General features: G+C 39.7%; 1 protein-coding gene across 1 annotated transcript; it reads right to left on the reverse strand.

Moving 5' to 3' along the window:
- Positions 1-25422: 25422 nt before the first annotated feature.
- On the reverse strand, positions 25423-52063 carry syndig1l (synapse differentiation inducing 1-like; the record flags this gene model as incomplete). The annotated part of the gene is made up of 3 exons (XM_080513621.1): positions 51545-52063; positions 34756-34893; positions 25423-25581 (listed from the first exon to the last, which is right to left on the reverse strand). The coding sequence occupies exons 1-3, from the start codon at positions 52058-52060 to the stop codon at positions 25423-25425; spliced, it is 813 nt and encodes a 270-aa protein (XP_080369747.1). The 5' UTR covers positions 52061-52063.
- Positions 52064-144179: the final 92116 nt, after the last annotated feature.

Here is a 144179-nt window from a genome sequence, read left to right on the forward strand (position 1 = left end):
ACTATCAGTCTTAGTTTGGCTTTAATTGCTTGATCCACTCTTGTATTCTGCCTGCAGGCTGGCTGCAATAATGCAGCATTAAGTGGTGTTAACCTCCGAGTTTTGCTTTTAATGTGTCTGCACTCAAGAGCAGATTGTTTTGAATATTGTCTGATTTAGTTATGAAGAAAATACTCATCAGCGTTTTGTTTATCCATAACTTTTGCATTTGAAAGACCGACTGTGTTCAATATTCTCCTTTGTGCTATATTAAATCCCAACAATTATTCTGAATAAACACACACACTACAAATCAGAAAGTTTTATCTGCAGCTATACACGAGTGCAAGTGCACATTTTTAAGGCCCCGGTCATATTAATATTAATTCAACAATAATAACAACATCACTGCAGTTGAGTTCCGTCTCTAATGATAATTCACTGGGATCCTTTGGTTCGTTGTGGAGTTTAAATCACATCTCAATGTTAACATATATGCAACAGTCCGAGTACTACAAACATTAAACAGTGGGACTTCTACCACTACTTGATTTAATGTTGCTCATTCATCTGCTCCACTGACTGGGTGTGTTTAATACCTGCAGATTAAAATATATACTCCTAAAATGTGACATTCATTTTTACCTGAACCGGGTGTCGACAGCGGGGAATTACAGGGATTCTTTCTTCTTCCTCTCTGCCCTTGACAAGATAGAATTTGATGGGTTATAAGTATGCTATTTTACTGTATGACAGTAGGCCCATCCTTGAAAACATTTTTGTGACTGATTCGCAACCATATTTGTTGGCTCTAGATTGCACATGTGATACTTCTTTTCTTCATGTTTCACAGCTGGAAAATTGACTTTGTGGTTAATAATTGTTAGTGTTAAATAGGTATACTGCATACTTTGATTGTGTGTTAGCTTTCCAGCATCTTCAGCTGTGAAGAGTGTGAAATGAGCCAAGGCACTATTTATGTGCAGAGCAGGAGCGGTTTCCTGGTCCGAGGTCCACTGTTATTGCAGCCTGTTGTTTAACAGTCAATAGAGCAGGTAAGTGGCAGTGACTTGATGTTGTGTGTATGATCCCAGCAGGGCTACGCAACAGCTGACACCCTCTACACGCTCGGCTTTGCTCTGGGCTTCTCTCCTTATGAGTCGCTCTCTCTTTTTGGCAATTATCCAGATTGAGGAAAAAATAAATACTTGCAACCAAGTTGACAGGATTACTCTCTGCAGTAATTTGCGGTTTGGTCGTCAACATTACGTCGCAGAGAGTCCAAGAATGTCCACAGTTGAGCGAAGGGAGACTATACAGTCGTTCCTTACAGTTCTGTTGTAAAACCTAACACAACATTGACACTCGAAGCTTGCGTGTCTTTGTCAGCGAGCTCACATATATAAACCGTTTGGTAAATAGACCCTGCCTGGAGAGACGTCATTAAGTCATATAATTGAGAGATGATGACGGTTGCACTGAATTCTATTGTCTACAATCGGATGGTCACATTTTCATTTGGCACGGCCCAAAGGTAATTCAAGTTTAAACAAAATATTCTCCAGAATCTTCTTCTTCGGTTTGGATAGAAAATTCGTAGCAACCTCACAATATCGCTCTTTAACAAATGATATAAAGTCGCATATAGGCTTTCTAGCTCTTACCCAGCATGCTGTAAAATCAGAGCAAAAATAACTGTGGGATTAAATATTGCCTCTCCTATATCAAAAATATAAATACAGTAACAAAATAAGTTGTCTTTTCAAGTCTTACTGGACAAGTAAATTAATAATTAAAACAATTGAATAACTTCTGTTTTATACAGTCTAGCTTCAGCAAAAATATACTGTAGCCTACTGGCTCAGAATCATTAAAGAAAAACTGGCTGAACGGCTCAGGGCTCTTTCACACCTCAGACAGAACTGTAGTTTGGATAGCTTTAAGCTACTGCTTAAAATCAGTGTGAGGGTGGCATTGTGAGAGAATTGCCTTTCTCTCATTTTCAGAACTGTAATTTGATGACTGTTCATTGTCCACAGCAGTCCGAAAGCAGGACCTGCACTTCGAGAAATGTGCAGGAATAGAGTTAGACCAGTGTTTGGAGAGAGTTTAGTTTCAGATGTGAATTTAAATGAATATGGACTTTAAAAATGGCAAAAATAACACAAATTTGCCTCTTGATCAATAATGCAAAAAACAAAAAAACAAAAAACACTCACATGGACATGAAAAGGCAGATATTCTCTCACATAAAGGGCACTCAATGAAACCAAGCATTTTAACCACAGGGTGTTATTGACTGATCCTTCTAGACTTTTTGTAAGTCAGCCAAAGACGGTGAATAGATAAAAATTAATGAAGCGACATATGTCATTTTAGAAGATATTTATAGCCGAAAACCTCTCTTCAAATGTGATGAATTTCTCACTGGACTGCTGAGTAGCTGTTCTAATGGTATGTGTGGATAGTGTGATTGTGATGAATGCAGAGCTTGAGTTGTATTAAATTAGATTTCAATACAATGCTTTTTCAGTTTCATGTTCGATGGGAATAGTGTCATGATGTAAAAAAAAGAAGCAAGGTCAGAATAAATATTTCTGGTGTGTGTGCAGAACCTGAACTAGACCCTGTCTAAATGGCATTTATTGGCTAAAGATCAACTAGACATGAATTCCAACCATTCTGACAAAATGCTGAATTTGCCGTAAAAACACATTTTTTAGGAGCTGTCTGAATATTGGGCTAGTTTCTGCTGTAATAACCAATGCTTGATTATAAAATGTGTTAATATTGGAATGTTTTCTGAGTGCATTCCTTTTAAATCTATCGGAAAATTACATGCCAGGAAAATCTCTGTCTAATCCCAGCTAATGCTAACAGTACCTTTAGTGGAAGTCCTTCACGTTGCGGTCAGGAGAAGTAAGTTTTGTCATAATCTGGTATTTCTCCAGTGACGAGGGGTAAACTGTAAAAGCATTAATGAGTTTTAGGAAGATTGCAGCATGAAGAGCAGACGTATGCGTCACTACCTCTTTCATGGCCACACCCTGTAACTTATCCGAAAGACTTTAATAACTTTTTAACAGAAAGGCCTGTTGTATAAACGTTTGCAATACAACCACAGACAAGATTCAGCAGAGTGTCACACATTTGTGAATTCAATTTAATCATAAGCAACTAAATATATTAAAACTGATGAAAAAAATTAAAAAATTGAGATACACCGATATTGGTCCGATACAGGTCCGATACTGCACAGAGTGCTCGTACTCATAAAATATTTTGGGCAAACACACCAGCAATGCGACACGCTAAGCATGATTAAAATCTGATTGATACACTCCTTAAGAGACAACACCATAATGGACACTGCAAATGCATAGCTATAAAACAAGAAGACTGTAATCAATGTTTGGTTTTGTCAATGAAAAGTAAACGATCGTTATAAAAAACAAAACAACGTATGACAAATCCTGAATTCGATTTAAGGGGAGTCAATATTGTGATTTTCACTCATTGCAGTAGAAGTGACTCAGATTGATCTCAGAGGCTCAGATGTAATTACAGTTTGAAAAACATTCATGTGCCTCACACATGGCTATGTATTATTGTAAGAGGTGTACGTCACATTTTAGAAACGTGAACGTCTTCCAGCAATCTCAGTTTCTTTGTAGTTGTCACTAACTTAATTGTCATTTGAGAAAAAAAGTGAGGAAAGTGCTTCCTGGTGATACTGTGCAGTTCTTTTCTTCCATATTTGAGGAGAATTGTGATACGAACAGGCATGGAAGAAGTACCGTGACTTTTTATCATCAGGAACCAGCCTCGCCAGGAAAAAAAAAAAAATCGAGAGAGAAAGGAAACAACCCATGCGGCAAATAAAGTGACTCCAATAAGAAAATATGCATTTTATCATCATACAGGCAAACAGTACAATCATACCGTCAGAATTTGCTATTATCTCCCTGCTGTCATGTGTTAGCCTTCTGTTTTGTATGCAACAGTTCAGCCATGATGGCTTTTTATAGCCTCCACCGTCCCTCGTCATATACCTAAACCTTTAGAATAAAAAAGGAAATATGTAACCCGTGTATTCCAACATGTGCTGGATCTCCTAATCGATCATGTCACTTTCCCTCCAGCATTCACTCACGCCTTCAGGAAGCTTCCTCCTGCCAGCTGCCAGGTCCGCAGGCCTCTGACAGTTCATTTATCAGGGCCTCGGTGCTGCGGCTGCTTCAGGTGCATAAACTGTCTCATTATCATTTTCCAGCAGACGGATTCAGTGTGTGCAGTTTGAATCAGGCGACAGTGTTATTATCTTTGTGCTAAAATGTTATCTTCATACAAAACTGACCCCTGTGTTTGCTCATTTCCTGAGGAGTGGGTGGACAGAGAGAGAGAGAGAGAGAGAGAGAGCGAGAGAGAGAGAATCACATACATGTGCTCCTGGCCATACATTTTACAGTGAATTCTTAGTCGTAGTTCAGCAATATTTGATATCCTTCAAGCGTTTCCATATCCACAGGAGAAAAATAGTCTCTGTGTTCTTTCTTACGAAACTGTGGATGATCTTCTATGCAGCTTTGCAGGTGTTTTGAGTGAATTGCCGACACCATGAGTCTACAATGTTGGACTTTTTCCACAATATTAAAATTTTCCGAGATATTAGATTCAGGCTTTTCACTAGCTGTAAGCAATAATCATTAATATTTAAATTAGGGATGCACCGTGCTGTCCTGTGCGTACTGGAGACCGAGGGACTGAGCTTGTTGTGTGGATTAATGAGTGTATCAGCCATCCTTTGAGTGTGTGTGTTGCATCGCTGGTTTCTGAGCCCCGAAACTCTTCAGCATGTAGAAGCAGGAATTGGAATGTGCGGGAAAGCCACAGTATCAAACGCAAAGTGAGGCACTGATGTTGGAATCAAACCCACTTTTTTCTTACTGTGAGATGAGAATTCTAACCACTCCACTCTGTGGCCCCATTCAGATAGATACAGTACTACAATAAATTGCACGACTTTAATATTCTGACCATAGATGTGAATGATGTCTTTATCAGCACTGTGGTTGTTGAGTTTTTCTATTTTCTCTGTTAAAAGCAATGGTTCTGACACACACAATGCATCCAATAAACAAATTAAAAACACAGGTAATTGTCATCACTGTGAATTTTTTTTTTTAAACACACTATCAAGCTACAGTTGGAAGGTAATAAAGCGTTACCGGAATGTAGTGAATGTGTTGAGAAATAAATGAAAAAAAAAAAAGTGTACATGGCCACATACTTTAGGAACAGTTGAGGGGGAAGTGAAAAGTAGAATGATAAAAAGCTTTCCTTGAATTTCAGAGCGTCACAGTATGCAGCCTTTTTAACTGCACACAGAGGCTGACCTTAAGGAATAAAACGCACAAGAATGGGGGGCTGTGAGAGCCGAGAGCTTTGCAAAACTGGAGCGTTATGAGGAATTTCTCAGCCGGGTGCACTAACCTCCTGTTGTAAACTCAGCAAATGTAATCGCCTCCTGGCGGTAATACCGCACATACTATAATAACAGAGAAAGAATGATTTATTCGCCCCTCTGTGTGCACCGCAGCTAAATACAGTAGCTTCACGTGTCACGAATCGATTTACTTATTAACAAACGACACTATAAAAAAAAAAAAGAAATATTGAACTTTAAATCATTAAAAAAACAAAAACCCAAATACACAAAGTTGTGCTGTACTGGTATCTGCTACAAGGGGTCTACCTGCTAGTCTACATATCTCCCCAAACGCTGACTATTGTTAATTACAATCTTGAAAAAAAAATCAGCCTCTCTAAAGGTCAAAATATGCTCGATGTTAAATACACAGACAGATGCAGCTTTTTGGTTTGTCTTTTGTAATGTGTGAAGCAATTTAATATGGTTCGTGATAGCTTGCACAGAATTGCAAATGGGATAATACCACTGATGACCTGTGGGGGCAGTGCTGTGCACTATAGCTCATTTTGCGACCAGCAAAAGGAGTAAAGAATAGTAATGTTTGAAATGCAAGTGACATTCATTCATGAAGCATATTTTGACCTTAACAGTGATCGAAGTTATGTGAATTAGCTCAAACACATTGAAGCAGAACTGCCGACTCTCTCTTCTGAGCACATTAAAGAGTAAATAGTAATTTTGGTCAGTGTCATTCTTTCTGAGAAATTTGACTTTGTGTTCACAGCTGTTTGGATCCGTCAACCAAAAAAGGTTGTATTAGAGTGAGTGTTAGTTTTTTGAATTTATTTAACTATGGCATCACCTATGATTGACGTATAAAGGGTTAGATGTCAGGTTAAAAGGATATTTATGTGCACAGACGCTATGTTTGTATACTGCAGAGCAATGTACTTTCTTTGGAATGATGACTCCTCCGCCGGCTGTTTTAATGCCTGTGTGTGCCTTAAAGGCCCCCGTAGACCACTGAGCAGGAGCTCGCAAATGTGGATTTAGTGGCCCCACTGGGATTATGATGGCCATGTTTTTAATTATCATTTAATGACATTATAATTACATTTTCGTGTCAGTGTGTCTCAGTAATTGTCCTGGTGGCTTTCAGAGTATATGGCTGGGAGAGCGCTCAGTGAGACGGGTGAGCCGTGCTGAATAATCAAAATTCAGATGAGTGTCGACACTCGTGTACAACAGCGAGGAGGGAGGTACTGAGAGGTTTTCTTATGTTATCACTGAAAAGATTTCGAGCTGCTGTCAGTTAAAATTGTGGTCAATACAAATTCCTGTGAAGTCTGCAGAGGTGGCAAAAGTAATCAAGTTCTTTACTTATTTAGACATAAAGACACACATTTATCTTTTTTTATGCAAAAGTTAAAAAAGAAGTAGAGGTTTATAAATGGTAAAGAGAAATCTAACTCATCACCATGGATACAAAAGTTTAACTGTGATGAAGTTTGTGACTGAGTGCATCATTATGAAACGGCATCGTTGTTGCAGAGACACACACATATTTTGCTTGTTATTTAGTATATATTTTGAAGGCTACTTATGGTATGACTTTTATTGTATATTTTTTGAGTTTATTGATATTATTTGTGCAACTGTCAATTCTTGAGGTGTTTAAGGCATAGGTGACATGACAATGTTTCAAGTGAAAAGGCATCTTTTTTGTGTGTGCTCACGTGGCAACATTTGGAAAATGATGTCCATTTCCACATGGAAACCCTGAAAATGATGCCATGAGCATGCCAGGCCATGAGTTGGCGCTGTTGTTTGTTTTTGTGATAAAACCACACTCATGTGCGTGCAGAGATAAGTACTATATAAAATAATTAACACCTGACGTTTTTATGGACATATAGCAAAGTTGCATTGCTATTACGGGTGACTCAACAGTTTAAAAAAAAAAAAAAAGTTAGATTAATCAGCTCTTAAATACTGTCAACAAATCAGAACTTCTACAAAAGAAAAGTCCATTGAATTCCATTGGAGGCCCATTCATGGCCTTTACTTCATTTAGTTTGCATTAGTAAGCAATACATAAAAAAAAAAAAAAAAGTTCTTTCAAAAGCCCTTTATAAAGGTTTCTTTTTAATCTCTCTAGATTTCTATGTCCGTTTTGAAACTGCTCATTGATGTCACTCCTGATATATCATAAACTGTAAAACTGCACTGCACCCTTAACTCAAGCGAAGAGGCATCGAGATAATATATGGAGGAGAAAGTAAAGAGATCTGTTTTAAAATTTGGGGGCTGAAAACTCAACTTAAAAGTCTGAAGAAAACATTTGTGACACTGTCGTATGTCTAAGTTCATGTGAGAGATAATGAGCAGACATTGAAGGGGTTTGTTTGGCGGCTGTTAGTGCAGACAGACGGAGTTGCGCGGCGCAGGTTATCACACGGCGAGCGAAGCGTGGTGAGGAGGCTGTTGACCTTTACACTCTGCCACTAAATCCACAGCTGAGATTACGGGCTTCCGTTTTCGAGTCCAGCTGAGCCACAGTGGAAGATTGCACATCGATCTCGACGAGGGAAATAATAAAGGACTTGTTCCTCTTGTCTCGTACGGTTTGGAAACTTCAAAAACAGAAGCACACAAAACGCACTCACATACAAGCAGCAATAAATTTAGAAAGAATTATTGGAATTATCTTGCTGAACATCAGCGGGACTTTTACTTCCGAAGGGTTGAAAGGCTTCGTTTATGCGTTGCGCCGCCTGCACACGAGACGAGTGGCTGTGTGGATGAGCTTTCACAAGTGACAGCATCTTCAAACTGAGGGGGGGTGATGTATGAAAGACCCGAGTTGAACTCGACACAGAGTGTATTGCCACATCGCAGCTGTGCTCAGGAGGATCATAGACTTTGCAGGCAAATCTGGCCAATATGTGCCACCTGCACCCACGCGGATCCCGCCGCATCGCAGCTGCACTTTTCACACTAACGCACGCGTGCAACACAGATCAGGATTCTTCACAGTCTGAGTTTAAGTTGCTGTAAAATTGTTTTTTTTTTGGAAGGAGTCCAGCACTATGACGTACTTATTGACATTGCGAGAGTTTGTGGGAGCGCCTGAGAATCTCTGACTCCAAACTTTGATTTTATTAATTTTGATTTGTTTTATTCAACATTTATTTTGTTTTAAAAAATATCTGTTCGAACAGATCCAACCAGTTATTTCAGTCTGTTTGGGTTGCACACTGGTACAGTGGTGAACATTTATGCCACACAGTGAGAATTGACTAGTTTGACTCCAGACAAGGACATTTTTTTAAAATTTAATTTAAAAAGATTTGTTGCGAGTCTGTGCGCCAAAGATCATGTATCTTTCTGTGAACAACCTGTCCGTGGTGTCCTGCCCTTTAACGCTGACGCCAGTCTCCTTCAGGCCCAAAGCTTGATGAAGTGGGTGTAGAAGACGAATAGATGGATTTGCTTGACTTGTCCTTAGAGCCTATTGTTTCCTACATGAATTGCCTAATTTGAGGCGGCCTGATTACAGAGTAATTTCACTTGGTTCAGACGATCCTGTAATTTTCTTTTTGCTCTTTCTCTTTCAAACTGCTTTTGTGTTGTTCCATTTAGATCTTATTATCCCATCACGCATATGCAGTATGCCTTTTTCCCCAGTTCCAGTTCATTCACTCAAATACAAAGCTCCATTTTCAGAGAACTATTAACTCTTTTTTACAGCTTCAAGACATGTCATTGATGTAACGATTTATCTTCCAGGTTAATAAAGCCAATTTCTTGTAGAGCAGCAAATTTGAGCGAGTGTGAGTGGGCAGGAACAAGCTGTGTGTCTTTGTAGTCCAGTGTACGTATCTCTATTTCTAATTATGTTATGTATTGAAGAATAACATGCTCTAGGGGCTCTTCTTTTATGATCCATGAAAATCCCCAAAAATATATATCAAGAAGGTCAACATTTTGACCATCTGTAATGAACAGAAGGATGTGAAAATCTTCCTACTTCAACTTTCTTTTCATATGGAAACATATGGAAATCAGAAATTTAAAAACATTCAAAAATGTAATTATATTACTATTTTTACATGATAGATGGACGGATGGAGGGATGATTCCCCATTAGTTTAGCCTTTCCTCTGTGAGTGTTTGTTTTGAAATCGCTGGTTGGTAGTATTAACTGGGCTTGGACATTGATGTCAGTCTGAAGTTCTAATATAACTTGCTGGTGCATAGAAACCTGATACAGCAGCAAGGTGTGAGAGAACACAAACACTGTGTGCAAATACATATTCATATGGATCTGTGTGAAAGTGCATGTAGGCCCCTTGTGTTCACATATTGGCATGTGCATGCTTTCAAATATCAACAGCGACTTCAGCCGCCCCCTCTGGCTTCCTATATATATTGTGTGCAGAGAGTCTATTGGGATTTCAGTGTCAATAGAGCTAGACAAACCTCCTCGCTGCGTGTCTGTCTCTCTGTCTGCTAATCCGCACACCTCCTACCATTCCTTCTGAGTCAGATATCAAGCAAATGCAATGAAGACACGTCCCCAGCCGATGGACTTCCATTTGAAAGCACGAGGCATTAATGCGAGGTTCTTCAGCAAAGCTCCCACTCTCAGAGGCTGAGGGGAGAGAGAGAGAGAGAGAGGGAGGGAGGGGAAAAATGACAAGTTGGATCTCCCATGGGCTACTGCTCAAATGATAGATTCATAGTGAAAGGGCTTTATTCCAGGCAAAGTCATGAGGATACATTTCAAAACCAAAGAAATATGTCAAAGTGTTTTATATCCCAAATATGTTCCCTGCTGTTTCTTGAATAATAGAAAACCTCCACAAGGATTCAATTCTCCTTTGATAATGAAACATAGATGCAATTATTTGACAATCGCAACGTATTCCAACCACGAGACTAAATATATAAAGCATGTCTTTTTTTTTTTTTCTTCTTACCAGTACAATAGTATCCTGGAAATCCTCAGTCACATCTTCAAGCTGTGTCCCGCAGCGATTAACATCCTCATACAGAAAATGTCATCAAACAGTGGGAGATTGTTTGAAGACGTTAGAAATATATGTACAATGGAGCAAAGGCATTTCTGATCTACTTGAAAACACACAGGGTGACATGACAGGGTTGACACACGGCCCAGATGTGAGCGGCATTTTGCAACCAATTAGATTAATTGTCAGAAGGCCATGTCAGGGTGTAATAAGAGAGGGTTAGAGTTAAGTGAAGATAGGGAGGTATTTATAAATCGGTAGAAAACTATTTGAGAAAATTATCATATCCTTAGCACTTTTAGAATGTCCCCATCCGAACCAGAAATATTGCTAAATCATCTCGAGCTTGCGTGTCAAACAAGGCCTATGGGCCACCGTTTTTACCACATTTCACCGTATTTCACACCGAAAGGTTTCATTAAAATTGTTAAGATTGCCATAGTTTTAATTCTAGTCACTAACCCTGCACACGATGACGTGTGGACAAAAGAGGAGAGGGAGCAACCAGCCTTTTGTCAGCATACAGTCAGCGTTACCTGAAAAGGCATGTCAACGCTGAAAGGTATGCAGCCGCTTTGGAGCAACGTATGCTCCCATCAAGATGTCGCCTTCATGGAAGTACTCTCTTATTTCAGCAAGATTATGCCGGACCACCTACTCCATTTATCACAACAGCATGGCTTCACAGTGGAAATGGCTTCACGGATGCTGAATCTTTAAAACGATTTGTCACGTCATGTCACAAGAACTCTGGATAAGAAGATGCAGGACAATTGAGCCGACGGAAACCTGCATCAGTGACAAATGGGATAACACATTTCCTCAGGAGTGAGCTCCACTTTCTAAGTATGTCTGGCATTTTGTGACAGGAAGAGTGGAAAATACCTGTCCCAACTTTTTGGAGACAAAAAAGCAAACATAAATTTTTTTTAAATTAAAATGGTCTTATTTTCAAGACCTGATATGAACTCAAATCCTTCATTATGTTTTTATCTTACAGATTAGGTTTCTATGACAGTACATTAAAGATTGATTCAACAGTTACATTAGCAAGAGTGCTCTTCAGATGTCCCCATAATAAGGCGCCAGAGCTAAATTTACATCCGTCGCGATAACAAACTGTATCTGTATACTTAGCTGCCTGGCAGCGTCGGGATCACCACTCAAACAATAACACAGTGTTCTTCCGCTTTCCTTCATCCTTAACTTGCTGCTATCAGTTTAAGTATAAAGCTTTGCGACGCCTGTTGAGTGCGCCGTCCCCAGATACCACGCAATAAAAACCTGGTGTGTGGACACATTGTATAAGTAAAGTAAATATTCCTCGCTGCCGGATTTAAACGTTAACCTTTGCACGCTCTTCCTACTGAAAAAAAAAAAAAATCCTCACTGAGTGAAACTCAAGCTGAGCTGGTTTAACAAAACAGTTCAGGAAGAATCCACATACTGTTACACCCGCAAGCTCTTCAGAGAAACTGCAGCTCATTGCCTTTTTCCTCCATCCCATGCTGGAAAATGCATCAGTCATATCTGGTGTGTACTTTAACATGGTATGGAGTACAGATAGGCTCTCGAGAGGCTCGCACCAGCTGTTCATCTTTTATGATTGAAGAGCTGGTAGGCAAGAGACTATACAAACAACAGCTCGTATATTGGCTATGTAAAACCTTTACATAGCCAGAAGGAGGGGCATCATGCCAAGATTATTTCACCCTAGGGCTTCAGTTCAAGCATACAATATGAGACATCTGCGTGGCAGCATCTTGGCCTGTGCCTTTTTGAAACCTTACAGATTTTTCTGAGTGCCAGTTCCCCAGAGAAAGTTAATAAGATGTTGGCTCCATTTTACCACTGGTATGTGCTGGTCAGTGTGGTGCTCAGCACAGGATTAGATATAGGATTGCTGAGAGAGAAGTGGTCTTCAATCATATGCGCTTTGATGGGATACAAACACTTTACATGGGAAGATGAGTTTATGATTAATAAGAACAGGAGTGAAAATGTGTGAGACACATTGTACACCAATTGTTGTGGACCTGTACAAGACTAACACCACCCAGGGTGAATGCGAAATATATTTTTTGCTAAATTGAACCATTACTAAACTCTTTTCCAGAGATGTTCTGGAAAAATCAGGAGTGTCATAATAATGGAATATGTACACTTGGTCAAACTTGTGTTTTCAGCAATCAAGGAAATTATCACCAAGATAATTGGTTGGAAACTTTCCATGGGATTCATTAGATGGAGACACATTATAATGTTATTCAATTTAAAAATGGAATCAATGAGTTGTTTTTTTTTTAATCTGGGATGTGACACCATCTAAGAAGATAGAGAAGACATGGAGATATGCAAACATTTCCAGAAGATTGGAGTTTTATTTGTAAGTCATATTCTGTTTCTCAAAATCCTTATTACCACACATGTCTTCTGGGTGCACATGTGCAATAATCCAAACAATAATCAAAATGACTGGAGGTCCACTGTACACATAGCAATCAAATTTGAGTAGATTACCATAAAAAACACGTCTTTGATTCAGTTTTTCACCACAAGAAATAACCAGAAAATAATAATAATCACATCTGCTTGTTGAGATATGTGTAACCATAATGAAGCATTAGGGATGATCATATAAGCCGAGGATTTGCATTGTGTATTTTCATGTTGCCTTGCTCCTCTTTATTAGATATTTGTAGCAGTGGGAATCTGACAGAACCCATTCGGCATCACAATTCAAAAACATTCAGTCATTTTCTATTAAAGAACTTCCCTGGGCATTAATAGATTAAATTCACAGATTATATCAAAGCAATTATTTGAAAACAGCATGATTTCCCCTCAATGAAATTCATCTGTTTTGCATTGAAATGAATGTGTGCTGCTGCAGGGCAGCTGGTGCATTGTAAACATTAAAACAAAACCAGGGCGACGGAGTAAGACGAAAACATAGGATTAGGCTTGTAAGAAAACAAAGCCTCTTAAATTGGGGTATTTTCAAAGCGTTTATCTCTGCCACTTTACCGAGTCCATATCTGTATTCCAACTGTTCCATAAGAGCTGACTAAACGTGGTTAGAGGAGCTGATGTTTAGAAGAAAATGAAAAGAAAATGAAAGCATGAGAGAAAGGCAAATCCCAACCCCCCCTCCCAAGTACCTCGATTAATTAGTTCCAAGTTATCCATGAAAGCAATACACTGATAAGGCCAGGACAAACAGAAGCCAATTACTAGTATTTCCCTGTGAGCTCAGAGCTCCCCAACACCAGCAGCACTTATGGAAAACATTCAAGGCTCGGTCTTGCAGATTGGACAGGTGTCGGAGGGTGTCGGAGGGTGTTTGCGACTGCGCTTGGTAGCTGGCAGCACATGGCTTGTCTTTTCATTACCGAACCAAATGCACACCTTATCAAGCTGTTTCCATCGATGGTGGGGCTTGAGACTTTGCATTAAAAAAAAAAAAAAAAGCCATCTACCAGAACAGCTGGGATAGAAGGAAGCCTTGGGGCTGGATCGGTGCCTCAAGGGCCATAAAAGAGCCACTGCCACAGAAGATGCATATACACACATCGTCCTACATGCACAGCATTTTTACCCTCACTCAACATTTATGAATCCCCCTGTTATATAGTTGCATTAGTATATTATATACTGCTGTGATCCTTCTGCTGCAATGCTGTCAATATATTGATTCTGCTGCCACCATGTGCCACGCACACACACCTTTTGACCTGAAATGTTGTTGTTTTTTCTACAATAACCCTAACAGCTGGAGTCCTTTGCCTTGAGCATAATTAAGAATTGATCAGCAGTTGACTGGTCTGCTCATGCGCCTTGTTTAAAAACCGCAGGGTTAGGAGCTTTCAGCAGTTTTCCATCTGTGTCTTTTGCCCATTCCAGAACCTATAGAATCTTAACACTGATTTATTTCGAACCTGCATAGTTTTGTTGAAGTCCATTATGACCTACCTGCTTCCTCATCCAACCGAGCTTGAATTGTGGGCCTTGAAATCCAGCAAGATCTGACATTTTTAAATATCACATCCATTCTGACAGTCCTTGTCATTCACATTATTCATTCTTGAAAACATTACAGCCCTCACCCCGCAATCGGCCCCTTTTACTCATTTCAAAGCACCTTTTCCCTCCTGCGGTGCGGACCTATCTTCCCCTCCCTCTGTCACTCACACAATAGGCCCTTCTCCTGATTCTCAAGAGAGAAAGGAAGGTTGTCAACAGGCACGATTGTTTTGTCACTGAAGTCGAGCCTTGTAAACTTGGCTGTGCCCCGGGGATGTCAACAAAGCCTTCACGCCGACTGGCTCGCCATTGGATGTGGCTGTCATCGGGAGATAATTGACTGTCAATTAGCGACAGAGACAACAACGTGAAAGTCAGCAGGAAGGCAGTAAATCACTACCTGTCTGTCAGGCAGCCTCGGCTGTCCCAGCCTCGTCTTCATTCCCTCCACTCCCTGGTTTTATTTCTCTTTTAAATTTGGCAGGCTCTGAAGTATCCTTTTTTCCCCCTCACGTATTGCTCATGACGCTCTCTCAGATAGCATTTTCAGTATATACAGCTCAGTTCTGTTTCTCTGTGCAACCTTTCCGAGCAACAATCCCACCAACAGGGGCAACACCACTGAGTGAATGGCTTCCCTTTTTAAAGGTCCCCCCCTTGTTGCCACTCAAGTCTTGCTTTGCTTGAAGGCCAAGCCACCTCCGTGGCATTCCCCAGGTTATACACGCCACCTCGTGTAGGCAGCTCACCCCATTTCATCTCGTCGTTGTGAAAACTGAGGCAGGGTCAGAGCACAGACGTCCTATTGAGTTGTGGGCTTTTGTCCGTGCTTACAAGCACAAACACAAAGCTGTGAGGCAGTCAATAGGTTTAAGAGCTAATTGAATAGACCGGTTTATGTGCTTCAGCTGTAACAAGCTACTCACCATCCAACTGTACAGTGTGTCGCCCAGAGGTGTCGTCTGACTTGGTATTGGATTTACTTTGGCAAGCAATGCATCGAATTGTTTAATTTCGTGTGTAATTTGAGTCACAATTTGTTTCGGCATTAAGAGCTGGAGATAATCAAAGAGACTCGTGCTGAAGCAGTTATCCCAGCTCTTCATCAGATTGGAGAAATTGAGAGTATTAAGTGCAGTTTCCTGCAAACAAACTGTTTTTAATCAGTTTAATGCTGAGAAAACAACAAAAGTGTCTCTATATTTGTATAGAAAAGAAGCAGAATACTGACAGCTCGAAACTATTTTTGAGAAACTCCGTGCTCTGGTTCACCTGCTGAGGCTTAGATAATGGAGATGGACATCTTAAACCTGCCAACACAACGGGAGGACTCTTGTTTGGAGGAAGAAACAGGCTTGAATGCACAGAAACAGGAGAAGTTGAGAGTGGCGCCTACAGGGTCCGTTCCTACAGAGGCAGGTGCATTGTTAAAGATAATGACAGTGGCAAGTGTGTGCGTAGGTGGCAGGTGCATTATTCAGAGTTTGGTTGTTTTTTGTTTTTTTATTATAAGTTGCCTGTTGCTGTATGGAGGGCTTATCTACAATGAAGAGAAACTGTAATAAAACTCCAGCAAGCACAAGTATTTACTGAAGACAAGGAGGATCAGGTGCATTCTGTCTGAAAAGCTTCAATCAATCCGGAATCATTAAGGTGACAGAAGTGGATAGATTTATCCCTTGACAACCTTGAAGGTTGTATTTAGTGACATTTTGTACAAAACTATCAAAAGCTTGGAAGATCTGTTCATTATTAAAGCGGCTCATATACCTCTTCAATAACAATATATTGATTAAAGGCTCATAAGAAGAGGAAAAGCAACTAAGTTGACTCACGTTCACTCAGTCTGGAATCCTATTCTGGCCACCTTGACATTGGAAAGTCAGTTTTGCCTTGTAGACATTCAATTCCTCTCATTTAACATGCACAAATTGGCACTGTAGACTCATAAAAGCAATGAAAGCCCATATTTCCCCTGCAGTGTATCCCTGCTCCAGGCGAACGACTGGCTTTGATTGGCCGCCGCTCCGCCATAGCTCTACTGATGTGACGGATCCAGGCCAAAGACACGACACTGCCGATTTAATGTTTCATTTAATGAAATCACATTTCTATTGAACTTTAGCCACATGCAAGTCTGGCTGCATCATGCATTACAATGAAATCAGGAGCTTTAATATTGTTTTGACAAGAGGGTGGATCTATATTCTGTTTTGATTATCACCACTGTGGGGGGAAACATTTTTTTTGAAAGAAGCTCCTCAGGACTGGCATCTGTCACAAGGCCCCCACAGCACTCCTCCGAGCAAGCTGCTTTGAGTCGTCCATTTTATTTTATCCTCACCCTGCCCCGCTCTGTCCTGGGGAAGATAGCTTTTGAATTTCATTGACAGCCATACCTCTGCTCGGAGCATCACTGTTTATTAGGCAGACAACCCCGAACACACACACAAGCCAATATAAAAGGAAAAGGAGATTAGTTTTCACTTCGGCTCAAACACGAACAAATGTGCTTTTTGCCTGCAGGCAACAGATTTAAATGGCTGTGTGTGTGGGGGTTTTTTTTGTGTTTTTTTTTTTTTGATTGCGTGCGTCAGAATGTTAATGAGTTGTATTTGGGATACAAATGATCTAACAGTGTTTAAACTGCATTCGTCCCTGGTGGCATCTTTAGACCTGTTGTAGCTGTTTCCTTAACAAAGGAAGGCAAATGCACTATAAATAGGAGAATAAGTGCAGGCTTCAAATTTGTTGTTGTACACCCTGTCACTCAGGGGTTATGGAGTTTCTGAACGAGGTACCCATACATGCATGAAAAGGGCTCCATACATTATTGAGATTTAAATTTGTGGCTATTTCTGTGGATGCTTATTTAAATAAATCCCCTGAAGCTGTAAAGAAAAGAAATTATATATCTGAAGGGTGTGTGTATATATACACTGACTTTTGGCTGTTATAATATACAAATATACATGTATACTTCTTTATTTTTGGATGTTTTCTTTCAGGAGCTCTGAGTGGAAAATCTGCAGAGAGAACATATTTGTTTATTTGTGGGTTGAGCAACACCAGACAGAAAGCACCTCCCTGGACTTATACCTTTCTTGCTTCTTGTGACAACCAGTACATATTGTGTGGCCGCGGTATTACAGACGATAGGGAAAGTAGGGCAACAATACTGACATTTCAATGTTATTTACAGCCCAAGCATGGCAACATCTGTGGTATGACAATTTCCTCAAAATACTGATATAGTATAGAAGACTTTTCTGAAGCAGGTAATTTAATGAATACTAATATGGTTGTTGCTTTGAAAGGAGAAGGTTTTGACAAAATCTTTACTAAATTGTATTTTATAGTTCAATTTTTTTCAAAAGTTCAATGAATAATTAATACTAATATTTAAATAGTCTTCCAAATCTGACGTTAGAGCCATCCGTCATGTAGAACCGCCTTTTGAAGGATTAAAATATATGCATCATAATCTGCCTGATGCACCTCTTAACCTCGCGAATTAACACGCTATGAGTGTTTGTAAAGTCGATGCTAACGCTAATGGTTAGTGCAGTAAATTAATAACTATAAAGTTTCAACTGTTTGTCCAAACCCTCAAAGCCCAAGAGACCTTGAGTGAACACATCTTGTTTGGTGGATAAATATAATTGTGTAACGACATGCGACTGGTGAGGAATAGTCCTTTTATTCAGCGTTGAGCTCATGAACTGCTCACAGTTCTCCATTTCTAGTATTTTTCTTAAGTTACGCTTCTTGCTTGGTAATTGGAGCCTTGTTAAAAAAAATAGAGCACAGCTCAAATGTTAAAGTAATGAAAAGACCTCACAAATCATCTAGTCTGACAGTTTGCAGGCCCATAATATATCTTGTAGTATGAATTTGTTATTCACTCTGATAACTGCTTTGCCGGCTTTTCACTTTATCTTATCTTCCCAAAGAGATATGCTCCCCTCCAGCCGCCCAGCTGCTGCCTCTGACTAACTTTGAATAGCTGTGTGCACACAGATGCTTCTGTACAATCTCATGTTTCTCTTTCTTGCTTTTGACTTGATAAATAAATCCTTCCAGAAGTATCTGGCTCTCTCCGGAGGGCTCCAAAATCCATAAAATTAGTTCCATCACACCTTTTCTTTTCCCCATGCTTATAGACAATCCGATGAGTGCAGAGTGGAGATAAAGCCGGAGTTTGTGTGAAAACATGAAATCGTGTGTTTCCAATGTACTTGAAAGGGACCTTCCTGGAAATGTGCCGCCGATGGAGAGGTGTGCAGTGTCACGGATGGAGCCCAGCAGCGCAGCAGTAGGTTTAGGCTGTACGTTTTGGTTTTTGGTTTTTTTCAAAGAAGAGAGATTTTTCTGTGTGTATGAGAGGCTCTTAGCCAGGCTTGTGTTGTTCGCTGGCTTTTCACCACAACCTAGATACCCCACCTACTTAACAGAGCTGCTTCTGCTTCAAGGTAAACAATGATCCTGGTGTTTTACTGAGGAACACACTGTAAACGGGTACACTTAATGCCACGTTTTTCTTGAAGTACTCTGTATTTCTTCTTGACTTAAACGACCGCAGGTCCATCATTGTTCAAGGTTTGTTCTTATGCCTTGAATGAAACTTGCAGCTCTACAAAGCTGCAGAAATGCAGAGCTGCTACGGTGTTTACCTATCTGCCGCCAATTAAAATAGATCACTTTACGATGAGCAGCTGCCATCTCTACATATTTCCAATCATCTGTCATGAATAACCGACACTGCACAATCTTCTGATCAGTGTTATTGAGACTGACGCCAAACTCAGGATATTCACTCTAAATATAGAGGAAAGGTAAAGCTTTATTACAGTAAAGCTTCAGTATTCAAGTTGAAAATGGAAATTCTCAGGCTTGAGTTTTCGTGGCCAACATGCTTTTTGTGGTCTGCAGCTGTAGCCTTGGGCGATTGCTTTGGAATTGAGGCTGAAAGAGACTTTTTTTAGGCCAGCCCTGCCATGAAAGATGAACACATTTAAGAAAGGTAACATTACCAAAGCACCGTATTAGTAACTAATTGTATTCAATTGTTTGAAGCTCTTGAGACGTTTAAAGTTATTTCACCACCAAAAAAAAGTCCCCTCATCTAAAGTCTTTTTTCCTTCTAATACTCTCACATTGCAGATTCCCCGGTCGTGCTGGAAATCAATATTAGCTCATTATCCGGAATCATGTAAACCAAAACAACTTTTTGTATTGGATTGCAGTCTTAGCTAAAACCTGTTTAATAAGCAAAGTGGTTTAATGCATCAGTAAAAGCAAATCATCTAAAACCAAATATGTTCAATAGAAATGTGATAGTTTCCTGTTTTATGGCTGCAGAGATGTTTCACAAGGAATGACCTCTGTGGGAAAATATCCAATATTAGCTGCTGTTTCACTGCTAAAAAACCCCCCAAAACATATCTACCCCAAGAAGCCAGAAAAAAACAGTTGAGAGATATTATGCAGTTCCTTACAATGTACTACACCCCGAGTCTTTGTTTGGCAAGTTCGAAAAACAATGTTCCTGAAAAACAAATAATAATCAAATTCAACCCCTTCCCTACTTCCCTTTCTGTTCTGTGATTCCAAAGGGGCAGAGTGGAGCTTCTGCTGCAAGGCAAACAAGAAAAAAAAACATCATAAACTGAACGAATGCATGGTTGTTAAAAAAAGAATCTGACTCTGGAAACAATCTATCTGAGATATGTGGCACGCAAATTGTAATTAAAACAAAAATCCTACTGCAGTTTGAAAGCTGTTCCTCACATCTCCCCGCCCCAAAATAAAACATAACTGGAAGATGTACAAATCCCATTTACTTGCAGTTTTTGTCATGCGTGGACAAGTGTGAGAGCTTCGTTTCCAAGGTATTGCAGCATGTTGAACGAAACATACTGTACCAATACTAGAAAATCCACTTCCAGAAGAAAAAAAAAACTAAACTAGAATTGAGAGATTTAAGTTTTGAGTTAGAAACATGGGGACAGCAAATAAAACCAGACGCATTTCCTGTCCCTTGATAATCTCTGGCATGGTGCACAAAGAAAGCATGGAATGGTTTGGTGAAATGATGAAAAGTGACTCATCCGCAGATGAGAGGAAGAGAGCGAGTTGGACACTCCTCACTAAAATGCAGCCATGATTGAACGCTTGGGATGAGGTTCCTGTTTGTAATTTGATAACAGCAGATCTTATTCCTGGGGTATGTTTAAGTTCACCAAATGTTTTTTTGTTTTTTTAAAGGCGGCACTATGATTACAGAATCCCTCTTGCACAAATCAAACACGACATCCTCATGCACAAATCAGACAGAGCACCAGAGGACAGGAAAACATATTTCCCTGCGTGCTGTTTTCTCAGGCAGACTCGCTGCACACCGCAAAGCACAACAGTCCTCTTTTGATCTATAGAGCCCATTAAATCAATCTCCCTATATGTGCTGCTGAGCATTGCCTATTTAGCATATTGCAGTGGGAAAATAGTGGAGTATGCTCTGTTTTGTTTAATATGAGCATTTTTCATCGCTGATGACGAGGTGAAGGTATCGACATTGCCCGTCGTGCTGCGGCGTGCTCGCTGACAAAGACATCAGCTTGTGACTCAGTCCTTCCTCTCCTCCAGTAATGAGAGCTCCTCCTCAGCTGGCGCTGCAGTCGCAGCCACTACGACTGGCACGCCGGAGCCACGTATAATCTTCGCCAAGGGACTCAGCCACGTGTACGTTGCTCTCTTGGGGGGGGGTGGTTTTGTGAACAGATGGCCGCCGTTCTAAATCAGTGACTCATAACAAGGATGCTGTACTCTACTTGGACATTTCAAACTAAACTCAAACCAAAGCTGAAATATAAAATTCAAAATTTTGCTCAGGAAAAAAAAAATCAGTATGAACACAGGATAGTTGAAGATGTCCATTGAGGGTTCTTGGAGGAAACAAATAGCTCTCATTGCGTGAAAACGTTTTTTTTGGGGGGGGAAAACTGTGCGTGAATATGTGCAAAAATGCTTTAAGATTGTTATAACCATTAACAGGCATGTTTAAAGTAGTGTTTTTAACGTTCCAATAGCTTTTTTTTTTTTTTGCTTGATTTCTATTTAATCTCAGTTGCCACTTATAAAAACTATTCAAGAATGTGTTTAATAACTTCATAGTATAAAAAGATGTGAGACTATATTAAGCTTTTTAAAAAAAAGGCAAAAATACTACTTATTTGAAAGCGTTTACACATCAATTCTATAACAGTCAGCTGTTGCCCAATCCAAGATACAGATTTTTAAAGTAATCGATACAAGAGCTGAAATGTACTAGAACTTGTTTTTTTTTTGCTCCTTGTTGTGTTTGCTTGCACACGGTTGCTAGTTAGCAGGTAGCTGCAAAGTTAAAACAGTGGCAATAAAAGTACCTGAACGCTTACAAAGTTTGTACTAAATAGAAAGTGCAAATGAATGTCAGAGATAATATGAAAATAGCTTTCATTCAGTGGTGGTCACTTTGAATTAGGGGTGTTAAACACATTTTAGTTCACAGACTACATACAGCTCAATTTCACCTTGAGCGGGCTGGACCTGCAAAATAGGGCTATAATAACCCTTAAAATTAAAGTTTAATGTTTTTTTGTTGTTGTGGTGGTGCAGAGTATACGTGATGAAAATTTCCCCCCCAAAAAACAAACATTTACTCCCGAAAATTACCACAGTCTCAACATGAAGCCAATTTCAATGAAAACCTCTGATTCAAAATACAATGAAATGTCAAAACAACTGTTGCCTTGTGCATATTTTTTTTACAAACTCTTTGACATTTCTTTACAATTTCCTTGGTGGTTTGGTGGACCAAGGCCGATTTGAGCTGGATTTACATTCTGGATTCAGTCTGAACCCACCTTTAACACAATCCTGACCAAAATAGCATTTAATAACAGTGTGGGCTGATCCAATCAAGAGTCGTTTGATAATCAAGAGGTGGGTGGGACGAGACATTTTGCGATGCGCTGTTAAGAGATATTACCAATAATCTCAATCAGTGGAGAAACCTGAATTTGTTCATCTTCTGTGTTGTACAGAGTGGTTTGGTAACCCGGAGGCGCAGCCCACCTCCCTGCATGCAGAGCTTCATCTGTTTCAGGCAAAACCACCTCCACTGCATGACTCAGCCATTGTTCATTTTAGCTTTAAGAACAACTCTTACACCTCAATCAGTGAAACCTTTCTGTCAGACTTTTGTTTTCAAAGACAAAAGTATCTGTAACCTGATATAAAACCACGAAGGGAATATTTTGCTTTTAAGAAAGGTCACAATTCCTTTCTGGTTTATTTGTCATTACATTTGAACATGTTTTTATTTGCATTATATACATGTTGCCTCCATACACAGTAGAAAAAAAGAATCCCAAACATCAATGTAACCTCCCCCCCTCCCAAAAAAAAGAGAGAAAGAAAGAAAGAGAGAGGGAAAAACCTAATCTTCTGTAACTCGGCTTAAAAGCACGGCACAAGAGATCACAATCACCCTGGCATTGAGAAATGCATCCAGCAAACTGTGTCACGTGGATGTGTAGCTCATCACGATGAGAAGAGAAAAAAACAAAAACAAAAAACACAGCAGCATTAAAACTCACGTACTGTTGTAACACATTGCACAATACCAGGTTGCCAAAGAAGCTGGATAAAAACAGCATTTGAGTGACACGCTACAAAACACAAAGCATGTTCATCGGCAAACAAGACTGAAGAGTCTTTCACTACAGTTAAAGTGATGGTCAGGAAGTGTGCATACAGTGGATTAAGGAGCAAATGGCTTACTGCTGGGGACATAGGGTTGGGGGGGGGGCAAAGGTTAGAAGATCAAACATTTACAGTGTCATAGCCAGCTCACACTCAGGGAGGTGAAACTTTGTGCTCCAAAACAAACACCTCAATCACTGCAGCCTTTGTATCTAATCAGAAGACGACAGGATGCTGTACTTAAGCAAGGCAATGAAGACATTTTCTCTTAAAATAATATTAACCACTGTTTCATTTTCACTTTAAAATTTGAGGGATCTATAAATAGTTTGTTTGCCTGCAGGTTTTGATAGCTACCAGCGACACTGCAAGTGGCTTGTTAGTGAAATGAAGGTTGTGCTATTTTAGGGCTAAGCTCGAGAGAATATGCGTTCCTTCAGAAAAAAAAAGCCATTAAGGGGAGCTAATTGTGCACCATAACTGTCAGGTATGACTGATGCAGGGCCTGTGCAGTAAAGCGTATGGCGCTACTTCTTCAAGCGTCACTGCTTGTCTCATGATCTACATTGTAAGAACACAGGCTGAAATACCAACAATTATTAAGCCCTTCACATCAGAATGCATTCAGTTTGTCTGCAAAGAAACACGTAACATAAAGCACTCCATCACTGCGATATGGCCTGCTATTCTTTCTATAGCTGGAGTGAAGACTGGGGGATAAACTATTGTGCAAACTCCAAGGGGCCATTCACAGCCTGATCAATTTTAATTTTGGCTGTTTTATGATCTGACAAAAACTGGTTCTGAGTCTGATCAATCATGCGGAGCAGCAGTAGTATACTGCCGGCATTCATGCAAAGGATAATTGAAGAGGGCTGCATTCAAAGCTGTCAGCGCGTGACATTTTGTTTATGTGTGCAGCCCTCGAGGATACGTAAGGCTCGCCTTTTAATGACATAATCGTCCTGATTTATAACTTTCTCAGCTGCTACGAGTGACTGATGTGTCACTTCCCATCCTGTTAACAGACGTTGCATTGTTTTTGGGGGAAGCTGGTCTCATTTGGCCCTGGATTGTGGACCGCCTTACCATCCTGTATCTGTGCTTCTCTTCAAAGGCTATACATGGACATTCCTTGAAGCAAGATTGATGAAGATGTCTCCAGGCAGCAGGGAACACAAACATAAAAACAAAGCCTGTGTATAGGCAATCCATTTCTGCAAAAGCAGACTTTTTTTTTTTTTTTTTTGAGTTCTTGGGCACTCGCGGTGCTTATTTTCTAAGGACGGCCACCTTTCTCGAGGAGAACTACAGGCCTGAGGCTCCATTAAGAATCATTTAACTCATGCCAGTGCATATATTTTATCAAGAAACGAAACAACCTCAGCACCTGATCACATTTTTTGTATCAGTTTTTTCAACCTTTTTTTTTAGTTTTTAAGTAATTTTACTGATGATACTTGTAGATAGTCTTTCTCACATCTCTGCTAATTTAAACTTTAATCTGTTGTGATTTATGAAGCCGTTCATGTAGTTTTGTGTTTTTCTCCTTTCAGGCCGTCAGCTCAGAAACAAATGCAGTCCTGGTATTTTGACTTTATGAAGGCAGGTCGACATAAAACAGTCCGGGATGACAAACTGATGATGGTGGGTCAGAAAACTCCATAGAGAGGCATCAGTTTTAACAGCAGCTCCAGTAATGGCAGCAAAAGGGTTGTTTCTAATGAGTGAATGACTTATGTTGATTTTTTTTTTTTTTTTGAACCATCATCAACCTCAGAGCATCGCAATCAAGTTTCTTTTCTTTTCTTCAGAGTTGTCACAGCAGTATTGAAGGCTCAAAAACAACCAAAGGACACAGGCTGAAGTCAACTGATTGTAGTGGGCTCCAACGTAGAATACTTCCAGTCCTCAAACCCATCATCAACAAAACTGTTTTTTCTTAGTTTGTCTCCCTTAATCCTCCTCTTCTCGCCCTCCAGCTTGACCTCTCTCCAGTCACTGTGGCTAATCTTAGCTGACAGAGGGCCTGTAGGGAGAGAAGGCTGGGTAGAAAGAAAGGTGGAAGGACAAGAAAAAAAACAAAACAGAACTGTACATTACCCTCCAAAAAAACTTTCTTCATAGTCTGCAGGAGCGGTGACGTTCCCCAGAGGGGGGCTGTTCTCTTCCCGGGGCTCCCTGGAGGTGTGTGGAAGAAAGGTGCCACTGCTATATGTGTCCTGGTTTAGAGAGGTAGGCAATGAGCGCTACCACCACCCCCACATACACACCAGTGCCTATAGTGATGGAGAGGGCTGCAAGAAACAAAGCCCTCCGGGAGGCAATGTTGGCCAGTGGGAAGTCCCCTTTGTTCACCGCCTTGGTGGTCTGTAAAAGAGAAGATGTAGGGGAAGGAAGTCAGGCACAAAGTACAATTTCCATTTACTTTTTTTTTTTTTTAAGAAAAGAGTAAGTTATTAAAAAAGCCTATTGGAAAAACACAGAAAAAAGACAACAATATTGAGTGAAGAAAAACTAATCGAATTGAAGGATGGACCGAGCTGCTTGACAAACCTGAGGGGAGTTCATCATGCTCGGCGGGATTAACAGATGACAATTAGCGTGAAAATGTCAGGAACTGAAGGTTCAGGCAATTACAGCCATAAATAACAGAGTGATCAATGACACGAGGAAGGCAAGTATATCATAATATTTACCACTGGAGAAGATGAAAGATTTGATTGTATTTTGCCTGATAGATAGATAGATAGATAGATAGATAGATAGATAAAGTAGGTCATTCTGTTTCATACCTCTTTTCTTTCTAACCAACATGACCTATATATATATATATATATATATATATATAAAATGCAACATATCTGATGCCTAAAATAAAAACCCAAAATGAGACAGGTCTTCTGTTTGTGGCTCTCTTCAGTGATGACACTGTCTATAATTTTCCACCTGTTCCTCACTAAAAACATCTGAAAGTGGAAGATTATGCATTTTTGTGACCTTTAACTGAGACCACCCTATCATATCCAGAAATTTATGATTTTCACAACCTTTGAGGACTCAAGGTTCTCCTTTGGGTCATACTGTCTGCAACATGCTTTGAAATCCCAAGCAGTGAACCGTTAAATTGTTTGCAGTTAGTAAATCAGTGTTCACAGACTGTCTGTAGATTGAACCTGATACTAAACCACTGCATGTTAACACAACCAGCAGACACTGAGGTGCACCATCATTCCTTTGAAATCATGTTTCTGGACAATATTTACTCTTCTTTCAGGTCTAGTTTGATCTCACCACCAAGTCCTGACGTTTTCATCATCGAATTGCAAACTGTGTCTGTCTGCTGTTTGTTGCCAGGCGAGTAGTGTACGGTGGATGTTTCGTGCTTGTTTTTGTTTGTTTGTTTTCCCTGGAAACAGCTGCCTGCTGTGGAGGGAAACAACACACGTGGCATTGAGAGCAAACCGAATCAGTAAAGTTTGGAGTTGCTAAGCACTGCGGCAAGCTGGGGGAAAAAAAATGTGATGGGGCCGGGAATGACAGAGTTGGATGATGATGCTTCAAACACTGGAAACATGTAGCAGAGGTGTAGGAGTAGGAGTCAGCGAGTTGGCTGAGAAAATTGCTGCAAAAACAACATATCAGAAAATCTCAAGTCTGACCTGTGTTTACCATTTCAACACAGACCCAAGGTGGGCAGCCCTGTAATTACTTCAAGCAGCATGAATCTACGACGCCTTTTCACATTACATGTAGTGATTACAGCAACTTCCCTTTTTTTCTGACTTCTAAAAAGCACGCACGCTCATTTTCATAGTATTTTTTTCATTTGAAGTATCTGCATAGTACAATCTTTATATTGTCACTTAGACTGTAAGTAGAGGTAGATTAAGCGATCTAATTGAAGCTGAAAAAGTTCTCGCATTGTATTTTATTCTATTATACCTGAACAATCCATATCAATACTAAAAATACAACAATGAATGGCGGTTAAATGCTTGGCTATCCTGCCCACTGTTGATCTGTTTATCGGGCTGTTGTCCTGGTTATCATCTATTTATTTGACTCTTTGAATGGACTCCTCCGCCAGGAGAGAGATAGAGGAAAAGCGGACTATTTAGATTTTTCTGTTTCCATTCACATCACTGAATGGAGGTCAGCACTGAAGCAGAAATTACACAGTATAAAATGTTACGCTGGTATTGTTTTGACTATTAGTTTTTTTTTTCCATTTTCCATTTATATTGTCTTGCTCTCGACTAAATTCTCCTCTGTGTTATTACTATCCTGCCATATATGTATCCATTTGTTTATGTTATAGTTGATGAAATTCAGCACAATGCTAAATCATAACCATAATTCATTGTGGCCATAACACAATATAGCAGTAATATAAACTGTATTGGTAAGACTAATGTTCTTAAAGGATTCCAAGGTGGTTTTAAAATGCATTATGCGATGATGTCAAATGACCTTTATTATTCTTGAATAAACCATTTGAATAATGATGGAGCTGATAGAGGTGTGTGTGTGTGTGTGTGTGTGTGTGTGTGTGTTGGCCTCAGGGTCAGCCCCTCCCTCTCTATGAAAAAGCTTGTCTCTGTTCACTGGGGAGTTGAGCCACAGCTCCAGGTAGCTGAGGTTGCCTCTCCCGCATGCATCCGAAGTGAATTGGGACTCTGCCTGCCAGTTAGCCACAGTGTTTTGCGGCGATGTCGAGTTTGTGTCTTAACAGTGGCACTGAGCAGAAAGCTAAACACCAAACCAAGTCTCGAGACACGCTAACTACCTGTTTTTGACCTTCACCCTGCTGTGCTCGCAATCTCTGAGACACAAGTGGATCAAATAAAGTTTCTCAGCCGGATGCCTTCCTTGGCTCCTCGTAACAGAAATCCAGGAGGATTTTGGATTCGAGCCACAGCCTCTTGTCATTGAGAGAAGCCAGTTGGTTCAAGTGCCTGGCTCTGTGGCTCCTTGTTGTTGTGCCCTACATGGCTGAGGGTAAGGTCGGATAGAAAGTAGACTGGGGGGCTGACTATAATGAAATCTGGCACAAAGGAGACTATTTTACACGGTCGCTATTTACTACACAGCATGTGTGTGTTTGCCTATGGCCTGATATTAAAAAGACGGTGTGTGATAGTACCTTTAAAGTAATTTTGCCTCTATCTTGAGATGCTTTTACAGCCTTGTCTTTGGTTTTAAACCTCAAACTCAATTACTCAAGTATTTTTTTCACTTAAACATTCGAAATATATTCAATGGGTTTATTGCTTTTTTCACCTTTAATTTTATCGTGTAGAACTCCACTATATTGACAAAAGTGTTTGCTCAGCTAAAGTGTTCTGGTCACTTCCATGTCCACAGGTGTAAAAAAAATCAATAATGCCAACTTTCTGCGGAGTCAATAGCTTCAGACTGCCAAACTTGATCATAGCATTAGAACAGTGTGGAGAGAGTTTCATGGAGGGTTTCCATGAAACACGAAGTTTAAAGTTTGGTGAAGGGCCGGATTATGGTGTGGGTTGTTCTTCTGGAGTTGGATTCGGCCCCTGAGTTCCAGTAAATAGAACTCTTGGAAATGGAAAACTTCAGCATACAAAGAACATTGTGGTCAAGTTCCTGCTCCCAACTTTGTGAGAGAGTTTAGAGCTGACCCACTGCACAAAGCAAGGCCTTCTCGTCCCAAATGGTGAACAATTCCCATAAACACATTTGTAAACCTTGTTGAAAGTCTTCACATAAGATTTGAAGCAGTTGCAGCCACAGTTGGTGGAACACCATCATATTAAATCCGATGCTTTAAGTATGTTGGTCTATAGTTCATATGCAGGTGAAGGCATGTGAAACAAAACTTTTGGCAATATAGTGCACTGTAAGCTCTATCTAATGTTGGCTCACCACGAATTAGTTTAAACAGCTTCTTTCACTTAATCTCTCTCATAATGTTATTTCGTTCTAAGTTCAGTGGAGATGAATTAATCCATGCATGATGACCTCTTCACTCATTCGGTTTTCAGATACAGACTGTGCAGAGGCTTTCAGCTCTTGTAATAAAATGTTACTGAGCCATCATACATTAATGTAATAGCAGTAAGAATCCAGCTGATTTACTAGAAATGTATTCTACAGCCCCAAACATAGAGTGTATATTAAAGAAACATGGGAGGTCTTGGAAGTGATGGTGAAACTATGATCTTAACACAGTCGAGTCTGTCTGAGTTTCCATTAAGGGGCACAAGGATCTGAACCAGACAGCATCCACAGAAAATTTATGATTAGTTGTCCAGGATGCTTTAAAACAACCTCCGTGTCAGTTCCTTCAGCCGAGTTGAGAAATACTGAAGGCACAGAGCAGCGATTAATCTCCTGCTAATTCCCTTTGAAATTTGCATTATGTGAAGAAAACTACAAGAGACATCTTTAAAGCATCCTTGCAGCTTTGGGGCTCCCAACACCAAACTAAAATTCTCAGACTGAGTTGTACACTGTGATCGTGAGAGGACCTGGAACTTGAGGGCAAAACCAGCCATTGTCGGATAAAGATTTCTCTGCTGCTCTCAGTCTTTAATTTATATTGTGACGATGTGTAATCCTCCCCGATCTTACTTGTGGGCCTTCGCATGCATCTAGACCTTTAGTAATCGCTCTACTCCACCATCTGTCTGGACCTGATTGGGAGGATTACGCTGTGCAGTGTACGGAACAAAATCACCACAACAGGGTCAAACAGCCAAAGACTGCTCGTGCATTTCTTCAACTTTGCCTCCACTGCACACTAAGTCTGATAATTGAATTACTTTTTAAGCCTCTTTCTTTTCCAGTCTCCACTGACGGAAATATTGTATTATTCATAGTTTCTGCCCATTTGCACTACAGTTACAAAACGAGCCACAGAGCAGCTGCACCAGACAATGAATGCTAGTTAGCAGTACCTTTTCGTCTTTGGCTCAAGAGGCTGGATCTCTTTTGTTTACAGGCTCATTTTAGAAACACTGCACTCAGGCAGATGCATTTGTGTGACTCAGTAATATTAAAAAATCGACACTGTGACGGCTCATCCATTTAGATGCAAAGCTGAAGCGATGAATTAATTAGTATATAGAGACTTATTTTGGACAAAATCATTTAAACCAAATTAGATTCTAAAAATGTTGTGTGCTTTTACCGTGGACAACGGCATCATTGCTTGTATTACGAAACGGACTGAATACACAAATAATTGCCCTTTAATGAGCACAGACCCACTGCGACTGTCTGCATATACCTGGAATATTTGAGCACCAATAACACCAATGTTTTTGACCAGTGTGCATTCGAAAAGAAAGGGACACAAATCTATTTCAATTCACCAGATTTCCCTGTTGGTAGTTGCCACTAGAGAAAAATGAAAATTGGATATTTACGCTGCATTCCAGATGTGTCATTATTTCTATGAAGGTCTTTGAGAACAATGCAAAATAGTGCAGGAAAAGAAAAAAAAACCAACTAAATGACAACCAGAAAGAAATTCTTTATGTAAGAGAAGGTCAGGTAGCACATCCAGAGAAAGGATTCACATTCAAGGTGGAGCCTTTGGTTTCTTTGTCAATACAGTAATTATTGAGACAAAGCCATTGTTACTGATGCTTTATGGGAAATTAGGTTTAAATTTGCTTTCAAAACAGGACAAAGCAACTTCTCCTTCTGAAGATGGATTACCCCACCCAGGCCAGATCTTGAGGGGGACTGAATAAAAAGAGAGGCACGGAAATTACAAGCGGGCAGTTTCCTCCACTGGAGGTGGAGGATGAAGGGCAAAGCCTTGTTATTCAATTTCTCCGGTGAAAGCTTTTGTTAGATGCACTGTAAATGATTTGTCACTTGAAAATGTAATCAAGGGCCATGGGGGCGCCGCTTAAGGAACGGGAATCCGATGTGGACGGAGGCTGAACATTGTATAACATAGGATAGATGTCAGTGTGGAGACTTTTCCTTGAATACCCTTGAGATGAAAATGGTGGAAAGCATTTAAAGCTTTATCTTCACAACCTTGACAAAATGATTGAAATGTGTTGTCATAGAAAAACAAGATACCATCTCAGACTTCGCTTCACGGAGCCTCATGCTGAGAGGCACTCTCGGAAGCCAATTTAGCACTTTTAACAGGTTTCCCTTTCAAATAAACAACGCATTAAGCTCAGAATCTCGCTCTCTCTGTTTGCCCCTCAACCTCCATCATACTGACACACAAAATCACACAAACTGTTCCACAATAATTAGTTCATTAATTTTCATTCATTATGATAACTTGAATGCCATAAGATAACTTCAGGGAAGTCTTATTTGCATAATCGTGCTGCTTCCCAGCTCTGCACTTTCCCTGACAGATGTCTCAGAGCTGAGTTGGAAAATAAAAATGATCAGCATCTCCAAACAAAGCACTCACCCTATTAGAGGCAATAATTGAAACTCTACTCTGCTTCCCAATCAAATCCTCACAGCTAATTTTCCTCAGATATTCATGGTTTTCTAGTCATTATCAGTGTGTGTGTGTGTGTGTGGGGGGGGGGGGGGGGGGTAAACAACAAATCCTGGAACTGTGCATCACTGTTTGCTAAAGATATTACACAAAATTAAAGATGCTGTCTCAGGAAAACAAGCAATTCCAATCAGCACATGAATGCAGGTCTGTTTTGGTTGAGTGTTTGCTGTTTGCTATGACTCAACTCTCCTCTGTGGGAGTTCGGTGGCTCTGTTTGCGAGCAGGTCTGACCTTCCAGTGGAACCAAAACACTATTGATCAGCCACCCACACACTGTATTACAGTCACTAACCTGTTTGTTTGCAAATGTCCGCAGAGTAAACTGTGACGCTGATGTGCCATCATTACCCTCCATTTCTGCTGCCCTCGACGCGTGCTATGATGCATGTGGCCATGCTGTAGTTGCCATGACAACGAGGAAGCTGTGAAAGTAACTTTAATGCTTCCTGTTAAGCTTTGCCAAACAAAAACAAGCATTTTCCTTGTGCTTTTCACTATCAAGGATTAAAGTGTGTGATTCACAAGTAAATCCCTAAGACCATAATGTCACAAAAGTATGTGTAATTATGAACAGGCAAAGGGGCGATCATTCACTAAACGGGTCAAAAAGTCCAAATGTGAGGTACAGCACAGAAGATATCTTAACTCAACTCCTCCAACAGCTCAGCGAGCTGAGGAAATAGCACAATAACAGCAACCTCCCTGTTGAAGGCTGAACTGATTTGTAATTCAATTTCATTGTAAAAACAGATGCAGTAATAAACAACTCAAGGCTGGTCAATTGTATTGTGTGTTGTATGTTAATCTATCTGCACAAACTCTTCCCTGTATTCTGTCCGGTCTGATAGTCACTTCTGATTTTTTCCGCTTAATTCATTTTGCATGTCTATGAGAAACAATCCTCATTGTGCCCTGTTAATCAACCAAAAAAATGGGACCTTATACAAAACATAACATTACTTGTGATCATTATATATTATTCAGGATATCATGCTTATAATAAGGTAAAAAAAAAAAAATGCAGCTAAGCAAGCATCAATCATTATTGCAGTGAACACTATGAGTAAATCATCTGCAGCAGCCTAATCAAATACCAGAGCATGTGAGTTTTACACCTTTGCGAGGTGGGGTATTCTCAAATGGACAGGTCCACTGCATGATTAGATGTTGTAAAATGTTGTTTAATCATAATTCTACCGAAAAACAATACATCTAACAAACCTTGGATTTGACCTTCGGGGCAGAAAATATATCCAAAAGAGTATCAGTATCAGAAAGAATACTAGTAGGCAATTATAGCTTATCTACTGTAAGTCATTTACACATTTCGCATGCAAAATATCACCAAAAAGCAAAAGAATTTCCACCGTCTGACTCTGATTTAACCTTCTGTCCTGTGAAGAAGCCAGCACTCCTTGCTAAGCTCAGATGGTGCAGAGGCAGAGATATTTATTCCCTTCACGTGCCCTACTAAAATGATCCAACATGCTCAAACTAAATCCTATAGAATTACATCATTGAGCTGGGGAGGTGCTTCCTGAACAGCTGAATGAATTGAGGACCAGTGAAGTGGGTTATTGAGCTATAAAATCAAGCGATTGCAGACTCCCTCCATATCTTTCCCTGACAGCGCTTTGGTCGGCACCTTCTAAAGGCGGGAGATTGGCAGAAAAACCATCCATCCCTAAACACAGCCATCACTTCCCCATAATTACCCCGGAAGAATCAAATTAGCTCCTGACAAGATAATTCACTGACTGGCTTGGACTACTTGCGCCCGCTGATAAGACAGCTAAATGCTTGAGCTTTTGATAAGAATTTATAGTCCAAGGCAGAGCAATTTGCTGAAAAGCAAGTGTGTTTGTGTGTCTACAGTGCAAGTGTTTACATGTGTACTTAAACATACAATGGGTGTGTTTACTCCTGATGGTCCTTTTATGTGTTTTGCTTTTGTTGTACTGATGATGGAAGAGACAGAATTGATTAGCGGCGAGAGAAGTGTTGATCCTCGAGCTGCTTGTTTGACAAAACCATCTTCGGAGCTGTTTCTTACAGAACTGAGAAAAATGGAGGAAGCCAAGGTGGAATCCATTATACATCTATTATGTGCCGGCTAAAACACATTGGCGAAGGCTTCAGCTACCTGGTCACACTTCGATAGATTGCCCTCTGAAATCACACAGGCCTGGTCCTGCTGGAAATAACTATAGTTCAACTCAGATTAGAAATTGATTGCGTAGGGTTACTGCCCACCTCGGTGAGTGCATTCCGAGAGATTAAAGGTGACTTGAGGCCGTAAACATGCAGGCACATAAACACAATGTGAAATACCATTGAAGCAATGTGCCACTTTCACACGTGAAGGACCCGAACTCCAGAAACACACTCATTGACCTAATACTAAATCTTTGAATTTAGGAAGTGAAAAAAAATTGCTTAAATTAAAATGCTTCTAACTACAGGTCAAATAATGTATCTTAGCGTTTAAGGTCTTTTTCATTCGTTCACACACCTTTAATTGATTTCATCCTGTCCTGTTTTGGAAATGCCACTAGTTCAAAGGCTCTTTCTCATCTTAGTATGAGAAACCTCCTTTCTTTGGTATTTACAGACAGAACCTTGGAAGTGATTTATATAGTCGTTTGAAAAGAGCCTTTCTCTGCCTGTTTACACAGCATCAAGCAGCCATTACTGATCGGCCTTGAGTTATTGATGGGTGGCTGAGTAAAAATTGGCCTTGCAGGAGGAGAATAAGCTGTCAGTCCTTTTTTGTTCCCTTCCCCTCTTCACCAACCCTTAATTTTTCAGTAATGAGTCATACGTGAAGCTGGGAATGTGCATGTGTGTTTGTGTGCGCGTCCAAATTTGGGAGAATGTGGGTGTGTGCCTACGTGAGTCTGGCACGAGAAGGCAATGTCAGACCTTGACAAACAGATGCTACATCGCTCATGTGTGACGGAACCACAAATCTGAAGGCGTGTTGCCTGTCTGTGGTGGCGTGTGCGTGCAAGCAGCCTCACCCCCTGTGAGAAGTAAAAAGCTGCAATCCCCAAGGGCCAGAAACAACAGAGCATGGAGAAGATGGCCAGGCCCAGGTGGTCTCGTGGGGGGACAACTATGAAGTTGTCCTCGCTCTCGCTGTCGCTGGAACAGTCCGTCTGCAGAGAGAACAGTGAATGAGGTAAAAAAAAAACAACAACTCCCATTTCACACAAATTTTACAGGTCTGTTCGAACCATAATACATTTAAGTAGTTAAAGCTTTGCGAAACCCATCTGGTTAAGAGGTCTGATGCAACTCTCAAGTTTGCTTGGTCATTTTTTTGGTATCGATCTGCCTTAAAGCATCATAAACTGTCTATTGCCCGTGGGTCTGAAACAATAAGTGTAAATGTCTCATGAAAAAAGGGCTAATCAGTGGAAGAAACTGCTGCACTACCTGATAAACCTACTGCACCAATACTGTGTTTTAATCCCAAGAGCAGATCATCCTCTGATGTCACAATCTGGAGCTGAGGCTCTCTTTTTTTTTTATGTAATCAGATGCATTACATTAAGAAGTGGGATACTTTTGTGAAACCAGTCACATTGAAGGAGAACAGGAAATATACCAGCTATACTTGCCTCTATAGTGATTACAACACTGGGTAGTTTAACTAAATATCGATCAAACCGGCTGAATTTTCTCTTGACAGTCACTGTTTGTTCTCCCTCAGCTTTCATCTGCCTGTTCTTCCCACATGAGTTGCTGTAGGTGTTTAAAATTACTCTCATTGTACGTGTGTTACAATTATAGCTCCTAATCTATCTATTCCATTTGCTCATGTTTGAAGGGCAGAGCTTTCACATTGTGAGATAAAGTCTTAGCAGTCTTAGACAGGATTTCATCGATTTGATGTTGTTGTTTTTTTATCATCTGAGTGGGTAGTGATGAAAAAATGGATTGATGAAAAGTTTTCTTTGAATGTACATATATCTAATCTGGTTAGGCATCTCAAAGAAAGAAAGAAAAAAAAACCTTTGGAACTTTTTCTTTGTGAATGATTGTGGTGACATACCCTATAATTTTCGACTTGATTCAATCTATCATGATTTGATTGGTTAGACGCATCTCAATTCCAGCATTAATAGCTACAGTCTGCATGGTGTGCCACAAAGTAGTTGCTTTTGAATATTTCTCAGATTTTTATAGATCGCAAAACTCATATGTACATAAGGACTCTTAAATCTTAATTGGACTACCTGGTTAAAGAAATGTAAATCATCAAATCATTAAAATAACACATTCATTACTAAACTGAAAAGGACCGGATGTTTCGCTTTGCTGTCGGCCATTGTGCTTAAGTAAACAAGAAGTTCCTTGTATGTATTTCTATTTCCCCACCTGTAAAATGGTACATTTTCAAAACAAAGTTTTCCTTTTGTTGAGTCTGGCAGTCTGTGCACAGGTAGAAGTGATTTTCAAGTTGGCTGGGCGGGGAAACAATCTGCACTCATTGCAAAAGAAAAAGGCATTTGGTGTAATGGGAAACAAAACATGTCACCACATGCGGGATCGTTTGCTTCCGGATAATGTCACAGCTCATATTCAGGGACGTTTTTGCGACGGGTCATTAGTTTCCCATTAGTTTTCAGATATGCAAATCCCTACATTTTGGCATCTAAACAACAGATGGAATAAAAAAAAAAAAAGCCACGGTTGAAAGTACACTCCATTTCAGAGGTGAAATACTTATGAATCAAACACACCTCCTCCCTAAAGCTTTATGAAACTATTTCACGCTCCATGCAGTCTTTCTCACATGGAACTCCATTGCCTTCAGCAACAGGGAATAGACGCCCATACATATGCATATTGTCGAGGAGGCTGCAGATTCTCAGTCCTCCTGATCCACAAGCGCACGTCATCATTTTAAAGGTGCTTCATTCTGATCACTTGATCTTCAAACACACAAACACAGTTGATCTTATCCAACAACAAAGGGACCGAGAACAAAGGTTTTATCTTTTTCCCAGATCCAGTAATGAAAAGGAGTCACAGATTGAGGCCATGCTTTCTATATGAGCCATTAAGCTGCATCATTTGCACATTATCCTGTTTGAAGGATGATCCAGCATGAGGATGGAACATGGAAAAATGAATGAAAAAGGAAAAAAAGAAGATATCAAGGCTAACATTATATTGTCTCAAAGAAATTGGAATTCAGTATTATGCTGAAAATTTCAATCACTGTCACAGAGATGGGGCGGCTTGGGAAAATGGTGAGAGGTTGAGATGAACTCACAATGTACACATGCATCAAAAGACTTTATTCAAGACCCTAATCTGACAATAGCGTGACAAAAAAAACGCGGACATCTTTCTTAATTTTCTTAAGAAGTCGGTCGGTGAAAATCAGTTACCATGCAATCCATAATAGAGTTCTTGCTTTGACCTTAATACATCCTAAGTCCACTTTATTCAACCTGTACAAACGGGGGAGGTTGTATGTTTCTGTACTGTTGGAGGAAACTGTCCTTCCTGGAGAAAACTCATGAGCACACAGAGAGAACATACAAACTCAGACTTGCCCTACAAACTACACAGCTTTGATCTACTCTCGGTACCCGCACTGGCTTTCAAGACTCATCAGACCAGGCAAAGTTTACAAATCTTCTATTGTATAATTTTAATGAGCCTGTGCAAACTGTAGTTTACAGCTTAAAGGACTGTAACCTGGTGGTGGTCTTCTGCTACCGCTAACATGAAGATTTTAAGCAGCTGATTCAATAAACAGCCATTGCGAATCACTTTACCTCTTAACTGGCATTTTGTTTTATATTACTTTTCAATGAACAGCACAGTACAGTAGTACTTGATTTGCAATACAAGTTTCATGTGTGAAAGTGGATTTGCTTTGAGGAGTGGTGAAGCAGTTTTCAATTCATTTTAAAAAGACGTGCCCTTTTTAACCCGTCCTGCCTGACAGACGATTACAGCGCCAGTTGCTGAGATGTGTGGGGTCTCTACCCAATACTGATTGGGGAAATACTGGATTGATTTTTTATTTTTTTTTACTTTTCTTTTTATAAAACAATTGGCAAGCCAGAAAAACCTCTTTTGCGCACTCAGACCATACCCCTCTGCGCTGTCAAGCTGTGCGGGAAAAAGATGCAAAAACATAAGCCTTCCATGCCGATCAATATACATTCCTTCCTCCTCATAATGAAATGATGAAGTTAAAAAAAAGGTCATACCACATGAGCACAATGCAGCTTGCATTGTGCATAATGTCATTCGGCCTTTATGGCCTGAAGCAGGAGCTGCAATCTCTGCAGAGCCAGCCGCGCTCTGTGTTGCGCCTTCAAGCTCACTGACAATATCTGCACTGCCTTCTGGCTGTTTGGAGAATGAAAACACACATCATCCAGGGATCCCACTGGCTTGGGTTACAAAGGGAGGGAGAAGTTCAAGAACCAGGGGAAAGTCAGTCAGGTAAATGAAGAATGAGGTTGTCTGGAGTCAGCATAGGAGCAGCAGACAGGTCTGCAAGTACAAGAAGGTCATTAATCATAAACCTTTCTGGCGAAAGGCCACCCACCTCTCAGCAAAGCTGTCTCATCTGCAATTATCTGAGAGCATTGACATAGTAATCGTATTTTATTCTAAATCAATGAATAGTTAAGAAAAGTTAGAAGGTGGGTACAGATCGCAAACACCACTACAATTTACTGTGAAGGCGCAATTCACGAGTTTTGTTTATCAATTTTCCACCTGACTTTTAATGAGCATATGTGTACGTGGGTGAGCTGTCCATCACTTGCTGCTGCTGTAGTAGAAAGTCCTAATGACTACGCATGCAGGCGCTGCTATCTGAGCGCTAATACGTCCTGTGGAGTGTAAATCCTGTCAAAATGAGACAAGTAACAGAAAACTAATTGATGGTTTTCACCATCTGCCATGACAGAAAGACCAGGAGCATGGCTGCTGCAATCTGAACCACCCTTTACTACTATAATTATTTATTTCTCTTTTTCCCTGTTCTCCGAATGGTCTTTACTGTGTGTGTGTGTGTGTGTGTGTGTGTGTGTGGGGGGGGGGGGGGGGGGGTGACCATGAATTGTAATTCCCCTTTGAATCAAACTGCTGTTTATAATTTCTCTCATGGGTGATAATAAAACACAGCCCATATGTATTATTAAAACAGCATTATACGACATATGAGCCCATTAAAGGTTTTTCCTACAGATATTACTTTCCCGAGTCTATAATTTGCACCTATTATCATCATTAACACCTAGTTTGAATTCAAAGGCATGCCTTTGACCTTGTACGCCACAATAACCCAAAGAATAAAATGGTCTACGCTATACAGAACTTAATTTTATGTGGAAGACTTGGCTATGACCTCCTGTCATTTTTTTTTTTTGATTAAATATATGGGCCTAAAGCTTATTGTCCTTCAGGATATATCAAAATCAGGAAGTTGCAGCACTCTTCAGGCAATATCTGTGTCTTTGAAGCTTTTGAAGGCGGCGACATATTTGACCTGATTTCTTAATCGGAAACTATGTGCCTTCATAGGGGAAATGTGAATAAATTCATACATTATTCTGTTACTTGACCATAGAATAAACAATGCAAATTTGGTAAGTCATTGAAGAGTCAATAAAAACATGTATATACGTATATATAAGTGAAAGTGCACAGCAAACCAAATGAAAACCACACAAAACCAAATTAAAGCACTCCAAGAAATTAATGTTGTTTTTTCAGCCAGTTCACGGAGCAAAAGCACAGCAGAGGTTGACTTTACACAAATTAATTACTTCACTGTGGCGCTACACAAAAAGGTGAAGCACACAGAGAGACGTGGATGCTGAAAGAAAGTACTTCAAAACCAAAGAGGGATTCAATTACTTGGCTGAATGCATAAGTTCAGCTAATGAGCGAAAAGCATTAGAAATGCTATTTGAAACTAAATTAGAAAATTTTCAGCACATTTGAAATGCTGATTTTGAGTAAGAATTCATGCGAAGTGACAATGACCATGCATGATATAGTCTGCAAAGGTCTGGAGATTGCTGCATTGTCCAAAAGAAAACATGGCCGTTGTTAAAAAGAAAAAAAAAAAAGAAAAGGATCTGATAGGAGTCATTAGGATATGTGCTCTCTTAATAGCCTGTCTTATTTAATTACTTTTGGAGAGTGGATGTCGCTTGTTCAGTTTGCATGAAAGTTATCCGCCGGTCATCTGGCCTTCCTGTCTGTTGCGTAGCAGCTCTTCCCGACCCAACATTGATTCACACTCTTTGCATCCTAATAGAACAAAAAAAAAACCCCAAAAAAACCCTCACAACAAATTCTTGTCCACCGTCCACACTTAAGAGAGTCTTTGTTAAGTTATGCCGGGTCAGGAGCCTGTTGACCCGGCTGCGACTGAGGTGTTGTGTAGAGGGTTTCTAATTTGTCAAGCAGCGTGATAGAGTGCTAACAAAGACGACAGCTGGTCAAAAGAAAATACAAGTCTCTCCACACAGTTAATAAGACCCTCTGATTTATACAGTGCCTGAGCTCAGCAGTCCAGTGGGGTCCGCCGCGCTCACGTACCTCAGAGGGACACTCAGTCACAGAGTGTGTGATCACAATAAGAAGGGCCTCGTCGTGATGCGGCACGCAGCACTCTCCGTCATGTATTAATGTATTACAATCATTGGGGGGTATGTTCCATCTGCGGCGAATTAATGAACAAAATATTTGCCGTTTCTCTTTGCACTGCCCCGTGGCCTCTTGTTGACAGGTGAACAGTTTAAAGTTGTGTAATGAGGACGCTTAGTATTCATGGCTCGCCGTGTAAACAAGTGGGAACATGTGTGCTAAAAATGTGAAATCTATGATCATCAGGGGAAAAAATAACAAGACATTCTTGTACTATGAGACCTAAAAGCCTCTTGTAGGTTTTCTATTGTCGATCAAAGCATATGAGTCACAATGTGTTTTGCTTTTTTTTTGGGGTGAATGTACCAACCACCACCCTCCAACACCCAACAGGTCAAGTCGCCAAGGTTAATAACAAAGCTAACTGATGTAATCTTTGGAACCTTGCTGAATGGGTTTCTGGGATATTAACGATGGAGCTGCGGCAGCTCCACCAAAAATATAAACATTTGACCATTTCAGCCCGGAAAAAAAAAAAAAAAAGCCAGACTTTCTCAAAGAAAAGAGCATTCAAGACACGAGAATAGCCTTAAATTCTGTGAAACTCAACGTTGATAATTTTTCCAGTGCGAATGACGATCTCTGGGGATTGAGTGTAAAAATGGTATTTCGCTTCAGGAATCTTCAGGCGTTTGCGTGACGCAAAAAGGCCAACAAACTCGGGTATCTTTCGCGAAACATGAATACGTGTTTGCCTTAGTGTAATGAAGAGTTTCATTCAGAAAAGTATTGACAACGTATCAGAGATGTGCATCAACAACTAAAGCTGGTGCCAGAATTTTTTTAGTTTTCTCATGTGGATTCAGGTATAGACACTTTATGCATAAGAATAAAAACCAAAACCACAAGCAAAATTCTGACTTTATTAAATCTTTGAAACATTTTAAGATATGTTAATTTGTTATGTTAACATATTGTTATGTTAACATATGTACATACTACCTTCTGGAAAGCTGCAATAAATATACAAGTATAAAAGTGAAGCAACATGCATCAATGATTTGGTCATTGATTCAGCTTTATCGATTTGCCACACTGTAAAACATATTCAAATATAAAAAGAAAATGTTATGAAGACTAATAGATGAAGGCTGAGTAGATATATAGCATAACGTCGCCAAGATGTTGTAGCTCTCCACTTGTTCAACACATTAAAACCTGTTTGTTTTTGCAGTGAAACACACTAAAAGTTCCAAATCCCTCTTAATCCAACAGACTGGGTTTTATAATGTCCAGTCAAACACTCACATTTTTGACATATTTTTCAGTATTCACTCTTTAATACTCCTGAGCTGCCATTCAGCATGGGATTAAAGGAGCGCCAATGAGGTTTAAGAGAGAGATAATATTCTACTTAGTTTTCTTTTATGAACTTTTATCTAAAGATAAAATGAAACGGTCTTTGTTGTATTCTTTCGAATAAATGGCTCAAACCACCCGTCTACGAGATTTCATTATTAAGTAACTTGGCAAAGAGCAACTGTCAAAAATCCCATTCCCGTCTCAAAGGAGAGCATCACCAACTGTGCTCGGAGTTTAATATCAGCAGCCTCTATTTAAACCCAAATCTTAGCTGTGGTGGCTGTTTAGAATTACATTTGCGGAAATATATACTTAAAAAGTATCCAACTTTGTATTATTGATCATTCCAGTATAAAGGAAGGAGTCAAATATTTGTCGATAGAGTATTAGAGGAGCATTTAAGCAAACAACATAAACATTGAAGGGGTTATTGATAAAACTGTGAATTATTCCAACTTCTCTATAGCTTTAATCACCAGCCATTGTCAATGATCAGCCTTGTTTGCTTTGAATTAGCCCTGACGCTCTTTAAGATACCATTTTGCACGATATAGATCACGTTAAGTGAAGGAGAGTATATAAAACCATTATTGGAATTCAATGAATCACACTGGCTTTTTTACTACCACACTGTACTATACCAGCAAGAAAAAGCCAGCAGGCTGCCAGCTGAGTTTGGCTGGCATCCTTTCACTGGACGGGACTTTGTTTCTGGCACTGGACAGCACATCACACACATGCTGTTCAGATGGCCTGCTATTTAATAGCCACAGTAGGTTGTTTGGAGTCACAGTGATCACACACAGTTTAAATTGCCCCCCAGGAAAAGTAGGGCGACACAGTTTCTAATGGATTGCTGATCATTTTGCAGTCTGCTCGATAACAACAATTGTTTGCCCAAGAAATAGCTGATTATATCAAGGTTTTTCCTGAAAGAAATTAACATGATGGTTTTTATCTAGTATTAATCTAAATGTTGGACTGGCCGATTGAAACAGAGATAGTTAAAAAAAGAAAAGAAAAGAAAAGTAAAACACAAAGTAAAAATGCGACGTCAAATAAAGTTCTTTTATATGTAACATTGCTTTCTTTATTTTGAGCGTCACAGAAGAGCTTTTGCATGTTCTCCCTCTACCTGCATGGGATTCCTCTGGTTTCCTTCCAAGGTCTAAAAACATTCAGGTGATGCAAATATGTTAGAGTGAATGTGAGTGTGTGTGGTTGTCTCTCTGGTGGCCTGTCCGGGGTTTATCCTGCCTTCTCTCCTCACGTGGGGTCAGATTGATTGACACATGACATTTAAGTTGCTGATATGGAAGATCAAAGGACAAATTCTCTTTACTTTAAATGGCTAATGTGAATCCCTGAAACAACCTGAATGCATTTAGTCTTCAATCCAGATATGTCATCTTTCAACCAAGTTTCGAGATATCTACACTCTATTATTGCTATTATTCTACATTTTTGTTGTGGAATCCACTTGGTCAGGTATATACTGCTTTTAAAAAGAATATGTGTGCGTTTGTTTGGTTAGTTAGTTTCAATTTACGACTTTCTTTACATGATTCTGTGTTCCTCAAACACAAAGGCAACTATTTGACAAAATTGATTACAAAAATACTACGTTATCATTATACCATGCATGTTTTTAATAGATGATTGAATGAGTAAGTAAATAAAAACAAGCAAATATTTGTGAAGACAATTATTTGGGGGATTTTCAATTGTGTGCATAGAATGACATGGAAATCTTTTTTTTTTCTCGCTAAAATTAGAAAAAGGTCCTGACCATTCTGAAGGAACTACAAGTTAGTACTATTTAAATAGTCCATATTAGTATATTGTTGGACATGTCACACATTTCCACCACTTATGAAGCTGTGGGGTTCCTTTAACTCTGAAAGACCTACCAAACATTCCTCCGAAATGATCCAGGCGATTGGTTTGTCATTTACTGCAAAATGAGGAATGTGTGAAACTCTGAAAGATTCTGCTCGAATTCATGACACGGGTCCATATTGGGTGTTGGACCTTTCAGAAAAGGAACAATATGTGAGCAGTGAACTGAAGAATGACTACATTTTAGATATAATGAGGGCAGAGCCACCCATTTTCCTGCAGATTTAGTGAGAAACGACAACGATTCAAAGCCCATCCTAAATGCTGCAGGAGGAGGGCAGAGGTCATTTGTTAATGTCTGTTTTCAAAATGGACCACTGGATTGATTTCACGCCCCGTCGGTGATTTTACCAATCCAATATGTGTGGCGAACGCTCTGCACAAGCAGAACAGCAGAGGAGGGGATGTTTTATTGAAATGTAGCACCGGGGAAGCACTTCTGCACGTTCAAATTATTATCCGAGTATAAAATGTACTGATAAATGCTAATTTCATGCACTGAAGATGGTGCACCAGATGGCAGACAAATAGAAATGGTGTGGGTCTTCTCTCTGTGCCGAGTGTCATGTATTATGGAGGTGAAAAAAACAAGACGATTTTAAGTGGCTGAACGCATGACGGCGGAGTCAAACGCACCAAAGGTCAGTAGCTGAGAGTGGCGTTGTAAAGTTATATCCCTTGAAATTGTCATCAGTTCAAAACTGCCTGATGCTGTTTATTGCTAGGATTGTTATGTTGCTGTTGCCATCAAACGATTGTGACGACTCTGCTGCATTGTGAACGTGGAGCTCGTTACATGTCTGTACAAGGGGTTTCCTTTCCCCCCATGGATGGGTGGATGGATGGATGGATTAAAACTCTGATGCATTGAGAGTTAAAGCTCATGCAATTAAGTATGAAGACAAACTCCCACAGTATATATGCTTTGCCTACAGCCAAATACTAATTTTCTATTGCATGCTTCACTTACTGCTTTGGCTTACAGTAAAATAAATTACTGTTAACAGTTGTTTTGGATTGGAAATGTGCACATGTGTAAGTAGGTGGACAGAAACAACAATGTTTGCCTCCAGAATGTCATGATGACTCCCAGTTCATATTGTCCTGCGACTTAGAATTAAGTCACCTGTAATAACAACCTAATTTCATTTCCGGGCTTCATTGACAAAAACAAACAAAACACATCAGTTCAGTTTTAATGTCTTTACATTGATTATCTCAGACTTGTAGAATTTTAGAGTTCTGCTACAGCTCCACAAAGCTCCTAATGGTCCAGGTACAAAATATATTTCTGATCCTCTGTTTTGTTTCAAACCATTTTAGTCTTCAATGCACCAAACATTTCCTACAAGCTCCCAGAAAACGTCATTGCAGTTTTAAACCTGAGTTATTTTGAAACAACTCATTTTTTACATGCTGCTGCATTCCATTCAGTTCATTTTTTAATAGACTTTATAAAATAATATGCTTTGTGTATTGAAATATTTTCTTTGCTCCTCACTTCATCACAGTCCCACATTTGTTTATGTACAGCTCTTTGAATTACCTTCCTGTTGAAATGTGCCATGCAGATGAATTTGCCTTGCAATGTTGACTTTTGAAGGGTAAAACTCTCATGTGATGAAAATCAAAATGCAGATTAGTTACAAATCTAACACCTTGTTTAGGGAAGATCAATAATCATTACACCTGCTGTCATGGAGTTTCCATTAAACAGACTTTAATACAAATATGACTCTAAAATGAAAAGAAAACATCCTAAATTAATAAAGTGGATTAAGTGAACGACTCGAAGTAATGTCATGTGAGGACACATTTCCTCCGAAAAGGAACAGTCCTTTGGTATAAAACAAACAAACAGTAATTCTAATTTGGGTTTGAAAAGCCTCTTGACACAGGCGCCACAGTTTAAGTGAGTGAATAGGAGGATGTTTTGGTGCTTCCATTAAAAAGGTTCCTCCTCTACAGTTAATACTGAGCACTGGGACAAGGTTACCTTTTCAAATAATACCATTAAGAGCTATTTCTTAAAATGCAAATCCTTTGTCCTAATTTTCTTACCTGGGAAATTAAGAATGGAGCAGGAAAACTCCTTGAAAAAAAAATTAATTTGGCTTTGTTGATGCTCCTGAGAAGTAATTTTATTCATGCACTTTGATAATTGGAGAGTTTATGCTTTATTTAATAACTCCTCCTACACTCTGCTTTAGTGAAGAAGTACTTCCTTTCCCTGCAGTGCCTTCTTTTATTTTGTATTCAGTGATTTAGTAAGTAGGCAAAAGCCAGGAAGTTAAAGGAAAAGCAGCGTTACTCAGCAGTGCCTCAAGTTAATGTCCTTTCATGAAGTGTCGAAGCTTTGAGTTATTTTACACAGGTTCATAACTTTACACTGTTTATCATTGTGCACAACAAAGCCAGAGCCAGATGCATGAATGATGTATTAACTTAGGATCCAAGCATAAACAATTTGCGGCATCTAAACTATCCTTCATCTGCAAATACAGACGTATATGGTGTACACACATATCTAGCATCTGATCCAATGGAAGCAAACCAGACATCGAGGGCCAGTTTGGCTCTGAAACTGTCAAAACTAGATTTGCAACAGGCCTGTTGAATCGGATTCTAAGGAGTTGAATATGATTTGAACATTAAACAAAGTGTAAAAAGCATTTTTCCACCCAATTGGGCTATTTTTGTTTACGTCCAGTGGTAAAAAAATACATTGGGCTGGTGATTCAAATTTGGGTTGCTTTAGTCCACATTTGACAAGTTTTTAAGGTTGTGGAAACAGCTCTCTCTCTCATAAGAAAATAGCTGAAATAAATCTAGATTTGAATATAGCCTAAATAAATACATGTTTGACAGGAGTTGTATTCAATCAATTTCCAAGCGACTGTAAATTGTTGTTCAAGTTCTCAAGAGAGGCTTTTATTTTTGACAAACTCACACACCCAACAGGAACTTCAAGGCATGAAGACACTTCATACAACACCTTCTTCACTCCTGGTTGCCCACCCACAACAAATGAACTAAACTAAACTGGATTAACTAATTAACTACATTTACTAAGGAACAAAAACACAACACAACCACGCATACACTACAAACCGAATAGAAGCCCCAATAACCTCTAGAACATGACAAAAACAACTACCCATCATGCACTGCAGCGACCAGCTCTGTGATCGCTACAATATTTATGTCACATTTATTGTGCTTATTTGCACTGAGACTGATTTTGGTAACTGTAGCCCACGATTGCTCATTGAATTAAAAACTCAAAGTCAACTGCTGTGCGGCGAGGAGAAATAAACAGAGACGGGCGAGAGGGAGGAAGATGTGCTCTTTATGTGCGTAATTTAGTTTTGTTTTAAATTGTTTTGCCTGTAGTCGGCATACAGGCCATTTGTGATGTAAATAATGAAATATATGAGGGCCACACGGCTTAAAAGTGCACATTTTTACATGCAGTTGGCATTATTACTAATCAGGGCCTGGTGCTAGGATGCCAGAGGGAAATTCTGCAATTTGTGTAGCCTATGGTTGATTTACTGTGCTATTTTATTGAGTATGTTAAAATTCTATAAATAAGTCCCTGATCATTTGATGTCGTATTTTCAGTATTGATTATTGAGATACAACCGTAACGATGACCAGACAGATTTGGCGAGCTGCACTCCAGGCTCTCGAAATAGCCATCGCTCCTTCTAACAGTATAAACGCAGCTGTGGAACGTCACCGTTGTGACACAATCGATTCAACTGCACTTCTTCTCTGCTCTGCGCTGCTGGCTGACAGATCTAATGGAAGGTGAAGTGGGCACGAATCTTGATTGAATGTTTAAGGGTATTTCGATATCCATTGATAGCTGACTGTGGGAGAAGAGACGGTGGAACGGGTTTCCAATGATAGACGATTAGGGTTTACCGAACACAGACAAGAAGGTTCAGATTTTATGGAGTTCACTTAGAGAAAACATTTAGATTTCAGGGGGGTGCAAATCATTGGTCCATATCGAGACATTGCATTGGTCTGTCTGCTGCTTTGTAAGCCTCTGACTCATATCCAGTGATTGTTGCTGAATCCATTAAAAAAAAGAAAAAGAAATACAACGCAGCTAATTTCATCTCTTGCTCCTCTTTTTTTTTCATTTAGTGCTGATAAAAAACCTTTCAGGCACAATATATAATGTGCAATCTATTACGGCCGTAGCCACGTCCTAAGATGATAGTAATTATGGATTACAAATTGGACAAGAAGAGCATTCACTTCACCAATATGATTGGTTGGGGAAAAAAAAAAAAAAAATTTTTTAAATGAAGAGGCAGAGGATCCCGTCTCAATGCCCACGATAAATATCAGGATCCTGCAAAAGCCATAATACCTTACCGATTTCTTTGTTAATTCAATAAAGTTTACAATGTTGAGAGATTCATGCAAAAAGAGAAGGACAAAATAGAGTACAAACTTTAAGGTTTAATAAAGGTGTGAGCAACGCTAAAACCAGTTTAATCTATGAAATATGTCCCTATTGACAGGGTCATATGATTTAGAGGGAATGAAGGAAGATCTGTTCAGTCATAATCTAAGCATGATCTATGTTTTCCTCTTTCCCTGCTGTCAAAATCTGATGTTGATGTTATTTAGTCCAAAATCAGTTAATCTCTTTCTTCCAGTGCCAGTCCACTTGTACTTCCTGGGTTTTGAACTTTAATATAAAAACCATTGTTCTGCCTTTCAAACCTCTACAGAGCAAAGGTCAAAGAGTTTAAGGAATAATTTTTCACATTATGGCACTATATCTAAATCAGTGAATGACCACAGTGCCTTATAATTGCTGAGGAAGTGCATAAATTAAATTAATGAGCACATGTGTCAGACTTTTTAGAACTTAACCCATAAAAAAGGAGGTCATTGTTTATGGCCCCAAAGAAGAAAGGTTAAAAGTCAAAATGAGCGTTGACCTTTCATTCAAGACAACAAATCAATTAAGACAGAAATCTAGATGAAGTTAAGGATTTAGGCATTTTCAATTTGCAACCTCACATCCAAAAAATATATAATCATTTTATAGTTGGCCTTAGTGCAGTTTAAATTACTTTGGATTGCATTGATCATTTCTTTGTTATAGTATCACGTTACATTATTGGGCTGCAGGTTGGACTGTGCTGTTGAATCTATGCAATGATTTTATAGACAAAAACATAAAAAATTCGAATTGGAGGAATAGTTTTTTAATTTTTTTTAATAAAACTTTTTCCCCCAATTTTTCTTTTTACATAAGTTGATGTCAATATCATCATCATCATAGTAATCCAATATATATCATATAGTATCTTATATAATAATGTTTTTCTTCACATTTGTCCATAGTATAGTATGAAAAATAAACTAAAATGTTGACAAACAAGCTCTGAGTTGACCAAGAGGCAATATATGCTTTTTGAAATATTAATGAGAACATGCATTTACATGAGGTGCATTCTGCCATGGTGGGAAATATAATATCTTGCACACACATGTTTGTAACAGCAAACCCTTCAGGATGATTAACATACTCCCTCCTCTCAGGTATCATTGATCTCGTGTTGACAGTGTCAGTGACTGTTGGTCGGTGGGTTGCAACAGTCCACTGTGGCTGTCACACTGAATCCATAATCACTTCAAACGCGTGAGGCGTCCTTCTTATACAATGTTTTCTTTAGAAAAGGCTCTCAGACATTCTTGCACCACATCCATAAGCACTGAATAACAACGATGAACTGGACAGCTAGAATTACAGTACCAGAAAATTGCCTGGATATAAAGGTATAATCTTTCATCCCTTTGTCACAGTCCTAATCCAAACCCACTTCGAGGAATCCTCTTCCCACCTAAACCTTCCTCCTGCGTTGTCCAGGCTTCAGAAAGAGAAAAGGAGACTTGATTTTATTCCAGTCAACCAGCAGCACAAGGCTTTTCAGGAGAACATTTTCAATATAGAGATAAATTGTGCTGCCTCATTTATCTACAACAAAACACATCCAGTATTATTGGAATATATTCATCGCCAAGCCAACATTTCAAAAAAGAGTGAAATTTGACAATTGCATTTCTTTAAAGGTATGTTTTTTTTTTTATATCGTTGTGATGATCTATTCACAGTGTGAGCATCCTTGTTGTTTGGTGAGGAAGGGAATCTCATATCTGACTTATTTTTATCAGATGAAAAAGAATTTGACATTACGTTTGCTATGGTGTGTCTCATGAAGGAGGAGAAACGCTGTGGATATCTTCTCTGTTAAAGTGCACAGGCCTTACAACCTAAATGATCCAGCAGAGTGAGTTTGAATGAGACACTGGATACAAAATATTTTTTTTCCTATTTCCTAACAAGAAAATTGCACAAGATATTGTCGCCAGCATAAATCACTACACAAGACTTTGCCCTCAATTTGTTCAGTACACACTCTTCAATAACAAATTCTAAAAAATAACCAAACAAAAGACAACGAAACATGCAAAGCAAGGAAGAGGAATTATTTCCGACAAATAAAAATGGGTTGGGAAAAACTGCAGTTAAAATCCTGCTAATCGGACTCTGGCTACATGGTAAATACAGATGTGGATGTTAGGCGAACGTAGGGAGGTCACTGCACGGTGTCAGATTGAGGGCAGGGTGGTGGAGACACTACACACTTTGTGGTGTCAGTGGTTTCCTGCCTATGAGGCTTTATAATGAGTCCCACTGTGTATTTTCCGCTGTACATGTCAAAGCTGTGTATAGGGCCTCGTGCTTTTTTTTTTTTAAAGCACTTGTTCATTTTTGAAGTGTAAGTATGAAGGAAATGTGAGATATAGTTATATGATGACAGTGTGCCATTCTCCTTTGAACAGATAAGATGAACCTCCAGTGGTCCAAGTAGAGGGATTGAATAGATCTCACGTGATCAGAGTTTGTGTGCATAATTCAGGAAGTACAGGAAAAACTCTCACAAAGAAAAAAATGTCAGGTCGTCTCTCATCATCTCATTCCATGATCGGCAAACCAAAGAGCTTTAAATTTGGTCAGAAACTGTGTTTTCCCCTCAGTGACTCTTTTCTTGATTTGTACTGTCAAATGCACTCTTCCCCACTTCAAAGTGAGCCTCCTCGCTTTATGCACCCATGTCACGTTGCATTTCAGCGGCTTCATGTTTATCACAGAAATCCAGGTTAATTCTGGAGGACTCACTGGGATGTGTGGCAGAGAGTCCATTAGGTGTTGCAGGACACTGTTCGACTCTCAGCAGCCTATTCCGCCTGTCCAATCCCCTAAATCCTTTGGAGTGCTTTGTGCTATTGGCCGTGCCAGTTGGGAGTTAAAAAAAAAAAAAAAAAAGAAAGAACTGGTGGCTAATGCTGTGGTACGATGGCACCTAATATCCCTGTGTGAGGCAGACATGGATGATTTATTATTATCTAACCATGAATTTTACTGGAGTTGAGAATTGAGGCCAAGGTCAATGGATCAAATAGGATTTGTGCTTTGGAGAATGTTAGCCTGATCCAGTAGCTGGGCCCAATCCTCTGGTGCAATGATATTGGGGGGGGGGGCGCACAAGCTCACTCTCATTTAACACAAACACACCACAGGTAGGCAAGCATGTATTAAGTGGACTCTAACCCCTAGGAGCTTCTGACTGAAAAAAAAAATCCTTCAAGTACCTGCTATAAATTCAGTTGCTGAATGAAACACAACTCACTTGTTTATATCACCGTCTGCATGAATTTATCGTCCTTAATGAACTCAGTTTTAAATTATATGTGCACTAAACTTTAGTTGAGGCTTTTTTTTTTTTACATTAAATGGACTGTAACGATAAATGTCATTGAAATGAATTATTTACATGTGATTTCATTCATTCTGAATGACGTTAGAGCTCCTACCTCATACTCCACATACTCCTCCTCTTCCACCTCGTAGGAAACCGTTTGAATCTTGATGTGCTCGCCGTCTTCCAGCAGCTTCGCCTGGGGATCCTCAGTCCCGGGGGTCTCGGCCCCCGCCGTGTTCGACACCTCCTTCGCCTTCTTCTCTGTGAAGGTGGTCTCACAGCACTCACTTTTGTATTCCTTAGCCTTGATGCTGCCGCTGTCCTCCTTGTACAGGATGAAGTTGGGCCGGTAGAAAGCCTCCACTGCCAGATGCAGCGAGGTCGCATCCAAAAGCTGCTGAGATTTCACCTTCCCGTTGGTACTGTAGCCTCCTCCGCTCACCACGTTGCCGTTGTTGACTTTTCCACCTCCTCCGCCGCCCTCGCCTCCACCTCCACCTCCTCCAGTAAAGTAGTTTATAATGTTCTCCTGGTACTGGTTATTAGGCAGTTCTCCCCCATAACCATTGACCATGTGCTTACTGTTTTTGTCCAGCAAGGGGTTTTGAAGTTCACTGAGGTTCTCCATAGCAACGGGGGTCAAGAGGCGAGCAGAAAGTTGCTTCTCGGTGATAACAAGGAGATGGCAAAGTGACAGATAAAATAGGCTCCTCAGCGGCGAGCGCTTTTGCAAGTTAAGTTGTCAGTAGCATTAAGCACTTTGAGATCTACAGAGAAACAAACAGCAGCAGAGAAAGACAGAAAATAGTTATTAGAGTCAGTAGAAAACCCGGGAAAGGAGTTTTTATCTGACAACCAGCAGGCAAAAGTTGCAAACAGTTGAATCAAAAGTTGAGCACAAATTCCTGAGCAGCATCAACGCCTACACGGGCGACACAGCAACGCATTTCAATCTCCTTAAAAAATCAGAGCTGTCGGACTTATTCTTTCATCACCTCAGGGAGTCTGTGTTTTCTTTTGCAGTGAACTTAATTTGATTATCGCTTAGTGCTGATGGTATTGGGTGTCATCAGGGTTTCGTCAGCCTGGCAGTGAGATATGGATCGGATGAAACCTCCTACACGTGTAAACCTCGGGGGGGTGGACTGTACGACTGTAGGAGGTAGCCATGAATCTGAATAAAACCCATAAATGCACAGGGAGAACATGCAAACTTCAGTCAAATAGTCATGCCGCACAGAATCAGTCAGTATGTATGTGTGCATAAACACATTCAAAATACACATCAGTTTGGATTCAAGCTGCTGGGATTAAATGATTTCAAATGAATATATCCAGCACACGTGAATCATATCCTTAAATTGATACCGACCAGCATAAGAAATCTGTAATAAATTAATATTGTCTTTGAGAGTTTCGGTCTCAGAGGACGGTTAATACAGCTGAGGATAAATATTTGCTTCCTAATCTATAGGCCATATTGAGTTGTGATTAATTTTCATAGTTCAAAAGGACTCAAACAAAATCATAAACTTATTTTTCTTGCAGCTATTTTCACACTACAAAAATAACCTAGATTTCACCGTTACTTTTCATCACCCTCAACCCTTTGTTTTCTGATTAATCTGAGTTTAAAATAGAAATGCCAAAAGCAGATTATTTTTTAAGGTCTTGACCCCAATCGTATATTTCTGGCTTACTCTAGCCTTTTCCAAATGCTTGAAGGAAATGGATTTTCAACTGAAGACAACAAGATTACACAGAATGCAAAAATGGTGTGGGATGATGAAAACACATCATTGATGGTTCACAGCGACTCTGTTTTATGACATATTTATAAAGTTCTTGCATCATTTGGTTGAATGATGCTGCAGATTCATTTTTGATTGATTTTTGCATTATATCACGTATCAATCAAATAAATATGCAGCCATATAATTGTCAACCAGTTTACGAGAAGCACACATTATGATTTATCATTTAATGGTGGATGAGATACTAATTTAATCTGAGGCAAAATGTGTTGCTGGAAATTAAGCTTATTCAATTAAAAAAGCTTGAAATTACAATCAGTGTTACTATAGTTAATGTGGCAATATGTGAGTCATTAGTTGTCCGTTAAACCACATAAGAATCAGGTAATACATGATTTACCAGGGTTGCTCAGTTGTAATAGGAATATTTTGGCTGTCTCCTCACTAATTTGACAGATTAGTTAGAAGAGGGATGGGAAACAAATTTTCCTAAAGGGGCACATGAATAATCACGATCACTATTGAGGGCCGAGTCTTAAGTTGACTTGAGTTTGAAACCAATGATGTTTGATTGAGGGTTTCCCTGAGGGCTGGTCAGGCAGAGCTGAATGGCCACATGTGGCCCCCGGGCCTTATGACGTCCAGGTGTGACTTAGAGGATCTTATTTAGGTAAATAAAATGCTATCCATGCACTGAGCAAAGCACATTTGGTTAGGTTGTATTGATTGAATCGGTATATCCTGCATTACTCCACAGTCTCACTTTAATCCCCACTTCTTTCTTCGATCCTCAAGCTCCCTCCTCCTTTTCACTTTAATGTTGCAGTTCTCTTTATTTTGCCTCCTCAATTTTCCCCAATGTGGACTTTCTGTTTGCTATACTCTTCAAGTTTTCTGCCCCATGAATAAAATACAAGCCCTGTGCTCCGAGGCTGCCCTGAGCTATGCAAGCACTGGACAGCCAACACAAAGTTTCCATGGTCCCTCCCTGTCGAACCTCCTGTGTCTGAATTTGCTGACCTGGTTGTTCCACACCAGTGCTTCGTTTGGTGTGGAGACTGCACACGTGTAGTTTTTCAGGTTGTTGACCGGAAGAGTGAGTCTGTTGCTTTAAAGATGAGATTAGGCGTACCTTGGCAGCTGCTGCCATGTGTTACAAGGGGAGGATGACCCAGGTTTAGACCCTGAAGTGACTTTGTGTCAAAAAGCACAGCATCCATGACAACGACAAGGGTGGCTATTTGTTGTTGGGAATGATCTGTGACCTCACCGGTGGTGAAACATTAATAATCCACAGTGATTTTCTGGGTGTGAAGCTGATTCATTTTTTAGTAGCCGTCTATTAATTGGCTCCAACAGGGTGCCAAAGACTACTGTCATGAAACACACCCAGTGTCCCAGTGTTTTCAAAATATCAGAGGAAAATCAAATGACACCTAAATGAAAGAAAATGCAATTTTAACACCAGCAAATTCACATTGTTTTAATACCCAAGTGTTGCCGTGATTACCATAATTACCCAAACGACCTTCAAGTCTGGAGGACAAGGAGTCTTTAGTGGCTTCTACACAACAGCTTAGACTTAGTAGGAGATAAATATTGTTATCTGAGATTTTTTTCTTGCAAGAACAAAAGATGAGAATCTGGTTTTCCAAATAGTCCAGAGGATTTTAAAGTCTTCTGTTTAAATCATGCTACATGATATTAAAATGCATCCATTTTGTTGGTGATCAAGTAAGTATAATATGAGCGATATCAAAAATGCATGTATTCAAAAGAGGGTTTTGCATGCATCAGAGCATCTTTACAAGGACCTGCTGGAAACTGCATTGTTTTCTTGTTTGTTTGCTTGAGTTTGCCATTGGTGATTAAATGGCAACCTGCTCCTCCCTGTAAGCTCAAAAGCAAATATGATTCCAGGGAGTTGAATGTGTCGGAGGAGGAAGTTATCAAGCAGATGTGAGCAAATTAAACAATAAATCAAAAAGTAAAAGACAACATGCGTCTCAATTACAAAATTTCTTTTAATAAAGTCCACCAAAAAAAGTAATGGGAAGTCAGCTGAGGAAATGACTCTCACCATAACAACAGAAGCATCTCTGCTGAAGCCTTCGCTGGAGTGGAATATATGTTCGAAGCACTTTAATCATAAACAATTTAAATGTTTTTAAATTGCACATTGTAAATTAATCTGTTTTCCTATACCGGTCTCAGGATTTTCCAGAGTCTGCAAAACACACATGATAATCTGTATTGATGAAGGCACTCACACTAACTGTATTTTGTGTTATTTTGCACATCTATCAGATGCAACCCTCAGTGTGCTGTGATAAGAGAAGTTCATTTAAGATAAGATAAAATAAGATAAACTTTTATTGATCCCACCTGTGGGAAAATGCAGAAGTATATCAACTCCCATAAATTTGTGCACACAATGTCCTGTTTGCACTAGTTTTTAAATATTTAGTAGATCGGGCCCGAGTCTTTTAATAATATTGTCCAGCTATTAGAAAGGAAAACTGCTAACAGGCTCAGTCACTCTGACATGGTCTGAGAAAGCAGACACAATAGCTGTGGGAATGACTATTTCTGTAAGTACAACTCTGCCATTTCCACTGTAAAAAATAAAAATCATCTCAATCTGAACAAATACTACCAGCTGATAGCAGATTATCTTTTGTGTCATTACTTAGGAATGCTGGGAGAAATCTTTGTCATACTTCCAAATAAGTTATGGCTACATTGTGGTTGCAGAAAGATTTTTTCCCCCTTTGCAGATGGGAAATAAAGTGTGAATTCAATTCAAGCTGTACAATGTGACAACATAAAATCAGTAAAGCTGAGTTTCGAGTGTGTGTGTGTGTGTGTGCGCACCTGTGCACTTTTGTATGTAGGCAATGTAAGCATGTGTTTGGTGTGTCTGTGGAGCTGTGGGTAGAGAGAGAGAGAGAGAGAGAGAGAGAGAGAGAGAGAGAATCACTTACATGTGATCCTCAGGTTGGGTGCCTTTGGGCATGTTGGCAGCAAGCCAAGGCTGTGAGGTAAAAGGAGCTGGGAGGTGCAACTGAAAGCGAATGAGGCAGAGCAATCGTTGTTGCAAGGAAAACAATTCGGCATGACAGAGATGGCACTGGCGGACGGCCGTGTGCTGCGGTACGACGGTATAATAGAGCCCCGTGGTGTCTGACAAGGGGTTAATAGATCAGCGAGCAACCTGTGAACATTAAAGGTACGAGAGGATAAAAATGAGAGCGTGGCACTGCTACCATGCCAGCCACGCTGATACATCTGGGGGCTCCAACCCCTTTAGACTCCAGTCAGCACAGTCTATTTCCCTGTGTCAGCCTGTTGCCAATCAACCTCAGACCTCTGACCCTGAAGCTGAGAGCGAGTATTATCAGGCCGGCCTCGAGGCCGGCGTAGCGACATGCCGCAGAATGGCAATGTATCCTGTCTGTCGGCCATGTTTACCAACCTATTTCACCCGGGCTGTGTCTCTCGGAGCTTTTCCTGGATACCACATGTGGAGGGCTGCTCGCTCCGCTCAACAACAACAACTTCATCTTTCTGTAATTTAATTGGGGAAGCAGCGGCTGGCATATAATATGCATAACGAGGTAACGCCAGATAGTTATTGATGATCGCAAATCGGGATAATGCATGAGAGCTCACTGCTTGAGATGCAAATAGCTCCCAGACCACATTTGTCTCTGAACCTTAGTCCTGGCCTCGGCACATGAAAGTCCACTGACAGATTATCAAAACTATGAAGTGAGTAATGGGCTTAACACTGTGTTGACTGATCCTTTTATGAACTATTATCATCAAAGGAGAGTGTGTAAAATGTCATAATCCACTTAGAATTAATCTGACGTTTATTCCTGTGTCAGCAGCCACCACTGCTAGTCTGTCTTCTCTGGCTACAGATCTATCTGTGCTTCTGATGGAACATTAAACCCCGAGCAAGGAGTCTCGACTCCCTGGAACCTTAAACTCTTCCCGTGTACTGTGACGTTCTTATCACTTGCCGTTCCCGGCGTTTCCCACACCCCTGTCATATGATTCAGTGTTCCTTGATGTGTAAATCCACCACCTCTGTCACATGTGTTTAAATAATTCAACCGGAGAGTGTTGTCAGTGCCAGCCAGTCTCGTAGGGGCAATTTATTCAGACTGTGACATTCTTCGTAAGTTGTCAACAAAACAAAACAACTTTTCAGATGTTGATTACCCATTTTCATCTTTGAAGGCTGCAATTTAAATAGTGATCACGGCTGGCATCACTAGTGTCATCCTAAATGGTTCGAGGCACCCTGAGAAGATTAGGGGGAGGACATGGGGAGATGGAAAAAAAACCTGTGTCTTGTTGTGTGTGTGCACTGGTATTGCTCATGGCTGTGGCTCCATTAGTGTGTTTACAGTCGCACTGAGGGGACCCACCCAGTAGGTTTAAGGAGATAAAACAAACGTAATACATTTTTAGACAGTATCTCAGTATGGTTACTTATTTTAAAGCAAAAGTGATATTTGATGCTGATAAAAATAGATATAAGTGATGCAAATGTACGTTAAACGTATAGACTCATTCATATTGTGTCCAAGCTGAATTATTGATGAAACAACTCATAGCAACAGCATCTTCAAGAATAACTTATTGAATGCAAATTATAACAATCTGGATTCTAGCACTAGCTTTTCCTGAATACGCAGCGAAACACCCTCATCCTGCTTTCTTTGTTTGGGAGGTATAAATATCACTGAATGCGCTCTTTGGACAAGAGTTCTGACTAATCTCCACACAGACGGAAAGCACTGTTACAGCACAGAGTGGCAAAGAAGAGAATGAAGGGATGTTTTTTTTTTTTTTTCTCTCTCTCTTCTTTTCTCCATCTACAGCAATGGCAGGTGAAAACTGTGAGCGGAGTTATTTCAACAATCAACATCCCCCCACCTCCCCCATTACTGAGGACACATAGCAATGCGACACTACTTATATCTGTTTAGCTGTGAAATGTGAACATGTGCGTTAACGCCAACACCATATGGTGCGTAAAGACAGATGTTAATCTAGTATAGATAAGAACTGTGATTTTTTTTTTTTTTGCAGCTTTTAAACAAATATCTCGAAAGATTCGCTTTGAAATATGATTTTAAAAAATAAGATAATTCGGTTTTTTTTACCTTTGACTTCTTGTCAGTCCATATATTGTTTGGAGGGTGAAAACACTCGCTTGTTTTCGCCTGTACATGATGTCCGTGGTGCTGACGGTCTGATCCGCAGAAAGAGACATTTCTCAGGACTTTATCGCTGGAAGAAATAGCCTATCATTTGTGGAGCGAACAGGTCTCCGATCGGTAAAACCCTGCCGCCGCCACAGCCGCGTAATCTCCCTCCCCCCTTCATAAATATGAAACTCTCTCTCCTCAGAGAGAGAGAGAGAGAGAGAAAGAGAGAGAGAGAGAGAGAGAAACGTTTAGCGACTGGAATTTGGCCGCCTTAGTAAAGTTGAACCAGAGAGAGAGAGAGAGAGAGAGCAAGAGGAGGAGAGGAAGAGAGGAGTCCTGGTGCGGGCAGGTTCAGAGGCGCGCGGATGGGAGAGATGGTGAGTGCGCGTTGCGGCGCGCGCAAAGCGCGAGTCAGAAGAGCGTCCACCCTGACGGACCGCCTGCGTGTATTTACTTTCTGAGTGTTGAAAACATCATGCAAAGGAGGTTAATCTTATCTTAAGCGGGTGTTTTCCTCTCTCTCTCTCTCTCTCTCTCTCTCTCTCTCTCTCTCTCTCTCTCCACCCCTTCCCGTTTTTATATCTGTAAATCATCCCCACGCAGCTGCGGGCTATGAAAAGCTTTTAAAACCAAGGAATTACAGCTCATTTCGACACTCCCTGATTTAAATCAATTAGCCAGTTTCGACCCTTGCGAGGCAGCGCATAATGCCTTATGGTAAACCTGCGCACTATAAAAATGTTATTGGAGACAGTAAAGCCCAAAGCATACAACACTGCGTGTCGTTAAACTGAAAGGTGAGAGGACGTGATTGAGGAGGGCTGTCATGTTTTTGTGACAGTGGCGCAGGGTAGACAGCTGCTTCACCACCAACACACACACACACACACACGCACACACACACACACAACTCAGTCAGCCAGCAACACTGGTTTTTATATCTCTGTTTATATGGTTAGGTTAAATGGGCATATACTATTAGAATAGTGAAGGCACTCCAACGTTTTAATTACTTTTTTTCAATCCCAAAAATAGATATGGACAACTAAAACCAGTCAAAAAGAGAACATTTTAATGGGATAACCTGGGTCCATTTGTGTTCCCAGCATGCATCATTCTGTTTAATGTATCAGAAACAAAAATCATGATTGAAATAGATTAAATTGAGTTTGAAAAATCTAAACAATCGAACAAGATTATGGTTGCTCTCCAATATAAATGGAATGAATATCATATACAAAAATAATAATAATTACAATAAACAGAGTGACCACTAGAGAATAAAACGGTTCTGAGGTAGACAATGAGCATGAAGTACCTCCATATTCTGCATATAGTGAGTGATTTGTTTGATATGGGGGAATCTGTCTGAGGTGAATTGGCTGTTTTGTTGCTTTCAGGTAACTCTTGGTGAATCTGGTGGCCCTGTATTTGGGAGACTGGTCTTATTGCTTTCCAGAGGGGAGCAGGTGAAAAAGAGACTGTGCCCTGGGTGTGTAGTAGTGTGTAGCTCTGCTGCCCTCATCAAATATTTATTTTTCTAGGTGCAAGGCTTTATATAAAAATGTATCTGACTATCATTTGTCACAATACAGGAAGTCCAGCATTTAGCCAAAATATTACAACTTACTCACTATGGATACATGAGAGTTGTACATGAGGCTGGGAACATTCATTGAATCCTTCACTTCCGAGCAAATTGCATCCGGCCTCAGTTCAATATATGTTGATGCTGTCAAAGGATACTTTCACACTGTACATCAAACCTTTTTTCCCACGTGTGACCCATATCTGTTATTTTCATTACAGTCCGAACAGTACAAATCTGATCAACTTTCAGTTGTAGTTTTATTGTGGGCACATATTTGAATGGCCCCAGTTTTAATGGTCACGTTGCATTACATTCAACTTTCATGCCATTGAGGTCACATTGAAACAATAGACGACACAAACAGGTCTATTCACAGTTGATGGAGCTTGTCAGTGGAAACATTTAATTTGAAAGTATTTTGCGCTACAAATAAAATCCAAGCTTATTATCTCAAAATATTGTATTTGAATGCATTTTGAAACCGCCAACCTCGGCAATGCAAACATCAACATACCACAGTGGCTGAGGAGACTGGAGATCCTCAGAGCAAATGCTAAAGAAGCTCAGGATTTCAACAAAGGAAGTGTTCATGATGGAGTCACCTGCCCATTTTTCCATGAGCCTGAGCATAATTTGGATGACAAGCCCTGCTGTCAGCCAATAGAACGTCTCGATCTCTCCATTGGCCTGCAGCTGAACGGGAGTCTGAGACTCCAACCAGCAGCGTTAACAGTAAGACATGTGGATTAACTTGTGCTGTGTTGCTGTCATGTGCTGCAAATGCAAGTCAAAGTAAAATTGACATGACGGTTCCATCTGTTGCAGTTTGTTGTGATCTTGTTTGAAACAGCTGGATATCAGTCAGATAAACATGATTCTAGACAGCAGAGCAACGTGATGCAGTGGAAGCTCATGAGGTCTACTAAATTTTACCTCCTTGTTAATATACTGGACAGTACAAATGCAGAAGAAATAGGTTTGATTCCTCCACAGGGATTAAGTATTTCTATTAAGTTTTATTATTTATCAGAATATTATTTTTATTACTCAAATTTATTTTCATGTTTTGGGTGATTGCCAGTGAGGCCTGGTCACATTAATAATAAAATAGTGATGATTAGACATAATTGTTAATAATTATTTAATAATCAACAGCCGTAGTGTGAAGGTTCATTATGCAGGAGGCTCCTGCAGATGAATTAACCTTTAAGTTGGACATTAGAATACTAATGAAACACAGTCATCCATTCAGCATACATGCAATGATGTGTCTTTTTATGGATGTTTAACCACAGTTTATTCCAACAGTTACACATTTTATCTCCAAAATGGCTGACTGGAAACAAATAAAGCACACTAAGAAATGATTGACATGATAAGAAACTCAGTCATTTTGATATTATTTATCAATAGCTGATTTCTTTTAAATGAGTTTCTGGTTTCATCTGTCGAGTAAAAGAATAAGAAGAAAGAACCTCTTAAGCTCAGATCAAATGTGCACCCAAACACAGACACAGACACAGATCAAATAAAGAGCTGAGCGGAGACAAGAATGCGCACTCCCACACACAGTTTAATAATAATACTGAGTCCATGGCGGTAACGAGGGATCTTTTTAAATGTTGGAAATTGACACTGCAGCTGAAGGTCGTCTAAAAGATCTTTAACAAGTGGGCTCATATTCCTCTGGGTGTCATTACGAGGGCAGGTAAACAAACTCAACTTTCAGTATATGATTGAATTTGTTTTTGTCCACTTGGCCTGGTGTCTCGCTTAATGCTATTTTCTCCTGCAAAGTAGGGACAGTTTAATGGGCAGCTGGAAACAAACAAGGACTTTATTTATTGTCATGTAAACTTCCCTTGTCCGCACAGGAGAGGATATATTTCTTGCCAATCACATGTTTGACAACATATCCCTTAGTGGTCCCAAGCAAACCAATGTGGGCACAGGCGAGAACACGTAAAGTGGAACTTTCTTTTACGATATCATGATGATGATATGTAAGAAAACATCATGAGGCTTTCAGAGATGGTTTTTTTTTTTTTTTATGCTACATTTGAGCTTAGATGGCTGAGGCATTGTATATATATATTTGCAGTTCCACACCCAATGATTTTGTCTGGTTCAGACAGACCAGTACATTTACATTCCACATTAAGACCAAAGCCAGTTTCTGTCTTTGGGGGTAAAACAGTACGCTTAGAATGATGTCTGCAGTTGTAGCATATATGAATTCTCTGTACGCTCTGAACCTAGAATTATCTGGCATGAATAGACCAAAATTGATTTAGCATTTCTACAGATATCTTCCCACTCTTCATCATCGATTGTGACAGATAGTTCCCTCTCCCCTCTTGAACTGTGAAGAAACAAAATGGTGCAAATCTGATCAATCTAAGACGTCACGCTCGGCGCTGTTCAAGTGGTGAAAAAAATCATATCAAAGAATATATATATATATATATATATATATATATATATATATATATATATATGAAATTTCTTTTTTGTTTTTTGTTTTATATGCTTGGACTCTTTCAATTGCTGTGTTCCTGTTGTTTAATAGTCCTTCTGGGGGTTAATGGTGAACTTCAAGTCGCTCATTTGAGCGAATAAACATCAAAGGAAATCTGTATCATTATCTGGGATCTGAATCTCCTTTAACAGCACATAAGTGGAGCCCTGACCACAATCTTGTCATTTTGATCTTTAAAGGAGAAACTCCTGCAGTGACAGCCAGGGATTTCCAGCACTGACACTCCCTTCCTTTCATGTACAGTATGTAGCACATTTGACATTTGAACCTGAGCATTACAAGACAACAATTTGTCAGCAAGAGACAGGATCGGCAAGTAGTCTAGATATTCAACTCAATAGCTGAGAAATGGACAACAGGGGAGAGAAAAAAGAGGCACATGTACAATGAGCGGTAGCACTGACAGGCTATGAAAGAACCTGTGTGGTTAAAAATTTATCACACCACCACTCGAACATTTAAATGATGCTCTATTCTTTCTCTGGGCTTCTTCCAGTTACATCCATTCTTTCATATTGTCAACCGCCGTCTGCTTTTTGTTTTTTATTTCCCAACCCTAACTCAATATCACTGCAATCATATCTGACAAATAGATTCAGATCCACTGGCCAGCTGCAGTCAGGAGCCCGTCAGAAAACTATCAATCATAGATGTCATACACAGCTCTTCTTCCTGCTTTCACTCCTCTATTCAGAGCCCAGCTTGACAATGGAGAAAAAAAAAAAACTGTCACACCAGGAAATTCTGCTGTATCTTTCTTTGCAACATGTGGTGATGATGGTCATTCTGCCCACACCTGCAGGGATGTCTTGCATTGCTGATGAGCTGTAACATCCAATTTGTTTGTGTTGGGACCGACTCCAATTCCTTTGCCACAGAACATTAGGGCTGCAAATTAATATCCCTAGGCTCAGCGGGTCATGAGGCTGCACCCAGATAGGAGACAGGCATCCTGGTATAATGGCAGACGCATGTAGAGAATTCTTTAAGAGCCGAGGTACCCTGTCTTTATACAATGCATGTTCTCCCCTCCTTTGCCTTTTCTTGCTCCCTGCTTCTTATGGGTTCATTTGTCACCTTTGGAGACCTCCTCCCAAATGAGTGTCGAAGGTAGAGGGCTCATTCACACTGCCGTGCTCAGAGTTTTAACATCTACAGTTTCTGTCACTCTCTGCACACACTCACAGGGAGAAAACAGAAGGGAATACAAATGAGCCACAAGAAACCTGTATACAAGGATGCCGAATGTTTAAAAAAATGCTCGGTGCTCATTGGTTTGTTTGTACCACTGCGCTTTCTCGCGAGGGTTCAGTCTTAATGTTGTGTTTTTTTAATCTGTTCACGAAATCCTAAACATTAATCCGTATGGACATAAAATAAATGAACTCATCCCTGTTTAATTTATGTCATAACTTGTTTTCAATCAGGAAAATTGTACTGGGAGTATTTGTGAGTCCAACCATCTGGTTTTATTAACACTGTCAGTACGTCTTATATTAGAAGCGTGTATTTATTTAAATGACGATTATATGGCTGCATACTCTTTGCTGTAATATACAGACATTGTTAGATTTTCCTGTGCGTGGCACAGCTGCAACTTTATGAGAACCTTTACTTGCACATAGACTAAAATTAATTCACCTGTACTGCGAGAAAATCGTTTCAGATGCTTTTTTTTTGTTCTTTTTCGACTGGATTAACGGAATTGAGTATGGCATGGTAATTAGTGAGCTTACAAAGCAGATTTTCCCTGGGCTGGCATCAGATTCAACACTCAGATGTAGATACCAGAATAACTGAAGTTCGTTATCCTGCTGATATGTCTCTACCATTATGTACTCTGAATATAGAGTGCAATTCGTGGTATATTGTGATGAAAACACTGACCACAGGGTTTTCTTAATCCCTTTCCACAGTGTACGCCTAAGGTATAGGATTCTATATATTGAAATTGGAATGTAGAATGGATTGTGTTGTTTTTGGAGCTGTTAAAAAGACGACCCCCACTGCACCACTGGGGAAGAGGAGTGAAGCATTTTTTAAGTGTATTTATTTGTTGAGGTATTAAAGAGTCTGTATCTGTTTCTAGGGGGCAGCAGGGAGAACAGATGATGAGGGCGAGGAGGGTCCTTTGATATACAGCCAGCCTGTTTTTTGGAGCTGGCCAGTGTAAATGTCTGAGAGAGGGTAGTGGTCCATCTGCTGCAGGTCCTTTTTGTTCTCCACTGTACAGCTGGAGAACCACACAGAGCAGCCTCCGGTCATCAGGCTCTCTGTGGCTGATTGATAGGAATTAATCAGCAGGAGAAGACGGAGGCCAGCTTGTTTCAGTTTCGCAGCAATTAAAGTCTCTGCCGGGCCTTCTTCACATTTCATCCAAGTGATAAAGCCTACTTTATCAATTCCCTTGGGGAAATTGACCCATCCTGTTCTTCCTTAACCTTAACTGCACAAACTCAGAGCAGTGAGCTGCCTTAGTGTGATAACTTGCCAGCTGTGGGATTTCAACATAGTCAATCTCAAATCCACAGCTCTAACCTCTCAAAAAAGTATCGACAAAAGGGAATTCTGCTGGCGCTCCCCACCAACTCTGACTGCTCATCATGAATGCAGTGGGCACTTCGCCTCCATCTTGCTCTTTGTTGGCTGTTGAGCTCTCCTATGGTGGTTCCATCCACAAATCTGACTGTGGTGTTTCTGAACTGGAATGGATTAACAGTAAAATGTCTAAATATGACTGCATGAATATTGTAAGGCAGGAAATGAAGTTTAAAGATGTAAAAAGTTATGTCAGAGGGATGCAATGTTGGAGAATTGCACCTGGAGTACAGTATGTACCTAGAAATAGATCTGTGCTTGAAAAAAGGTAAACGTTGAACTTCTTCTTTGAGTCAAATAGCAAAAAGTATATTGTCTTCAAAAAGTTTGTTTTAGCTGCTTCATGGACACTAAACTTTGTGCAACAAAAAGTCAGTCTCCATGCTTCAGATATAATGTCCCTGTTGGATATTCTACAATCCTGGAAAAATCATAGTTCGCCCCACTGATTGAGCAATTTAGCATTAAGACAAACATTCACCTGATAGAAACCATTCACTGGGACCAGTAACGATCACATCAGCTGATAGACAGCAGTTTATTTTTTATTTTCTAAATTGCTGATCTTAAGTATTTATTTTTGCCATCCAAGAAAACAAAGAATTAAGGCCTCTCTAAATTACTCAGCTATTTTTGTTTTCACACTAAAAAAGAGCCTAGGGAGCATTCATGCAACTAAAAGCAACTGGCAGCAGTAACATCAGCCGTTCAACACTTGTAATAACTCTTTGAAGTGTTCAGTTAACAAGCTTGCAGTAAGTGTAGCCTGACAAGGCTCATTATTAGTGAGCATAAGTTCATATATTGTGTGAACTATTATAAAGTACAGAAGTTTCCCAGAATCTTTGATGACTTATCTTTCCTTCCACTTTAATAAATTCATGAGTCTTTGGCTAAAATGTTGACTCAAGGCAATACCTGCCAGGTGGGTGAGGTCTAAACTTTCTTTGTGTTTGTAATGGTGCTGTGGGTCACTTGCGGCATACTAAACACAACCAGCTCAAAGTACACCAAAAAAAAAAGTTGTTTGTGTGAGCCTTTATCTCTTTAAACCCCACTCTGAAGGTAAGAGCAGTCAAATATATATATCCCGCAATAGCAGAAACCTGATGCATTTTCCTACAATAGAAAGGCATCTTTGGACTGTGCACCAATGGCAAACAAGTTTACAGGTCAGAAAACTATGTGAAACTGTGCAGTTACAATTCAACACACGCCAAAGTGTGAAATGACTGTGGTGACCTGTCAAAACAACAATGTGAAAAGATGAATCACATTTTATATTGTCGATCTGTGCAGCTTTACGTGATGGAAACGTACTCCTTTCCATCAGGTCACAGTGCCGTTACGAACCCTCTTTTCCTGAGCTGTAATTGGTATTTCTGAAAAGGAACAATGTCTTATGTTTACTGCATGCTGTTGTTGTATTGTAATTGGTCGGTTTGTAGACGAGAGTTTAAGCAGCAGTCACAGTTACAGCTCCATCCGAGATGTCTGACAGTTGTGGTTTGTTTTTGGTCGAACATGTCCCTCTGCAATCTAGGATGACCATGTTGAAGCCATGACATGCTGATTTATTTATTTAGAATTTTTTTTTTAACCATATTTCTCTTATATTTGCAAATGCACATCACAAACAAGAACAAAATCATACAGCGCCGAGGAGCCTTAAGACAATGTCACGCTGTGAAGATGCAGAGGAGCAGCACGCATATCAGCACGCCACTGTCATCCCTCTGAACTCGGCACACAAAGAAGGTGTTGAGCATCTCTTTAAATTGCTGTTTCATCCTTTGACAAATCCAGGCCACTTGCCTCAGATATTCAAATGCAATTCTACACACTTTTTAAAGGTTACTCTTACTTTGTTTGCACATTCATGGGATTCAGCAATCATAATGAAAGCAGATCACAGCAGCTTGCCGAACAGCGCTTTGTGTTCTCTTCAGCAAATAAATAGCGAAGTATTAAAAGGTCTGAAAATAAGCAACCTCGAGGTGAACCGGTCCTATTTTGGGGGAAGCGCAATCAACCGCAAAAGACTTTGAAGAGCTTTCATGAATTGTAGTCTTGATGGAATAAGAAGAGAGGAGTAATGAATAAGTTTTTTAATTTAAGATTTTTTTTAAAAAGAGGCATTGTTGTCAGTACTTGAGTTAGCACTTTTACTAGGTGACGTAATAATAATCTGACGGTTACTGACGTCTGCCGTGGTGTTAAAACTAAAAATTTCCAAAAATGGACTATAAATAGTGCATTTCTACCACTTTCCCCTCTGCCTCTAACCGCTGATTGAATGTCAAATATCACAAGGTTTGAAATGAAATGAAAGGAAGAGAGGCTTCCAGGCTACGAGGACCTAAAGTGAATCGGCTGCCAGGTGAATAAATAACCAATCAAACTGAGAATAGGCTGCACAAAAAGTTTAGTTAACTGTGTTCGTTTTACAATATCCACATAATCTTCATAGTTGAGATATGGATTTTAGATTATTTAACATTATTCAAGGCATGTTATTTCATTGGTAACTTAACATGATTTGTTCCCTTTTCAGTCATCATGCCTTTCCCTGAACGCTCGGATGAGCAGGTCCCTTTAAATGTTATTGCTGCAAGAAATTGTGGGGCAGGATGCATCAGCGTTTCCTCAGCTAAATGAGGTTATAAAGGAAGCATTGCACCTCCTTTCCTTAGGTTATTGAGAATTTGAACGTTCCTTATCATGGCCGCCACTTAAACACTTCCAGGGGTGAAGAAAAAGCAGATAGGAAAGGACATAAGAGGGACTATTTGGGTGCACCCTCTGTCTCTGGTTTTAGGCTCCATGACTTCCCCATCTCATGTCTGATTGCTGCTCCTTGCCATGATGTCTATCACCTGCGCGTGAGTGTGTGATTGTCTTCACCTGTTGGTTGGGGTATACAATGCTTGCCTCCTGGGTGTGCTCTGGTTGTTGCTTTGTCTGTGTGGGTTGCTTTCCAGTATGTCAGTGTTAGTTCCTGGAATCTCTGGGGTTTTGGGCTTTGGCATTTTTATTTTCCTTTTTGTGTTGCTCTAAAATGAGCTTCTGGTCCACCCACTGTGGTGTCTGGGAACTTGTGTCCACCTTCCAGCAAACCCTAACAGATATTCTATTAAAGACCTCTGTCGATAACGAATCATAATCTTCTCAACCAGACTTTTATAAGTTGGAGTCACAGGAGCTGTATTTAATCCCAGCTAACAATAGGCAAAGAGCAGAGTACACCATTGAAAAATCATAGTTCATCACAAGATCAACACATAAACATTCACACTTTATATCTACCAGTTAACCCAACAACCTCACATTCTGGGAGGAAACTGGACAGAAGTACAGACAACTCATGTAAAATCATGCCATTTAATATACATTGTCATTTTTATAAAGATGGACAAATCTCTGACAATTATTACTCTGTTTTGCACTCATGAATATTTCCAAAATTGTTACCCTGAATGAATTTTGGTGCATAAAAGCACAAGTAGAAAAGAAAGGGTATTAATTCAGGCAGACAGACTCACCCAGACTGACACTAATTCTTCAGTGTGAAGTCACTTGTCAGAGTGTGTGCATGCTTTGTTTGGTTCAGCTGTGCGGTGTAACTTTGGGCTGTCAGTTGCTCTAATGAACAGTTTTCAAGATAAGAGAATTAAGAAATCACAGATTTGTTCAGTCACCAGCCGAAAAAGCTTTTCCGGTCTTTGGCTTGCGAGACAGGTTGATGGTGTTATGACTGATAAGGGTAAAGTAGTGTGTCACTCGAAACTAGAGCCATTGTCCTGTCTGGCAGTTGAGCATTCAGTCAAGGTTTGGTATGATGGACCACTCATTCATTATTGGGAAAAAAAAGAAAGAGGTCAGAACTGAGCTGTGGGTGAAGCTGTGGGGCCCCTGGCATAGCTTGAGGCTTGTTTGAATGCAGGCTTCACAATGTATGTGTTTAATATTGGTGCTCATGTATGCAGAGTCAGACACAGAAAGCCATTTAACTATTTATTGGTCTCAAAACAGACAGTGCAGTATATGCACTGGCTACAAAAAGACAGAAAATATACTTTAAAATACCGTGTCAGTTCTTTGGGACCGTGTGCCACTGATGACTTTCAGTTCATCCTCCCCTTTTTGATCAGGACTCGCTCTATGTTTGCTGCATCACTGATCGCCTTTGGGGTCCTATTAAGAGTATCTCTGTGCTTCTTTGATTCCGCCACCTGCCTGTGCTTGTTGTGCTTTGCCTGGCTGTGACTGTTTCAACCACTAACCAGTGAGCTGCTCCACTTTGTGTGAACCCCTAAAGACTGTCGCACAATCACACAACCCACCCACCAGCGAGTGCTGAACTACAAGTGAGCCATTGATGTTTGAAATGGAATCTCATCAGCGAATGCTCCAGAGTGCCTTATAATGACTGAGGCAGCTCGGCTTCCTTGGCAATTAATTAAACTGTTAATTTAATTACCTTTAATGGAAATATATTGTGTAAACAACCACATCATTTGAAAGACCTTTAAAAAAATTTTTTTTATAGTTAATAGTGTTGAATTTTTCATATGTGCTCTTTCATTTTGAACATAGGGGCTATATATAACTCAGCTTTCAGTTTCTTTTGAGGATTAAGAGTAAGCACTGAAAAGAATCTCAACCATATATATTTGTTTGTTGTTGTTTTTTTCAGTTGGCACAATCATAAAAAGCATGGGTGCCTGTCCAATTGCCGGGCTTAATTTCACTGTCCGTTAATGCTCAGCCAAGCCTGCTGTGGCTTGTGTCTGACTTTGCAAAGATCCGGGATACATGATTGGCAAGTGTTTAATGAGGGCCTGCGTACCTTTGATTACCAGGGTTCACTAATGAACAGCATGTCAGTTTTGCCCTATTAATGGATACAGTCCTAGCTACCCGGGGTAATCAGTAGAGCAGCATGTCCAAATGCCAGTCAAAGGGCACACTTGATATTTCCCGCATCTCCTGGTGGAAAATTTGAATAATCAATTCAAAATTTGGGTTTGTATTTTTTTTTTTTCTATGTGCCTGGAACACATCGCAACACATGCTATGATCACGTGCTTGTGCTCAGTGATGTCCTCCCAATATTAATGCTCCGCTTGTGGAATACTGCTCACTATGTTTTGCTGTCTTTTCCTCTCCAGAAAAGCACACATCTATTTATATATTGATTAAATCTAGCTGGCTCGCTGTTAGCTCAAGTTGCTTTAAAATGAGACCGATATGATCGGCAGGAAAATCCAAATAAGGTCGGACAGGGTAATAAAATTTAATCACCACAATCCAGCCAACTCAGGAATCCCAAATTTAAAACATGAAATTTGATTGTGATTAAATTCAGAGTTCTGCTCCTTGGGCTCTGCTCCCTTGAGTACTTTTCTCTAACTAATACTTGGTAATCACATTTGCAATTTTGGGCATAAATTTCCACTCGTATGCAGACGACACTACCCACTCACTGGGGCTGTACGTCTGTGTCTCTACAACTGCTGCTTCTGTGTCTTGGGCTGCTCGACAGAGCTGGTAAAAAAAAAAAAGAAAAGAAAAAAGAAAAATGCTCCTAAGCATTTGCTGTGCAGACAAGCTGTGGATTGATTAGGATATTACTTTTATATGAATGTGAGAGTTTGCTTATATTCTAAGCTATAATTATTCACTTAGTGGATAGTGGCTAACAGGTATACATTTTATTCCTTCTTTCATTTATTTTGTTTTCCTCTTTTTACTGTTCGAGCTCAATATGTTTTTGGTTGTCAGCATAGCAAGATTGGTAACGCTGTGGTGCTAAGTGTCCACCTGCAGAGAGAAACAAACATTTTTTAAACTATGAAAAAGACTCAATGCAGGTATGTCAAACATACGGCCTGCAGGGAAAAACAAGTCAGCCAGCAGGGTCAACAGGATGACATTTCCAAGTGTAAAAAAGAAAAGAAGAAAAAACTGCTGAAAGTTTTTATAGTACATTTTGTGGTTGTTCTTCTACAGTGAAATCAACAGAGTCATTCTGAGGAGGTAGATTGGTGAATACATGCACGCGGAAGGCTTTAGAGATTGTCTTGAGGAGATTTATGTGTTTGCCAACAATAGCCTGAAGAGAAAAACTGTGGTTGACAGGACTTCAGACATTTGTGCAGATTTGGAGACACACAATTGGAATTTTTTTTTCTTTTGTATTTTGGCTGCAACAAAATTAAAGAAGGAATATAATAATCAAATTGATTAAATTCCAAAAACTGTTTCATTTCATTTCATCTTTAGTTTTCCTTTTTTAAATGAGCAGCCACTGGTTTTATGTAAGTAATTTATTAAGAGGGTGACATTTTAGGTTATGGTGCATACGTATTTGAACTAATTGAAATGAAACATTTTGAATTGTCATTATTTAATGGTTTTTCACATTATGATTGTATTCATCGGGCCTACTAATCTGACCTCTGACATATGATGACTTTGACACTCCTGTATTAAAGTCGCTATCTTCGAAGAAGGTCCAAGTATTTTGCAAGGAACATGAGGAAAGCCTGAAAGCAAGTATGGAAAAGAACTAACAAGACAAGTGAGTCAACATCGAGAACATTTCAAGTGAATCACGATACATGCATATTTTAAGGCGTCCTCTACTGTTCACAGCCAGTGTACAATTCTAAGCCGGTGTTACTCATAAAGAGAGGTGGTTGTAAAACAGTCACTTTCTTTGTGGGCAGATATCTGAGGAAATCTTGGAACGGGTCAGAATACACAATGAAGGAATATTTACAGCTGAGCACTGAAGGACAAGTGATTCTAATCGGTGTGAGGAACTACACAAAAACATACACAATTACACACCTGAAACCAGCAGGAATTGCAAAATAAACAACAAATGCATAAAAAAATAACAAGGCAGAGAAACAGACTCATGCTTCACTGATTTCTTACTTCAACGCTAATCCAAATTTAATTAAAAGTAAATTTATGAGTTTTCTCCACAACTACATTTACAGTTTGCTTCACGAAATGGCTTGTTCTTTACCAGAGGGAGCAATTTTTTTTTAGATTTGCTCGCTTGTTAACTGCTCTAATTAAACCAAATTCTGTAAGTAATGCAGAATTATTACCCTGATGTGTATTCAAAATGTGTAAACCTATTCGTTTTTTAATAGAGAAAACATGTCCATCACTGCACAGGACAGTTATGACCACATATTTTCATGAGCGATTAAAATGAAATGTGGGACTAATCATGAATAAAAAGACTTGTGGACATACGTTTCATGTTATTGCCCACAATTCAATTTAAAGCTCATTTAGCTTGTCTCGCACAGCCTAATCTCTTTGTAAAAAAGATATGAATTACTCAAGTGGGTTATGTATGGAGCAATAAATTTCCTCTTACTTCGCAGAAAGTCGTGACACCATCCAACTACTGAGATTATGACTGAATGACTCAGTTGGATATTGGAAATAAAACTCACTTGAGGTTAGAATACCGTGCTCAACGAATCTGGCTGTCAAGGTCTTTTTCTCTGTGAATTCAATTAAAATGTCAGACTTTCTGTTGGTCCATGCAGAACACAGAGGTGAATTATGTATTTTCTGAGAAAGAAGAGTTGTGCAATTGGGTGAGAAGGTTGGAGAGTCAAGCAGTAGATCTGTCTGCAAATTACTTTGGCTATAAGACGGCTTGCGACAAGGTTCTGAAGAAAAGAGAATGGCGGTCAGAACTGTGACTGAATGGTGGACTGTGAACACACTGGGAATGTCTCTGGATTAACACTTTTGGGGGAAAAGAAAAAGCATGACAGGATCAAGAGGCATTTGAATAATATAAATACAAATAGTGAGAATGATATTTTGGCCATAGAACATGCAGTACATTTATTATAATGCATTGCTGCAGTTTCTTTCCCCTCATATCTGACATAATAGTTTGTAAAACTTGCTTTCATGTTTGGGGGGAAAAAAAAGTTCATTCTGTGAATTGAACAGTTCTACTGGACTAAGGATACTAAAAATGTGGGGATTGTAGAAAAGAACAGATGCATCGGACATGGTAAAAATACAATTGCTTGTATTGGGAACTTGATAGTTCACCCATTTCTGAATATCACTGTGACCCTTCTTCTGATTCATACTAATCACAAACAAAACAATGGAATGAGCCACTAGGAGGAAGCGGGGGTGGGGAAATTAGTAATATTTCTGAGTTATTCAAAATCTGCATATGGAGGTGTGTGTGTATCGTGTGCGCGTGTGTGGTTTTGACTTTGTCTTTGAGTAGACAGGGGACTTTCATCTGGTCACACAGGATGATCTGTCTTTTCATTTGCGTTTCTGTGTTCAGAGCCAACAAACCCCACAATCAAAACGCACAAGAAAAATGTGGCAGTCATGAATGTGCTGGACAGTGAAGGGAGAGGGAGAATCAGAAGTGGACAATTAAAACACAGGTAATTGGACGCAGCTGCATAAAAGGCTTTGTGCTCACTGCTTGTGATACTCTGCGAGTGTTTTAGAAACCAGAGTACAAAGCAGTGGTTATCGGAGTGAGACAGAATCCAGATTTAGAGGGAAGCTAGCAAAGTTTGATGATTTCTAAAATCCAAAAAGAGAAGACATATTCTATCTGCTGTTATTGATAAAAAAGATTCAAAAAGAGGATGCTGATGCACCATCTGCCCAAACCAGCACCACAAACTCTATATTGACGTGTGTGTGTATGTGTGTTTGTGTGTGTGTGTGTGTGTGTGCCGTTATTAAAATTCGGACATTTTGGTGGACGCATTATTTTCCAAACATGAGAAAATGGTATGGTAGACAGACGGGCTCCGAATTAGTTCTCCACAACATACTGCTTTGTTTTGTTCACATCGGTTGTTTGTAGGTCAATATCGAAATTATTAAAAAAAAAAGGTTTAACCGAGGTAACTAATCATTTCAAAAATATTTTCTACACATCTTTGCTTCAGCAGACAGATGGAGATGAAGCAAAGCTCCCCGTAAATATTATAAACATGCAATTTTTTTTCCCAAGATTAAGATTGATTAATTCAGTCAAACCATTAGCGGTGCCACGAGGGAGATTTATTCTTCCGCGTTGCGTCATTCTTATTTGATAACAATCGGAGGTCATCAGTATTCCAGCACCACACCGCTTGAGGTGTGTTGCTGCAAGTCGCTGAAATGATGCTGAGAGCTCCAGCTCTATTTCTGACAGTATGTACACAGGGTGACTCACACTCTGACTAATTTTCCGTGCGAGAGAACAGGGCCGTCCAAAGCTCTCCTGTGGCTCCTAAGAGCGGCGGTGTCCTTTATGAAACTGTTGAACAAATATGGGTTATGTGCAACAGATATTGATTGTGTTGAAGCTGAAACTTTTGTTCAGCATAGTGGGAGAAAGTTCATCCTACAATTCCGGTTGAGGACGAGGTCTCTTGTGAGGGTCCCAGGGCTCGACCCTAATGTTACACAAGAATACCTCGGAACAGGAAAGAGGCGAATATAACTAGAGCCGTCCAATGGTTGGGTCTTGCTTGACATAATAAGGACCGTGTCAGGCTTAAAGGGACAGAGACGACTTGATGAGAAAAGCCAAGGTGCTGTAAGGAAAACTGAAATGGATGTAAATGATTAAGACTGAAGATAAATGTAATTAACCATGCATAGTACTTTATTAACATGTATAATATATGCTCATTAGATTTCTTTTGCATTGTAACATCATGTAACATCTCTAAGACACAAGAGTATTTTTTCTTACTATATCAGCACATTTTTGTGACCATGGTCGATTGTTGTTTTGTGAGAAATCCCATCCCTTCATCTCATGTGCTGCTTTATTGCTTTTTCCAATTTGGGGTCAAAGGGTTCAAGAACCGACACCCGGGGAATATTAGAAAAGACAGGGTACACCCTGGGCAGGTCACCAGTCCATCACGGGGCACACACACACACTCACATTCACACTTAAGAGCAATTTAGTTTTTTTTTTCACATGTTTCAAAGCATGTTTCAAGAAAACATGCTTTTACTTGGTGGAAAAACAATTTTTAATCTATTTAAACTGTACTTTAGACAAGTTTGAACATAAATGGTATTACTGTTTCCGTCTTTTTATTAATTTTTTTTTTTACACATTTTAAACTTATAATCAGTGCATTTTTGCACACGGCTACATTTTCAATGTCTATCAAAAACAAAATTCAGGTCAGGCATTTTCTGTATTTCAAATCGTGCACAATATTGATCCCAGGAAGTAAAGCCCCAAATAGCATGTCAGATGTTCATTTATGTCAACACTGTCCCACTCTGCTCCTGCCCTCCAAAATCCTCATCCCTGAGCAGGCAGACACAATTTTTGCTCCATTATGTTGTGGGTAAGCAGAACAGGCTAAATGAACAAGCCCACAACAATCCAAGTCATTTAAATGTCTTTGCATGTAAGGCTATTTTTATGATGGCAGAACACTGTGCACCAAATTTGGCTGCTCAAATCAGCTCATTGTCTTTGTGGTTTGTATTTCACCAATGTGCAAAGGCTGCAAATGCTAATTAGGATGGGAAAATGCCACAACGTCACATCGAATAGCGCTACCCCTCACTCCGTCTCTTTCTGGCCCATCAAAATAATCAGAGCAGGATTTTCTGAGTGACAGACGCAGATTGACAGTGTCTATTAGAATCTAGTTAGAAAGAAATGTTTAGAGACGCAACATTTCTTGGCATCAGGGTTTCATATGTTTTGTTTTATCGTCTGTTTCTCACGCAGGGTCTCTTTGCTGTGGCTGCCTATTTTTTCCAAGATATGTTTTTTTACTTCTCAGAAGAAATTCTCTTAATGTAAGCTTTCCCTGCCTTTCACATAACAGTGCAGTCACATGTCTTCTTTATCTTCATCTTGGTCCTGACAATATTATTTCATCACTCCATACTGAAAGTTTTTATGAAGCAGGGCTAGTAAATGATTAATGGAACCATTGAGCTGGAAAACGATTAGTGTTATTAGTGTTACAGCATTAATAGATGATTGAATATTACTGGCTTAGAATGCTCACAGTTGAATGCTAAGTAATCAATGATGTGCTTAGTAAATTAATTTTAGCAATACATCAAAAGATAACGACAGGAAAGAAAAACTGTCACTGTACTTAATATCCCATAATAATTCCATCACGTGTATTACTTTCCTTCTAACTTTCCCTTCAAAGAAATTCAGCCTTTCAGATGATCGATTTATTTATTTTTGAAGCTTAAAATCCAAACACCTCATGGAGTTGGGATGCAGGAATACAGTTTAATTAATGTTAATTAATTAATTAATGCTGCAAATCGGCAGCCCAAAGCTTTCTTGAAAGAGCCTAAAAGTTTCCTTTTCATTTTTTCAATCTGACAAGGCCACGATTGAAACAAAAGAAGTCTTTCTACTGTACTTTCACCATTGCCTGGCATTTGAGCAAAGTCGCAGAGGGGCACATTGTGCGAACTGACAGACTTCTGCAGGAATGAATGAGCCTCTCATGTTCTCTGTCTGGAACAAGAGGCAGGAGTCTCTGTGCACGGAGATCATTTTAGGAGAGAAAATGTCAACGTCTGTTGTGTGCCGGATTTGAAATGCGCCAGAGATGATGGGAAGGTGAGGCAAGAGCAGAGTCTCATGGTGAAGCATGCACAAGACGAGGACAACCTTTCACGAGGCTGTGGCAGCGTTCGAATGCGTTTTTTTATCCAACATCCATTTTTCTGTTGTGGTCCTCTCAAAAGAATATGGATGCGGATACATTATTTTGAGAAAAATCATGAAATTCAAAGGAACTTGATGTCAATACATCAGCCTAAGAGAGTTTCTGTGTTGTGAAGTCAAAAAAAATCTCCTTGTAAAGATTGTCAAATGAAATGTATCCAATTTCAAGGATGAGAAAGACATTCGTCTTCTATATCAATAACTCTAAAAGGACTGGAGCCTATCTGGGCCAACATTGAGAGCACTACATGATACACCTTGGACTGACTTGTCCATCACACCTCATAATGATTTTTGTTTAGAGTGACTCAAGTACTCAAATCAAGCATTTTATTTTCATTACACAGAGCGAGGCAGTCTATTCTACTCATGCGTCTATCATGGTTCAAATATTGGCTTGGGGGCTTTTCTACGGTGAGTTAGCATCTACTATGTGTGTGGGAGATTTTCTGGATTTCGTCCCACAGTCTAAAAATATGTATTTGAGGTTAATTGGGGACGGTAAAGCTTGACTCTGTGTCTATCTGTGTTGCTCTGTGATGGACTGGTGACCAGCTGGGATGGAGCTGTAAAGGTGGTTGATCTCCAGGTTTGGGTGCCATTCTGTATGTACTTAGTATTGTCTTAGCATCCGTGGGTTTTCTCCCACATGTATTTGGTATATTGAAATACCAATATATCTAATAAGCTAATACTTTCAATGCAACATGTGGATAGAAATAATTTTTATATATTTATATTCTTGTTCCTGTGCACAGATTATGGGAAAAAAAAGTCTCAATTTCACAAAACATTTTGAAAGACATAAATATTCAGATCATATCATGCCCCTGTTGGTTATGCTTGTACGGCTCCCCACAGTGGACATCTTCTTGCTTTTGTATGCATGTCATGTTCTTGTATTACAGGCAGGTAAATTTTTTATATATATATATATATATATATATATATATATATATATATATATATATATATATATATATATATATATATATATATATATATACACATCACCAGGGGTTGGTGGGTCCCTGTCCATCTGTTTGTCCATCTAATGATCCATTGGACAGGACATCTAATACATCACATTCACCTCCCACTGTGTCTGTAATATACCCGGAGGCTTTTCCTGTCTGCAGGGGCAGATAGCAGGGAAGTCAACTAAGCTTACAAATAATTTCTAATGAATCCGTATTCACTTCTCCTCCCCACGTTTAACATGGATATGTTTACATGCTTCTGCAGTTGTTCCCAAGTCCCCGTCCACTGCGACGTACTGACCGTTAAAACCATCTTCAGCAACACGAACAAGTGATATTCCTTTAATGATTTGAAGCAAAGTGTTATAGAGCTCCCTGCACCCTGAGCGCTTTTGCAATCCTATACAACAGTGAAACACTGGCAGGCAGGCACACACACACACACACACACACACACACACACACACACACACACACACACACACACACACACACACACACACACACACACACACACACACACACACACACACACACACACACACACACACACACACACACACACACACATATCTAAAAGAAAAAAGACTTTATTAAAATGGATTGGTTTTATTTGCCTCTGAGGCAGTTTGCATTATCATCGGCACAACGATACCAAGTCTGCTTTGTAGATAAATCTATCAAACGACCCTTTTATGTATCCTCGCATATGTTCATTACAATTTGTGAAAGGAAAACAAATAAAAAGACAAAGTAAATCCAGAAGGCGGAAAAAGAATTGGGGGAGAAAAAAAACAACTTGGTGATGGTAGTAGTGATATGCGATTCTGCATAAGTGCATGAAGCACTTCAGAGTCATTCACAATCCCCCGGCTGTTCATGGATGAGATTCCCCCCCCCTCTAATCCTCACTTCAAACTCCTACAACCAGGGGAGTTGAGCAATTCATCATACACAATAAATGCATTGACACATACTTTGTGCACTTTCAATGGCCCAGAAACCCCCAAACTGCAACAAAAAAGCATTAAAGGAAGGAAACAAACAAACACGCACGCACGCACGCACGCACGCACGCACGCACACACACACGCACACGCACACACACACACACACACACACACACACACACACACACACACACACACGCATTCAAGCATTCAGAGGACATGTTCAACACACAATTCCCCAAGGGGAGATGGAGCCCCATGTAACATATCATATGTTTTCCTCCACAGATTTGCTTTCAAAGCAGCTATAAATAAATAAGTTGATATTTTCAGAATGGCACTGCTGTCCAGAATAAAAGCAGGATCCACAAGGGCATGTGATGTACTTTTTCCTCCCTAACTTTTGGCCTGTTATGAACAGACATATGGAGGGAAATTGTATTTTCTTTGCTGCAACTAATGAGCCTGCATTCTATTGGACGCTGTACACCATCAAAGGCAGGGATCATCAGTGGTGCATGCTTCATTTGCTTCCTCATTTCTCTTTCTTAAATTCTCTTTGCCTTGTTCTCCCCCTCACTTGCTCATCATCTGTTGCCCTCACCCTCCGGGTCCCTGGACTCCATTTCCTATTCCTGCTGTCCCTCTCATGGGCAACATACCTTGCTGCCACTGCATTAGGACCACTCTAATCTGTGTGGCAGGGTGGAATGGGGTGTTCAATGGCCTTTTCTCGTTTCCTGGCTGAGAGGACCATGTAATGTGCTAATGGACTCTGTGGCTGCTGCCTGACCCCCATGGTAGAGCATGGAGAGTCAGGCCTCGCGGCTGTGACGCCCCTCTTACTACTATCTCAGTCAAACAAGGGTAGCCTTGCTGCAAGCTTTTTATAGCTTCAGAAATACTCGCCATCCACTTCTGAGGTCATCAGAGCTTCCCAGGTGAGAGGTTTGAACTCTCTCTGCTGCATCTGTTTGCGCTGCATCAATAAAAGGTTAGGACAGACATTCCCCGTGGCACGTAATATTACGTATGAAATATTATCAGCACACTTGGGGCTATAAATACGGTTATTCTAGATTGACATTTTATATTTTCACGTATTAAAAGATACGAGGCCTCTATTGAAAGGATTACTTTGTGCCCCCTGGGCTGCTTTTCCCAGTCCAGTGCACTTAGGGGATCGAGAAGCCATTTTCATACAACCGCACTTTGGGTAGCCTGGAAGAAGTAAAGCCATTATGAGAGTCAAGAGATCGGGATCAAATAGCCTGACTTGTTGTCCCTTGACTATGTTGATAAAATCACATTCATTTATTTTTGTCATATATTAGATATCCAATACATATATTTTTTGTAATGGATGCAGCCACGAGAAATAAGTTTACACCAGCTGTACTGAAAACACTAGCTCAACATTCACAAATGATACCAGCTTTCGTGCTTAGAAATGCCTCCTGAGCGGCACTGTATCAGTGATTCTAAATGCCTTAAACAGTTTGAATTTAGCGGAATGCTTTTGCAGACAGGAAAACCTGTCACATTACATATGTGGTCAATGAACTGAACCCCCTTTACATTAAATGTTACATTAAATAGATTTTTTTTTCTTATTTTCCTTTTCTTCAGAGATTTGGAGAAAGCTCAGCAATGACTGTCTAGCAAGAGCTAATCGGTTATCAAGTGTGCATGCTTTGTGGACCTATTGATCAGTTTAACTTTTTTAATTGGTAGAAATGTGTTAATGATTGTTTGATTGCATTACAAATGTATGACATGCAACTTAGAGCTTATTTGCATGCAGAGCTTCCCACAACAAGCATGTCGTCAGATGACATCGGCAGCCATGGGAAATTCTCTTCCTTTACCCCTACTTCATTATATTCAGGGGGAATAAGTATTTCAAAGCCATGCTTGATTATGCCCTTTGTAGTTTGCTTCTTTTTAGTTTGTGAATAGGCTATATGTTTTATGCTGACAAAGAATTCCCATACCTTAATGATGCAACGTGTGATCAATACACAGTGGCTGCTTATTTTTGTTTTGGGAGTTTTTATTCTCAGAAGGAATTAAAACATCATTATAAAAAGAAGGTCTTTCTTCAGCACTACCAGATATCTTTTAAATAGCTTTATGTAAGTTTTGGTGAAGGCAGAATTGAGTCAATCCAAGCTGTGTATGTGTAAAGGCAGAATTCATTAAATTCAGACCAGACATTTACACGATAACATTTCGAGTGAAAATCATTTTTCTGTTTCAGAAAAGCTTTAGGTTTTCATGGCAACTTTTTGAAAATGATTTCTGTTTACACACAACTGGCAGAAACACTGAAAACAGCTTAATTTTAATCTTGTTCTCGCACAGGTGCAGAAGAACTGTTCATTATGGCCATGCTGTACATGCACAGTAGCAGTGTTTCAAAGTTCCACCTTTCAAAAAGCTGTAGTTTCAGTGGTTCTAAGCACAGTTGTTGTGTAAACGGACATCCGTGCACAACAGTGCAACAAAAGTTTTCCATTTTCACGTGAAAATGTTGCGTAAACAGGACTTCATACTTTCAGGCCATAAGGAGTCAACAACTATATTCAAGTATGTGTTTTGGACCGTTTGAGGAAACCAGAGGCAAAAACCCAAACTGCCATGAGGCAACCAAAACACTGTAATTTTAATAATTCATATAACTTTTACACAATTGTATTCATGAATGTAATAAATGTCAGGAATGATTTATTATTGAAAGAATCATTCAAAGTATTACATTTTAGTGCTAACAAAGAGCTCTGTAAATCTAACAAGATTACACAAACAGTTTAATAATTCAGTGGAAAAAACAACAACTACAAAGTGAAATGAGAAAAAGCACCATAGACTTTAATTGTTCAAGTAAAGTACAAGTACCATAGAGTTCAGCATCAGTTTGCTGTGTTGAAGTCAGCGGTGAAACAGCACAGGAGAACAATGCTGCTATTACATCTCTGTCAGAGCAAAGCACAGAGGAGCAGATGTGAAAATGGGCTCAAATGTGGAAGATGAAGGCGAGCAAAGTCAAAACAAGCGTATCACAAGCATGAATGTCTGAAGCGCGTATGATCCGGGGTTCCCTGTTGTTCATTCTCGCTGAGATCTCAATTATGAAACTCACAGTGAGCAGTTAGTGTTGCCAAGATTACCCTGTGTTTTGAGACGTCTGACCTCAGGCCAGAAGTCATTGTTGTCAGCAGGAGCTCAAAGGAGGAGCCTCATGAAAACTGTGTCACAAACACATCTCCCTTATGTGAATATTCTTTATGGGTTTTGTTGGATATGTGTTTTGAAAACAGAGGCTGAATAACACTTTGAGAATCATCTATTGGGAAATGATCTCTCGTTTCTCAAGCATTGATAGGTCAGAATTACACGCATGGCTGTGCAGCGTGTAGAGTTCCATTACAGGGAGTAAATATGGGAAATATTGCAATGCAAACATTCACTCAGTGCAGGAATCATAGGTTTAACTTTCCCCAACTGCAACGCCAATCTGCTCTCAGACATCCTGCTAGATATAAACCAGGCGAGCAATCCGATCTGACAGCGTCTCTTTCTTGGCCGAGAAATTACTCCGACCTCTTGCGCTGCACTGTGCATATCTGTGGGCTTCATTATTGGTTAAATAACATGCACGAGAAAAGAAACTTACACAGACTCATAGTAGATGATCGCTGTGCCCTGGACCCTGTCAACATTTATCATTGCGTGAATGCTTGCTGAAAGTCAGTGGAGGTGTCCTTTTAACTTAACAGCTCCCTCGAATATCCGTCATCACCTCTGAAAAGCTAGAAGAAACCATCCCCACACTTCAGTGCTGGATTTCCTCCTGACTTCGTGTAACCTTGGAATATCGTATCGCATCAGAGGGCTTAAAAGCACCTCCACCAGTACTGATGCATGTAAACACAATTTTTATAGTTCTTTGACTGCTCTGAAAAGTGCCCAGACTATTTTAGCTCGTTTTAAAGCCTCTCTGACCACATGCGGCGCGGGGGGGGGGGGGGGGGGGGGGGTTGGGGGGGTGTTGGCAGCCAGAGGCACTGTGACATTTTGTATCAAGATACAAACTGTAACACTCAGCAAATCACAAGTTATTCTTCCCCTTTGACTTGGACTTTTTTTTCTATTTGCATGGGCGACTGAAAATTGAGCCACTGGGGCTCCTTGCTTTTATCTGGTGAATGGTGTATTCAACAGAAAAAAAACTATTTTTTTGTTAATATTACTTAAACTTATATCATTAACCTTGAAATGCAAACAGATTAATCACATATGACCATCTTTGAAACTGTGGATATGAGTTGATGATATATTTAAAAGGTTGGTCGGCATTTTTTTCGATCAAGGGATATTAATCAGCAGGACTACTTTAGGAATAATGGCTCAAATATGTTTTTTTAATGAGAGACATCAAAATGAAACATCAATGAATTACGTGCTTTAATACCCACCTGTGCTCAAAAGTGATGCATGAACAACATTAAACTTGTATGCTGTCACCAGTTTGCCTTAATCAAGGTTAAATTAAACATAAAACTTAGTCAACACTAACAATCATGCTAAATCAGGCTAAAAATCACACGACATGGACACTCATTTCACGAGTTCACCATCAGTAATAGACCATCCATTTTGTGTGTGTGTGTGTGTGTTTGTGTTTAATTCGAAGCCCATCTTCTGTTTTCAAATGTGCCATTTTTGCGAGGAAGCAGTACACTGACGGCGAGGTTCTTCCTGTCATCTTTGAAGTCTTCTTTCCTGCCTTGAAGCTGATGTGTAGTCAAGCACTCAGGGACACTCCCCAAGGCCCGACTACCCACGACATCACCTGCTCCCATGGGCAAAGCGGCAGAGCCACTGCAAAAGAAGAACGGAAGCTGATCTCTTTCAGTCTCCTGCCTTTTGTCTTCTTTGACAGTCTGAAAACATCGTGCTTTATTTCAGCATTTGCTGAGTATCATTAGTAATATGGCACACAGTCTGGATTCTAAAGCATCTCAACCCAATAATTGTGGTGAAGGACACGCAATTACATTCAGGTTTTCATCATGGCCCCTAAGCTCTATTCTGCCCTTTATTTTACAAGGAAATTCACAGCATGCTGGCTATTTTGTTGTTTTACTTGTACAAGTTTATTGAGCAACACTAATTTGCAGAAAGGTTGCTTTTTGTTATTTCTGGTGGGTATTTCATCTAATGTGCCTTGAACTTTGAGTTGAGATTATGCTGCACAGTGTTTGGAATTTTTTTCACTGTATAACCACTTTTAAGCATGTTTGGATAATCACAGATGTGCATCCACGTACAACAGGAATAACCCAGGTTGGAGGACATTCTATGTATTTTCCTCATTCAGTGTCTTTCAATGAGGTTTTCATCCACACCGCTCCTGTAACCTACATCTGAACACAGACTGTGGATAACTTGCTCTGGTTTTACTTGATCTTAATGTTGCATTTGACCTTTTTGATCGTGACATTTTTTGACATTCTTTTATCAAAAGAATGTCTGTGCCGAGCAAAACAACAAATGGAGTTCCTCAAGGCTCCATCCTGGGCTCAATATTGTTCAATATGCTGGCTATATATATATATATATATATATATATATATATATATATATATATATATATATATATATATATATATATATATATATATATATATATATATATATATATATATATATATATATATATATATATATATATATATATATATATATATATATATATATATTAAAAAAAAAAAAAAAGCATCCTTGTCACAGCTTCAGCACCTTACAACCGGAAGTTGGATAAACGACAATAGAAGATGGATGATTGAATGTTTGTAAGCAAGTGAATCTTTGTGTAACTCACCATTAAAAGAGCTTCTTGGAGTTACAAAATCTCAACAACGAAATGCTAAGTGTTGAGCGACTCTTAAAATTCAGGAAAAAAACTGAATTGTGCTCTTCAAACTTTATTGATGCTTTGGAATAAAGCGATCTCTGAGGACCTTCAACATGATTGACTGATTTACATATATAAGACTGGAGTGACGTCCATTGAAGGGCATCACTATGAAAGCTGCTTTTTGATTAAGAAAAATATTATACACTGTTGCATGTTGACCTTGACCATCTCGACTGCTCGGAAGAACACTGAGTACAACGTGGTGTAAAAAAGAACCGTGTCCTCACAATGATGCGCCGTGGACTGAACATCAGGATTGGGGTTGTTTTTTCTGCCTCAGGACATCAGACTGCTTGACAGAGTGGAAGGAAATATAAATTCTTAGATTCATCAAGGTTCTATACTAGAAAATATTATTGTGGCTGGCTTCAAGCTGAGACGTAGTAGGATTTTAGATGATGCACCCCAACAGTGATCCGATGATCCAAAACTGTGGTTTTCAATTTGAGGAATGAGATTCCCCCTGGGGTGCCAGGAAGCTTCAGCAAGAGTATATTTTTTATTTATTTTTTTAACTTTTAATTATTGGAAGGAATCCAGTTGAAACTATATAAAAACTATCGAGTCTTTTTTAAAAAGTTTACATATTTAACTTCCAGAAGAAGAGGGTGTTGTTTCCCCCAATGGGCCATGACAGCCATGTGACATTACATTATTACAATGTGAACAACAACATAGTCTGAATACCAAGATCTGTCCTCCAGACTCACATCCAGCTAAACACATTAATTCTCTTCACCCTTTACAAATCCAAAGAGGATGATGAGTGAAATGAGGACCTTTCACTTTGCTGCAAACTGTGAGGATTTCCACATATTCTACCACGGATTGGCTTGAGTGAAAGAAAAGAGCGATGATCGGAAGTTACCCAGTCAGAATTCAGTAAAGATACAGTGAAACACACCATACATGCAAATAATATAGCTTAGGACAGGTAATTCTGTAAAGAAGAATTGTCAAGAATGTTATTTTTGACATATCAGCACGTCACCCTAAGTCGCATCAATGGAGAATACCAGTTGAACAGAAATAAAACATGACAACTCCTTGTGGTACACATACCACACATTTTATGTTGCTGTTTAACTTTAAAGAAACTTAAAAATAATACAATTTAAATTCTGTCTGCTCCCCGGCTCCATCTTGCTGTCATTCTATCTCTGATTAGGTGAAGTGTCCTCAGCGCTCTCACTCGCTCGCTCTCACTGTGTACATTTAAACTGACGTCTTAAGGAATTGCAGGAGGTGTGAACTGCTCCTTTAAGACAGGAAAATGGAGTTCACACAAACCAGCTGACATTTCAATTATCGTGGGATTCCAGCGGAGAGTCTTTAAAAATGCAACCTGAAAGTACAGCCGTCATTAGCTGATTCTGGGGTTTCATTCGGGAAGCATTTTTCCAAGGCGCTGGATGACCAATTATAGGAGGGGAGGTTAAATCGTTGTTTCATATGTTTGATATCAGATTTTGTATTCTCTATGGAGTGTTTTTCATTGAATAACTGTGTCTTTTTTTAGCAAGCAAAGATATTTTACTCAAAACAAAAGCGCAAAAATATATTTATTTATTTTAATTGAAATAGCTCTTCCAGGGCTGGATGTGTCTTTATTCTCAACTGCATTAGTTGTTGGCTTGTCTTGGTTTTATTAAGTTAATTCTGCCTGGGCCGTCAGCGATAAAGACTAAAAGTCAATTTTACGCATGGATATGTGGCACTTATGTGGAATTTAAGCAAAAATAAATAAAAACAATTGAATGAGCTGTCTGAGCTCAGACTTATTTGACAAGATGTGAAAAGAATTGTCTGCTGCTTTCAAAGGACTAATCTGACAACACGGGCATGTTTCATTCTCCTTCGCTCTTTACGCTTCAAAATACAAAGCTGATTTAGAGAATTGAATTCAGGCAAATGAAAGCCTTTGGGTGGACATTTTGTTCAGGTCTGCTTCAGACTCATCTCTGGTGCATATGGAGGAAATTCAATTCCTTAAAAAAACATCTTTTTGACGTAATGATTCTGAACAGGTTTCTCTTTTGAGAAAATATGCCAAGTACCATGTTTTTGTGCTTTTTATACTTTCCTTCTTTTGAAGCTGTCTGCTGCCCACTATCTTGAAAACCTTTTGTCATATTTCTCTTTTGAGTCACATCATACCTTTCTTTCAAAAGCAAGTTTATTCTGTTGAAGCCCATACTTTTCTTTTAAAAACATTTTCCCCGACAACATGACAATCATCTCCTTTTATTTCTTCATTCCTCTAGGTAGTTGTCATTTTTACCTTTCTGTTTCCTCAAGCATGCATCTCCTCTCTAACTCTTTCTGGCAGTCATTTATTATATTCTGATTTAACTACAAAAATCCATCAATATAATCTCAATTTAGTCTCAGGATTGGAAAATCTTGCTCTCTTCACCTTTGTCTTTGAATTTGCATAAGCTGCCTGAATGACTGTCAAGAATCCCCAATATTTTCCTAAACATTGGGAATGAACGTGAGATTGGTGAGATTTATGGCAACCAAAAGTAACAAGCTAATACGTGTTACAACCAGAATGTCAATTCTGTACTAAACTGATACATCAAACAAGATTATTTAGGCTTCAGATCCAAATTCCAGGCAAACAGTGGTAGGCGGAATAGTTACTGAACCAAGTAGAACGTTTCATCAAGGCAGAATCACACTGTTGCTTTTTTCAAGCTAAAATACTGTTTGGTGTTAAAACCCCAAAGAGGAAAGGAACATATTTCAGGGCACGGTAGACAAAACATAAGATTTCCAGAGTTTACTTTATTTTCTTCTTATTATTTTTTTCACGAAGGCCTTGTCCACCTGTCCAAAAAATCAAATGAACAGGGAACGTTTAACTTAAAGATGGGCGTGAAGCCACCCTGAATCACTGAATAAGTAGAAACAGGGGCCTAAAGAAAAACACCCAAAGGACCCATTACACTGATTCAGTGCACTTGCGCACAGAATTTAGGGTGGGATGGTGCATTCAAAACAACATTGTCTTTACACCGGACATACACGATGACAATGTTAAATTCTTGTAAGCACAGAGAGCAACACAGCCTACGATTTCTATTGCACATGCAATCTAGAAAAAAAAACAGAGCGTTGTGATCAGTGTGGACCACCACCGGAACCCCAGAGCCTCCGATGTACACCTCAAAGTGCTCCAAGGCCTTCACCAAAGTGAGAACCTCCTTGTCAATAGAGGAGTACCACCGCTGGTGCTCGTCGAGCTTTTTAGAAAAGAATGCAATGGGAAGTTTGACACCATCACAGCCATCCTGCAGGAGCACTGCACCCGCCCCAGAATCACACGCACCCACAACTACATTAAAGGGCCTCTCAAAATGGGCCCCAGCGAACAAGGGAGCCACGACCAGATGTGACTCTGTATGTTCAAAAGCAATCTGGCACACGTCTGTCCAACAGAAAAGAACCTTTGGACTCAGGAGATCAGCCCTGTATCAGGGCCCCTGGCAAGTTATCGACCTCAGGAGGTGCTGAAGTGGACAGCTCCTGCACGTCTCTAAACAAATTGATGGACTTCAGCACTAGACAGCTTCCGAGTGATTCCTCCAAACCAGGGGACCTCTGAGGACAGACATTATTTTCTACGATGTTGCAGTGTAAAAGTGAAACTTTTCTGAAACCTAAATGCAAAAATGATACATTTTTCACGTGAGACATTGTCGTGTAAATGAGGCCGGAGTGATGGGAAATTGAAGCTTTTACTGTCGCGCCAATGTTGAGTTCACGGAAGACACAAGCCCTCCTCACCCAGCAAGAGCGAACAATGGCAGTTTGATTGACAATGTGCAAGATGTAAATGAGCCACTAACATGCCCGAGGAGTTTAAAATAGCATATTCAGTCATGCGGTCAGTACCCTTTACCAGCAGTCTCTACGTCCCAATGTGTTTAGAGCCTTTGATTAAGATTCAAACTCCCACATCAGTAATGACAGTCTCTCAAGCAAAGGAATATATGTTTATTTCAGTTTCTCTGCTTTGTCTATATGAAGCCTCCCAGCTACCTTTCTTTTTCTCGGAATAGCTGCCACTGTTTTTCTTCATTCATTATATGTAATCTCTCATTTTGCCCCCTTTTTAACCTGTCATTGTAATGCTCCTCTCTCCAACGTGATTTTATTGTCTGATAGCAAATTGTATCTGGCTTGCACATGAAAATAATATGATTTGGTGGTTTGTAGCCTATATTCAAACAACAAAGAAAGTCAGTGGAGTGATGCTTATCTAAATTCAATGACAAAGAAAACTCTTTTACAGACCATTTTTAGTTATTTGTACACCCACACACACACTCTCTTTCTAAAACCTCATTAGGGCACACTAATGCTTTGATAAGGATTGTGTTTTCAGTTTTTCTTCAAGTGTTGCCTTTATATATTGCATGTAATTATATTTTTATATTCTCAACTCAATATACAGAAATAGTGGTAAATTCTGTTTACCACTTGTAAGTTCATTTTCTGTTGTCTTTAATGGGAAATAATTTTTATTGTCATGATACAATTTGATATGATACAAAATTGTAATTCTAGATCAAATTCTAATTGTCATTCTAAGCTGTAGCTGGGTTCTTCTACATCTCTCTGATGATGTGCATGTGCTTCCTAGATGTAGAGTAATAAAATGTAATTCTGATGTCTTGTGCATAATATGTGAAGGCAACACTTGAAGAAAAACTGAAAACACAATCCTATCACAAGAAAAGAACACTGGGGGAAGGTTATGACAGATAATAGCTTTCTAAAATACTGCATGAAGTATACCTTCAATCGTTCTATGTGAGAAATGCACTGCCTCTTGCAGTGACACTTTACAGTTATTGTAAATAATGAATCCAACAATATGGACATTATCAACACTGGGCTGCAGAAACAACAAATGCAGTTGACTGTGGAGAAAAACAATGATCGTACAAAAAGGAATGTCTGTCGATGGTGTGAAGCCAGAAGTGTGACTTCCTCCCAGGAGTGTGTGAGATTGCGTGTCTGTGTGTGTCCACTTATAAATCGAACATGAATCCATGTGTCAGCATTGTGTTCGCTGACCATTTGTACCTGCTTTATCCCTTCCAACACGGCTGCCAGGAATAAGTGACATTTTGGAAGCGACAGTGAAGTGGACATGTGGGCTATACCGTCATGCCACGGTTTAACAAGCAGACAAGTGGCTGTAATGGCTACCTGCCGCGTTCTGTCCAAACTGGCACTCAGACATACACCTGCGGTGTGCCTTCAACACCCACTGCGCTCACATCAGCAGACACCAGATGGACATTAGTAAATGGAAAATGTGACCCAGAGCTCCAATCATCTGCAAGAGGTCCACTTTGACGAGTCCAGCCGCCGAGAATCGCCGCAGGGTATCCTCTGGAGCCAAATACAGATGATCACACGCTTTGCATTTCTAATTAGATGAATGTACAAAGTACAATAAAGCTGTTAGCCACAGTCTGAGGGAGGACTTCAGAATAATGCCTGCTGTGATACTGTGGCGCTCTGAAGTTATATAGCTCTGGGCTGAGCTTATGAAGCTGATTGTCAAGGATATACATGGTCCATCATGCAAGATTTCATACTTATAAAATGATTCTTCACTGTGAGCTGATGAAAGAACCATATATAAAGAGCCGTTCCCATTCTGAAATACCAAGGTGAGCTGGAAGCGGACCGTTCATCATTCCCACCACATCTGGATGCCGTCAGTCAACCGCAAATTGAATCGTTAAAGGGAAGTGATTGAGACAGACAGGCAAGTACTCTGCTTCCTGACAGACTTGGTGAATCTCACACTTCAACATCAGTCAAGCTTCTGAGGAGGAGAACCAACGCCAGAGCATGAAAGCAGGCGCACAGCAGCCTGAGACGCCTTGGAAACACACACAGGTTTCTGTGATTTTGATGGAAAGCCGTTCAGTTTCAAGTTCTCTTTTGACAAATGCAGCCTGCCCTGGTTTTTTTTGTGTGTGTTTTGATTTTCTTTATTCCACACAGTTGTAATCTGGGTTCAATCTTAAAACATTATTCTCAGCACAGCCACAGTGAAATCAAACAAGCTTTATTGCATTGGCATTAAATGGATTTGCGCCAGGATGTTACTATAAATGATTAGTCAGTCACGGGCAACACACACACACACACACACACACACACACACACACACACACACACACACACACACACACACACACACACACACACACACACACACACACACACACACACACACACACACTACAAAAAAAAATCTAAAAAAGGTACTCTCATGTCTTTGCACAGAAACTCCATTTCACTTCATAGCAAATATCAAGCAGCTGTAGTTTCCCTTTAACTTTCATTTATGTCTCTGAATTCTGTGTTTATACATGCATACATCTACAGTTGTCTCAAATGTGGCTGCACTGTAGCAGCAGAAAAGCTTTCACTCTGAGTTTGGTTTAAATCAAACTGAGCATGTTTTAGCCGTGTTGACGTGGGTTGAGGAATTCTAATTCTGATCCTTACTAAAAAAAAAGAGAGAGAAAGATAAGGTACAAATAGACACGGGGTGTATAAACTATAACATTAAAGCAGATATTGATGTAAGTGGGATGAAGCGTAGGCTGAGTGGAGCAATAGCAGTTAAACTTTTCCCACACGCTAATGCATTAATACATCATTTTGAAAACCGGGCCGGTATGTATGACGAGTGTCAGGTTGGTTTCAAAGGTAATACTTTCATTTTGTTGAGCATTAAACCTGTATGGAGGTTGAGATAAAGGAGTCAAACTCGCATGCTGCAGAAGAGTAATGGAACTCATCGCCATATAATCAGAAAATAAAAATGTAGACACATTTATTTACTTAGATATAATTGTATAAATGGGAATAGTAGGAACATAAATTAGGATAAATCTTCACATGCTATATAACATGTTGAGAAACTGTGTTGTCATAATGATGTATCAGTTTCCTAGCAACCGACCATATTCACCACTCTTCCTCTTGTCTTTGCTTTTTTTTCTTAATGGGAGCTGATGACTGCAGGACCGGCAGCGAAGCAGTGTATGATTAAAATCAGATGCTACACAACACTTCAGACGAGGGAGGGGACAACAACGTGTGTTTTAGAGCTAAAAATACACCGGCTGTTTTTTTTTGTTTTGTTTTTTTTACTACTACTCTCCTGACAGTGTATCACCACATCTGATGATCCACTGCAGCAACTCAAAGTGTGTTTCCTCGGGTTAGGAGTGGGGAAAAAAGGAGATAACATGGGAGTTGTTGCATTGGGGTTTAGCAAGTATTGTCTGAACTGCTGGTTCCAGTGTGGTCCACTGTGAATACTTAAATTTTTGTTATTTCGAAACAAATTTTACTGAATCTTACAGTGTTGGTTTATATAACTTATACAACTGGGAAAAAAAACATTTTCTTTTGAATAGCACCACATTCATAATGAACATGCATTTGTGAGATGAGCGACAGAGTAGATCATGCGGCTTACCTTTTCAGTTAGCTTGCGTTGTGAGCACATGGTTCACCAAGGTGCTGAGAAGCAGTTGTATGATTGGCTCCTAATACAGAGAGATATCTGCAACCGGCCACAATCTCGTGTATCCATAGCTTGGCACCAAACTCTATCTTCCAAGATGACAATGCTCCTCCCCACAGAGCAGAGGAGATGGCCCGATAGCAGGCCTGGTCTCAATCCCATTGAACACTTGAGGCTTTCTGTTTGACCGCAAATACTGGATAAAGAATGAAATATCGTCCCAAAGCAGTGTGTGAGCAGGCTGCTGACCATGAGGAGGAAGTGCCAGTCAGTTGTGGATGGGTTTGGTTTGTCTACAAATCAGTGAGGCTCTCTTTTGTTAAATGATTAAATTACAATAACAATATTACTTATTTCCTTGTATGTGTTTGGTGGATCATCCAATCCACCATACAATGCCAGACAAGTGTCAACAATACATAAATAAGGAACATTTTGCTCCAAAATAATCAACTTTATTGCTCATCCCATAAATGCTTGTCCCCATGACATCCACATTTTTCTTTAATTCAAGGGGTGTAAAGTTAAAGAGAACAGGGTTTTTTTTCCAGATATTTACCATACAGCTGTCTATTCACCCCTGATAAGGGTTTTATATGATGCAAATATGGAATAAATAACCATGACATGGAATATATTTTTACCTTTAGAGTCTATCTTTCCCTCTCGTTATCATGCATATAACCACACTGATTTTATGTTCTGCGCTCGGACAATATGTAAATCCCACTTAATGGTACGCATACATATTATTTGTGTACACAGATGAAGCCCTGAGGCTGCTGCTACTGATCCCACGACTCCTCTTGTGTTGGATCTTTTTTTATATTAAATTTTTTAAAGATCTGCGTAGCATCAAGTTAGGAGTTTATGATTTGCAGATGAGCAGTTAATCCAGCTCAATCACAATTTAACACCCAACACACATCAGTGGTTTGATAATGTGTGTTGGTGTTGTGAAACTATACCATAAATATGACCTCAACACTGAGTTTGTCTGGATTAATATATGATTAAATACAAACAACTGACGCTCTTTGTGGGCAAGTTACCCTAATTTTACTTTGGAGAGCAGCAGCTGCAAATTAGGAGATTTTTGTCTGCCATGACTACTTTTAACAATGATTCCCTAAATCGTGATGCAGAGTTGTATGAAAAGATTTTGATAGTACTACAAAATCCTGTTTTTTAGGTGATCATAAAAATAACTGATTTATGCCTCTCGACAAAGATGTTGGTGGTTTGGTGGCCGGGTGGGAGCGTCTTACAGGCCAGTTTTGGTCCTCGGGTCTTATGCTTGACATTCGTGCTTTAGTCTGTCAGTTTTATCAATGAAATACTATGTTACATTGATACGTTGAGATACATTTGGTCCATTGTTTGGTTTTACGTCACCATATAAATATCCAATTGTAATGAAAAAACAAACTTATTACACACATTTATCAGCTTGTAGTTATTATTCATTACTTCTTAATACCTTCATTGTTTACATTTTTGTACCTAAAACAAATCAGGTGCACTCCAACACGTCTCTCTTTTCCCTCAAAAAGTCACAAAAGCACGTGAATATTTGCAGATGTGCACGGCTTTGTGTCAGTCTGCCAAATAGCCGCGATGTCCTCACAGGGGAGATGCAACAAACTGGTCCACTTCCTGATTTCCATGGCAACCTCCCATTCCATCACTGTGTGATTTTGGATGGGAGACTAACTTTCACCCTGTCTGCCATCTGTCTCTCCAATATGGAGGTTTGTTTTGTTTTTGTTTTTTTTTGTTGGGTTTTTTTTATTTTATTTTTTTTGCTTTTTCTGCCTCTGAGGTGGAAGCAGAGGAGGAAAAGTGTTGGCAGAGCACCAAACAGATCCCCTCCACTTGTTTGTGTAAATTATTCATGGTCTTGATGCATTATGCATCAGGTATCAGACACACGCAAATCAAGCAGTACTGTTTCATGTTTTGTCTTCATGTAAGCAGGTAGTAATTTGGCAGCTCCATAGTCACAGCGAGTCCAGTCTCGCACCCATACAGCTATTCTGGGCTGTGCGCCTGACTGAGGCTTACCTCTGAATACAGAGCTGAAGCTGTGATTCCTCTCGTGTGTGGCTGTGGTGAAATTATTGATTGGCAGCACAGAAGGTCGTTTGGCTGCATAATGTTCCTTATACTGTAAGATTTAGTAATACGGTAATGACAATCGAGTGAACAAACAAGTTGGACAATATCCCAAATGTGAAGCCAAGAGAAATTCAAAGTTTTACGCACGTCCTCAATTGTGTCCTTTTCCTGTGATAACTTTGCACCGACCACATAAACACAGGAAGCGCACCTTGTAGGAAACCAGGCCTGTGAAATTTGTCCTTCACATACTTTGCGTCCCTGCTGGAGAGAAATTAAATGTGGATATGTGGTGCGTTGTTTCAGGCGATATAGCGACAGAGAACAATCTGGTAGCTTTTGCTATGGGCCTTGAAGCAGTAACCTCACACAGTACCCTGCATTTGAAGCCATCCCATACAGTTCAACAGCATGGCAATGTGGGATTAAGTCAATTACCCAATCTCAGCGCCGACACTACTTGACTTCGAGGCATTGACACACATTTCCAATAAAGCGAGGCTGCGAGAGCTCAGGGCAGTCGCGCTGTCTAAAGTGCACGAGGGCAGGCGTGTCGATATTTTGAGCCTTTTTTGCACACTGTATCTAACCTCACAATCCTGCAGACTCTGCTTAAGGAAATAGTCCACGATTTTAGACTTGACTGGTTCTGAACATGAAAAAAAAAAAGGACAGAGCTTGTCAAGGAGAAATTTGCATGTAAATAAAATAATAAATTCAGCACATTTAATTATGTTTTTGCCATTTAGGAGCAGGAAATGCATCTTCTGCCCAAAGATTTGCGGTTTTTTACATTTTACATCGATTCGCCTGGGCCGACTATTAAGAGCAGTCTGTCAACTCCAATTACTACCAGGTCTCTACAGAACCACCACATATTGACAAACAATTACAGTGTATCACTTTATGTATAAATGTCTGCATTTTCTCTGTTTTTTAATATAAGAAATATAAATATGTTGTGAATATAATTTTCAATTTGAGGTAAAGGTGATTTTCTCAAGGAGGTCTGAGCAACAATACAACCGATGGATACCTTCCTCAACAAAAAGTCTCATTACCCTGCTCCGTATGGGACGCTAAAGGGTTACTCTACTTCATTTTTAATTCAATATCATTGATATAAGAAAAAAAAAAATCAATGAAGCTGTCTGATAAGGAGGCCTCAGAAATACACAAATCCAAACCTAAAATCTCAGTCCCAGATATAACAGAAGCCTCCAGTGAAGTCAGGAGATTTGGAGAGCAGACTTATGGGATTGTGACCATTTTGAACCTCTGAGCATCCATCTATCTTTTATACCACTGCTGATCCCAGCTGACTATGGATAAAGGGCAGAGCCAGACGATCATCTCTCTTCCAACAGTCCCATTCTTATTTCACACAAACTCTCTTGACAATGGAAATAAATAAATGTAACGTATGTAAATGTGTGCAGTTAGTAAAAGCATTAACGTTGAATAAACCGCTGTGAAGCTGTTTTGGATGAGGGATCATATAATTTGACACGCAAAATGGTACTTTTCTCTGTGTCCTCAGCAGGCTCATAAATTATTGCATTTTAATCCCAAAGGTTAGGAAATGTGCATCTTTCGTTTAAGTTTTACAATCTGTCAATACAAAAAACCCATCGGTAAAGCACTTGCAGCCTGTTACTTTTCCAAAGGGAAAGAAGAAGAAACTACAGTTTAAGCACAACTTAAACCTCTCCCGCGAGAATTATCACCCGCATTCAGGAAATAAGTGAGGACAGCTCCTGGTCCCCAATTCATCAGACTGTCCAAATACAATTGCACAGCCGGGCGCAGATCAAGCACACCATTTATTAACTTGAATCTCCTGGTGTCAGGCACAACACCTCATTCATCCTACCACTGTGCTGATCTCATGGGCCTTTTACTCCAAGACAAGTGGATAGATCCTCTCGTTCAGGACCTGTGGGTGTCTGGCACATATAAATTGCAAGTGTTTTGGTGTGGAATTTTTTTTTTTCTCCCCCCCCCTGTGAAAACACTCAACCTCTTTGCTCCCTTAGGGAGGCAAAGTGCATCCAGCCTGGCAACCATTATTAGAGGGAAAAGACCTGGTATTGACTGCAAATAGAGATGTGTTAAAATTACATGTAATTATTTTAGTTTCACATATGTATGATGGCTCAATCAATGCAGCACGGGTCCAGATATACATTGATACTGCAGACCTTTTATTATTGTTGGAATGAGTCCTGCAATTTAAAGAAATTGCTTTTTTTTTTCCATGTTCAAGGGATCAAGGCATGTTCTATCCTTTTATTCCCCTTTTTGACATAATTTCAACAACAATGTTAAAAGAAGATGGAACAGGCAAGTTAAAAACATTTTTTACATCAATGATCACAAAATGACTTGTGTGCAATAATATTAATAAAATGATTAAATTCCTGGAGCCGGACAGATCTAGATGGGAAAAGTGAAAGCTACCAGAAAGTACTCTAGTTTCCTCCCTCATTCCCAAAAACATGCACCGGGCGTCCCTGAGCAAGAGCCTCAGACCCCCCAGCTCCCCCAAGCGCTGCTCTGTGGCTGCTACCGATGGGTCAATTTGGAAAGGAATTTCCCCTGGGGGATTAATACAGGACTATAAATAAATAAAATAAATCAAAATGCCACTTGTGTTTGTAGTTGAGGTTAATTCTGAATAGGATGGGTCAACTGCAGGGGAATGATCTCCTCAAGGGGATCACTGAAGCAAATACTGCAACATCACTGGTATGCACACAATTTGGGTAATGTACATACATTTTCTTTATTTCAGTTATACCATTTTGTTACAGCTCAACAATAGGAATTTTATTTGGAGCTAGCATGGATATATATATTAAAAACATGATGTTAAATAGCTGAAATACCTGTGCTTTCTACCTGCACCTTTTTAGATAAAAAAAAAAATCCATATCTTGACTAATGCAACACGACATCAATGTTTTATTTGATCTCTATATACCCTTAGAAGAGGCAGACTAAGGCCATCGATTTAATTTCTGAGCACACGATGGCCTTGACTCTGAGACTCAAGAAATCTTTAATCTTAGAGGTTGTTATGAGTTCATGATAAACACTATATGGTATTATTGTTGGCTTCATCTTACATCAATACACGTCCAACTCATTACTTTTAAAGCAAACATCTTGACTCAGTTGGCTGTTTCAAACTCCTTCTAACCACCTTGCTTCACTTGAGGTTAACAGTGAGCCTCCAGCGCACTTCACCAGCAGTCATTTACTCTACAACTCTAATATATTGTTGGAGCAAAAGCAGAGATAGTTCAAACTTTTGTTCACAACCATAAACAAACCCTCACAGCAAATCGCTTCTCCTTCTCCGCCTCCTCCCTCTCTTCATCTCTCCGTTTCCTGCGACTCTAAACGTGACAGATATAAATGGAAATGTCAGCAGTGGAGCAGCTACCCAACCCTCAGCGCTGGATAATGGCCGATCTGCTGGAGAATTCCAAAGGGGTTTTGTCTCTAAACCCCATATCCTCAATTACCAACCCACCAACATGCTGTTTGATGGAATTCATAGTGCAAAGACGATCTACGGAGAAATAATTTGACACCATGCCGATGCTCTACTATTACCAACCAGCGATGATGTCTTAAAATTTCCAGTCTCCCAAATGATTATGAATATTTTCAGGACATAATGGAAAATACTGCAAATTATAGTTCGGGTGTCTGTTCAGTGTCTGTTATGCCCCATCGTGTACACAGCACCTCCAAAAGGCTGCGTTTCTGTCTCTAAGCGGACTGTGACTATCACTTATCTTCAGAGAGCTGTGCATATGCTGCTTCACAGATGTATCTCCTGTGACCGTGAGGTTTGTTGTCACTGTTGCCAACGTGTAACACAGATGAAACCCTTTGGCAAATATGCTTCACTGTGATTGGATTAAAGAAGCCACCTGCCAATGTTTGTCCCTCTGATGAAAGTCTCGGCTACTGCGATTTAGAGGAGGCTGGTTTGTGGGGGAAAAAAAGGTGTTTCTACACCTAAATATCTTTCCCTTAATTAAGACCACAGACGGAAGAAAAGTGAATAGATGTTTATAGTCGCTCCGTTCATCTGCGCAGGGGAAATTTGTGTCAGGGAATTTGCTGGAATGGTCTAATGAAGAGGAATTGTTCCTGTCAACTAGCATTAACCCACACGCTGCAAGATGCAAGCTGTGAAATCCATCATATTGCAGGAGGTAATTATGCATGGATAATTGCGTCATGTACATAGCATTCCTACAAACGCAAATAGGGTAAATGCTTCATTCGGTACTGGGAAGTACATTGTTCTACAAGCCAGACATAACAGAGAGTGGGCCTCTTGAGGCCTGTGAATTACAAGCATGAATTTGGAAATTTTTCTAAGGCAACAAGCTAATTGTGAGCTTTTTGTTACAGGGCGTCCCTGTTGCATTGTACCCATAGTGTAACATGAAGGCATGCAACCTAATTCAAAAGGCAGTGCTGGTTACAAATCCACCTGTCAGCTTCATTTTAAACCTGAATGCAAGCTGGGATTTTCAGCACACAATTTAAAACCAGCAATTTCCACCTCGTGGTGACAATGGAGGATCATTGTGGTAGATCACCACAGTGGCAAGCTTGGTTATTATGAAAAACATTTATTATCATGAACATTTCACAAGAAAAGCGACAACGGACACCTGGAGGCACAAACAGGAAAGTGAGAGAAGAGCAATCAATAAGTCAATATGGTTTATCTCCTGTGGGCTACGGCTGTCTGCACAAGTTTCACGGCAGACTGTTGAGTGTTTGTGAAGGTATTATACTCTGGACAAAAGCAGTAGATGGACTGACGGACATGACCAACACGACGGACACAGTCGTACCAAACCAACTTGACTTCAGCTGACGAAAGACTCATAGATAGAACACAAAAAATATTTGTAACTATTTAAAAATATTTCATCTCAGCTATTATGAAAACAGAAAAACCTGAAAGAAGTGATACTTTTGTTCTGACATCTACTGTTGCCAGACTGCAGACGAGTTTTGAGTTAAATGTCATCACAAGTTCAAGTCGTTTCTGCCCCGCTGTGCATTCCTTTTTGTTCCTGTGTGGAGAAAAATGCCCCCTTTGGTGTTTCCGTGGAGGAAATGAAGTGAGATGCATCCTGGGTAATGCCAGGGGCTCCTTACCTTTCTGAGTTTGACATCATGCTCGGTATTACAATGATAATGGAATTCTACTGCCTGGCAGAGGCATTCACCATTCTGACAAGTGAAAGTCTGGCTCGACATTTTACACTTTCTCAAAAGTAGATATGTCTGGCTGCTTTGCATAAAGTTATAACACGAGCATTCAGCCGCTCCTTTTGAATCAGCACACTTTTTACTAAAGCCTTTCTGAAGACGTATATCATCGCTGGTACTTGTACTCATTATTGGCCTTTGCCTCAGTTGAACCAAACTGCAGACAATCCATTTGCAAAGATTACTCTGTCCAACATTTTCACAGAATATATCACTCAACCTCTCTGCAGGAATGCAAAGAAAAATACATTGGTTCTTTATGAGACACAATGACTCAGACAGAGATTTTATCTTTGTCAACTTAATTGCCCGAAAGGACCAAATTACTGTTGTTTAATGCCACATGCTATTGAGTTGGCAGTGATGATGGAGGCTCTCCTGTTAGAGGTAGCTGAGTCAGCATTTGATTTACATTTGTGTGACTCAAGCCACGTTTCAAACTGACTATTGTATAGTATTGTATCTCATTGAGTAAAAGATCCAAACTTTTGAGCTGAGTAACTATTTGTTACTTCTTAAGGTTACCATAATTTCCAGACTATAACCTGCTACTTTTTTTAAATGCTTTAAACCCTGCAGTTTAAACCACAACTTTTCTTCCTTTCCCTTTCTTTTTTTTAAGGGTTTTATTTATACTGCAGTATCTCAGTCAACCATCTCCATGATTAAACCTATTGAGTCGCATTCGCTTATGTCTTTTTTTTCTATGGGCAGAGTGGATTGTTGTGCAAAAATCAGGGCACATTTAGCCCAAAACGGCTTGAAAGGTTATAATAAATAATCATAAAACACACCATCAATAAGCTGACACATTTTACTGAAAAAGGAATCTACTGCTGCCTTGCACAAAAATCAAAAGGCAGCTGCTCCCAGCTCATGTCACCTCTGCAAGATGCATTGAGGAGGCTTCCTTGCGACGCTTGAGCACATTTATCTGCATCCACAGTGAAGATTCGCCAAGCCATATTTCCCCCTCTGACTGCACTTTTAGAGCAGCTTAATCCCAAACCCCCTTGCCCCCCACTCATCACTCATTAAGTCGTTCTTTTGGAACACCAAATGTCTTTCCGGAGCAAATCAATGACACTGAGCAATTAAGATCCTCCGGTGAACTCAGTCAGGGGCAAAATGAAGACCGATAGGAGCACATGGCTGAGATGAAGTTTGAATGAGTCACCTCTGAGGAGAATCGGCGCCTCCGCCATCCCACCTATGCTACATTAGAGGGGCATAAACATGGTTTTCAAAAGGGCAGGTGGTTTGAAGAAGATGTCTGGAAGCAAAAAGCATGACAGACTGAATAAATGGGTGCAATGGAAACTTCTAGATCCACAACAATGCAAGATGATTTACCAGTAAATGCTCTGACCAATGGGTTAAATAGAAAGTGTGACGGAAACATATATAGTTTAAATGTCAAATAAAAATTACATTAGTATTGAGCTGTTACCTTTTGTCGTGAGACCAGTATACTAAAACTTAAATTGGACGGTCACTGTAATCCCTTTGGCCCTAAAAGTGGCTCTGGCACTCCACAGATTGATTGTTAGCCGTAAAAGAATAACAATATCAAGCAGGTCAAACTGCTGGAGGAGATTAAAGTTGTGCGTGCTTGTGTTTGTGTGAAGTCTCTCGACGATAACAAAGAAAGTCCTCTCCTTGCTCCTTTTCACTTGTGTGAGCACACGCACACAAAAACACATCCACATTTCAATCATGCTCTGCACCGAGGTGATCCCTCCTGTCCCACTCATATTTTGCGTGCTACGAAAGTACAGCTCTGGCGGCCGTTGACCAAACAAGTTTCATCACTTCCAGGGGTTTAATGATACAGAAAAATATATCAAATAAGGCCCAGCATGCTGAAAACTTTTTGAGGGGAATAATTAAATCATGGAAAATAAACGAAGCATATCAAAAGATGAAATTTGAATGAGATAAATGTGGGGCTTTTTGCAGTTTAGCGACTTTATTAAGGTCAGCATTGACTGAGTACCGACATAATACAACCTGTTTGGTCTTTTTGTCTTCATTATATTGTTTGACAGGAAATTACAGGTTAACACAGACTGAAAACAGAAATGTCAAACATTCTGTTTACTCTGAGCAACTTTAACAAGTGTGTCTCACATTCTCTTGTGATTGCTATTTTTGACCACATTATCATTTAAATAGGGCTTCTATGCATTGCATTGATACCCCCCCCCCCCCCCCATTCCGAGTTACTTGCGTCATTGTCTCTCATCCTCTGCTGGTTTTTCCTCTTAAATCCCACTGTCTTTGCTGTCTCCAGGTTTGTTTTTGCTCTACATGCAGACAAATTTTCTTTGAATCAGCAATTGAAGGTCAACAGACGACCGCTACCTTGAGAATATTTATGGTTCTGCTAGCATCCATCAAAGAAACCACTGAAGGGATTTTGAAGATTTCATTGCCAAAATATTTTCTGACAAGAAAAGTGTATTCTCCAGAACAGCTAAGACAGATAAGCCTGTACTCTCCTTGGGAAAAATAGTAGAAGGTATTCTCGGCAGTTCTTACCCTGATATCGGTATTCACCTCTGTCCTCACACTATCAGATTCATAACTTTGAAGTTCATAAGGTCTCGATCACAATCCTGGTGCAGATGCTCCAATTTTGGTGGAGAAAAGTGAGGGGGAAAAAGTGAAAAAGCAACCTGAGAAAGAACAACAAGAAAAAGTTAGATGAATACAAACAAAAGGAAGACAGACGCTTAATGTGCATTTTTCTGTCCCACTGTGTTTATTGTTGGAGTGTCTGTATCATTTTCTCGCTGTCGAAGCCTCCTCCTCTTCACAGCATATTGCTGAAAGTAAATGCCACTGAACTGTGAAGAGCTCCATAATTCCATTTCAGAGGTGATTGGAACTTCTATTCTTGAAGTGCCATATCTGCAAGGCTTCTACCTGCAGTCACTAAAGTGACAAAGGACATTTTCCACTCACTGGTTTGTGACACAGTCCAACCCCCTTTTTTTCCTTTTCTGAGTGAGCCTCAAGTTTGAGAAAAATGCCGCTGATATAATGCTTTTGGGTGTACTCTTCAAGTTTCTCCTGGGGGGGAAGACAAAATGAAGGGGTTTTATGTTTGCTTTTAAGATGGGAATGTGTGCATAATCAAAGGTGTTGATATAGTTGCCGTTACATTTCCAGTTTCTAAACAAAAAGGCAAGTTTTTCAGAAAGGTTGAGGACTATGTTACTGTTATCTTTTTCAATTACCCCTGTCTGAAACCAGATTATAGATGGGATTTTAAATATATATATTTTTTTTAATTGTTGTTATATCTGTGACGCACAAGCTGAGCTACTGGTATTGTGTAAGTCGGGCTGATATGTGTGTGTTCATGATCTAATGACAGCGAGAGAAAGCAGCGAAGCTAAACTGCTAGCAGATGGAAAAAGGTGAGTTTGTGTTCATATAATGAAGTAAATTCTCTTCATTATTATTCAGTTTCAGCCCATGTTAACTTCATTTAAATACAGTGTGTTTATAAACCACATTACAACAATCATGACATTTTTAGATTGAGAGGCCTCCAGTGAAAATGATTGTACCTTTAAACAGCAAGTGAATAGAGACCGCTTAAAAAGATGACTCATTAACATAAACCAGCATTTATTAATGTAAACAAATACAAGGAGATGCTTTATTAGTCAATTTTAGAAAAAAAATGTTTTTGTAATGAAACCACACACATGCGTGACTCTCAACTATAACACTATCAACTCATCGGAAAATATGGACCAGGAGTCGTGCCACTGTAGAGGCTGCCATTGTTGTTGTTATTGTCCATCTACTTGCACATGTGCAGAAAAAAAAAATATTTACTATGGCTGTGGTGCATGCACAGTAGCAGTTGTGCTCACCCCTGTTTCCATAGAGACAGAGTTGGAGGCATTAAAAAAAAAAAAAGTTTTAAAAAGCTGAGAACACTGTTGCCGTGTAAACGGACACACAAAGAGCAACAAAAGTTTTTCACTTCTTAATGTATGACAACAGTAATTGATTACCAAGCTTACTGGCAATTTTTAATTGTAACATGTGATATCGACAGTGGTATTCAATAATTTTCACTTCATCAGTAAATAGCTGAAACTTGACCACATTGATGAGAAAGAAAAAGAAAGATAATAGCAGAATTTTGACCTTTTGTCCAGCCTTGAAAGCATTTCACTGAGCGTTACAGTAAAACAGGCTTTTGTTGCATCCTGACCACTTCTTTCACTGAGTATTGATGGATACGGCCTTTGTCTATTTAAGTGGCATGTCTGACACTGCATCTCCAGCTTTTACACCCCGGCACTCGTTTAAAAGGAGGATCTTTAGTCTTTATCAGAGTTCACCCAGTGCTTGCATCGGCTTTCCTTATGCTACAAGGAATAGTGAGGGCCATAAATTGTGATGCAGTAAAAGATGTGAGTACAAGGAGAGCGGGATGGAGAAAAAAAGCATGTTTGAAGAGAACAAAGAGTGAGGAAGAGAGTGGAGGGGACAAAAAGGAAGAGAATGAAGGAACATTGAATTCTCACCAGAGCATATTATGAGTGAAATGGAGGGTTGGCTGTAAATTACAGGTAATTTGTGTCAAACGCTGGAAGATTTAAATCACTGGAATCAATGTCAAGGAGAGGAGTGAAGGTATTGCACCGAGTCGACATTACAAAGCGCGGAGAGGAGGGGGGGTGACGATAATGGATGGGTGGAGATGTGCAGTTAAAAGCACAGAGCTTGGGAGGAGGTCAGGATAAGAGACGGATGATTTTTCACCCGTCTCCCTCTGCCTGTTGGCAGGTGTATGCACGCGTCATTAAAGAATTGAAAAATGTGGGAGGAGGTTGTAATGACTCGCTAATGACCTTGACCGCCGGCTTTAGAAACGAGGGTCCTTGTCTAGCTACCTGTGCAGCGGGAACATTGTCAACATAATTAACTTCAATACTGCCTGAAACACGAGTGAGTACGGCAAAAAGAATGAAATATACAGTGTCAAAACACCCTATGTTCATCCAGGGCTCCTTCTTGTCGAAACTCAGAAGTCAGAAATCTTCATGTTTACTTGTTTATTATTATTTTTTTTTCATATATGCCATTCATTTTCAAGGTTTCCAGCCTCGCTGTTTACATCTGAAATCAGCTGCCTTTGCCTCGCTTATTTGCAGATGGATATTTTCCCGAAGCGGATCGATTTATTTATTTATTTATTTATTTATTAACAGAAACACGCCCAAGTTGTCAGAATATGCTAACTTTTGAAAAATGGACCTTCGAGGCATCGGGCCTCGTCATCCACTTGCTTTATGGCGGCCCCGTGTTTCTGTCCTGACTTCACCCGTCGTTTACAACTGTTGCAATGAATTACAAATTTCTCACCAGTTCCAGAGCATTCCTGTTACTGCAGATAATAAGACGATAGTGCTCGGCTGGCATGGCGCCCGCAGGCCTCAACAACAACAACAACAACAACAGTGTGTGTACGTGTGTGACGCTTCATTTGGAGTATTTTTCACAATGCAAATGTCGGATTATAAATGTGGCACATTAGCATACGGGCATGAATCAGTCTGGCTGATAACACCACAGAGTCTCATTTTGAATTCAGAAATTAAAATGTATCTTACTAATTTGAATGTTAAATAATTCAATGTGTAGATTCATTTTTAATTATAAAATCAAATTTGGATGATGTCCATAATCCCTGTTCTGTTTCTAACTTAGTGTTTAGGCTACCAAAGAAAGCTTTTTGAATTTACATGCTTGGCAGCCCTCAGCAAATAGCCGGCCCGTGCTGTTTTATCTATCTCACCTGTCAGAGAGCAAGAACACAAGGCAAAGAGAGAGCCAGGAAATGAATTACAGGGCAAAATGGAGAGAGTCATCTATTGCTGTGACAGAATACTCTCCAAGTGGAGATAAGGAAATCCCATTTGTAGGAAACGGCCCACTCAGCACTTTTCAACATAACCCGTTAACAGAGCAGGTCAGTCTGCAGGTCACCATAGAGATAATGCTGCTTTGATGGCGGCATGCAAAATATACGTGTAGCCGGATATTGTCAGTATTTAAACGTGGTTATCTATGTAATACAGGAAATGGAGCTCTTGTTGGAGACACGCTTGCCCGGCGACAGCAATGTCAGGTTTATGTAAAGTTACGGCAGCAACATGTGGAGATAAAAGGGAGGCCTAAAAATCCCCTGGTGGAACTTATTTGCATTTCAATGTGCGGTAGCAACAGTTCATGTACAACACCAGTGTGTTTTCAGCTCTTGAGGATCACAGGAAGCTTCAAATTGGGCTTTCCCTGTGGAGAAGTTTTGATGATGGATTATTTCAGGCTGAAGGGAAGAGAGAGAAGCATTTCTGAAGTAGATTTGTTGCCCTGTTGACTCAGTCTGTGCAAGACTCCCACCTCATAAAACCCCATCTAAGAATAAATAGGAATTTAAATTTGTAATTGTATCTCCACTGTTGGGATGCAAATCATAACTGTGCACGTTTGAACAAAATTAGTATCAGCAGAGGGGCCTGGAAGTCACTTCTGACCTTTTACTTCCTCTATTTATTTGAGCACTTTGAAGATCACTTTGGCCATTTAGCTCTCAATTTATCTCCCCTCTGTCTTTTTCTTGTTTAATTACAGCCCCTGATTGGGAAGGAATCAAAGAGAAACAATTAAAAGCGAAGCCTTTTTAAACCACTCGATCCCATTTAATGAATGAATATGGAGTACAAACCAGCAAGAAACTTTCTACAAAGTTTTAATGGAAGAATTAACTGAGATGGAAGATTTAAACCCCCTACCAAAAAAAAAAAAAAAAACGATGTTGGTGGTAATGATGCACTTTATATCTTAGATCGAGGAGGAATTCTTAAGATGGAGTTAATATTGAGTGTGACTTTCACATGAACTGACATGTGAAGCGTTGCAGACCAAGGGCTGAGACTTTGATGTTGCTTTAATCAGCATCCGCAGCGACGGAGCAATTTTCCATGAATTGCACGAGTTTCATTGAGGGCGACATTCGAGATGTCCTACCAGTCCTGCAGCACAAACGAAGGAGCACACCCTATGTTTCAGGCATATGGACAGATAGATGAGCCACATGAAGAATTTCTAAACGGTGACACCGTGTAAATTTGACAAGGTGATTTAGCAACGGCCAAGCTGGAACTTCCGGGTTGATGATGTCCACGGGTGCCTTGCAAATCAATTTGTTGTGCCACAAACTATAATCTCAGTTGAGCCATTTGCCGTCAGCAATATGTCAACAGGGTATAAAACCTGAAATTATATTTTTTTTCTTTGAGATCCCACGCTGCTGTTGATGCTTTATGACTGTGTTGAGGATTAAATTGTTCAATACAGAGACGAGAAAATGTATTGAGTGGCTGGAGGAGGTGTGTATTTTATATTTGTCTGCTTCAATATTGTGCCACCATAAATTTGTTTACACATTCGTATTATGTCCTTTCATTTTAAGTTGGTGCAAGGTAGGGTTGATGTTGGACTTTAATTAAGGTTTGTATTACACAAATAGTAGCTCTACATGTAATGTTCTTTATAGTCAAATGAATGTGTGCATATGTTAATGGGAAAAAAAACACATCTGCAATGAACACATATTTGATAGGATATTGATTCTGCCCTTTATGTCAACAGCTTATGCAAGCAAGATGAGTTTTACTGTAAAATATCATGAACCTATATGTCCATACATTGCAAAAGCTATTGTTGGTATGTTTCATTTAATAATTGTGTTTGAGCGGTGGCTGACTTTAGCAGCAGTCATGCTGTTATCATGCACAGGTAGCAAATTAAAGGTTTACTTTGCACAGGGAAAACAAATGGTGAATTGACATATATGGCATGTACTGATTTCATTTAAAGTAAATGAATTGTTATTGCTGAGGATACACAGTTTCTGACCTGGAGGCTTCGGTGGGAGGTTAAACAGTGTTTCACACAAAGAGGAGACTTATGGAGCTGACTGAAATGATGCTATATTTAACCCAAACAAAGGGAATGTGGGACTATCATAGCAGAGAGACTCAATATTAATGTATTTTGGGGAAATGATTGTGCGACCGTCATAACCAAATAACAAGCCGACTGTTCTCGACACTGTGTGTTCAATCAGGTCCTACAGCCACGCACAGCTTTGTTGCTGGGTGCATTCACTGCACATCATCAGCAGCATCAACTCACTGTTGCGTTACTTTAATGCGTCTCCCATCTGTCCCGACGAAGCGTCCCGCGGGGCAGGCGCAGCTGACCGTTCAGCCAATCACACTCACTCATATCTCATGCTAAACAAAACGCGATCGGCTGGAAACAAACACGTCACATGGGAACAGATGCCTTCAGTATTCACAAAAGAACTGTCCGGCCGACTGCAGCAAGCTGATTACAACCACAATGGTCAAATTATCATGCATTCTCCCTTTCTTTAGATTTAAAAAAAAAAAAAAAATAGAAAGAGAGAGTTGTGTATTTCTTGTCTGCTGCAGCAGCCTCAAAGCTCTTCATGCTTTTCGTCACGTTCATAAATGACGGCAGCTGCGAGGCATTCGGCGTCCATTGGGAGCAACCCAGAGTGCAGCGTCTTGTACAAGGACACTTCAACATTTGAACTGGGCAAGATGGGGACACGTAACCAGCAACCGTGTGATTAGAGAACCAGCTTCTTTACTAACTGACCTCCAGCCACTCCAGAGTTGTAGTCATACACTGTACAGATGATCAAAATGATCATACAAATATGGCAGTTGTCATAAATGTGGCAACACTGAGATGCAATCTTTCCTTTGGATTTTTTTGTTTGGAGTCTTGGGTTGTATTGTTTTCAAATCACAGATAACATGTCAGTATTTAGCTGACTGTGACCTCACAGATTTACTGTGAACATACATATTTAGTGCCAAATGTGCTGAAATGGAAAAACCAAGCAAAAGTGTATATTCCGGTGCAGTGGGTCATTTCACACTTCAAATTGTTCTTCTAGTTGGGAAATTATTCAGTGAAATTTGAGTATGATTGAAAAGAAAATCGCAACAAACTACACATTTACTGAATAATGTGAAGGCTATCTTTTGCTGGTGATTTATTTCCAACATAGGTGTTGAAACGGGGTAGAACAAGTAGGAAATTGCCTGGGGCCCCTCAGAGAGTAGGAGCGGTTGGCAATTTCAATGACCGCGTTCAAATACTTGAACACTATCTGCAATGACAACAATATATCAGAAGATATTGGAGGAAAGTTAGGTTTTGATATTTTTTTTATCATGCAGCTTATATTTGTATTTATCTTTAATAATATGGTGAAAAATAAGCATGTTAATAAATCATTACTAAAGATGGGCTCCTGATGCATCTCTTGCCTTGGGCAATCAAAGAGTTTGGAAACATCACTGGTTTCCATAATATAGCTTCTCCAAAAGTGCTTTTGCATGCTCAATTAAGTGATACATATTATACACAAGTAGTGCCATTTAATAAAGACATAAGGTCTAAAACTGTGAAAAGATACTTTGAGATTATCTGGCTGAAACATGCTCATCCAGTTTCAGATCAGACCGTTGAAATTATGAATGAAATTATGGGACGATTATCTGCACAGAACAGTGATACTGTGAGTAGCTCATCAGCAAACATTTCAATATCTCCCAAATACTTTATACTTTTCTGTGTTTTGTTTTGGGTTTTTTTTGCATTGTGGACTCGGTACTGTTTCATGGGCTGTGTTATGTGGCACCAAGATGTTTGCAGCGAATCAGCTTTTTACAAGTTATAAAGTAGGGCGTCATAGGCCCATGCACCAGTTCATTGCTTTTCCTTCCTGGGATGACTTTTGATGCATACTGACCACTGCAGACCAGGAACATCCAGAGAAACTGCAGTTTCAGAGCTGCCATTGAATCATCTGAAATTGACTCTCGTCAACTCATCCAAATCATCATGCTTGCCCGTTTTTTCTGCTTCAAACATATGAACACTGAGGGAAAAAATGTTCAGGTTCCACATTAAAAAAGGGATGATCGTCATGTCTCACTTCACCACGATGTTATAGCTGTATTTGGTTTATTTGTTTAACTGCTGACATTCGGTTCAATGCTGCAGTCTACAACCTGAAGTTGTGGAGCACAGCTATGATATATGGAAATACACAGTTTTTTTATGTTTGGCACAGCAGATAACCTTTCAGATGGATTATGTTCTTGCACTTTGAAGTGACATTTCATTAAAATCATGTTTTTGTATTAACTTACCTTTGCATCACATCCTACTGTGTCACCTGCTCAATACCTTTCACTGTAGGTGATAATTGTTCAGTTTTGAAGCTCAGTCGTCCATAAACTAATCAAAGATAATGCAAGAAGACAACGAAACTAGTGAGCTCAATTCCTTCATTTGTTATGTGGTCTTATTTAACTCTAAAGGTTAAATATGCTGTATGACTCAAACTCACTGTAAATTAAAGGACTGAGAACATTTTATCGAATTTTCAGGTGACATTTTAGAGCACTTGACTAAAACAGATCAGGTAGATAAGAAAAAAGGTTTTGTGAAGATGACATTTTCCCGGGTGTGGCTTTTTTTATGTTGTTGTTGTTGAAAGTGCATGATGCCTGTTCACAGTCACATTTTGAAAATAACATGTTTACCACAAAAGTTGAATGATGCTACATGGCTTTATTTGCCTGTCACCATGGTTACGCGTGTAACATGAATGGTGCTGGAAGCGGAGAGAGAGGAGATAACCAAGTCTATTCTGAATGCAGACATCAGAAAACCCATAAAATGGAAATGAACACAAGAGCGAAGGTGAAAAGATAGTGTGTTACAATCAGGTGCAAACATGAGGCCAGTGCCATTGATGGGAGCGACGTTCACTGAGGCGCCATTTACACACCACGCCTGCAACACTTCAATTCAGGGCTTAGTTATAAAGGTAAAGCTGGTTGTACACAAGGTTCTCCTTCATTTAACTTTTCTTTCATCATTTTCCATTCAAATATTACAGAAAGACTAAAAAGCCCCAGAGGGCAAAACGACACTAGGACTGTAGCTCCACGTGTAGAGCTACATCTCAAACGTAACCCTAAATCTCATCAAAAGAGAACTCAGGCCTCGCATTGTCAGAGTGCATCAAACATTTCTGAACTTGTCGAAAGTAGAAATGGAGAAACCAAATGATGGGAAAACTGCAGTCGGGAGAAAAATCCTGCAGGGAGTCTGATCTGAAGAATGTAATCCTTCTACTTCTGTCCTACCACTGCTGACAGGATTTGGCATGTGCATTTCTTAGAACCAGACAGTTTATGGAGTATGGGTAAGTCAAACACTACCACAAAAGCCTCATTACAGTGTTTGACTCAGTTTGACTGTCCATAACAGACAAGATTCACAAGAGTGTCACACATTTGTCAGTGATGCCAGATATTTAAGAGTTGACGTTATCTTAGAAGAAGGGGCAGACTCGCTAAACAAGTTCAGTCATTCAAGTAGTGAAAGTGTTACAGAATACTTTTCACATTTGAATGACTGATATAATTTCATGAATTGCACTTGACACACAACACTTGTAGGATATGTTTTACTCTTCCAATAATATTATACACTTCCTGAATACAATGTTGATGATGGGGACAGTTCATGGTCTTCTTCTACTGGTATTCAACTGCAGTTGAATACCAGTATTTCTTGCATTGTGGCCACATGCCGAACAAGGTCACTTCATCTATCTGTAGTTGTAAAAACACATTATAGATGTTTGCAACTTTGCCTCTGTCAGTGTATTTTTCATGGCTACTATGGTAGTTAGCTGGCTTCACTCACAGGGAGAAGAGTCTCGGTCAGTTCCGGAAAGCAAAATTCCCACAATCCTGCAGTCAGGCTAGGTTATTTGGTGACTCAAAAGATGTGATGGTGAAGTGCATACGAGCGATTATTTTAATAGTGTGACAGTTGTCATCCTGTCCAGGGTGCTCTACGTTTTCATAACTATTTTTGTATGTACAGCATCTCAAAGTATTTAAATATTTTATGTTATTGAGGTGTTTCACCTTTTTTTTCCCAACTCTTTTAGAAGTTTTAACATGCACTTGTATTCCATTGTTGATTATAAGTCGTTGTGTCTTTTTTTATGATGCTATGATATAGATTACATGATCAATGACCCCACAGCCCTGATCCTACGGAGTTGCAAGATGTGATGGGTGAGGTTGTTGAGACACTTGTGACCTTTAGCTTCCTGCATATGAGCATATTTTCTGCTCCTGTTCACACTGGAGTCTTGGTGCGAGAGAAGTGGACCGGCAAATTTCAAGAGATATTTTCATGGCTTCTGGTTTCATGTGATGCCAATGTGAGAACTTGGAATTGCGAATGGCTACAAATATAGCATGATGTAAGCGGACCAAGGCGCGTTCACGATTTCACACATTAAAACACACATTTTATTTATTAATGCAAGATAAATACAACACATGCAATATGCATGGTTGAGAGAGTTCTCCACCAGTGCAGTAAGAATTCCTATGTTTTAAACATCTCCTCTGGTGAGGGCTACAGCTGGTTTCAGTGTGTTTTCTTTTAATTCTCTTTGCATGCATCCTCTGATCCAACAGGATCCAACTGGCCATGTTACGGCAAGAAATGTGACTTTCCTTCAGTCAAAATTATCTCCACAGCAAGCTGTCCACAGCAGCGGAAGACTCTGCTCCAGCCTGATCATATTACACACAGTAAGCACGAGAGCTCAGGAGCCTCCAAGGCTTCGGTGGAAAAGTCGGTTTGGTCCCTGCTGGGAATCCAAACGGAGGTTAAGGATTAGAGCGGTGAAGTGGGGCTCGGGGTGTGCTATGGTGGGGTGGTGGAGGGCCGAGAGCGCATGATCCATGCTTATCAGAAAGCCGAGGCTCTGGTGTCAAGGTCCCATCATCACCAGTAGCAGAGCATGAATGAATATGAGGCGATGCTCATGAATATTCTATTGAGTTGTTATCTGTCTCTTTCAACTTTTTCTTTTAGTCATGTTTCCTCCTCCTTGCAGAATTTCTCTGTGGTACTCTAATCTTTAGCATGTTCCTCCTAATTTTATCTTCCTCTGTTTCAAGCCTTTCTGTCTTGCTGTGGCATGTTTTAGGACATCAAGTCCTTTATCACAAGGGAGTACGGAAAAGCGCCAGATCACTTTCAAACCTAGCATGTCCCAAAGACTTCTGAAGTTGCAAAGATTACTCAAAGAAATATAAAGACCACAGAGTTCCGACAGTGTAGCAGTTGTTGAATCGTTAACTTTCAGTGAATCCTCGTGTTTAAGTTAAATTGAAACAAACATCATGTTTGATATAAGTTGCAGTGTATATTTTCACTGTTACTTTCCAATTTTCCTCCTCTTCCTAATCTTTCACAATCTTAACATGATAAACACATAACTAGTTTGTCCAAATAAATTCAGCCAGGTGATGTTTCTGAATGCCTATACCACTTCTTCTGCAATCACAAACAAAGGAAAAAAGTTGAGCCCATACTTCCTTCTCCTTTGGAGTCCAAAAGAATTGGTGTTTGATTTGTGGTGCTGTGGCATCCAATTGCATTTGGCGCTGGACTCTACGCAATTGTGCCATGGTCTGTGGGCCGTAAAATAAGCAGAGGGGCACAGCTTTGAATTTCAGTTACACAGGACCTCTGGGCAGGGCCACAACAATTGGTCGCTTCAAATGGAAGTGCAATTTGTAGGCGAAAAGGGCAACGGTATGCCAGCAGACACACAGAAACTGAAACACCCTGTGCCTGACCGGTGCCAGATTAGGCAGGGCAGACACAAAGCTGTCTGAGGAGTGAGGAATGATATCAATTACAGAATATGGTATAAAAAAGTTTCAGCATAACAATTTCTTCATATATCTCCAATGAATGATATCTTAAAAAAAATCTGAATCCTAAAATGACAGGTCAAACAGAGTTACATAATGTAATGCTAAATAATAGTCTTGTACACTCACACATTAATGACATGTATCCAAAACACTTTAGCAGCATGGTTGAAAGTATGTTGCTGCAACAGCTTTTTGGATTGCAGTGTCATTTGTTCAAGGATTTATGGCGCCGAGACAATTAATCCCTATGATGGCAATCCACCAGTGTTTCTCCTACACAGCTAACAGCTTTGATTTTCAGTAAAATTACTCAATATTCATCTGATGAATTGACATACAGGTTGGTACATTGCTGGTTTCCTGTTTAAGTTGACCTGCAATAACATTGTTCTGGCATTGATTCATCGTGTAGCAGTTGATGCAAATTCCAAGACTAATCCATGATTAATGATTTGCATTTCCATCAGCCTCAGCTTTACATTTAGGGATAATTAGAGATAAACATGAGCAAGATTATCTGCCGAATTCTTGTAATATTTCTAAAGAGTCCTTTAAATTTGAATGATTTCTTAGTTGAAGCCCCACCAGCAACTGGTTTCCACGATTTAGATTTTCTTAAAATACTGAATTACATGTCAAAGAAAAATCATTTTTTCCAGACATTTTCTGTGACCCACCAAGTTGTATTAAAGCATCTTTTTCTTTTATGTCAGCATGAGAGTTCGGTTGGTATTTACTGACATGCTTGCCAGTTTCTGAGCAGGGCCAAAAATGCCACTGGGTTCTCTTCTCTCTCGACCCTGAGCAGCATTGCACAACCCCCTCATGATGCACTCTGCAGGTGGTGGGCATATAGCACTCCATGCAGGCTGAGCCTTGCTCCTGGCAAGTTTATACCCTGGGTATTTTTCTTTATTTTGCTGTCCTGATTTTTTTTTTTTTTTTTGAGAGGGGGCCACTTGGTTTTCACTTCAGATCTTTGAGCTTCTCGAGGCTCTACTGGGATTGTACTGCTCTTAATACAATACCTCTGGGGCTCTGTAGACCATGTAAACCCTTCCAGTCCAACAAAGCTGTGATCCAGTAAATGACAAGCAGTCAGAGTAATGCAGTCACTGTTTGTACCAGACTATCAAAGAGGTGAGAGAGCTGTGCATGAGGCAACTCTCTGTTTAGTGGCCAAGCTACATCCTTACCTTTGATGGGAGTAATGCTGTTTCTTGACATAAAAAAAAAAAAATTGTAGAGATCAAAATTACTTTTTTTTTTAAAAGGTTTATATAGCAACATTGCTGCAGGGGTCATCTCAGCTTGCCTTGGAACAACATAAAACATTACCACAAATGTTGAGAGTAAATGGAGAATAATTAATTAACTCCACATGTCAAAAAACAAACAAACACTTCACATAGATATAGTGGCTCTGATGCTCACCAAACCAACATACAACTTATTTTCTTGATTCGGTAATTAAAATGTCTTGCTGGGAACGCAGTTCACTTGTGCAGGAATGTAGTTCTCCCAGGACACGGTCGCATGGTTGCATATTAGTAATAAAAGACGTGAGGGGACAGAACTTATTTGAACAGCTTGCAAAACCCAACACCAAACTTTGTCTTTCTTCCTTCACTCTTTGGAAATACTAAAACAAAATTCACTGACCTGCCTCAGGTACCTTCTGTTGTTTTTTGGTGGCAATACTGGCTGTTTATGGCACTCTGAGCTCTCATTTCGAACTGGGGGGATTTTACATTGTTATTCCAAAATGCTTTGAGACCTTGCTGTGGGGTGATACCTACGTCTCATTGTGTATACACACACACACACACACACACACACACACACACTCACACACACACACACACACACACACACACACACACACACACACACACACACACACACACACACACACACACACGCTCCAGAGAGAAAAACATGGCATATGTGTACTGTCTGATGCCGCAGTAGGTGTACTAGGGAGATGTGATGCAAGTGAAAGGTTGATGAATGGATGAGTGATGCACCTCTCGTCAGTCTTCAGCAGCACAGTGGGATCATGAACCCTCCTGCCAGAAACAGAAAAGCTGAATGCCACATCTCCCACCAGGCGGTTCTTTCTACGAAATAAATCTCTGCATCCCTGGTCTCATTTCTCTCTTTACTTACTCTTCCCGCAACATCTTGCAAACAACAATCAGCCGTCCTGCCACCTTTTTGTACTGCCTATATGAGGGAAGGCAAACAAGCCCCAGCCAAACTGAAATCAAAATCTAAGATAGGATACAGAAAGGGAGATATATATACGCATGTGTTTGTGTTTGGGGTGAAGCAATGTGGGAAGGTCATGAGGGAAAATATAATCACGAAGCAGCCCGGGTAGAAATTGATGATCTACAGCGGCAGATAGAAGCAGACAGGGAATAGTGGTATGAGGAAGAGACTCGAGCAAACACAGATGAAAGAGTAAATATGTGGTAATAGTTTCAGCAGCTGAACTGATTAAAATGAAAAAAAAAAAATGAATCAGACCAGTCTTTGGTTTGCAAACAGCCACTGCTCAGAGAACTTTATTACAGAGCGTGTTGGATTAACAAAGAAATCATTTAAAAACAACTGGAACATTTTATGCAGTGCATGTAAGTATAAATATTAAAAATCCTCTCTCTGGCTTTTCAGCTTCCAGAGACATCTTGCTAAAAGCCCTGTAATGTATCCAACATCCACAGAGGTTATGAGGTTCAATCCATTCAGAGTGTTTAAATATGTATTGATTTGACTGCAGAATCATTTTGGGAGGATGTGCTGATGTTGAATTGTGTTGCATTGCACAGGGACTGGCATCTATTATTGGGCCATCGCTTATATGTACAAAAAGAGCATAATGATATGAGCAGTTAGAGGGATAATGTGACACAACTCATAGGCACCATAAGAGTCTTCCAAAATAACAATACCGTTGCATCAACAAGTACAACATGAAACCTGCTCGTCTCATTGTAAACATTTGTAAATCTCCAAAGTTGACAGAGTTACCCTCTGGGTGCTTTGACCATTCTACAAAAGGCTCGCTCTGGATGGGTTTTTTTTCTACAGCAGTCAAATTACTTATAGTGAGCTGAAGAGTTGGTCCAACAGAAGCTACTTGGGCTTATACGAATATGTAAATTGAGTAATTACTGAAACTCAACAAGTCCTGACATTTCAGCATTAGAGTCTGAATGATATGAGGAAAGCTTACAGTGTACAATACTGTGCAAATGACTTCGTCTGCTCCATTACACCTACCCGTTCACACTTTATGACCTTAGGCACGAGCAACTTCAGCAGGGTCATCGAGGGCAATAGGGCAACATCTTATTGATCAATTTGTTATGTTGGAATGCAGAGCATGGATTCACACTTCACACGTGTATAAATATATATATACATATAAATGATATTGCGGTTGCACATGTTGATGTTGAAAGTAAATTTGCGGAATATTGTGCAGCAGCATATTGATATCGGTGTGTTGTCGTTGGGACAATGTGACCATATCAGACAGGATAACTTAGTGAAACACTTTCAGATGGTAGAAGTATGTCTCTGCTGTCTGCATAAAGTCTTTGTTTTCTTTTGCCACTAAAAAGTGAACTGTCAAGTCATGCTGCAAAAAAAACCCCACAAATAAAAGTCCAATACAAATGTGTGGAGCACCATTTGAAGGTGTAAAGTGAACAATCTTTGTCTCAGCCTGTCTAAAAGATTTCTCTTTTTCTTTTTGATGAGCTGATCTTTCTTCCTCAGGAGCCATGCAGAAAACTTTAATACACTCAGCAATTTCCAAAATGGCTCGTGTCCACCGCGGGGTTAGGCTGAAATTGAAAGGAAGCAGACAATGGCCTAAAAGCAGAGGGTCAACCGGGTTGAAACCGAAGCTTTGTGACAGCAAAAACACATTCATGGAGACACACGTGCACACGAGGCACAAGGACACCAAATATGTGTGTCTAAGCATATCTGCATGAGTGTGTGAAGGAGAAAATGAATTACTTAGCTATCCCACTAATTCTCTCCATGAAACTCCATTCAGCCAGTGCCCCTGAGAGAATTTCTTTCATCCCTCTGTAATTAACACTTTACCTGGTGATGAGCCACCGCAGCTCTCGTGGTAATCTAGCCGCGATAGGTATTATTCTATTTTGATCGGAACGGCCTGAAAATGCAATTATGTTGTAATTGATGATTTAGTTTTGCATTTTTATACAGCAAGCTCTATTTGTTTCATTCCACCCAATCAGATGCAGGAGCGAACCTGCAAAGTAAATTGCTTCACAGGCAAAGTACTTTCACCTCAGGGTTAGAATATAAATACTATAAATGATTTAATATTTTGTAAGAATCCACTTTGCAATTTATTTTGTATTTTTCAGTTACATTCCTTGAATATTTTTATTATTGAGTTATAGAGGGGAAAAAATACATTAATAGTTAATTTTAAGAAGAAGATGAGATTTAGTTTATAGTTTGGGGCATTGAAAAATAAAAGGTTTGAGGACACAGGACAATGATGAAAATTGAAAGGATTTGAGGCAATATCATAAATAATAATGCATTTTCAGAGCTATAAAACGTGTGGATTAAGTTATGAAAATATACATGAATCAAGTCTCTGGCAGAAGTTCTCGTGATGTTTAAGCAAGCCCTTCTAAAATCGCTATTTTATTCATTTTATTCTTAGAAATTGAACATTTGATCCTTTGAAGAATAAACGGTGTCCCTCCTCATTCATTTTTTAATATATCCTAAAATAAACACCCAGCCATAGTTCTTCTGACCCGTTCTTGTAACTACAAAGCCTCAAATTCCACTGTTTTACAATAACCAAAATCATGTTTATTTCAAAGTCCTCTTGAGCAGTACAGAGACTATTTCATTCTGTGCATGAGGCCGGCTCTCTCATCTTCAAAGCCGAGCAAAACTAAACAGAAGCAAATATGAGTTTAACAGCTTTTATCCTTTCACATGAATCATCTCTTCACAATTTCTTTTTTATTTTCTCCTCTGTCCGCTATCATTCATTCATTCTTTGATAAATTGTAATGAAGCCTATGAAGTGATTCGGATACAGTCATTTTAGAAGACTGAGTGGGCGACTCCAACACATTTACTCTATTTGTTGCTCACATGATGACTTGCATGTAACAAACAGTAATCTTAAGTGATTTGGAAATGGGCCTGTACAGATAGGGTTATTCACCTGTATTTATAAAAGTGCTCATAAATGAATTATATATTTATGCAAAATTATAGAACAGGATTCTCATTTGTCTGGGCTATGTCAGGGCTTGTTCAGCGCCATGAACCACAATATTGCTGTATGGTCCCATTGTGCAAAAAAAATGTCCTTGACTGGGGAAATGAATGGAGTCATTAAATGATGTGTAGTAATTATTTATCAGTTAAAATTTTTTTTAAAGGGCAGTAACTGAAAATAATCAACAACTGCCAATAATAAATCATATCAGCATTTGTTGTGACAGCTCTGTGCCTCCAAAACAGCAGTAATGGTACACTTGTATGCATTTTCTTAAAAAAAATATTTGGCTTCCGTCTTTTCATGTAATCCCAGACTGACAGAACAACATTCAGACTGGACTCTGTTGGGGCTACACCATCTGTTGCAGAGTTCTTTATGATGCTGGCGATATAGATATATGGAACTAGGAATGTATTTAAAGCAGATGGATGGAAAGACAAGCATATAGAATATGGGACGTGGAGAAAAAAACTGAAATGTGCATTTAAATGAGTCTCGCTTTGGAGTGTGACACGATCTAATTCTTTGCTTTCAAGTCCAGCATCCAATGATTTGTGTCGCATTTTGCTGGAACACATAGTCGGAAGCAAAAGAGTGAAGCTCACAAACATCACTGGTCTTCAAGGAACAAATGGAAGCCGTCATTCTCAAAACTAATAACATAGCTTCTCATGTCACGTCTGTATGACGAGTGTGTTATAACGCAAATGTGATCACATGCACCAATTCTCCATGGTGATGTTTTTCATGTGCAGTATTTTTGACCTTAAGTTGACAGTGTGGCGGCTGAGAGACATCAACACTGTATGAACACCAAAACAACACTTGGACATTTCCTCTTTGTAGACTGTGTGTTAAGTACCAAACTAAGGAGCCAAACATATATTTGAAAGTGAAGATAAGGTTTAGAGGCCGTATGGTGGGGCAGTGGTTGGCTCTCTTGTCTCACAGCATGATGATGCAGAGTGTCTTCCTGGTACTCCGGTGAGCTTTATTGTTGACTTTAAATTGCCCCTGGGTGTGAATAAGAGTGTGTGTGGGTGTTTGTTTGTCCTTTGGTGGACTGGTGACCTGTCCAGGTGTATCCTGCTCTCACACAGCTGGTTTTGGCTCCAGCTCCCCGCGACCCTGAACAGGATTAAGTGCCAAATTCAGATTTGCTTCTCCCCCAACATGTCCAACTCCACAATGTTGTACTTGTGGGTTCTCTGTGCTACATTAAATCTCTCCACTGTGAAAACAAACAGATGAACCATAATGCACTTGGTGCTAACCTCAGTAAATCACCTTTAAAATAAATGCATTTGAAGTGAAAACACAATATATTAACGTGAAGGTGCAATTTAGCAGTCTTTATCTTAGTAAATGAGGTTAAGGTTAGAGAAAAGAGAGTATGTATTGCACATCAGCAGGAAGGTCCAATAGAGCACTATTCTAAGTGTGTGTGTGCATCAAGGCAGGCTTTCTGGCACGCACACCAGCAGACAGAAACACACTTGCAGACGGTCCCCAGATGGCCCTCGTGAGGTTGGGCGATAGAGTATGTGATAACACTACGGTCTGCTCCTCTGCCAAGACAGGTCAGCGCAGCAGAGCCTGGACGCATGTTTCACTGGTTCAGTTAATGACCTGCCACTCTGCCCTACCTGCTGCAGTCGCCGTATATCCCTCTCCACTCTCCAAGGTGCATGCGCAGCTTAACAATGAACTACTCCAACGTGTCTTTCCAAGAGCGAAGTACGCATCAATCTCCGGGTGACATTTGTGTGAAAGCAGGAGACTGTAAAACAGATGTGAGAATGCCAAGGCAGCACTGGCTGATTTGTACAGATTGCCTCGGCAGCCTTCATTGTTACACAGGTCCGCTCACCTGTGGCTATAATTAGATGAAAAAGCAGAGAGACTGATGGAGAAACAAAGGCCAGGGGGAAGGGAAATCATTTTAGTTGTTATTTTTCGCCCAGTTCAGATGGGATAGGAAAAGGAAACAATCATTATACGCAAAAAAAAAAAGCTTTGCCTTTTAACAAATGTTAGTGTCTTCATGTGCAAACTGAAAAATATTCCCATCATGCTTTGCTTTATTGTTTCATTTTATGGGGCCGTGCTTATGCATCCGAATACCATATGCTGATCTTGGTATATTTTATAACACTGCTCTTTGTACACTGCTCTTTTAAAAGGTAACACTAACAATTTCCGTCATATAATGTTATTACATTTTGAGTAGCCGTATGCCACATGCCAAAAATGACCCCACCTTGTCTGCACATAGAATATACAGCAGACAGACACAAAAGATCAAACACATAAAGTGCAGCTTTGTACAATGGCCATGCAATACATAAGCTACCAATCCTGATGGTGTCAGGCCATACTGTTTGTATTTTATATAAGGCAATGCCATATCTATAGTCAATATGAACATTAACAGCACAGATTGTCCATCCGCGCTTTTATTTTTCTTCAGGCTAATAGAATTGATAACCAGAGAAAATTATGCCAACTCATCATTAAGCAAAGTTGCCATAAAAGTCAACATTAGTTGCCATATAATGTCATTGTGCTATTTGCATCATCTAGCAGTACAATAACGCAGATGGCAATAGCCCAGCAAAACATTATGGTGACGGCACACCAGGCTGAGACAAAAACAAACACCTCTAAAATATACATTTTTGCATACAGGATTCTGGCTGGCATCGCCACTGTTGTTACTGATGGTTGTTGTGTCACGTGTCATTCCAAGTTGCACGTTTCAGATTTCACACAATCATGTTTCCTTTTGCTTTGGATATCGATTAGCGCCGCTTCTATTGTGTGACTATGTCGCTGCATGGCCGCATTATATGCATTAGTAGGCGTGCAGAACGTATGATGAAACAGTAGCAAGGATACGAGCAGATGGTTTGTATTTGTGTGAGTAAAGAAAAGAAAATTTAGTGTTACATTGCATTGATTGTCTACAATCCCCTTAATGATATCTGACAACTTGTCACCTCCTAACTAGTTTCAATCAAAACATACGTGTTGGAGGAATTACCAAACCAGCAATCAAAATCAGTCAGATTTACCAAGCAATGCTAATCAGACAATCAATTGTCAAGTAAAATTATGTGAGTTGTCAGGAAGATGTCAAGCATTAGCTGGTATATATGAAAGTACTAATTAGAGTGAAAATGAATGGCACAATAATAAGGCCATGTGAAGACATGAATGAAACATGAATCACATGCAGACAGCTGGTTTCTCTCTGTTCCAGTCTAAAAGGCTGTAAATATTGATGTGAACTTTATGCTCACACTTCGAACCCTGGTGGTGGTTGTTTTCCTGTTTATGCACCGACTCCAGTTCACTGTTAGTTTACACTACCTTCACATCAGCTTCATCAACAACGGTGCTCTGTTTGCATATAAAACAACATTTATGAACGAGAACATCACAGTTTATTTGGCATACCTTGCCCAACAAAGCGGTAAATTAATATTGTATACACAGCCAGGGCATCATTGCAGTTGTTCCAATCATTCACTCCTCCCTGATTTAACAAGGGAACCAAATAGCCTTATTTTCTCTTATAAACATGAAACTACACCATTAAAGTCCACAGAAGTGGCAAATTGCCTGTCCGCCTCTCATCATCAATGCTACTGGTTTTTGCTGCACCTCAAGCCTCATCGAGTTTCGACGAGTTAATTGATTTGGAAATTGTTTTTAGTCAGCACCGAGTAAACAAGCAGAGACAAAAAAGTACAGGGCGATTGGGGTCTGCTTCAATTAGATTACATTTTGATTTCGATCATAAATTAAATACTGTTTCATTTTCGTAACTTTGCCCGTGCCTGACAGCACATCCCCTGCCTGCTGATCTACTGTACGTACAGTAATATTTTAATTGGCTTCCCACTGCTCCACGTAGAGCTCAATAACAACTGGGGCTCCATCATCTTTGCGGGGTTTCTCAATACAAATCACAATCTGACAGGATAACAGGGAGTGGAGCAGATCTTTCAAAAGGAGAAACACTTTTTACAGACGGATCACATTTCATAATCTATCATTGCTTTAGCCTTGAACAACTTTCATTAATGGCATTTTATTTTTTTCCATTTCAATTGCAGCCTCTCACCAACTCATTGTGCCAAATATTTTCTCATATAAAATCGCTCTCGCTAACAAAATGTCAGATTTTTAATTTTTTTTTTTTTGGCAATCTGTTGGAGACATCTGTTTGGAATAGTAAACTTTTGATTCCCCTGTTTTGTGACTTTCTCATTCTGATGTGTTTTGTTCTCTGTGAAGACTCAAATGACTATTTCACTGCTATTTCATCAGAGTGGCGGTTAAATGGAATGAACCATGCATGGAAAGAACATGAAAGCTAAAAGGTAATCCAATTTCCATTAAATGCGATATTCTTAAAGTCCCCTGAAGACCTTTTTCCAAGGGGGTGGGGAAAGCCATGATTAAAGACTATGAATGCATGTCATTTCATTCTAGCATTTCATAAATGAGGCCTATTCATAAAAATGTGGCTCTAAGAAATTAGTTATTTCCCACTGAGAGCTGTCAGAATGTGTGGAGATGGCTGTGACAGGTAATAATGAAAAATCATTTTTTTTTTGCATTTGACAGCTCATTTCAAAACACATTTGACCACCAATCAAGTCCAATGCAGACCTCACTAATAAGTTGAAGTAAAAGGTGTGTGTGTGTGTGTGTGTGTGTGTGTGTGTGTGTGTGTGTGTGTGTGTGTGTGTGTGTGTGTGTGTGTGTGTGTGTGTGTGTGTGTGTGTGTGTGTGTGTGTGTGTAGCAGTTTTGCCAGAGCGCATTACAGACATTAAATTCTCTGCAAAGACCTGTTCCTGTTTGGGATGCAGGCCTTCACTCAAACAGTGAATGCCACGCAGCTCATCACCACCCTGATCATGATGTGCATCAAAAAGACACCTTGAGGGATTATGTGTCAAGAACAGCCTTTACATCTGAGAAGCATGGGGCAGGATAAAATACGTGACTGAAAGAAGGGAATTCCTTTTTCCCTTGAAAAGTTTGCACACACACAGATATACGTACAGGCAAATATGCATATACTGTACACACTTTGACATCCATGATTTATATTCTATACACAGGACGCCCAAAACACAAGTTTTCTGTTTTCACTTGAAAGCGTTGTCATGCAAACAGTTTACTTTAAAAGGCAGAAAAGTCCTGTTCTCCTCTGATCACAGTTACTGTCAGTAAGACAAAGAAGCTCGGAGGAATGATATAAACTCACAGCCGTGGCCAATTATTCAGATTATTTGAACACTGATCAATGAATGTAGTCAGGACTTTCACCCAAGAAACGAACTGCCTTAAAATTTCCATGGGAAACCAAAACTTCCTTGATGTCATAAACGCATATATTTTTCTGGCACGATTCATCAGAAATGTGATTGAGGGGGTGATATGGGATTTTCTTTTTAAAAAAGTGATAGATAGCACGCGCATGCAAATGGATCGTTCACCCACTAATAGGGAACATGAGCTGGAATTAAAACATCGTGAGACAAGTTATTTCTACGCTCGAGGTGATGCATTGTTGCAATAGTAACAGCATCATATTTTATTGATGTAATGCAGCCATAAAAAACAAATTAAACTCATAATACATGTTATAGGTGCCTCAGTCATAAAGACTAATAATAGCTTTAAGTTTTGAAATTAAAACAAAAACTTTAAAAAAAGTTTTAAAAAAGTTTTTAAAAAATAATGCCATTTATTACCAGTGGATCAGTCAATGAAAAAAAAAAGTGCTACTTGGTATGAAGCCTGAGTTTTGAGTTAATTGAAAGAGTTTCACTTACAATGCATGAAGAAGTTAGAGCTCCGCTTCGCTAAGATTTTAAAATGCATTTGATGAGTTTTGTCCGGTCTGCTGATGAAGTGGCTTTAATCAATATGCAGAGGAGACACACTTTATCCCACAAATTACTGAGCTGAAGCTGAACTGTCTTTTTTGTGTCGCATCTTAAGCAAAGACAACATGTGTTTTCTAGCACATTTAGATCGCTTCATCATATCTCCAATAAAATGTCTTTTAACATAAATTGGCCAGAATAGAATCACAATTCTGACAGGTGTACAGACACAGCTTTGAATATGTCTTGTATTATCCCAGAATCATTTATATACATCAATGAGTTTCTTCCGTCTTATATTCTTAACAAGGTCATTGATTGATAGATAATTGGAGTACTTGTTAACTACTTAGTAATCATTGACATGTCTGTTGTCTGAAGAATAGGTGTCAGACACATGCTCTGCCTTTTGTTTTCCCCCAGATTGAGTCTGTCTGTGCTTTTCCATGCTCTCTGATTTCTTTTTGTTCTGCCTGACGTGAGTAGGTGTTGGGTTGATGGTTTATCCGTGCTTGCATGAGGATGAGTCATTATCAAACAGACAAGCGACCCCGGAATTTACGAGGCAGCGGTGGGGGGGTGGGGGGCATAACAGTCAGATGGCTTACTGACCTGAGGAAACCGACATATGACTAAGTGGTGGGTAAGCTCCATTTAAATACAGCCCATGAGTGAAATTGTTCTAGTACAATCTGTATCTACAATGCTGCTTCAAACAATTGCAACAACCCCCCCCCCCCCCCCCCCCCCCCCCCCCAGCTTTGAATGGGAAACCAGCTTCTCCTGGCGCATTTCCATCCCCTTGCCCTCTCACACAGTCACCAAACTCTCTGTAGCCTCCACACCGAGACAAATAGCTTCTGCAAATTACCTGAGAATAGTCTGCCAGTGATTGCCTGTTTACACCGTGTGTGCCACGAACTCCCGAGGCAGTTGTAGTAGAGGTGCGGCATGTTGAACCTTGCTGCAGTTTCAACTGAGAAAAGAATATAGATATATGCAGTGCAGATATATTTGTGTTGCCCAAGAAAATATATTATTGCTTTTATTTGTTTTTCAATTATAGATAATGAGAGGTGAAACCTGAGGCTACTTTTTCACCGGGACAGTTATTGAACATACTTTCAAATATGAATGTGCTCTGAAAGTAAGCTTTGTTTTTGACATTTACTCTTTGTTGTCGTGTGTGTGTGTGTGTGTGTGTGTGTGTGTGTGTGTGTGTGTGTGTGTGTGTGTGTGTGTGTGTGTGTGTGTGTGTGTGTGTGTGTGTGTGTGTGCATGTGTGTGCATGTGCATGTGTGTGTGTGTGTGCGTGCGTGTGCAGAAAACAGCCCAGCCAACATTTCCAACCTGCTGATAGTACTCAAGTTGTGAAGATTTAAATCCATTTTGGTTTAAGTACATTCAAGTAGTTTGGGGAGGGTTCATGTACAAGGTGGCTGTCCCAGCCTGCCTATGGTCTGGCCTTGTTCCACTTGTGTGGAACATTATAATAATAATAATAAAAAATCATGTTTATTTATGCTATGTTAACCTGGTGAGGCTTGTGAGGAGCAAAGAAGAATTAAAACATTGAAATTTAAAATGTGGAGTTATTTCTCTTTTCTGAGAAGGTTCCTAAAGGTGTTCAATTACCCTAGTAGCCTGAGCTACAAAAATATCGGTGCGTCATTCTTACATTCTCTTTACTGCGTGTATCCACTTTGATAAAATGGCATCATCTGACATGGCCTCCTAAAAATAACATCACTGCCAGATCCTCTGCCCTCCATCATAATAGCCCCGATTACAGTCGCTCGTAAAACTCAATATTTCACCATGGCAACAGAAGACGTATCGGCAGGCCGATTGGTGATCTGCGCCTCTGACACCGACAACACTGTTGACAATACAGCAGGGATTTGAATTTTGATTCCAGGGAAACCGACATATTGTGATGGCTTAAGGAGCCGTGAATTCATGAAGCATTGGTCAGACTTCTGCTGGTTTGTGGGAGAGGGATTTAATCTTGTCTTTTACCACCGAGTCTGTATTATTTGAGTTATTTCTTGTATGAGTAATCCAAACTAGAATTAACTTTCCGCATATTAGAAAAGTTTGCTAATGCTGTGTCGAGTTTCCTGCATCACATAAAGCATTCAGACGGAGCAGCTGTGTGTTTGTGTGGGTAAACACACTCTGCTATTAAAAATAACCCTGAGAGGCAGTGGCTGCTTAGTCTCAGTGTTCTTTCCAAATTCATGAAGTCAGAGAGAAGGAACAGAGACACACACAGTGCTACCGTAAGGCCAGAACAAGTATTAAAATTAATGTTACATGCACATATCGCAGGCTCACATGTCAAGTTTTTTTTTGTTGGTTTTTTTTTTGTTTGTAAAAGCAAACTACTGCATACATGCAAACCAAAAGATTTGGAAGAAACAGTTGTGTGGCTGTTTTCTCTTACGCATATGCAGACTCCTGCATTCATTCTGCATCAGACTAAATAATATGTTATTGACATTTACAGAATTCTATTTCAATGGTGCCGCTGCTGCTGATCAATAGCAAGACTCATATTCAGCTGAAGTGGCCTCTCTTCCTCTGTCAGCTTGATCAATATCATGAATCATGAAAATGTCACGAGGCTTATCTGCAATTTTGGCTGCTATTTTCATTTAAATCTTGTACAAAGGGCACAGAAATGGGCATATGCTTTGATGACCTTACAATCTGTAGTGCATAATAACGTCTAATGACTTATTGAAAGTGAAGATGTTTTAGTGCACAAGGGTCAAATCCAAAAGTCAATACTCTGTGTTGTAATCTTCAGTCTCTGAACATCTGCTTACATTCAGATAATGTCTCTTTAAGGCAAGGCTTTGCGTCTTTCAGTTACACAATTGTCGACCACATAATGTTGTAAAAGAGCCCAGATGTTTTACCCAATAAACTATTGACGAGAGATAAGCATGGTTTAAGTTCACATTGAGTGAATGAAAGGGTTAAAAAACAGTAGCCAGCATAAATCTGGAGAGATATGTTTTGGGATATAATGTTTCATACGATGCTGATTTTCTTAATAGATTATCAAGTTTTTCATGTGAGGAAAAATAAAACATGAGCTTTTTGGAAGGTGGCCATCCTTCTTTGTACTAAAACTAAAGGATAATTTTAGTTGTTATTATTTTCAGGTGATTATCATTGTGCTTCTCCAACCACTGTAGGGCCAAACTGTATTGTATATGATATCAAATGAGAGCATTCATCACTTTACAGTCATTCAGTCCAGCAGTAAAACTACTGAGCGGTTGTGTCAGGGTGACATTTTAATCATGGTGTCGCCCACATTATTCCAGCTCTCCGCCTCCTTTACTGCCTCCATCCCTCCTCCACTTGTTCGTACTTTGACAGTTTTTTCCCCCCAAAGCACAGCAGAGTGTGTTTCTTCTTTTTATTTTAATTTACTGTGTGTTGACTCTATGTCTGCTTGATACCGGGTGTCGGCGGCAGCAGATTCATCCTACACACTGATTGTTTTCCTCTGTGCAGACAATGCACAGTCAGAGAGAGTTGGATTACTAGTGGAAAGCAGCCGCATCCACTTTAAGGCTGACCTGTTACCCCCTGCGTCATCTCAGTGTGTGTGTGTGTGTGTATGTGTGTGTGTGCGTGTGGCCGAGGGGAGTGAACGTGCAGTGCTTTTTTAATGGACAGACCAGATCAAAAACATGCCCCACAGAGCAACGGAAACACAGGACGATGTCTGGCATATTGTTTTTTTTTAAGGTGAAAAATCTCACATGCGGTATCTTGAATCTTCTGGAATATAACCTAATCTCTCATAATGTTCCTTCCTTGTAAATACATTATTGAGTGACTAAAGAAACAGTAGAGAATTAGAACTGGGCAGGTAAACTTATTACCCTAGCATATTTTTATTTGCATAGACAATTGCATTAATGACAATATAGAAAAAAATACTAAAAATTACATGTATAAATACTGCTGTTAATGTCATATTCTGCATGCACACACATTATAAAGCTCATCTCCAATCTGACAGACATACAAAAATCACGCAAATGATCAATTTAGTGCATTTGAGTTCATACTGATGGAGTAATTTGCAATGTCTGAAAGATCTTGCATTGTATTTTTTTTTTAAATATATATATGAAAAGCCTGTGCAAATCAGCACAGCCTTCAACAGAGATGGTGCTGTTGACATCCTAAGTGGCTAACAACTGTTATTTCTGATTGTTGTAATATATTTTTAATATTGTGTACACCTTCTGAGGTGTCTTTTCTTGCAACATTGACTTTGTAAAAGATGGCCATGTTGTGTTTTGTAATGCTCAGATGTTTGTTAACTTCCTTCATCCACATGGTCAAACCCTTCGTATTATATTTCATTTAGAGCTTGTGGACTGTTCCATCTGATCACTTCATGACAATTTTTTTTTGTGTTCTCATGAAAACCCTGTTTTAAATGTGGTATTACTTATTTGTTACATTTCTTTTAATCCCCTACAAAATGTACACAAACCAAAGGAAAAGTCCACTTAAAGATGAATTTTAGTGCATTTATTAATGATTGACATTGTTTTGTGGAGCCTATTAGACAGCTGATGCATTTTTTTTAATTAAATTTAGCCTTTATTTAGTCAGGGGAACTACATTGAGATTATAAGCTCTTTTACAAATGTGTCCTGAGGAGCTGGGGTGGGGGCCATTTCGCATATCAGGGAGTCTTATGTGATGAATAAAAAATCTAATCTAATCTTTTAGTAAATTAGAAGGTGAAGGCACATACTGCTTGCAAAACTTTTACCTGCTCACTTCTGAGTAGTTTTTCTTTGAACACAATGATTGATTTGTGCCTTTACTGTTCCCTTACATTGATGCACATTCATTCTGAACATTTTGGTTGTGATTTTCCACCGAATGATGCATCTCCTCTCCAAGTATGATTGCTAAAAATGCAAATATGTTCAACTTTATCGGGACAAACCAACAGAAACGCTTCCATGAACCCTAGTATGAACCTCATCTCTTCTGCTGAAGGGACGAACACCATCCTTCTTAAAGATGTTCTCTCATTTGGTGTTCAATGAGGCGACATGGTGATGTAGTGCTTAGCTCTCCGGCCACAGACACAGAAGACAATTGCCCATCGATGAGGGTGTGTGATGCTCTGTCTCTCTGCGTGTTAACCCTGTGATGGACTGTGACCTGCCTGTGGTGTACCCTGCCCTCTGCACAGTGTCAGCTAGGACAGTTACCGCCCTTTACCCTGCGACAAAATATAAATGGATTCACATCTTCACCCAGGAGTAATCACGCATGAACATTTTACTTAAAGAAGCATCGCATAGAGGAAATAATCCAGACAACGTTGTGTTTCGTATGAAGTGATCCTTCAATCAGAGAGGACAAGTGGATGCCAGCAACAGCTTCACACTGTGTAGGAGCAAACAGATTTAACACACACACACACACACACACACACACACACACACACACACACACACACACACACACACACACACACACACACACACACGCACACTGAGGGATGATGACTCATCTTACCATATCAATTTTCCCAAATCTGTATTTTTTTCTGCTCCACTGAACTCTCAAATATAGATTAGTTGTACGTTGAGGGGTTCATGCCCCATTAAAATGTATCTCGTAGTAAAATTGTCCATTTCTACAGACATCTACCTTCATGTCTGTGTTTACATTTGCGATGAAAAAGACCTCCTCTTAATTTTACATTTTCAGATCACATCTCATACTCTCGCTTATTGAGGCGATACATGAACGTCAAAGTTTTGGCCATTGCAACTCTTCTATGAGAATCAACATGGTAACTGAGAAAGAAGTAAAAAGAAAAGTAAGACCACTCTTGTAAGCACTTTTAGTGATGGATGTCTGATGGGAGACTCCCTGGTCCATGTGAAGGAGAACGTGATGATGGGGAACAAGTGGGTTGCACATGAGGGTTTTCAACGGGCGGAATGATATTTTTGTTAGTGATTGAGTGGTGTGAAATTTTTTTTAAAAGTGATAAGCTTCAAAATTAGGGATCAAGTGACTATAACAGAAAATAAATTGCTGGGGAAAAGAGGTATTAAAGTTATTGGACTGCATGGTAATTTTGTGTTTAGTGCTCTTACCTCACAGCATGCTCCTCATGCATGTCTGGGTTTTCTCCAGTTACTCCAATTTCCATGTTCAGTGTTTGAGTTACTTGTAGTTTTGAATTGAATTTGTGGTTGTGTTTTTGATGGATTTACTCACAAGTCGTTCTTTTCAGCAACCCATCTAAAAGTAATGATATTAATAATGTAAATACTATACAATGTGATACTTCCACATGATTATTGTGAAGCATTTGTATTTACTTTTTTTCTTTTCATAATATTCTTGAATATCCCTCCAATAAACATGTGATTTGTAAAAGACATTAAGACAAATGGGACCTGTCCTCAGAGATACTGATAATCAGTTCATTGGACACCAAACGAACAAATCTAGAACAAGTTAGTCTGTCTTAGCTGCAGTGTTTCACCACAGCACAGAAGGCAATGACAAGTTTGCATATATATTATGAGATTCGGAAGCGTATTAGTTTATATTTTGTTGGGGAAAACTCTGTATATCTGGGCTCTGTGATTGAGTGTTTGTTGTGACATAGTTTGGATTCATGAGCCTGCTGCTACCTTCAGATGGCCCATCTCGCACTGCGTGAACCACAGCCTGGGTGATTTGGGTACGAGCATTGCAACGGTTTATGACGATAACGGTCATCATCATTATTGTAGTTGTTTATAAGCCTCGAGCAGTAAAACTTTTTGTACGTATTAAGTCAGCTCAAAGGTATCAGGTAGTTACAGTTCTCCAAGTAACAGCAAAGCACCTTCAGCAGGGATCCTTGGAGGAGTAATGGCAGCGACCAGGAGCCTTCAGGCTTGGAACAGTATTACTGTTACAGGCCTGCCATGTACTCAATCTGGCTTCTCTCCGAACAACTACTCTACTCCTCGGGCCAGTCATTTTCTGAGCTGAGGTTGTGTCGATATTGACCTCCCACAGGTACATGACTCCCTCTTCATCATTCCTACTTTCTACCCCGAAGAAGTAAAATAAAAGTCATGCTTTTTTTTTTAGTTGAAATCAATAACCTGAATACTGTCAGTCAGGACTTATTTTTCTCTCCTATCTACATGTATCTGTCTCACGTGTGAAAAAACATACTTTTACCGTCACAGTAAAAAGTAAGTTGTTACTTCTACAGTGGTTGGAGATTAAATCATAAAAGTACCAATCTGGAAATATATATTCCACCTGGTTGTTTGACTTTTACAGAGTTCTGTTCCCAGCGTGGAGTGCATCTAAAGCATAATTCATCATTTTCACCCGGCCTTTGTGCAGGTAAAGCATGAATCTTGTTATGCATCGAATGATGTTTAATTCATAGACTGAGATTGAATTATCTAATTCTTTCCCACATAGATGCAAAACAGCCCTCTGACAGGACGATAGTGCAAGACCATCAAAAAGACGAACAAACCAGAAAATACAAAATGTCACATGCATGCATTACAGAAAATCACGTACGTGGATGGTGTGTACACATGACTTGCCTCCAGTCTCTTTCCTCAAAGGTTGTAATTGGACACAGAAAAGAGAGATCACTGGGGGGGGGGGGGTTCTAACTTGTTGAAGCTGTTGCAGTAATGTAGGAAAAACTAAGATACATAGCTATTAAAATGTTCAGTGCAGTAACATGACAGGTAAGGATAAGGCTTGTACTTGCTCTACCATCCAGTTTTATGTTTGGTAGTAAATTGTAAGTTGTGTAATTTATGATTAAATCATGAGCAGTAAGTCAAATGTCATCTTGCATGAGTTCATGTTCACATTTCACCGTTAACATACGGCATGCAAATTTATGAATAATTGTGGCTCTCAAAATGCATTCTGGGTAAAAACACGTTTCCAAAAGGTTCGGCCTTGACTCGGTCTGCTGGTGCCTGAAGATAAAAACTTCCCACTGTAGCTGCATACATTAAACATTGTCTTTATCTGGGTAGTTGCCATCACGAAGCGTTACTTATGCAAAGTTGTTTATCCTCCTGTCCTACCAAATCTAATAATGCACGGAGCATACACAACACATTTGCACACACTGCATCTTTTGCACAGAACAATGTAAATCTGCAGGTCCAATCTAAACTGCTGATTGCGCAACAAAGGCATTATATGTTCTGCTTTTGTTGCACGCACGATGAACGACTGTTGTCGCAGTTTGTTGCATTACTCCCAGTGCGCTGCTGTTACCCCATTACACTCTCGCTACTGTAGTATCACAACAATTATTACCCTTTAATTAAATAATTTTAGAGTAATCGCACACGTCCTAATCAACTGCTCATCAGCATGTAATTGTAATCAACTATTTCAAATATCACCATCATGCTAATATATGTCAGATTTGATTTAGTATATTGTGGTACGTTTGTTTAACTACTGACCTGACTTCCATGTTTGTTATTCAGACAGGGTATAAATTAAGATGCACACTGGAGTATGATTTGTATCGTGACGTTTGAGCATTCATAAATGAAGAAGATGAACTTGTGGTAGATAGCTGTGTGTGTGTGTGTGTGTGTGTGTTGTGTGTGTGTGTGTGTGTGTGTGTGTGTGTGTGTGTGTGTGTGTGTGTGTGTGTGTGTGTGTGTGTGTGTGTGTGTGTGTGTGTGTGTGTGTGTCTATTCCTTTATGTTAATATAAGAAGTTTTAATTAGATTTTTTTAGTGAAGTGTGACATTCTTTCATAGATAATCGCATGCAGACAGCCTCATATTCCAGCCCGATCCACATGCTGCTTTGAAAAAAATAAATATATACAGGGATAATTAATGCACAGATTTGGTGCCCTTGAAATTGAGTTCATAACAGCTTTTTTTTTATAAGAGCTCAGTAAAATGAGTGTGAAAGGCTCTCTGGTTTCTCACTGAAGGGAACCAAAAAAATACTTCAGTGCCGATGCAATATTAAAAGAAAAGCACCAAGGGGAGATCGAGATCACCCCTCAAAAAAAAGTTCCCAAACAGACAAACCTTCATTAAGAAGCAGAATTTTCATGTTTCAGTCAGCGAGCCCAAGATATCAGATAGCAAATCATTTTAATATGCATGAAGGTGACAGAACGTCATTTCACAAAGTCATTTTCTGAGATAAAAGTATATTTACATGAAAAAAAACCACAATTTGCTTCTGTATTTCTCCTCTTTCATCCCCGCAAACTGACAATTTATCAACCCTTTCTTCTATCAACCCCTGACACTTGAATCATGCAGCTGTTATCATCATGAAATTACAAAATCAGAGAGATTGTTTCATCAAGAAAAAATGGCAAGCTGCACAACAAAGATTAGAGAAAGATAAAACTGATGCGAACCTTGGGAACAATGACAGATAATAATATTGACCTAAAGGGCATTTACAAAACATACAACACATTTACATATAAGACAGACAGTTCATGTTTCTATGGATTTAAACACCTTCTTCCCAAATAAAAGTCAGTATTTTTCAAAGGGAGTCAAGCATCACATACCCAGTTAAAAAATAAAAAAGTTTAATTGCATCAAATGTGTCTGCAGTTTAGATTTTCCTCAATAGACTCATTCAGATTAGTGACACTAACTAAGCACAAATTACTTTTGCAAATCTCTGTCTGACCCAGTGATGAGAAGTCGTATTGTTTTTTTTAGTGTTTTTCATCCATTTTCATCATCGAGTTACACGTAAACTGGTGGAGCTGTTGACTGACTGAAGCTCAGCGAATTTAAGTTTTATAGAGGTTGAAATTTCAAATATAGAAATAATAATATAAAATCTAAAAATCCCAGAGCTTAAGGCATTGATGGCTCCCTACTGTGCATTTGATCTTCTCTAATTTTAGAAAAGCCATCAAGTCATTTAGTCATAGTTCTGCTTTAAGCACTATGACAGACTACCATTGGAGTGAAATCCTCCTATGAGCAATAAAAGATTCTGCTTCTCTGTGTTGAAGCTGAATGATGTCAAACAAGCGTATTTAGTGTGTTTGCAGCCGAAAGAATCTGCTGCACTAATCCAGAATCCCTGTTAAAGGCTTAACCACAATGGCATCCGAGCCAGTTCTACCCACTGTCGTAAACAACCACGTGTTTTAGCAATAAGCATGTTCATGTTCACTAACCCTCCTCATGAGAAGAACTGAGCATTTTGAAGGGCATGAATGTTCCATTTGGCATTGGCTTGGTCTTGTTCAAGGTGGGTGTCAGACTCTGGCAAGGTTGTTCTTTGTTTCCTCTTTAATTTGTGTTTTTCAAGGACAGGCTGGTGATTGAGGACCCACTGGAGAGATTATATTCCTTGTTTGGTCCGGTAGCCGGGAGCGTTAAGCTCACCAGCAATTTGCTTAGCTTTCCATGAAGACATGGTCAGACTTATTCTCAAGGTTTAAAGAGCTAGCCACTTCTCCTTTTGAAAACATTAAATTCACTTGAACTCAAAATAAAGTGTGATTTTACAAAAATGTGTGTACCCTTTTACTTTTTGTGTCTAACTTACTGTCAACTGGGAGTGAAAATATGCGGCTTCACACTGACAGCAAGTGGATATTTATTAATTCGAACATTTTACATTTGATGAAGACTGATGCTGTTTGCAAGCCAGCGTGTCAGCAGTTTGGACATCAGAGAACATCAGACCTTGCTTTTTTATCAACAGTTATAAAACAGGGCCAGCAACACATGCCAGAATGTATATTTCTGAATGTCGATGTCACCTGTAAAGATGATTGTTAACGTCCTATTAATTCATTGTGCCGATAAAATGAAATAAATGTCTAAATAACGTATTTACCTGACTTCACTAACCTATCTACCTGTATGCTTACAGCTGTGAGTCCATCTGTTCAAACTGACACTTGTAAAATTGAGATTCAACATCTAAATGAGGAACGTTTAACTGAGGTGAAAGATTTTTGATCGTCTCCACAACTCATTTTGGTTGTATGGGGTTCATCTCAGCGTTTCGTCCGGCCCTCTTTATTCTGAAGCAGCCATCGATTCGTAAGTGACAGACGTGGAAGATTTCATCTGTCCTCCAAGGCAGCTGAAGGGAGGTTATTCTGCCCAAAATTACCAACCGAATAAGGAAAGAAATGACAGCCAAGTCTGATATGAGTCTGAGCTGTATTTCCTGGAAGAAGCTCAACTCTCTTTCGCTTCAGTCTCTTATATATAGTTTTTTACAAACCGCCTCCACATCCTCAACCCATGTGCACTCAGACGGTTTTTGCACAGCGTCTGCTCCCATGTGCCATCAGTCTCTGGTGTGACTCTACTGTATTATTACACCGGAATTTTCATTCTGAGTTCTACCTGTCAGCATTCTTACATGAGGTTTAATCCTTCAGCTCTGTTTCTCCCGTCTACCTCGATACTTCCACTCAAGTCCTTATTTTGTACCCTGAATGCCGTCTCACCTTTCCCAGACACTAAATGAAACTGTGGAAGAAAATAGTTCTCCATCTCGTGTTTATTTTCTCTTTTCTCCTTTAAATCCCTAATTTTAGTCTTCACCATCCCACACAACACGTCAAGCTTCTCCCCCCCCCTCACCTGCGAAGCCCCCAGTGGATTCCACATGCTTTCGTTCTGCCTTTCTCCTTCTCTCTCATGTGTTTTCAGCACCTCTTTTCAGGGCGCTCCAAAGCGACAGCATGTTAGTGAGGGGAGCTGCTCTGATTCCATCTCCCGAATAAATGACTGTGAGGAGATAAAGAAAAGGGGGAAAGGCAGAACGATTGTGTGGGTGGAGAGGAGGCTCTCGTTCCTCAGAGATAAGCAAGTGTGTGTGTGTGTGTGTGTGTGTGTGTGTGTGTTGTGTGTGTGTGTGTGTGTGTGTGTGTGTGTGTGTGTGTGTGTGTGTGTGTGTGTGTGTGTGTGTGTGTGTAAAAGGAGTGGTGGCAGTGGAGAGGGAAGTTCCTGAGGGCACTGCATCGTGTCACCTTATCAGCCACCAACACTCGAGCTCCGCTGAAGACCACCCCTCACTGCTTCTTCTTGATCTCCAGTGATAGGCCGCTCTCCCCCGCGGGACTCCCTCTCAAACAGCCAAAAGTAATCAAGTGTGGAATCGCATCACCATCAACCTGTGAGCTCCCTGATATGAAATTGACGCATGCTACATTCAGGCGGCAAGAAATGCATTTTAGGGACTAGTGGTCCTCATTTAAGGATGACATTCCAAGTGGGCCTGGGATGGGGGGGGGGGGGGGGGGGGTGGGGGGTTGACACCTCGAAAACAAAACTGTACTGCATGGGTCAGCAGCTTTGTTGCATTTTGGATGAATGGACGATTGTATTCTGCTTCATCAGCCATACTTTTATAAAGGTGCTCGAATATGAATAATGGGTTTGATTATTTGCGCACAGATTTCCTGTCATCTCTTTTAAATACACACTCGCAAACATCTCGGCAACTCCTCAAAGTTCCTTGTTTTGCCAGAGCCGTAATTAGGACCAACAGCTGTGATTTCTGACACAACTAGTCAGCGTGTCACAGCCAAACAGATTCCTCACACCTCCTCTCACCCGTTCACTTTACAGTCTGATGCCGGCACTCCCTTTTCTCCCTCCCCGCACCCTCTTACCGTGACAAATTGAGATCAGGAGATGAATGTTTAATGCTTTGTTTTTCCTCCACATTTTCAATCTCCTCCAATCTTGTTACAGAAGTTGGTCCGCTTTCATCATATGCACGCAGTCAATGTGAATATTCAGCCGACTGCACACAGCACGTCGAGAGGAAAACAGGTAAGGCAACGGGCTTGCGTACAAGACCTCGAAGGAAAATGAGAGTTTATTGCTTCATACTTGTTGTAGTTAGTAAGACAGTGGCAGAGGGGAATAGTTTTTAAAAACCTCATTTGAGGGAATCTGTTCATATTTTCATGCTTCAGCCCTGAATAAACATCACATTAGACGGAATGAGTCAACACAGCAACAGGAGCTGACACTGTCTATTCCAGCAGAGGTTTAATGCATCCAAATGATAGTGAGGCTCCGTCCAAAATATTTTCTTGTTTACTGCATAAGGAACAGTGTATGCTTTACCACTTGCATTCATGTTTTCCTCACACACACTGCCGCATATCACAGATTTCAACAAAGAATTTATCTGCGTACAATACAACTGGCCAAGTTGATTTAGCAAGCAACACATGGAGCTCATAATTTTATGTATTCTGACCTTTAGTGGCTTGGGTAATCTTAACAGGAGCAGAAGGAGAGAAGTCAAGCCATAAAGTATTAAGTGAGACAGAGAGAGAGAGAGAGAGAGAGAGAGAGAGAGAGAGAGAGAGAGAGAGAGAGAAAGAGAGAGAGAGAGAGAGAGAGAGAGAGAGAGAGAGAGAGAGGAGCCCTTCTTATATAGTCTAAAGTCAGTTGGGATCAGACAAAAGAATTTTATGCACAAGTAAAGTTCAAGAACTTAATGAAGACCGAATTTATAATTCATTTGAACATAAAGCATCATACTGACTTAACCTGGTCTAACCACACATAACAGTGGTTTAATTGTGAGTGACGGGGTTCAGTGTGAGGACATGTTAGTCCTTCAGTAAGTCATTGGAAATTACCCGACGGTGTCATTGCATGAAGTGTAAGTAATGATGCTAACTGATATTTAGTACATTTCCAAGTGTTTATTATCAGTCATTTATTACAAAACAGACAATGAATTAAGTTATGATGTCATTTTGGATGCAGCCCAAAACAACCCTGGGAAAGTTGAGTACAGAGATGCATTTAATAGTCACCCTTTTCTTAATTCTAATTATGAAGTACCTCCAATTACCTTAAAGAAAATTATAGTCCCGATCATAATCTGAATGTCTGTCCTGTATGCATCAACTCATCAATTGTTATTGGCTCTAAGTTATGTCAATCACGGTTTGACTTTTCCACAAAATCAGTTATACACATGCATACACATACAAAACATAGACAAACACTGTCACACTCTGTACCTCGGCTGCCACTTCAGGGCGCTGTTTTGACGCCACACCTCCATTCCTCCCCGATGTTGAAGCATTTGATTCAGACACATCCAGAAATAAAGTGAAAGGAGCAGAAATTCACAATGTAATGCAGAAATATTGAAAAATAAGACCCAAGTTATTATTATTTCTTTTTTTCTCTATGGCCTCTCCGGGGCACCGGACTAAAGCAAGACGAATGTGAAAAAATACAAATAGAGGGACGAGGAGACGCAATGTTTTCTCGCTCTTTGGTCAGCATCCAAGGTTCAGGCTAAAATAGATGGAGCGACCCGGACCGAACCGATAAATACAGTCCGTCTCATCGTACCTGTATGAGCTCTATTGGTGAAATCAGTGACATACAACATTTTGGAGTGACACAATGACTTGGCTCTCACTTGGCTCCTTTGACAATGGAAAAACAATCCGTTCTTTGCTGGTGCTTATTATTTTACCTACCAGTGGAGATCTACAGTATCTTAGCTTAAAACCGTTCATTGATACCTTATTCAAATTTACAACTGCAAATGTAATTGAAAGGTATATTAATGATTTATTAACCTTCATAAATGCACATGACTCAGTAACTTTTGCTGATTGCTAGAAGAATTAAATTATGCGTAATGGCTTAAACATAATTACAAATGAGGACCAGGGCCTCATTATATATTGAGACATAAGCATTTACAATAGATTTGTCACAGCCAGGCAAATTGTCATTAAATTTGACCCTCTCCTTATTCTTGACCTTAAAACATTTAATTTCCTATTAATAAATCATACTACACAATTGAGAAACCTACCAAGAAGGCTTCCTTATTAAGGATGAGGCAGCAAGAAAAAGAAACTCGGGGTGGACAGAGTTACTTTTAAACTATGGACGGTCTTTTCTGTGAATTAAATTGTTCATTCATGCGTCGACCTTTTCCTCCACTCATCTCCAGTAAGAAGGAAGACAAATTAAGTGCTTAATGTCAGTCGTGTGCAGTTTTAATAGCTGCAATGAAAGCAAGCACAAGTGGGTACTGTGCAGCTCGGGCTGTGTACATCTACTGGTATTTAAGGCCATTCTGCAGTCTGTCTGTACAGTCTGATATCTCCCTTCAGTTTGTTACCGATGTTTCCTCGATGTCTCCTCTCGAGCGGGCGCGCTGAAGCGGTGACCTTTATGTGACTTTTCTATCTGCTAACCAACACACACTGTCTTGTCTGTCCCCATGGACGTAGTGGTGGAGCCCTCAACCACAGCAAAAACCAGGCTATTTTATTCTATTTTATGTCTTTGCTCAGACGCAGGTGGAATAGTAAGTAGAGTGTATGTCCTCACAGGTGCAGGATGTGAAGTTATGCTACACTGTGCGAAGGGAGACAACTGACAAAACTCTGCAGCTGCCGCTTCAAGATTTACACAAACACATTTTTTTTTTTTTTTTTTACTTTGTATTAGCTAAGCAAAAGTTCAGAAACCATCAATGAGCATAAAGTAAGAGAACAATGTCACGGTGTGGGTTATTTTTCTCCAGTAATATAGCCAAAAATGAGCAAAAACAACCTCATTAAATCTTATTAATCTTGTTGAAAGTGTGACTGATGAATTCCTGTTTATTTGCATGTGCTCCGACGGCTTCCCAATCTCTCTCACCTTTTGGCTGTTCATTAGACAGAGAAAGGCCAATTATGTTCGACAGACTTTCTGAGGAGTGACCCCAAGAGAGTGAGTGGAGGGGGGCCGTTAACAATTATAGAACCTCCAAGAATTTGAGCTTGTCGCTGCAAAGCATTGGGGAGGCAGGACATCAAGCTCTAAGAGTCTAAAAGAGAGAAACTCGCCGGCAAATCAGTCTTCTCCCATTCACTGCTGACAGAGATTTGAATCAGAAACGGAAGCGATAGGTCTTCATGAGCGAAATGCGTGGGTGAAAAAATGCTCAAATGACTTTTTTAACCTTGGGCACATTATGTTCGCTCACTTGTCACTGTGCGGCAGCACACAGCCGTCCTATCTACATGAGTTTGAGTGGCATGGAAAGGAGATTAAAAGCAGCGCAAGTCAGCAGAAGGAGATCCACAGCACAAATAATGTGAACCAAGGACAGAGCTGCTCTTTATTGTTGTCATCTCCCGGGGAAAAAAAAAAGCTGACATCACATTCAGAAGGGCTTGTTGTTTATAGCCATCCTTCAAACACAATTGAATAGATCATGTTGATAATATTTATTTTCCTGTGTATTTTTGAGGGGGTGAAGGAATATTATAAATATCAGCTTTACTGGAATGCTATCACTTTTGTCAGTTCGAGCCATATAATGAAGCTAATATTATAAATATCAGCTTTATTGTAATGCTATCACTTTTGTCAGTTTGAGCGAGTAAATAAATACTATTGTAAAATCAGTTACACAGTAAACGACCTGCAGAGATATTGTCTTTCTCCGTCCGGCTGACAACACTGTCTTAGAATTACTGTTAAACTTTTAGATCACTGGAAAAGATGCAGCTTCATCAACTCTGAACTACAGCTCAGTTCTTAATGTTGATTCCATTCACCTCCGCTTACCTTCATAAGTCCCGTCTTTGCTAAATGTTTTTTCACACCTGATAATGTCAATATAAATATTACTCCAGTTGAACATGAGTGAACCAGTTATCACACGAAACCGCAATAATCCAACTCGGTGCACATTATTAAGGCAGGCCTGACCGAGGAGCCAGAAGTAATGCAAGATTTACTTTAAAATGTAACAGCATTACAATATAAAGATGCAAATTTGGGAAAGTACTGATTTTCAATTTGCACTACACAAATCGAGAGTATGCATAGGGAGATATGCCCGCTAATGTATGCACTTTATAGTTTATAGAAGGAATATGAGAGAAATGATTTCCATAATTAGCTCATTTTTATTCCTTTCACTAAAACCTTTTCAACCCAGGCAAAGTAGGTTTCATGCCTAAAGCGAGCCAAACTGCAACTCTAATTTCAAGTAGGTGTTTCTTTGTTACAGTCACCATAACAACAAAGTCGCACATGCCCATCATCGGTACTCTCCAACAACCACGCATGGACAAAAACTTGTCTCCAATGTTTTAATGCAAAACAAAACAACAAAAAGTTTGTTTTAAAGACAAAACAAATGTATTTGCTGTTAATAAGCTGTCAGAAAATCTTCCTATCATTGCGGGTGTGTTTGAAAAACCCTTGTGGTGTTTGTTAATTTTCCAAGCTCAGGTTTTCTGTGAAGTTTTCAGATGGATGATTATGTGAGTGCATATTTAGTGGAAGCTGCAAATAAACCTGTGTCTTGATTGATTATTTGAATGAAGCAATCAGCAGGCCATCAAAGCGGGGAAGCGTGCACACACTCAGGAATGCATATGCGCAGACATGCAGGAAGAGTGATGACATTAATATATGCAATAATTGGGGTGACACGGGGTTAACACTGTATCCCTAATAAGGCTCTTGAGACAAGGTCATGTGCGACACACGGAATAAACATTTTTCACCTCAAGTGTGAAGCTGAATTGAGTCCATGAGGCGAGGAATAGAGAAGAAATCAAAATTGAGATATGCACTTCAATATGGGTGGAAGATTGGTATTGTTCTCATTAGACGTTACTAATGCCTACCCCCCTTCCCCTGCCGAAACCAGGGCCTGAATCCCTCCCCCCAATCTGTCTATCTGTCATATCCCTTCCTCTCCTGTATCTTCTCACCCCATTCGGAATGACAGAAAGCCGCCACCTCTGAGTCTGGTTCTGCAAAGGTTTCTTGTGTTTGGAGTTAGAGTTTTTCCTTTCCGCCGTCATTTATGCTTGCTCATGTGGATTTGTTGGGTTTCTCTCTGTTAAAAGCATCAAGAAATGCCTATGTTGTTTGTGGTACTATATAAATAGAATTTTATTTAATTTAAAATTTGAATGAAAAAAATAGGAGTCATATTGATGCTTGGCAGTGCAGCAGTTTTGGCATACAGCCTATACCTTACATCTACAATGTGTGTTTTTATCACATAATTCAAAATGGCCTAATGAATGACGCACTACGAAACTTGACAGTACAAACTTTGACCGTTTTAATTCTGTCATCATGTTAGACTTAGTGGAATAAGAGGATCTATACAAAATATGAATGAAATATCACATACCTTTTGAGTCTTGTTTTTTTTAATGATCAGGTATATTTCCCTCTACATAATTCACCTTCCATACCTGCTTTATCCAAAGATGTTTCGTTGTAGGGACAATACAATCCACAATTGTACCACTGTAACTTGCATTTTCATTGTATTAAGTTATTTGTACCTTGAGGCTTTGGCAAGCTTTGCAAATTAGCTTAGGATATAGTCTGAGGCATTGATTTATGCTACATACTTGTCCCCCCTATAAATAAATGTTTAAATAAATAATAAAAATGCCACCTTGTGCTGAATACATTAATATATTTTGGATTAAACTGTTAGGAGAAAGATTCATTATTATGGAAAGTCATGCCAAAAGCAATTCTGCCCCAATGCGACACTCACCAAAACAGCAAAATAGAGATGTGATAGCATCTCCGACTCCCAATACAAAATAAAAAACCTAAAGTTAATCCTGCAAGGGTTTTCGTGTTGTTGTTTCTTTTTATGTCCCTTGCTAATAACATCAGTAAAGACAAGGAGCAAAGGCACAGACTATAAGAAATCAAACTTTTTTATAGATGCTGCAGTTTGAAGAAGCTTGGCAGACTGGCCCCACCAGAGGGTCATCACACCAACAGGCTGGAGGCAGACATCAAAAGAGCAGCTATGATCTATTGCACACTGATTTATTACCAAGATTCAAAATAGCTAACATTAATTTGTTTCAAATTCTCAACTAAATAAACACAGATATAATTAATTTGCAAATGCAGGAACCATATTTCATGTTACCCTTACATCAGCTTAATGCAGCTCACTAACACCACTTATTCATACTTGTTTCTAATATTCCCCAGACATATAGACATTAGGAAATATATTAGGATCGCTTTACTTTTGACTCAACTACATTACTTTTATCCAGAGTGACATGATGGAAAATAACAATGTCAAAATCAAATTATATCAAAGTCAGCCCACACTTACAACACAATAGCAGCTGCAATTTAAAAAGAAAACCACTTGTGTTGAAACAGTACATTTGAAA

The sequence above is a fragment of the Blennius ocellaris genome, assembly GCF_963422515.1.
Source record: "Blennius ocellaris genome assembly, chromosome: 18".
Classification (NCBI taxonomy): domain Eukaryota; kingdom Metazoa; phylum Chordata; class Actinopteri; order Blenniiformes; family Blenniidae; genus Blennius; species Blennius ocellaris.